This window comes from Sturnira hondurensis, unplaced genomic scaffold (assembly GCF_014824575.4).
Source record: "Sturnira hondurensis isolate 20B ecotype Veracruz unplaced genomic scaffold, ASM1482457v3 Scaffold0010128, whole genome shotgun sequence".
In the NCBI taxonomy this organism is placed as follows: Eukaryota; Metazoa; Chordata; class Mammalia; order Chiroptera; family Phyllostomidae; genus Sturnira; species Sturnira hondurensis.
In genome coordinates, this window is record NW_028082759.1 from 23,693,117 (window position 1) to 23,815,012 (window position 121,896).

The following is a 121,896-nucleotide window of genomic DNA, read 5'->3' on the forward strand; positions in this document are numbered from 1 at the left end:
TTTTCTTACGGGCAAGAAGCCACTAAATGTGCCTGGTCTCCTAGACATTTGAGTTAGCAACCTCTGCTACCTGAGGGCAAGAACTCTGCCTTCCTTTTTCACCCCCCTTCCCTCTGCCCTACCTGTCTCCCAGTGCACACACACTCACCATCCCACAGTGTCTTACACATAGCATCCAAATATGTCAGCTGATTTGAATTCTTGCATAAAATCTAATCCCTTCAGGGCCTGAGCTGGAAGGACAGAAACTGCTTTTAAACTAGGAGCTGGTTTAATCCTCCTTCCCCTTATCTATGAATCCAGATTAAGAGCAGGTCCCTGCTGCCTTAAAAGTCAACTAGGAAACAAAGAAGAGGTTGATCATTGCCCAGGGTCAGGCATAAATTCTCCTGAAACCCACTTCTCCTGCCTAGCTTCTGAGCCCCCAAGTCCCCCCAGATTAGTTACCACCGAGGAATACTAACGAACGGACAATGAACAAACTGCCTTTACTAACTGGTTTTGTGACTACCAGTCTGAGGGCAGGGCACAGGCCTGGTTGGTAACGCTAGGTCCCCTCTAACTTTCTTTTCGGTGAGCCCATTAGTGAAGACTTGGAACAAATTCTGTACATGTTGTGCAATCACCCAGATACAGGCCAGACTCTTCTCCCCGGTGTCCACCCCCACCCTCCCCCACGCATGCTCTGTGTTGGATCGCTGGTCCTAAGCCACTGTTTGTGTAAAACGAACTAAAATTTAATTTCCACTGAGAGTTTAAGTGTTTCTCTTTTCAATAATGAAACATGGTCAGTTTATTCCAGAGTCTCTGTAAAGGATTCTAGTCTTTACAGTCAAAAAAGTTCATCCTTCTTTTACGGGCTGACAGCACATGGTTGTTTTGCCAAGACAATCTGTGAAAGACTGACATCATTAAACTATTCTGGAAAGGCGACCAAGAAGGAAGAAACTTCTAAACCAACGGTTGGAAGCCGACCGGCACTGGCAAAAGCGGCCTCAGAGCAGTACTGCGCTCCCTTCCATTTCCCGGAAAAGGCCCTGAGGCTTCGAACAACCTCCTCAGGCTTATACACCGTCAAAGACAGAGTCAGACTCACTCTCACGCCCACAACCTCCCCATTACTGATTTATCTTCTCCACCCACAGTTCTTGTACCAAGGGCAAATCTCCCCTCTAAACTGCCTCAAAAAAGCTTAAAAACTCAGAGGCTGATGATGACCCCAAACTGAAAACATACACTAGAAGAACCCATGGGGATTCTCCTTAAAACCAGAGCTTTCACAAATGACGAGTGACACCCGGCCAGAGAGCCTTTGCCTGAATGTAGTAAACAAGTCCCAGGAAAGAACATTCCTGGGAAGGAGACTGGGAAGTGGCAGCAAAGGCAAAAGAGCCTTAGACAAAGTCACCAACGCCCATCAGACACCCTCCAAGGAGAGCAGTGGCTGGCTGACCAATCCCTAATGAAGAGAGTTGCCTGAAACCTATTAATTTCAGGAAACGTAAACGGCATGCAGCAAAAAAACAGTAGATATGCCCAAAATGAAGCATCTGGCTGTGGTTGGGGTGGCTCAGGGGACTGAGTGCTGGCCTGCAAACCCAAAGGCTGCCGGTTTAATTCCTGGTCAGGGCACACGCCTGGGTTGTGGGCCAGGTTCCCAGTGGGGGGCAGACCAGAGGCAATGGAATGTTTCTCTTCTTCCCTTTCTCCCTCCCTTTTCCTCTCTCTGAATATATAAATAAAATCTTTTTAAAAATTAAGCATTTCTATACAGGATACCATACAAAAATCAAAAGGTGAATGAGCATTTGAACACATCCAAAAAAAGGGTTAACATTATTACTACAATAAACACCCCTCCCCAAAATGAGCAACGACGAAACCCAACAGAAAAAAATAAACAAGAGTGGAAACGAATAGACAAGTCGTCATGGAAATAGAAATGCAAATGTCCTTAAGACATACAGAAAAATTCTCAACTTCACCCGTACTCAGGAAACACGCAAATTAAATCAAAGGTGCACTGCTTTTACTAACAGAGCGCCAACTGCCCCTGCCACCGTGGCCAAATATCAGTTATCGTGAGGACTAGTGAGAGCACAGGGAAAACAGATACTGCCCACATTTCTTGGTGTGTGAGATTGCTACATAATTGTTGGAACATAGCCCGGCCGTGTATAATAAAATAAATATGGCCTCTGATCTCGAATCCCAGTCTGGAGAATTAATGAAGCATTTTAAGTAGTGGCAAAAAATAAAAAATAAAAAAGCTTTCAATAGGAGAATGACTGAATAAATTTTGGACATCCAAATAAATATTATACAGTTATTGAAAAGGCCAAAAAATCCCCTTATTTGGGCGATAATAAAAGGCAGTGGCTAGCATCATCAGCTAGGGAGCCACACGGCCCAATTCAAATTGCTGCCCCACAATCGTTAGCCGTGCGGCCCTTGGCAAATTTATCCCATCTCAGCTCCTCGTCCACCCAGCGGAGCTAACGGTCCCTACCTCACATGGTACCAGTGGCGTAAATGACATGAAGCATGGGCCGGGCGTCCAGCAGGTACTGGGATGATGTCCGTGATACTGTCTGGGAGGAGGAAGGGGAGAACTGGACTCACTGTACAGCACAGATCTAGTTTAGTTAAAACAATACATATTTAAAAGCACACTGTGTATGTATGTATGTGGTGCCTAGAGGAAAGGAGAAATTTTTAACTTTTTCTTTGTGCATCTCTGTGTTGTTAGACTTGTTGTAAAGAACACGCACTACTTTCGTAGTTTGAAAAAACAATCCCATAACATTTTTTGGAACTGGGGTGGGTGAGGGCGCTAGCAGGAGTCAGGAATAGAAAATGCACTTTTAAAATTTACGTGGGGAAGTAGAATGGAAGTACAAATTCAAAGAGAAAAAAGGATAAGGTAAAATTTCTTTAAAGGTTGATGATGATGAGTATTCAATTTCTGTGGGATTTAATTTCATGAAATGCATTTTTAAGTGGCATAGCCCTTTTTTTTAAATTTTCAAACTTATATTACACCAGAAATCTTTGCAACTAAATTCATGACAAAAAATTTTATGTTAATTTAGAAATTCTTTGGGGAAGGTATATCAGCAAAAATGCATGAAGACTATTTGCCTGAGTTCTTTCAGCTTACTCACTGAGATCAACTTGGGGTATGGTATCCCTCTTGGGTAAGGAGTCAGGAGTCAATCAAGTTTGTCCTGCTCCCCTCATCATAAGGCCATTTCTAGAATACTGATTTCACCTCTTTTGTGGGATCTCCTGGGGCCACTGGAAAAGCAGATTTTGTTTGCAGAACACCCTGAATGAGTCAGAACAATACACCAATTAAATCAGCTCTAACGCTATTTGGAACCCAAGGCTATATATAATATAACCTGTCCCATTGCTATTTCAAATTATATCCCACTACCTTATTCAATATAGTCAGAAGTTCCAAAAGAAGAGCAAATGATAACATAAAAATACAATAAAAATTAAGAACTAAAAAGATGGCCTCAATTTGATTACGAACCCTCCCAACATGCATTTTTCAGGGAGAAAGGACAAGTTTAGAGATCAAATTTTCTCGTTCTAAATTACAGCCTGACATAATCAGTTCCAACATGTGTTAAAGTCCAGAATTACTAATGTCCAACATTGAACTCTCTTGTTCTTGTGAATTACAGTTCAAATAAGAGGTTTTGTCACTGCCTGGCAGTGAACTTCGCTCCCGAAATGGACGCTCCACTTCCCCCAGATCTAGGCATGCCCATCCCCAGGCCTGGGCAGGCAGGCCCTGCGCAGTTTGCTACATGGAGCAGCAGAGCAGAAAGCACACTTTCTGCGGGTGGCCTGGCTCCCATGAGAAAGGAGATAGGAAGAAAGAAAGTGGGTTGCCTGTGTCAAACTTACACATCAGGGAACTTGCTAGAGGTACTGGAATAGAGTGTCAAGTGTTATGTTAGTGGCACCCCCTCCATACTTCAAGAAACATCTGACATAGGAAAGAAGTGTTTCCCCCTAAAACAGGGAAATAGAACAGGATTACAAGAAACAGTCTCTCTTATTTGAGAAACACTGAGTTCAGGCCCTGGCTGGTGTAGCTCAGTGGATTGAGCACAGGCCTGCGAACCAAAGCATCGCTGGTTTGATTCCCAGTCAGGGCACATGCCTGGGTGGCAGGCCATATTCCCAGTATGGGTGTGCTAGAGGCAACCACACAGTATTGTTTCACTCCCTCTTTTTCCCCTCCCTTCCCCATCTCTCTAAAATAAGTAAAATCTTAAAAAACAAAGCCATATTGGGTTCAAACTTCTGAGCTAGATTTGTTGAAAGACTTGTAAGTGAATCAGACAGAGGTGGATGCTGCCTACCAACCAACCACTAACATTTGTAACACATCCATGTGCGTGAATGTGACATGCCTAGGGTTTTTGTTACAGCAGCACTTCACATCTGCTACCAGTTTTTGTGCCGCTGTAGATCAGGCTTTGTTTGCGACCAAACGACCCCAAATATCTCAATGACTTAGAATGGCATAGACACAGTTCTCATTCATGCTGCCATGTGTGTTAGCTGAGGGCTCTTTTCCACTTTGTCCTGACTCTGGGGTCCTAGCTGATGGGAGGAGCCACCATTTCAGATATGGTTGGTATGATAAAGAGGGCCACAAAAATTCTTTGTCACTCTTCTCCCCAGTTTTTATCAAGAGGTGGGGTTTACGCCCCCACCTCTGGAAGGGGAAAGGCTCAGTCACTCTAGCATCCCAGGTGAACCTCCAAATTCTCCAGCCCCAGACAATATCTGGCTGGAACCACATGAGAGACCCCACACAAAACTAGGCAACTGCCCACAAACCCAGTCAACCTATAAAACCATCAGAGATAATAAAATGGTTACTGTTTTAAGTTACTAAGATTTGGGGTATTTATTATACAGCAATAGATAACTAAAACATTCCATCACTGTGTCAAAAGGAGAGACTGAGAAACTGCACATGAGTGCTTAAAACTTTTGCTTGGAAGTGACCCAGATTACTTCTATTTCATTGGCCATGCTGAGTTCAGAGGAGTAGGGAAATGGAAGTCTACTATGCGTGTAGGAAAACAGATGGAAATATTTGGTGACTAGCATTTCTATTTTCCAGAGAGAGGACATGGCTAGAGAGGTGTATCTTCCATAAAGACGATAAGTAAACCTCTAAGTACATGAAATCTCAAGGGAAAACGAGTAACAAGAGAAGAGTATAGATGACAAGAGATGCTTGTAGATGACCTCCTGACAAGGATGGATGGATCTAAGAAGGAAAAGAAGGTGGAAGAGTCAGGAGGCCAAAGACCTTATATGTACAACCCATGGACATGAACTGGGGGGCGGGGTGAATGCTGGAGGAGGGGGCACAGTGCAGGGAGGAGGAGGAGAAAGGGGAGAAAAAAAAACAGGACAACTGTGATAGTATAATCAACAAAATATACTGTAAAAATTAAAAAAATATTTTCTTAAAAAATGTACAGAGGCAAAAGGAGCAATCAGGATCCAAAGAAGAGCATAAAAGGCTATAATTGGTGGGATTGGCAACGAGTAGAAATTCAAAGTAAGAGATCAGTGTGGGCTGGTGTAGTCACAAGCATGGGGCAGAGGTAGTATTAGAGAAGAAACTGGAAGGTAACAGAATCTGGCTTGTTGGAGAGAGAAGGGTGTGCTCAGCGAGGAAACAGCATGAGAAAATTCTTGGAATGGGGAATGAACTTAGCAGTTGAAGGAACAGGACTAGGTACTGTAAAGGGAAATATATCACTGCAGTAGAGGATGTATCAGGAGTAACAGAAAACGTGGGTTAGGTTTGCTGCCATAGGACAGGTCAGGGAAGCCTTTGAGTGTCCACTGAGATTTCTGAGTTCTTTCCTTCAAACAGCTGAACATCACTGGAGACAGGTGTCTATAAAGAAAGGAAATCAGCATATAGGACTAGTTCCTTCATGTGGGAGTGAGGGAGGAAAAGACAGAGCAGACCACCAGCCGGCCAGTCACTGCAGTATTCAAAGGAATGCCCTACTGCAAGGGATCATGGGTCCTAGAAGGAGAGTAAGTTGCTCAGTGGACAAAAAGAATAAAAAAATAAAAAAGGAAGGGCTTTAAGTGTGGCGAAGCTCAGATATTTATTTAATCTCAGGGTGTAAAAGGAAACATCTTTTATTCCCATGGCAGACAGTATTGGTTACCTATTCAACATTCTCCACCCTACTTACTTCCTTGACAACAGAAGTTCAGTACTGCTCAATTACTCTCTTCCCTTCAAAATAATCAAAGAAAATAAACCTACACGCTCATAATTCAGCTCCAAGGTAAATCCTGTTTGGCTCAAGCCAGCCAGTGGTTCTCAACCAGTATCAACTCTATAGGGAGTGTGTGTGTAGGGTGGAGGGGAAGAGTTTTTTGTTTGTTTTTGGTGACACAGTGCCTGGAGTGCACCACTGATATTTAGCGGAAAGGAACCAACAATGCTAAAGGCTGGGTAATGCACACCACAGTCCTCCATGAAAACTGCTAAAAGCTGGTAAACACTAACCAATCATGGCAGTCCCATACTCCTTGTCAGATACTGCTTTGCGGAACAGCTAGTAACCCAGTTCTGGTCAGTAAGACACAGGGAGTGGCCTGCTACGAGGGAGGACCAAGGCAAACCGGAATTACCTTCTGGAGCGGGGACCCCTCTGGAGCGGGGACCCCTCTGGAGCATTCCCTTGCTAGGTGAGTGTTCTAGGCGCCGTCTGAATCAGCGGACCAGCTGTTGTCGCTGATAGGTTGTGCTCAGCTTCAGCGAATGTTTTCTGAAGACTTTTCAACATGTTTGCCCATTTCATGATGGGTGATTTACAAGCACACCTGCCTACACCACCTTCGTGTTCAGCAGTTTTTGACAAACAACAGCATGACCTCCAAGCTCCACCCTCCCTATTCACCCCATCTCACCCTGATTTTTTTTCATTTCCCCAATGAAAAAAGTCCTCAGAGGGAAATGTTTTGCCAATGTGGAAGAGGTGAAACAAACAAACAAAAAAGGCAGAAGCACTAAAGGGCGTCAAAATCGGCAAATTCAAAACTGTTTTGAGCAGTGGAAAGTCTCGATAGGTTTGTTGCATCAATTGGACAGTACGTTGAAGGTGACTGAGGTTTAAACATGTAAGAACACACAATTTTTAATAAATAAATTGTTTTTTAGGTGTCCCCACTCACATATAGCCTCTGGGGTGGTTTCCACTGGTCAATGTTGTCCCAACTGTATGACACTTGGAAGTGCTACAGCCATCTCCTCCCCCAAACCAGTTTCTTCCCAATCTCCCTGTTTCCATCACTGGCACCGCCATTTCTTGTTACCAAGTCCCAAGGCAGTTTTGATTTCTAACCCTTCCCCTTAGGGTGACCACTCATTCAGATCTGCCTGGGATAGCAATGTGCTCCTACTGCTGTTCTCCCACTGTAATGAATACTGTCCCCTTTCACTTTCGAAAGTATTACTGATTGGAGGGGGTTAGATTACATGGTCACCTACTTATTCCCAATTAAAAGCAGTTCACTCTGCCTCAAGAAAATACCTCTAAAACAAGGATCAGCAAACTATGGCCTGTGGGCTGTTTTTCGTACCTTCGGAGAGGGAAAAAATGTTTTTTACGTATTTAAATGATTGAAAAAAATCAGTAGAATGATACTGCGTGATACCCAAAATTATATTAACTTAAAATTTCAGTGTCCATAAACAAGGTTTCACTGGGACGAAGTCATGCTGATTCCTCTAGGGCCGCTTTCTCACTACAAGGCAGAAGTGACTTGTCAATACTTACACTACTCATACTTGGCCCTTTATAAAAAGCTTGCGGACCCCTGCTCCAATGCTATCATGGAGTTCTGATTGTCCTCACCTGTTGCACAAATACTATTACTGTTTCCCCATTCTTTCCCCACTCCACTCAGTTTTGATCTTGTTATTTGCGCTTTCATTATCCTAAGTGGCTCCTGTAAAACCGCCAACATATGGTCCGCATCCATCCCCACTACTACAGGCTACAACTAGTTCTCCCAACTGCGCCCCTCCTCACTACGCAAACCCCCAACGTGCCTTCTTCCTTCCTCTAACAAGCCCTCTTCAGCGCCCTCCGTGCGCTCCCACGGCTTGCCCAGGTCTCCCCTCCACTCCGTTGGTGTCTCAAAGGAAAACTGTTACTGCCTCGGTACACCTTCATTCATCCATCACGTCGGAAGTGCACAGCAGGGAGTTGTGGGGGGCCAGGGTTTGTGTGCGGGGTGGGTGACTCAGCGACACAAAGAAAACACACCTGGGCAGGAGCCAACCCGGCAAACGAGTGCCCGACCTGAGGGGCCCTTAATTAGGCTTCAGAGGTGACCTTTAGGCCGGAATTTTAAGGACTTAACAGGACAAAACTCTAGCAGCGCCACTTCACCCTACGCACTTCCCCAACACCTGCGAGAAAATTCTACAACGGCAGCCTAGGCCAAAACCACCAGGGAGTGACTGCGCAGTGCCAGCGCTGACAGCCCGTAGATTTCGGGCGCCCAACCACCCAGGCGCCGACTCCGTGCACTCTCCCAGCGCCAGGGAGACCATCTCGTCGCCAACACTTCTGGGCAGCAGCTTTGTCTGCGCGCCCACGTTCCTGGCTTCCGGACAGGCCCGGGGGAAAGAGACGCCCCTCACCAGTTTGTGCCAGCAGAAACACGGTCGCGGCGGCCCGCAAGCCACCGGCCTGAGCCCGCAGAAGGGTGCCCCAGCCACGCCCCACCTCCGCCCGCAGCTTCAGAGCACATGAAGCTCCTGGGCGGAGCGACGGTAAATAGGCGGGAGTTTGCGGCCGCGTACCTAAAAGCTGGGAAGGGAGGCGATTTCGGCGCGCACGCGCACAGAGGGGACTGGGCGAGCGTGCCTCTAAAAGGGGATACCGGGAAAAGAAGAGCGCGTGGCGCTCCGGAACCCGCGCACGCGCCGTGGTCTTGCCCCGCCTATGTGCGCGAGCGCGGCCGGCGCAGCAGTTTTTTTCTTCAGTCCCGCCCCGCGCTTTTACTCAGGCGAGCCCAGGCTAAAAATGAGAGCAGGGAAGTGTGGGGCGATGTGGGCGGGGCGTCGCTCCAGAGCGCGGCCAGCAAAAAAGAGGAGGGGAGGGAGATCCTAGACAACGTTACCCCGTCAACAGCCAATCAACAGCCGGCATGGCCCCACCCCCTTCCCCCACGTTATTGGCTAGGAGGCCCCGAAATGGGCGGGGCTGGCCGTGGGGTTGGGGAGGGCAGGGGGCGGGGACGAGGAGGAAGGTGCTGGCGGGCAGTGATGGCGGCGGGTGATGGGGACGTGAAGCTAGGCACCCTGGGGAGTGGCAGTGAGAGCAGCGACGGCAGCAGCGGGAGCCCGGGCAGCGCGGGAGCTACAGCAGAAGGGGGAGGTTGGGCGGCAGCGGCGTTGGCGCTTCTGACAGGAGGCGGGGAGATGTTGCTGAACGTGGCGCTGGTGGCCCTGGTGCTGCTGGGGGCCTACCGGCTGTGGGTGCGCTGGGGGCGACGGGGTCTGGGCGCTGGGGCAGGGTCCGGCGAGGAGAGCCCCGCCGCCACTCTGCCGCGGATGAAGAAGCGCGACTTCAGTTTGGAGCAGCTGCGCCAATACGACGGGTCCCGCACCCCGCGCATCCTGCTCGCGGTCAATGGGAAAGTCTTCGACGTGACCAAAGGCAGCAAGTTCTACGGCCCTGGTAAGGAGGAGCTGGAAGGGGAGGGGAAGGGCACCCCCTGCAGCTCAAGTGCTACCCCTTTTTGATGAAGAAGCTCCTGGGCCCTGGGTTAGTTGGCCCAGCCTTCTCGAAGTGTGGACCTCTGTGCCTTGGCTGCGGCACCTGGGACCGTCCGCCCCGCACACACCCCCAGCCTCGGGCACCTCCTACTTACCCCCTAAAGTCAGGGGCCGAGCCCAATGTTGCCCCAGGAAACAGCTCTCAGCTTTCATCTTAATTCCATCCCATTTCTCGCAAAAGGAATTTTTCAAAATCCTTTTGGTTGTCGCCAGTCCTGTCTGGCCCCTCCAGCTTCCCCCGAGCTGTCTCATTCCTGAGATGGGTGGGTGCAGGGGAGATTTCTAAGGGAGGGACCTCAAGTTCTAGGCCCTGTAATTCAGTTTCCCTTTCTTAACTCTTTTTGCCACCGATCTCCCGTTTCCCACTACTACTCCCCGTAAGGCCACGTTTTAGTACACGTAGTTCAAAGACCTAACCCTCTAGTCTGAAGTCTGGGCATATAAGCAGCATCTCAGACTTCTTTTTTTAACCAGTTTTTGTATGGAGATGCTTTCCAAGATTAACAATGTATGTAGGATGAGGATAGACTAGAATGCAGATGTTAAGAAAGACTAGCAAGGTATTCGCCCAGAGTTTTGGGGGTGGAGCTCATATACTCAGCAGGCATGTCAGTCTAGTCTGGTCTCTCTTTTTGTAGTAGGAAAGCAGGTATTCAAATACACGTTTATAAGGAGTTACTGTGTTTTCACAGAAGAAACTTAAAAATTCATACTCCCAGGCCGTTCTGCAAGTTAAACACATTTAGAACTTTGCTTTCAGGGAACTGGGTGTGCAGGGTAGTTGGTGTAGAAACCCCTTTTACTGTGTAGTTACAGCACACGCTTCCGATCATGCTAATAAGGTTCAGTTCAGACTCATGGGTCCTGTTGGTGTACCATAAAATTGAGCAATGTTGTATATCCTGGTTGTGTAGTAATTAATCCTAAGCTTTAAAAAAGTGACTCCAATAAAAAATAAGTAATGGAAGTAGAAACCTGGAGTGAGTTTTTCAGAAAGATTATGTCCAAGCCTTGGAGTCAAGGGGGTTGGCAGCAAGTCTTAAAGACAACTTGGTTTCCTCTTTGATTCAGTCTGTTGGTGCATGAGAGTCACTGACACTTGCAAATATAAACTTATGATTTTAGTGTTTGGTGGCTGGAAAATAGTTTAGAAGTGCTCTGGTGTGTTGTTTGTTAGAATAGAGATAAGAAATTGGAGGTTTTATGTATTGAACAATTTCTTAGTGGCTTGTGTTTTGTGTGTATGTCTACATTCAGCCTTACTAAATCCTCAATAGCTTATAAAGTATTTTGCTTGTTATATGACTGTGAAAAACAAATAGTTTATATCAGCTGAAGTGGTTAATAGATTTTTGTTTACTTAAGAGCATGTGAGACAGTAGGGCCAAAGTACAGTATTTAGATGCACAGACCAAATTAAATATAGTAAAAATTGTTTAGTAAGGATTATACAGTATTTTTGTACCTAAAATTTTTCCCCATTGATATTAAAATGTGTGTCCAGTGATTAGAAACTTAGATTTTTTAATATAGAGCTTACCCAACTAGATCTGCCTTTGTAGCCCCTGTCTAAACTTACAGTGAAGCAAACAAAGTTTTAGTGCATAGAAGCGTATTTGTTCTCACATGTTATGCCTTGCCACTATCAGAAAATAGCCAAGAATCATAGACACTGTTTGGCAGCTTCTCGTGGCAAATGTTCTGCCACAGAAATTAAAAATTAAGATAAGAGTCATAGGTGTAATGTAGATAGCCTTTGTGTGGCTTGAGCAGCGAGGGGACTCCTCAGATAACAACGGAGAAGTCAGTTTAGGTTAGCCTCCACTAGTTCCTGGGTCCCGATGAACAGCCTTGGAGCCATAGTCCATTATTTTATTCTAGGTATTTATTGATTGGCAACCTAATAGAGCTTATTTATTTAGAGTATTTTATTATTGAAAGGAACCGTAAAGGTAGTTAGAGCACCTTATGGGCCTGGTATATGTAAAGTTGTAGCACTTTGCAAAAGTCTCGAAGGCAAATTTCTGGCTATGAAACATATAAGTTCAGTTTTTGTTTTAATTTTTATTTTTGTTCTTAGTTAAGCAGTTCTGTAGCAGAATAGTTGCAAAGCACTACTTATTTGAGAATCTTAGAAGCTTGAAAGAATGAGCTAAGGGCACCAGAAAACCTACCTAGTTTCTATGCTGAGCCAATACGTACTACCGGTTTACAACAATGGTTTTAGAGTTAAAGGTTGTTTCAGAGGGTGTTTTTTTCTAAGTTAAAGGTATTTGGGGAGGTCATTTTTAAAGTTCAAGATCTTAAAAAAATTAAACACAATTTAGTGGATAAGCACCTTGGCAAACAGTTGACATTAATTACATTTGTTAATATTAAATTTAGTAACAGTTCAGGCACTTGATCAGCACATGAGGAAAGTGGTCATGTGAGAAACAGCAAATGTGGGAAGAGAAAGGAAACCAGATTTGTTAGGCACCTGCTGTTCAGTATACCAGATCCATCACTTGGACATCTGCACGGCGCCTTGGTGAGGTTAGTAGGTATTCCTGTCCTTCAGATGGGCGGGTCTGATGTTCTGGTAGATTGGCTTGGTTCACACAGACATGCATTCAAGTCCAGATATATTTGACCACACAGGCTATTTACACTATTTCAGCTAAACTGCTTTTTGGGATAAACTTGTAGAGAATCTATCTTACTGTTGTTTTTTTATACCCTCTACTGGTTCCCATAGGAATTTAAAGCCTCAGAAGAAACACACTTTCATGGCTTAATGTCCTGAACAGTATGGGAGCCACACACCTTTTAAATTAATTAGATTAAAATATTGCAAATCGAGTTATTCAGTCATACTAGCCACATTTCAGGTGCTCAGATGCCACACGGCTACCATATTGAACAGTGCACACTGTCCAGTTTTTCCGTTTCTGATGATGTTCTCATTTTACAAATGTGGAAATAGAGAGGTTTGGCCCAAAGTCACATATTTAGTAAGTGGCAAAGCTAGAAATCAAACCCAGTGTAACTGGCTTCACAAGTCATCCCTTCATATTATATCACAGCATAATTTCACAGCTTTCCAGGGTGAATAGATTTGGAAGATTCAAACAGATAATTTTAAATAATTTGGTTTAATATTACTGCAGTGGAACTCTACTAAAAACAGCCTTTTTATTCTTTTGGATGACAAAAGATCATTCACAATTTACCTTTCTCATTGTTTACCCCGTGTTTCTGAAATTTAGATAATATTACTACCCCCTAGTTCTATGCAGAGTATTTTGATATATACCAAAGATGCATTTTCTTCAACTTAAAATTTTTTATAAAAATTTATTGATTTTGGTAAGAGAAACATTGATTTGTTGTTCCACTTATTTATGCACATACTGGTTGATTCTTGTATGTGCCCTGACCGGGAATCAAACCCACACCTTGGCATACAGACAACACTCTTAACCAACTAAGCTACCTGGCTAGGGCTCAACTTCACTTTTAAATTACATTGGAAAGAAAAATAAGTCATACATGAGAAGTACCTGATGAGATTTCTAATATTTGGGAGGTTGGCCAAAGGAATACATGTTCTATTCAAGTGTTTTTCTTTTTTTGAACTTTATCTTCAACATGTTCACTTACAGTTTGCAAAATTGCAGTCGAAGCAAGACTTGTACCATACAGACCAGGCCCAACCTCACCTACTCCTTCATGGGTGTCCGTCCCATCGACACTCCCCAGCTCTCACCCCAGCTTCTTGCTTTGCAGCCGTCTGGGTCTGTTTTTAAGGCTTCATGCCCATTCACGTCCATCGCCTACCAGTAAGATAAAAGGATCAGTTTTGTTTTCTGAAGAATTTTAATAGTCTGCTCAAATGTATACTAGTTTTTTTCTGCAATACCTACTTGGTTGGCTCCTCTGAGTTTAAAATCATTCTATTGTTTTTAATCTTTGAGGGAATTGTATTTGTGTTAAATATTGTCGCAAATTAGCCCTGGCTGGTGTAGCTCAGTGGATTGAGCGCGGGGCCTGCGAACCAGAGGATCGCGGTTCGATTCCCAGCCAGGGCACATGCCTGGGTTGCAGGCTGGTTCCCTGCAGGCCAACTCCCAGCAGGGGACACATGAAAGGCAACCATACATTGATATTTCTCTCCCTCTCTCCTTCCTCTCTGAAGATAAATAAATAAAATCTTTAAAAAAAATATTGTCGCAAATTATAAAAGGATAAAGCACGTATGAAGGCGCAAAATGTTATTAAAGCTGGAAGAAAAGAGTAGAATTAAGAACATCTGGAGTTAGCCATTCACATTCTCTCAGCAGCGCTTTCAGTCTGTGAGACAGCACACTCCTCGCCACTCCCACACCCACGACAGACATCACTGTACTCTTCGAACCTGCATCTCATATCAAGATTTTTAATACAGGATCTCAGATCCATTTTTAAACACTAAGGGGGGGTTGCCTAGATTTCATTACAGTGTTGCTTCCTGGTTTTCAGATTTGGCTTTGGCCATTGTTTGGTTAGTATTATTACCTCTGTATTTCTTTTTTCGTCATTTTACTTTCAACTAATCTGTTATGTTTTATTTTCTCTTATAAATAAATAGCCAATAGCAAGATTTTTCCCATTGTATCTATTATCAACTCTATGTCTTCTAACACCGTAATCAGTTTGTCATTACTAGCTATTGAAATTTATTTCTACCATCTTATTTACTAATTTCTTTGTCATACTTTTCCTTGCCTTTTTTCCACTTTTTCCCCCCTTCTTGGATTGATGTTTTTAAATTTCTTTAATTTTTTCTCCCATACTGATTTGGGTACATTTTCTATTTCTATTCTTTTGGTGATTTCCTTAACTTTGTACTAGAGACAGTATTTCTTTATCTCTTTATTTATTTTTAGAGAGAGTGGGAGAAAGAAAGAGGGAGAGAAACATCAGTGTTTTGAGAGAAACACTGATGGGGATACATCAGTTGGTTGCCTCTCACACGCTCTCAACCAGGGACCTGGCCCACAACCCAGGCATATGCCCCGATGGGGAATGGAACCAGTGACCTTTTGGTTGTCAGGCTGGTACTCAGTTTGGTTCTCTGCTGTGCCGCACCAGCCAGGGCAACATGGTTTTCTTTATTGACTGCTATTTCTTGCCTCTTCTTCCTTTGTTTAGGGTTCAGTTTTCAGTTTAGTGAGGTACATCCTAGAGTATTTTTCATTGGTAGAAAAATATTCTGATTCTGTCTTCCCTCAATCAGAAATAGTAGAATAGGTTTAAGATACAAAATTGTAGGTGGTTATTGTACCTAAAGTCTTCAGTGGTGTTATGTTACTGTTTTCTACGGTAAGTCTTCTTTCAGTTTGTTTTTCATTCTTGGATTAATATGTTTTTTCCCTTTTGGCTGTACAGCAGGTCCTCAAATAACTGATTCGTTCAACGTTGTTTCGTTACAACACTGATGAGGAAAAGTACTGATTCCCAGCTGGGGCCACTCTGCAGAGGTTGCCCATTCGTGCCTGCATGGGTTTTCTCTGGGGACTTGCTGTCCTTCCACGTCCCAAAGATGCGCACATTAGGTGAACTGGGGTGTCTGCACTGCCCTGCTCTGAGAGCGCGTAGATGTCGAGTTGGCCCGGCGATGGGCGGGCCTCTGTCCACAGTGGGGCCCTTCTTGCACGGAGCTGCCGGAACAAGCTCTGACCAACCTCGCCCCTCCACTGCAGTACACGAGTTGAACAGAATTCTCATTTTTACTCGTCTTTCCTCACTTATGTCTATGTAGCTCACATTTATTTCAAGCTATTACAAGTCATTTGAGGCTTTATTTAGACGTTTGGTGAGTTTTTGTGACCAGAAATATGCCATAGGAACTTAAAATCTTGCTTATTTATATCACTTAGCTTATGGTAAAATCGGTTTTGCTGTACATCATCTAGCTTACCCGCAGTTTCCAAGAATCTATCAAGAACACGTACGCGAGGACTGCTGTTGTCAAGCCTTTTTTCCCTTGGCTTTTGGAGTTCAGCTCTTTCACTAGGATTTGTCCAGGCAGGGGTTTTCTCTCTTCTTTTTAAATGTTCTAGACTCTACTAAAATGTGAAGATGTATGCCATTCATTTATTTTAGAAAATGCGAACCCATCATTCCTTCAGTTATTGCCTCTCCCATTCTCTCTGTCCTTTCTCTGGAGCTCAGATACATATTAGCTTTTCATTCTGTCCATGTCTCTTAGTCTTTCCTTATGTTCCATCTCTGAATTTCTTAATCATTTGAAGTAATTTCATCTGTTATCTTATTTTGGGGATGCTGGTTCTCCTATTGATTAGATGTACTCACTCCTCTGTGGTGGTTTGTTTCTTCAAGTAGTTTATCGTTTTCATTGCAAACTTACCCTCAGCAATTACTATCTTTTTGTTTGCTGGGCTGTTTTCTGTGATGTTCCATGAGCCTTGGGTTGTGGACGTCTAACTGTAGAGTGATTTGGGGTATATTTCAAAACAGGGCCTGGTGGAAAACAAATAAAACACTATTTTTTATTAGGTAATGCATGTTTAAGATACAGAATACTTAAAACAATAGTGAAATAGAAGTCTCCTTCCCACAGCCTAGCCACCATGGTCTCTCCCTACCGGCGAGGAACTGGTCTGAGTGTTGTCCCACAGCTTTCTCTGCAAGTGCACACAGATGGATGTGTCCTTTTCCTCCCCACACTGAGTGTAGCACACTATGCAAACCTTTAACCACATTTTAATATCCTGAGAAGCTGTCATTCTTTTCAGTATATCCATATTATTCTATTATGCGAATATGTAATAATTTAACAGCCTACTATTAATGAACATTTGAATTGTTCCTAGTTTCATGTTATTCCATGGCACTGCTATAGATATTCTGGTAAATGTCATTTTACACATCTGAGTAAAATTATAATTATCTATAAAATGAATGCCTAGAAGTAGGATTACTAAGTTTTGGGGTAGGTACTCGTACATCTTTAATTTGGGAACTTTTCCTAAATTGCCCTCCAAGAGAAGTTGGACCAGTTTAGAGTTCCATGAAAATGCCTGTTTTTCATACCCTTGACAAAAATGTGATGTTAAACTTCTAGGTCTTTGTCAGGTTGAGAAGTTTACATTTCTTTTTCTTAGTGAGGTTGGACATCTTCAAAAATTTGAGTCATTTATGTTTTCTTTCCTGCAAATAGTTGGTTTGTTCTTTGTCAGTTTTTCAATCATGATATTGGTCTTTTCATACAGATTTTTGGTGTTCTTTAAAAAAATCAACCTTTGCTGCAAATGTTTTTCTGAATTACTTGCCTTTTTAGTTTGTTGTTTTATAAACCACACAAATATTTTTAGTTTTACATATTCAAATTTATCTTCATTTTTATGGCTGTTGTATTTTGTAGCATACTTAAAGACTTTTTGCACTGAGCTTTTTTCTTTCTCCAACACTTTTACTATTACCTTTACTGTTACTATATTCCAATAGATAATAATGAAGTCTGAGCTATTTTTTTCAGCTTAGAATTCTCATTCTACATGGGCTTGTAAACTGTTACCACCGACATACTGGGAGCAGTAACATGAACGTTTGCTACAGTGGGGAGTGTGGGATGGGGAGGTGCTGCTGACTTCCTAACGTGCTTCTGGTTGTGTTATGAATGCAGAGAAAGGGACTTCAATTGGACCTCAAGTCCTGCTTCTCTGATCAGCCCATCCAATTCCAGTTCTAGTTCTTAATCTTGATGTTATGTTCTTTACGGTCTTAAAGGAAAGAGTAAAGAAAATGTAACTTCTGAAAACACCTTTTCAGAAGTTAAATGCTTCTGGAAGGAAACTTCAAACTTGTGGAGAAGATACCCTAATATTGTTTGGAGAGTGAGGAAATAAGTTAATCACCAAATCACTCTTTTCTGTTTCAGAGTTAGCAAAACATTCTATATAGAATTAGGCTTGAATTAGTAATTGTTGATTCACATTCACTCTTCCTGAGTTAGCCATCTAAAAACATGTTTTATGAAGTTTTGTTTTTACCTTCATTCATCGTTGAGGCCTCTCTAGGGAAGCTGGCAGAGAATTTTACTAGAGAAGATTCTGGTATATGTTAATATGCTCAAAGGCGGAGGGGTTTCTGATTGTTGTCTTTATAATGTTCATCTTTTCTCCTTTTTACAGTTTAGAGGTACTTTATGGTTTATACTCTGAAGTACCCTAAGTAGCCTGGATTGTAGGCCAGGGAGGTAAATACAACAACAAAATGCTAAGAAAAGCTGTTGGTATCTATAGCTTTTTTCTTAATTCTCTTCCATTTTGAATTATAGAATGATTAAATAAATTCTATTTTACATGTCACTGACCACTCTGTTACTCAAGAAAGCCAATAATCATGGTTTTAAAATTTTCTCTGAATTACCTTTGGCATGTATGGATGACTTTCAGACTCAGGAAATATTTTTTCTTTTTAAAAATTATGTATCTATTTTGGAAATCTTATTAGCATGTAATTCTTAAAACAACATTTTAAACAAAAATTCTACATGCTCTGCAGCCTAAGAGAAAGACAGAATTACCTGGTAAAAGGTTATTGTAAAAATCTTTTTTTCAGTAGTCAGACTTTACCAGTTATATGAAGCAAAACTTCCCCTCTGCTCCCCAGAAACGTGGTCTGTATTCTTCCTGGTGTTTTTCCTGCATATACAGAGTGTAAAATGTGCATACATGTATATTCTTTAGTTCAAAGTAAATCATCACATATATGTATGTATATACACACTCTTCTAAATTGCTTTTTCCAGTTAGTATATCATAGACTTCAGTGTCTGTACACGTAGTTACCTCATTCTCTTTGATAGCTGTATACTATACTATCATTTATTTAACCAATTTCTTGATATAAAAAATTAGGTTGTTTCAATTTTATTTATTAGTATTTGTTTTCAGCAACTGAAGTGTCTTTTCAGCCTATGTTTAGGTGGAGATTTTGGTTACTATTAGTGAATCTGTTAAAGTGAAGGGTCAAAATCTAGTTTCTCTGTTTGGAATTGCAGCTAATTCATTTGGGAGAAACTTACTACGTTCCCACTTCCTAGGAACGTAGGTGCTGTGCGAGGCCCTCAGGGAGGGGCAGGTAAGACAGTTACTGCTCTCAAGGAGGGCTCCCCGTCAGCTTGTGAACTGTTCTCATAGCCACGCTGCTTCCCAAAGGTAGTGACAAATGAACCCCATTACCTTCTTTAATGACTTTTCTTAATTTATGTTGATAATTGTGAGTATATTATGGTAACCAGGTGGTATTTATTTTGAAAATGGGTCGAATTTCTGATCGAACCTTTATTTAGCAAAGGTCTGTTGGCCATCACCTGGGCTGGGCACTGGGCAGAGGAAAACGGTTTAGACCCACAGTTCACTTGAGTCTTCACATAGTACTTACCCAGTGGCTGTCCTGTCAGTAGAGCAGCATTTGGAAGCAGGCTGGCTTCCAAACCTAATGGCTCAGATTTCCTATTCTCCCTAAAACCTCACAGCCCTCATCTTTGAATACAAGCCTTGGGGCATCTGAAATAATGCAATTTAGGGTTTAAATTTTCTGTGAAAATCTTTACTTTGGTCAAAAAGGCAGATTTCCAAGACATTTTTTCTCATTACCCCATCTGGTGTCTGTACATGTTTTGAAAGTAAGGCTGTGTACCATATATGACTCACTGTGAGGTTTCTTGGCTTTTGCCTTTGAGACCGTCTAAAATATCGTTAGGGGATCTAAATAATTTCTCTTTCCCCCAGCGGGTCCATATGGAATATTTGCTGGCAGGGATGCCTCCAGAGGACTGGCGACGTTCTGCCTAGATAAAGACGCACTTAAAGACGAGTACGACGATCTCTCCGATTTGAACGCTGTACAAATGGAAAGTGTCCGAGAGTGGGAGATGCAGTTTAAAGGTACCTTTACTTTGTTGGGTTCTTCGGAAATGCTAAATTTGTGACCGAAGACAGAGAACGCTGTTTCACATTCTTCGCAAGCCCAAGGATGCCATATGTTTTCATCGCCATCATTACTTGATATAGCAATATGATTGTTACATGGGATTTATAAAGTCCATATTTAAAAATGGACTTGTTACAAACTATAAGTCCAAGTAAAACTGTGATACCTTTACTGGTATAAGCCTTATTTATTAAGGTATAATAAATATTTTAAAAATACAGGCTTATAACTGAACTGATTACTACCAATGCAATAGTATAATTATAATTTATTCTAAATGATTTTATTGATCTTATCTTTGAACTCTAAGGGGAAACTATCATTGCTCTTTATTATACCCTCATGACATCAATTATTACCACCTGTGTGACACACTGAACTGGTGTGGCCTATGGATCCCCTCGGCTTCTTGGCTCTTGTACTGGTTCTACAGTAAAACACAGTTTTACTTCTCCTCTTGGCTTGTCAAATCCAGTTAACCTGGTTCAAATTCCTGACCAAGAAATAACCGAAGGGGTATCAACCTGGAAAGAACAATGTTCTCCATTCAACACCTGGTGACATGGAAATAGGCAATATAACAGATCTAAGAAGATGATTTGATAGAGGAAGGAATACTGCATTTTATTTCATCTCCGTTCTGTGTAAAGCTCAGTATATTTATAGGTTTTTAGATAACTTAAAAATGCCCTATGTTGCCAGTTTGTTTCCTTAATTATAATACTTTGGGATATTAAGATTTAAGGAACTATTCTGAGACTCACAGTGTACAACAGAGACCAGTTCTGGATAACATGTCCAGACCAAACCCACCCTGGGATAAGTACCTTGAGAAGGGTACTGGACATTCCTAGAGTTTTTAAAAAGATGGCTAAGAGATTCTGATGCTGTGACCTTGATTAATAAGCAGTAGGATGGAACAATCTCTTGCAAAGCACAATTCCCAAGCTTTGTAAGTTCCCTAATCCTGTTTTCTTCTGTTCAAGCTTTACATGAGTACAAAGACCAGCAAAGGTGAGCAGTAGGAAACATTTAGTTTATTCTGTATGATTCCAGGAGAGGCAGATGCCTCCCCTGCTGTATAATGGAATAGTGAAACAAATCTGATCACTACTGATTTTCTTTTGATGTGTCTTTCAGAAAAATATGATTATGTAGGCAGACTGCTAAAACCAGGAGAAGAACCGTCAGAATATACAGATGAAGAAGATACCAAGGATCACAATAAACAGGATTGAACTTTGTAAACAACCAAAGCCAGGGGCCTTCAGGACTGCAATTCTTACTCCTTTTCACAGAATGTCCAGCGTCTTTGGGTTTGGTTCACCTGCTGCAAAAAACATTCAACAGACTGTGTACAAGCTAAACAAGTCTAAGAAGATTTGAATACTAGACGTTATTTATGCTGCCAAACTCATTTGTTGCAGTTGTTTGTAATGTCTGGTAAATGTGGGGCTTCATCATCCTGAAAAGGAGACAGGGATTTTTTTGTTTTAAAAGAGCAAGAAAGTTAACAGGATTACTTTTTCTTTTAGGAAAAACAAAATCAAAGACAACCAGATGTATTTGTGTACAAATCTCAGAAACAGCAAGGGATTCCTGGTCCCTGTGCTGTGCTTCTGTTTCAGTATTTTGGGAAGGAAGAATCTGGGCAGGAGAGGCAGGGTGCCCAGGAGTCTGAGGAGTTTAGGCTACCGAAGCATGAAAATGTGAATCCCCAAACTTTTCTTGTTGGGTTTTATCAGGGAAAAGGGAAGAAAAAAACCCCTTTATTTCTAAGAAATCTTTGGATATTAGGAGACGGGATTTCAAGTGGATTTAAGTGACCCCAATAGTAACATCATTTGCAATAGTTTTCATCCCGTCCCTTCCACTAGATCACATCAATATTAATTGTGCCTTATTTCACGTACATAGACTTGAATTGTTTTTAGGGAAAGCCCATATTTGAGTTCAGAAGTCACTACAAGCAGCATTGAGACCGAAGATGGAATAGTCTGTTGACCATAAAACCTTGATGTCATTCTGTGTATATAGAATGTAAAAGGGGAACATTCAGTGTTACTGCCACACATGTCATTGTACACGAACTCAATTAGCATTGTAATGGCCAAATGCATCCCCCATGCTTCTCTCTTTACAAAAAAACCCTGAAAACCAAATCAACAACTCTTATCCCCCAACAGCTGCCTAATTTGAGGAGTCTGACCCTCACAGCTCACTAGTGTGGGTGCATGGAGCCGCAGTGTGAATGTCGTGTGGGTGTGTGTGAATGTATGAGAGCACCTTGGAAGGGACTCTGCAGATACTGTACATACCAGTACCATTTTAATAAAGCATGTATGATAAACCAAAATGACCTTGAGTTGGACTTTATATACAAGCTGGAAGCCAGTGCATTATGATATGGCAGTCGAGATTACGCACTTGATTCTTGATAGGAAGATGTTGGAAACGAAAAAGCAGGCACTGGTTAACCAAGTTGTACATGTTGTACCACATTCACTGTAACTTTAGGAGGAAATTCCACTTCGTGGAACGCTCTAAGCGATCAGATTATTCAGGTAAGAAATGACATCTAAAAAGGTACATATTCTTACTTTATATTTTTGATGCCAACTGATTATACTACAAGTAATAGCACTCCAGGCAGTAGTTCCTGGACACAGGAGTAAAGGATATTATACCAACAATGGGTATTAAATTCTATTGTTAGTTGAAAAAAAAACCCTTATATGTTGGTTACCTGATTTCGTCATGACTATTTGGTTCTTAGTTGGGGACAAGTTATACCAAAAAAGACATTCTGTTTGTAAGTCATCACTTAAGTCTCCTGCTTTATGAGTAGATTACATGCAGAAGCCATCAAAGAAGGGAGAACTTGTAACTGCAATAATCAGATAAAGTATGTACCATACAGCAGGTCCTCAAATAACATCGTTTCATTTAATGCCATCTCATGATAAGATTGAGGAGATGCCGTAGGAACTTAAGTCTTGTTTATATCAGTTACCCTGTGGGAAAATAGGGCTCATTGTACATTATTTAAAGTTGCAGGACATAGCAACAATGTTAAGTGAGGACTTGCTGTACTACATTCTATTATATTCAGTCTTGGAATATTTTGTAGAAAGTGATTAACTTCAGCCAAATCTTAGCTGAAGACTGGTTGTAAAGATGAGTGTTAGTAAATGCTCTGTGTTTTTATGCAAAATATTTTCTAAACATTTGTTAAGGTACATGTCCACTATATTAAATTGATATATTGCTATATACATATATATAAATGAATATTTGAGCCAAAAGTTCAGACTTACATTTGTGGACACAAACTAAATATACAGTAAAAGTTATGTAGTATGTTAAGAAAAATGAGTCACTTTGTGTTTTGGACTTGAAATCAACCAAACGTGTTCTGTAGACAGTTCCTCACTTCCAGCTGCGTGTCTCTCATTCTCAGGCAGTGTGCTGGGCAGGAGCTGCGTTGGGCGTGGCGCTGGGTGGTATGGCTGCTGGAGTCTCCCCCGTAGCCGCTCACTGGTCATTCCTGCCTGATGATCTGAATGACTGGTGCTACGTGGAAAACCTTGTTCCCCAGTGCAGACGTACCACTTGCTGAGCGAGGATCGAAAGAGAATGGATCTCAGCAAGAAGTGCCTTGGGTAATTCTTATGATCAGGCATGTTTGAGAAACCACACTAACCTTTTCAAATGATACTGTCCATCTCAGTCATCTGCTTGGAAGAGAAATGCGGATGGAACTTATTCTTGGATAATTTTGGTTTGATTCCCTGTTATTTCACTTTGTATCATTTCCTAAACTTCCTGAGTTAAAAATCAGTTTCACATAGAACCCTAATGGGATGACTAAAATTTTTTATTGAGATATTTATATTTTGATAGCATCTCCAAGTTGGCGTATTTCCCAAACAAATTCTACACTGTTGTACTGTACTCAGATTTCTTTCTACAAGGAAATGAACCCATTCAGATGCAGATCAAGTTTTTAAAACCTTAACAGGTGTTAAGGCTGCTTGTGTTTTCCTGACAATTCTACATGCCTTTTTTTATGAATCTGCATAACCTGACATGATACCTACTTCTACTCAAAACCTAGAAAGCTAAAATTAATTTATTGAGCTTGTCCTGGAGAAGATTGTTTTCTAGAAAATGAGACATTGAATCAGACTCTTCTTAACCAAGTATTCCATTTACCTCTTGGCAACTGAAAAGTGCAACGCATTGCTGGAAATGCATGCCACTGTTATGTTAACAGTGTGATTTTACGGAGAGCAGTCACGGGTCAGAGTAAACTGGTAATACCACACTAAGGAGTTCATAAAATTTTTAAGCTACTTTGAGCAGACTGGAAATGAGAGTTACAGAATATGGTAGTGATGGGTTTTTTTCCTCTAATGAATTAAAAGCAAATATTCCAAGATAGCTTTTGAGAATATGTTTCGTTAAGGTCAGCTATCAATTTGGTAGGTGATAACCACAGATGATGACATACTTGTTGTGGCAAGAAAGTTCAAATAAAGACCACCCAACCTCTTTACTGTTTTTAGAGAAGACGTGTCACCCCCAGGTAATGTCCGAGAAGCCTATCTCCTCACCACATTGCCATGAGTCAGACATTAGGACGCTGGGCCAGATTCCAGCTTCGAGCGTGTTGCCGTGTCACTAGTGTTAGCGAGCGCTGCGCTGCCTGTGACCGCTCCACCCGAGAGAGCACTTGTGCTGTGAACACTGGTTTGATCTCAGAGGTTTTCTTCGGTCTTGCTGTATCTGGGGGGAACCCAACTATACCAAATCACAAAGTTTTTGATACAAGACTGAAATATTTGCATATTTGTTATGAAAGCATGATTTTAATGGCTACATAGTATTATTCTCAAATACCGTATTTTGCTGTGTACAGTGCATGCTTTTTGGTCCAAAATTTTAAAAGGAAAAAGAAGGATGTGCATTTTACATGGGCAGTACTAATTCCATATCTATATAAAAGTTTTTAATTCTTTTAGTTATGCTTACACATTAAAAGTGTAACTCTAGAAAGCAATAATGATATCTGTATGCAAAATACCCTGGAATACGATAATCAGCTTTGTTCTAAATATAAACAATTGAATTAAAAAATTAAAGTGAAAGATTTTTTTCTTAAAACCTTGGGCCAAAAACATGGGTGCACATTATACGTGGAGCATATTATACATGGCAAAATAAGGTATAATTTTTAGAGAAAATGTGGGAAATTCCATATAGGGTATGGTACCAATTTGGTGTGAAGGAATTAGGGGAAAGCAAAGTTTGGAAGGTAACAATTTAAAAATTAAAATAACTATGCTTTTGCCTAGTTATAAAAGTAATATACGCTCAGTGTACAGAAAAGGATTAGGAAAATAAGAAAAATCAAGAGAAGCAACTTGTTAACTTGTTAACTTTTTAACAAGTTAACAACTTGTTAACTTTTTCCTACATCTCCATTCCCTTTCTATGTATACAGGACCACAGTGTATTCTCCAAGGCTTCAGACTTGAGCTTTCCATCCATCCAGTCACGCTGGACTTCTCTGCCTGGAACCTCCAAAGGAATGCACGTTACCCCCAAATTTACTCCTGCTCTTGATACTCTGCCACGGGGCTACAGGTAGGTCTTCCTACCTCCCTGCTTGTTGCCATCCATTCATATAGTTCCTGTTGCCAATGTCAGACATAACTTTTACCTGTTGACCTACTTAAAGGCCTTGAGTGGCTCCTTATTTCCTGAAGACTCAATACAAGGTGTAGGTCAACACACCTTCTCAACACTCTTCTCACTTCCCACTGTGGTTATCTGCTGCATAAAACTTGTACTGTCCAGAACGGACCCCTGGCTACTGACCCACTCCATTCTGCTCTCTGGGTGTTACTCTTCTCCGCGTTTTCCCAAGTTAACATCATTTATTGAGAATGTGGACTTGAGTGGAGTGGTCATCCTGAAGTCATTTGCATAACTTAATCTCTGCATGAGATGGCAGAGATGGAACTGTGTGACTATGTAACTGAAGCCACCTCAGCACTGAGTACTGTCACTGCAGAACAGCAAGCACACTGGGCACAAGTCAACTCTAGGAGCAAGATGGAAAATGCTACATTGCACCCTGGCTGGTGTGGGCTCAGTGGATCGAGCACCGGCCTGCGAACCAAATGATTGATGGTTTGATTCCCAGTCAGGGCGCATGCCTGGGTTGTGGGCCAGGTCCCCAGTGGGGGACACTCAAGAGGCAACCACACATGGATGTTTCTCCCTCTCTTACTCCCTCCCTTCCCCTCTCTAGGAATAAATGAATAAAATCTTTAAGAAAAAAAGAAAATGCGACATTGTAGCAATGAATTCAGTGCCATTTCACAGATCTGAGTAACCTGTTTTAGTTAACCTAATTTCAATTGCCATGAAATCATTCAGAATCATCTCATAATCCTATTCTATTAAGCAAAACTAGTGAACAGAATAGCTAAATATATTGCCAATGTACTACTCAAAGATTTTCCTCACATGACTCAGTCTCCAAAAGCAAGTTAAAATGTCAGTCATCCTAAATGAAAAAAGGTACTGAACTCAGGTTCAGGTACTGAACATATTCTTGAGCAGTGAGAAGTTAGTTCAAATTGGAATTTGCTCATGACGGTTAACTATGTGTCCGCTCGGCTCTTCATGCTGCCCAGCCCTTTAGTCGGAGACCAGGGTAGATACTAATGTGAAGGTACTTGTATTTGAGGTCAACGTTTACAATCAGTAGATCAAATTACCCTTCATAATAGGAGTGAGACCATCCAGTCGGTTGAGAAGAAGAGCGAAGACTGAGGTTTCCCCAAAAAGAAGCAGTGCTGCCCCGAGACCGCAGCCTGTTCGCAGCCGGCCGACTGCCCGTCGGTTTTGGCCGGGACTGCCATACCAGCTTTTACCTGGATTTCCAGATGGCCAGTCTTAAAAATACCAGATTTGTCAGTGCCTACAGCTGTGGGAGCAATTCCTGAAAATACTCCCACACCATCTATCCTCCGAAGAATTATATCTCGCTTTGAAAATTTACATCTCTCTATATTCCTACCTTTGTTTATGTTCAGAGATTTAGGTCTCCCTAACCTATTGGTCTGTGTCTCTGGAGAATTCCCCATATACTGCCATTTCCCAACTGTTAGTCCATGTGTGATATCAGTGGTACTCCATTTTTATAATTAAAAAACTCTGTCTTCATTCAGTACTTAATACTTGATCTGATATAGCCACCTGGGCTTCAGTTTCTGAACTCTGACATTTCAGCCGTGAAATGCAATACTTTTACCAATATGCCTCCCATTGTCCCAGATAAAATCTGAGATACCTTTTCATCTACTCTCTGAAATAACATTTCATCAGAGGTCATGAGACTGCGCAGGAGGAGAGACGAACTCAATCCTCATGCTCGCCAGGATTCCAAACTCAATGTAAAATTAGTAGTTTTATTCAAAATCACTTAAGTTTAACCCAGTGCTGGCTTTTAAAATATTGTTTAGATTGTAAAGTTAACAGAAACAGCATAAAATCACTCTCTTTGGGTGAAAAACAACCCTCAAATATTGGAGCTCATGTATTGGACTGACCCTGCCCGACCTCCAAATCCTGGTTCCTGCCCAGCAACAGCCATGATTTTCAGTTTAGGGTGCATCTTCCTGACCTTCTTAGGTATTGATGCTCATATAGCCGCCCCTATGGCACCAGTGCAGTGTTAAGTTCCGCGGTCTGTGCACAAACTTCGGAGCTTAAATCCTACCTCCGTGACTTCAGGTGAGAGACTCAGCTTGTCCGTGCGCCAGTGCTCAAATCTGGAAGAGGCAATAGTACCCAACTCATTGGGTTGTTTTCAGGACCAAATGGATTCATTTCTGCAAAGCACTTGCAACAGTGCCTGGTACATAGCAAATACTATAAAGTAATAGCTCTTATCATTCCCCTCCCCTCTTTTTAAAAGGCAAATGGCATGCTACTCTGTTCTTTTGCAAACTTGTTGAACTCATTCATGTACTTTGGAATCATTTCCATAATATTACAAATAAAATCTACCTTTTAAAAACTAGCTTGTTTCATTTTCCATACAATGATTTCAAGCAGCTCCTTAGCACTTACAATAGCTACATTTTCCCAAGTAACTTCTCTTTTCCTATATGATTCACTGAGCTAAGTTTGGGGGGTGGTGGGACCAGTGTTTGATAAACTAAACCACAGAGAAATATCTGTACAGACGTTTTCACCAGCCTCGTGGTCTTGAAGGAACTGAAGCTGGGCTTGTGTTTTAAGACAAAGGGAGATGAGTAATGGGCCCGGAAGAAGGTGATGTTTACACGGCAGGTCTACTTTTGAAGTTCCCTTTCCAGGGCACCTTCTCCTTGGGACCCAAAAAGGATTAGAACTGCTGCCCAGAGGACAAGGTAGAAAAGGACTCCCTCAGAGGGGGGGAGGGGGAATGAGGGAGGGTGCCGCTCTGATCAGCATCACCCTCCGGCTGCCCCTGGAGGGTGTGGCCCAGCACAGGGTTTGATAGGAAGGGCCTGGCACGCAGCAGGCAGTCACATGTTTTGTGGTTGAATAAATGGGTTAACTTAGGGCAAACGTAGTTCACTTTAAAAAGGTGGGGGAAGGGTTTCTGTATCACCAACGTGGATTTATGTCTCCATTCCCTCCCTTAGGTCTTTACCCTGTTACATTCTGTATTAGGAACATTATCTCCTATCCTCCCGACCCCCTTAGACCATCACCCTGTTGCGTGGGCTCTTAGGAGTAGAAATGGAATCTGTGTGTCTAGCCCTAGCCATTATCTGCTTATAAATATGAAGGCATGAAGAATATAGCTCAGTGAGGTGTGTCTTAAGGCAACACTTCCCCCTTAGGTTAGCTCCAGAAACAGGCACCCAAGGCTGCTCTGAGGGCACGTGGTCTAGGGGACGGTCACTCCAGCTTCTTCCATGGTAACACCGCCTTTAGGAGGTTTGGTCAGATCTGGTCAGCTTGCAAAACTGTGAGGGACTGGGCACCAAAGCAGATGTGCCTGGGGCACTTGGGCATTTTGCCGTCCACCAAGCTGGGAGGTACTTACCCAGATGGTCTTTGAGCTGATGCAATTGTGTTCCAGGGGTCATGGGAGGAAAGTTGAGGCAACTGCATCTGAAAGAGCCAGTGCCTTGTTTCGGTTTATATGGGAAAGGTTTTCACAACAATCCACCTTCTCAAGAAGTGTACACACAGCTTGCCTGATCAGGCCCCAGTGGGAGGCAGAGGCTGAGCTGAGGTCAGGCGGGAAACACGTTTGCACTCTGAGGGAATGAAAACATCACCATCGGCACACTCACCAGGGTGCTCAGAAAATGACAAACCTGCAAGGCCTTACAAGAAAGAATTAAAGAAATCCCAGGTCCTGGTGGGAGTTTTCAGATGGATCCCAAGACTAAATGGATGGCGCATTTCTTCACCCCTCTGTAGCTAGTAAAGGGAAGAGATGGAGAGTTCCAGGGGGCCCAGCAAGGAGACTGAACTTTTAATTTTCACAGACAGCACTATAATTGTCAGTGAAGTCAGAATGAAAATTGAAACAGTGTACTCACTATCAGATGATTGCTTCCTCTGCTTATGACACCCTGCAGTGCTCACGTTTGTTTATCTCTCTTGGCAGAAAGGAAGTCAGCAGCACACCACAGGACCCAAAGCCATCCCATCCTCCAGGTCTGAGTTCCCAGAGAATCCCGGGGAAGACAGGGCTGACCTGTTGGGGCAAAGCGAGGCACCTCCAAGAGAGCAAAGGGGACAAGAGCATTTTCTGAAATGAATTCTTTTCCTGCCTTTACTCCCAAGAGCATCGACTTACGCTTCCCCGGTAAGATCACAAAAACTACGTGTTAACTCCAGTCTTAGGCATTGATCCTTCAGAGGTTACAAGCTCCCTGACCTTGCCCCATTTCATTCTGCATGAAGCATTTAAAACGAGGGCATTCACAAGGCTCCTCCACCCTGGCTTCCTTTCTGTGCACTAATGCACGGTCAGCAGGACTTCAGCAGAAGATGCCTTCTGCTGAAACGTATCACGTACCCTGAACTTCACATAAAGAAGGGATTTCAAAAACGTCTTCCCCATTTAGGACTTAGGTCAGTTATGGCCCTAGGTTAAATCATACTCTTCATATGCCTCATCGTACAAAGCAAGGCCTTAGTGTCAGGGGCTCTAAAATTAGTTTCTTACCCGGGTGTTCACCAAGATGTTGAAGCAGCCAATAACTTGCTGGAAAGAGTCAGGCAGACGTCCCCTCTGGAAGCTCTTCATTTGTAACATCCCTCACAAGGACGTGAAAACTTTGGTAACACAGTCCCTTTGCGGCCACACGGAGCAGGTGCACACTCAAACCACGCACTCAAGAATACAACATACAGAAATTCTTCCCTTCCCTTGTAACCCAACTTGACCTTAACTTTGAACCTGCATTTCCCTTGGCAAGGGATGTAAAATGGCCCCACGTTCTTTGTAGCTCTAGCTCCTCACATCAAGAGGTGAGCTCCGTTTCCCCATCTCGAATCTGTGCTGGCCCTGTGACTTGCTGTGACCAACACAGTCTCCTGGAAGTGCCATGTGGCTTCCGATCCAGGCCTCAGCAGGCCTCACAGCCTTCGTTCTTGTCCCCTTGGAAACCTCCCTCCACCGTGGGAGGCAAACTGGGACAAAAGGCTTGTGGAGAGGGTGGTCCAGCCATCCTGAGGTATGTAAGCGAGGCTGTCGTAGATGGTCCAGCCTAGGCAATCCCAGCTAAGCCCTGCCCAGGGCCAACCCCCAGAAACTGTAAGCAAATGAAGGGTGGTCGGGTAATGAGGGGATGCAAGGAAACCCTGTCTGGGTGCTGTATTAAAAACAGCACTTCATATGGAGACCAGAACCAGGATTCTAGTTGCAACTCAGCACTGAAAAGCAGTGATCCTTACCATGGACCCCACCTCTCCAGGGCTCAGCTCACTGATCTGTGAAATGGAGACTACCCCCCCGCCCTGCAGACCTCAGTGAGTGGCAATGCATGTGGCAGTCCTTGGCGCATAGGGAAGCTGTTATTGCCCACGTGATTGCTGTCATCCACTCGCCAGAGCTATGAAACTAACTGGCCGGGTCCTGGAAAGCTGTTGAGTTGGGTTTTCTGGTCATAGAAGTTCAGATACTCCCAGGGTCATCAGTAAGGGTTTGTCTCGTTCTAGTGGACAGCTCTCTAACCTACCACATTTCGTGTCGACGCCCACGAGGAAGCTGTGCTCTGGCACAGACTGCTTCAGTCCGTCTATTCAATTCATATGGGCGAGCGGAGGACCCTATGGGAGACGGAACTCACGGGCATCTGGAAAAGAGCTCATTCTATCTGCTGAACAGGAAAGGAAACGCACTGTTGCTTATTCATTTTCAAGAGTGCCTTTGGCCGGTGAAATAGCAAGGGCTACTCAGAACAGGGGGCCTTTTAAAAAAGACAAAACAAACAAAACAGCAAAGCCCTCCCCTCGAGCTGTTGGCTTCACTTAGAAGCAGCTGCCAAGACTCTGGCAGCAAGTCGTCTGGGTCCTGACAAGATTCACACGCGATCCACAGCAGGTAGGGAGAACTCGCCTCATCTCTGCATGTTAATTAAGGAGGACAGATGGCCCTGTGATTATTCAACCATATGTAGGTCAAGACGAAATGAATTAATAAGCAACTTAATTCTCAGCTGCCTCCAAGAGCTTATGGGGCACCTATGAGCAAACAATTGCCACAGTATCCTGGGAAACACGAGATGGGAGCGAGGGGAGAGATTGCATCTCCCTCGCTGCACACCGAGTTCCACGGCCTGGGAAGGAATGGCCCCGGCTCAGCTGCACACCATCCTTCTACACTAGATTTGGGATGTTAAAACGAGCCACAGGTCATCTTGGTTTTCCCCGTATAAACTGTATACCTGTAATCCATAGGGTCTCGGCCTCTTATTCTCATTCACTCACCCTCTCTCACTCAAGGTAAGCTTTCCTTAATTATCCTGTTAGGGCTGATGAGGAAAGATAGTAGAGCCTTCAGCCATAAGGAAAAATGTAACAAGACAGGTAACACATGCTGGAGACCAAAGGAGGGGCTAGAGAACAAGTTCTGAACGGCCTCTGAGGAGCAAGGGCTGCTGGAGGCCTGCAAAGGCAAACAGCAAGCACTGGGCAGGGGACCAGGAAAACCATGAGTGAAAGGCAGCAAGCTGTGCAAGGCATGCCAAGGGAGTGATCAAGCCAGTACGACCAGGTGACGACAGGGAATTGGGAGAGCAGCAGAGCGCCCAGGGTGGCTCAGTGCTAGGTCTTTCCAGGAGAAACCAGTCTTTCCTCTTTCCAGCATTCCTGCTGAGTCCACAAACAGAAACTAAACAACCATACTGCGCTGGGAAAGTAGTTTCCTCCCTCCTCTCTGCTCTCCACGCTTCCCCTGCTGTGCGAGCGCCCCTCTGGTGAGACCCCCAGGACCACTGAGCTGCCTTCCCCAGCCCCCTCTCCCTTCCTCTGTCCGGGCCCAACTCCCCGTGGACCTGAGCACTTTTCCCTCTTGACCTCCACGTCCTCTTCTCAGTGGCAAGCCATGTGTCATGGAGGAGAGGCCTGCGTTTGTCCAGCTGTCTCTGGATGGGCAAGGTTAGTGTTCTGAGCAAAGGGCTGAGTGTTAAACCCAGCAGTCAGACCCAGCGGTCCTGGGAGTCATACAGATTTTGCCCCCTTCTGCCTGACTCCTGAGTATATGGGAGTTCGTCTGCAGCACTGAAGAGCAGGAAAGGAGCATAGTTTCTTATCCCCTGCTTAAAATCCAAACATTGAATTGCTCTATGATTTGTGTTTACAGCAAAAACAAAGGGGTATTAAGATCAGTTAACAGCCCTGGCCAGTGTGGCTCAGCTGATTGGAGCATCATCCTGTCGACCAAAAGCTGGTGGGTTTAATTCCTGGCTAGGGCACACGCACAGGTTGTGGGTGTGATTCCCGGTGGAGATGCACACAAGGCAGCCATTTGATGTTCTCTCTCTCCCTTCGCCCCTGCCCCAAGACAATGAAAACGATACCTTTGGGTGAGGATTTAAAAAAAAAGATACATCCTGATTTGTCAGCCTTGTAAAACTTGGGCACTTAAAAACTTTTAAAATATATACATATAGCACAAAATTCAAAAGGCATAGGGCAAAAAGTCTTCCACCCGTTGAACCCTCCATTTACCCAGTACTCCCCATGGGCAACATGATCACTTTCTTATTTATCCTTTTATAATTTCTCTGTATATAAGCAGATAATGCATACTTTTAAATCAAAACATAGAATGCTAGACACAATGCTGTGTGCCTTGCTTTTCTCATTTATCATGTCTTGGAAATTATTCTTTAAAGAATATCCCATTATTCTACATCAACCATTAAGTTGCCACATTTCACAGAATCCCATTTTATGGCCATACTATAACAATCAGCCAGGGATATTGAAGTTGTTTTTGATTTTATCTATTAAAAATGCTTTCATGGCAATACTAGTGTGTACATCTATGGACAAAGATTGTATTTGTAGGGTGAATTCCTAGAAGTGACACTTCCAGGTTGAATAGTATGCACACTTAAAATTTTGAAAGCTATTTCTAGATTTTCAGTCATAGAACTTTACCAATTTAAACTCCCAATGGCTAACATTGTCCACAATACTGTCCTCTGACTTTCTCAGATCCCTTCCTAAATGCATCAACTCTAGTGTAAATCTGAATGTTAAGGTCGCTGATAAAGTAATGGAAGGTCAGGTGACACCAGGTCCGGTTTTAACGCATTTGTCCTGTTCGCCAGGCATGCATTTTGCAATTCCATGGCCATCCCCAGCTTGCTTCTGTTCCAGGCATGGCCACCACCATTGATCTGGTGGCTCAATAGGTCCAAACGGTACTCAGAGGTATTACATTAGGTAAGAAATTGCTATACATTTGTCTTGAATTCTCTTAAGAGATTTAAAAGAATTACAAAGGAAACAAACACTGGTGGCAGTTGACCTAGTTCACTCTCTGGTATCGCTCTGGAGCTACTTAAAATAGAAGTCATGTGGGACACGAGGAAGGAGATTCATAAGGCACATGCTATTTATGGTACATATAAAATAATTACACCAACTTACAAGCAATCCTTTGAGTAATTTAAAATCTGAGAGCTTTTTAACTGCATGGTTGACTAGAATCAATGCAAGTTCAAGTATACTTATGCTTTCTTCTTATTTTTCCTTTCACATGGCCTTCTACCCTTCCTAGTGTTCTCTCAGGTAAGGCCCCTTCCCATACCATTTTGCCACGTAACAGACCTGCTTCCTCTAGTTCATGCCTCGTGCTCTACAATTATCCCTTCTCCTCCAAATAGAGTTCATTCTCCTCTGTACCTACTTTTTCAGGATGAATTAATTTTCACCTGATGGGCTTATTTTTTCCCCTTCTAGAAGTACTTAAGTTTTTAATAGTGAAAACGGAGTAGTGCCCAAGAGCAATTTACATGTATTTTAAAGACTGCAGTAGATGTAGGGCCCACAGATTGACCCAATTTGCCCAGTTAGGGCAAGTCAGCTCAGACCCAGAATTTGGATGCAGAGCCGCTTAACTCCGAAGTCTGCACTTTCCTCTCTCCCATCAGTCTTCAAACATGTTTGCTTAAAACCCCCTAAAATGATTTTCATAAACTTATGTATGCCTCATGTTTTAAGTTGACATTTAAAAATTGTCATTTTAATAGTTGCAGGTCATAACTTCCAGTGTATTATAAACATTGACACTTACAAATAAAATGATAATTATTAACATCACTTTCTAAGTGACTCCTAAAACTCATATATAACATTTAAATCCATGTTTTACAATGTATGAGCAAGCTTTTCTTTACCATTTAGAAAATTTACACCATTCACTTTTCTCCTTGAACTTGTATTTCCATTCCATTTTGTTCAGGTTTTTTTCCTAATACATTTTAATGTTTGAAAGTCTTATCGAACACCAAATATTTATCTGCAATAAAAAGAAGTACATAATTTAAATTTTACTTATTGTCCTCTAACCATAAGTGGTTGTAGTTGATTTTTTCCTTCTGGATTGAGTTATAATAATTATGAACACATAATGGATCAAGAGAACATATATATACATTTTTGATCATTATTAAATGCAAGCACTAAATTTTTTTAAGGTAATACTAGCTACTGTAACAGATAAAACACCAAGTTCTTTTTTAAAAAAGATTTTATTTATTTATCTTTAGAGGGGAAGAGAAGGAGAGAAGGAGAGAAAAATCAATGTACAGTTGCCTCCCGTGAGTCCCCCGCTGGGAACTGGCCCACAACCCAGGCATGTGCCCCGACTGGGAATCGAACCTGGGAATCAAACTGCGACCATGTGGTTCGCAGGCTCGCGCTCAACCCACTGAGCTACACCAACCAGGGCTAAAACACCAAGTTCTTGATGGCTTACAACAATGAAAGGGTACTTCTTGATGGTCACAGAGTCCCAGAAGGGCCTTGGTGGTGATCTGGGGCACAGGTCCCCCCTGCGTGTTAGGGGTGGCTCTGCTGCCTCCAACACATGGCTTCCACAGAGCCAGACACAGAAGAATGAGCAGGGAGATGGCCCGTGGGCAGGTCTGGAAGCAGTGCCCCGCACTTCTGCCCAGTTATCCCGGCACGTCTGGCACTACAGGGGAGGAGAGGCAGGCAGTCCCGCAGTGGGCACTGGGTGGGCGGGGGAGGCGTGGGCCGGATAAACAGCAAGAGAATCTCCACTGCAAGTGTACTGGAAACGCCTGTTTTGAAAAGAATCTGCATCCAAATTCTGGGTCTGATTTTTAAAGAAATCCAGTAAAAGAATGTTTTAGTCTGCTAAAAATGTCTATCTGGCAGCTATTTAAAAAATAAGACTCATAAACAGGAAATAGATAATTGAAAACATTTTATCAGATGATATCTGACTCAGTTATTGTAAAATATATTTCATTTGAATTAAGAAAAACATGTTCTAACTTTCTCATTGAAAAGCACACTGCCCTGGCTGGTGTGGCTCAGTGAATTGAGTACAGGCCTGTGAATCAGGGGGCCACCAGTTCGATTCCCAGTCAGGGCACATGCCTGACTGGGGGCCAGATCCCCAGTGCGGGGTGTGCGAGAGGCAACCACACAGTAATGTTTCTCTCCCTTTCTCCCTCCCTTCCCCTCTGTCTAAAAATAAAATCTTAAAAAAAAGAAAAATACACTGAACACCAACCAAGAATACCCAATGGCTTACCATTAACAGAAATACTTATAAAGGAGAGAAATTCATCAAGTCCTAAAGTTTATGAGAGCTCAACGAATCACTAAACAAGGCCTCACCTTTGTGCGGCTTTCACTTCTAGAGTAATATTTGGGGTGGAAAAGGGCAATGCTTCTCTTTTAGGAAGTGGGAAAAAGACTTTTAGGAACTTGAGCATATATTATAAGATAAATCTATTTCAGGAATTACTTAGGAAGGTGATCCTCTGGAAGTTAATTCCTTTAAAATGAGCTACATCTATGGAAACTCCTCTAAAAGCATCCATGCGCAGCTGACATGCCTCCAATTTGAGGACCACTGAAAAACACCACGAGGCCTCTGCTACTGAAGTTTCCGAAAGTGTGGTTTTGATAAACTTGTGAGAGGTCCTGTTGCCACTCCTGGTTCGGGGATTACATACTCAGTTTATGCGAAAGGGAGTGTGTGGCAGCAAGGTCACCGGAGGGCCACAGACCTGGGAGGCTGTAAGCCACGGAAAGGCAGATTCCCACAGCCTGCTTACGACGTGGCAAAAGTAATGGGTGGTGGCGATGTTGGGAAACCACGACGAGCAAAGTTGTTCACTGAACACACAAAGGGAAGAAATTAGGAGGGAGACGTTACAATGGTTCAGATGCATGACTCCTTCCTAGGAATTCCTACCTGGCAGGTGTTCAGTCAGCAGAAACAGCAGGATCTAAGCACCTCACTGTTTCCCGCCTGGAGGTCAGTGAGCCACCACGAGGGCAGGTAGGTGTTCGGAACTTTATCATCATCCTAGGACAACCGAATGATTGTAAGGAATCTAACTATTCTTCGCTAATCAAAGTGTTGTAATTTCACATGAAGATTTACATCCCTGAGGATAACTTGTCCAGTGCTTAGTCCCACTAAGAGCTAGTGTTTACCAAGCTAGTGCTAGCCCACAGCACACTGTACAACGGGTAAAATGCTTTACACATCATCTGTAGGACACTGTGAGTTCAGTGCATTTTGCAGGTCAAAGACTACAACTTAGTGAATAGAGCCAAAATTCAGTTCATGTTTCTAACCAACAAGTTAAGTTTGGGGTCATAAATCCTAGTAGGAATCTGATTAAAGCTAAGGATCATCTCCCCAAAGAACCCCTAAACATACAAAGTTCTACATACTAAATGTTGGGGTCTCGCAGACTCCACCTTCTCAAAGCCCTTCTGAGCCCTTCTGTTGACTCGTTCCCAGTCGGCCTTACCTTAGATTATTCTCAGGGGCATTCAGATGGAAACCAGACAAGTTTAACACTAAACATCACAGTACCATGATTATGTTCACGTTGTACTGAAGGTCTAGTGTATCTTAAAGCATCCTGAGAAAGGTACTCAATTTTGTGGACTTGGAATATTATCTAGAAAAAAATCAAAACAAACAGCACACACATTCTGCCTTTTTAACTGAAGCAAATATGTATCGTGTATTGGTAGAAACCATTCTATTATCCAAATCATGTCTTCATTGTCCTGGTTAAAAACAGACTCATTGTAAAGAGTATAAAACCAGAGGTTTTTCCTGTTAATTAATCACGTGGCAAATTTCCTTCCAGCTTTTTATAAAGACTAGAATATCATTATTTCTGAGTAGTACTGTAATGTCTTCATTGACACTAACTCTGAAATAATACAAAATTTCTAAGCACATCCTGAATAAGATGCTCAGTTTAGTTTTTATTTTACCTTATCTAATTGTGGGAAACCATTTTTATGAGTAGCATCTAAAATTAAGTTTCTCATGTTTCAGGCAGAACTGTCTGCTAACTTGCTGTGTGATTTAGCTACGTAGCTTAAGTTAGCCAGCCATTTAAACGCACCTTACAATTTTCGTGTTTATATTCCGAGAGTTTATCACAAACAATGCTAAGGAAGCACTTCAAACTCTTAAGTGAAAGGACAACAAAAAAGCAATAGTCTTTTTATCTTTAATCATACATAAATCTTAATGTTCTTACTTTATTCTGTATTTACTAGTAACTAAGCACAATTTGGTATTGCCCTAACAAGGCAGTCAGGACTATTTAGGAATGCAAGAGTAATTGATATAATTCTCTATCACCACAAGATGGAGTAAGAGTCCTCCAAAACACGCATGCACCCCCTTCTGTCAAGACTACAGATCGGACTTACTCCATTCTGCCATCTAGTGGCGATATAATTAAGCATTACTCTACTGACAGTCTTCCTGTGCAAGAAGAAAATAGATGCAAGCAGTTCACAACAGCTAAGAAATTAGTTGAAAGGTAACATCAGGCACAGAAAGGAAAATGGTAATACTTAGTATAATGGCAAGAAGCATGAGATAATGTCAGAGGGGAGTATCAAACTGGCAAAAAAAATTATAAAAATCTTTTCTCCCGAAGAGACCTTCCGAAGACACTCAAGCCAGTGAGGCTTCACTTCATCAGGCAAGAATCACCGTGCCTGGCAGCTCCGGCCAAGCACTCACCACACGTGGCTTGGGTTTTACACTTGGAGTTTAAGGGGCATACTTAAAAAAATTTTTACCAAAAAAAGTGTACATACCGTGTCAAACATACACAAACAAAATTAGAAAGCAAAGGGTTAATATTTCTGATAAGCAAAAAATAATATAGTTTACAATAGATATCCCTCAGTAGTATCCAGATGAAAATGACAATAACAACATTAAAACAATACCTTTTGCTGCTCAGTCTGTCAAAGAGAAAGATTTATAATAAGCAGTGCTGGTGAGGAAGTAGGAAAACAGATGCTGGTCAAAGTATCAATTGTGCAACCACCTGGAAGTACCCATATTTAGAATTTCAACTTCTAGGAATTTATGCTAAGCAGTAACTCCAAGTTTATACACAGATTTCTCTGTAGGAATATTATTAACTGCTGATATAAGAGCCCAAACTTGGTCCCAAGCCAAAGGTCAACAACAGATGATGCCTAAATAAAATGTGGGCATCCATGTGCTGGAATACCACGTCTATTGAAAGAGTCAAGAGGTAGAGCCATGGCATGAGGAACCCTGTCATGTGAAAAAGCAGGTTATTATGTTGTATAGACATCATGATACCAATTTTGTTCTTTTCTGTTTTAAAAAGGTTCTTTATTTTCTTTGTTGTGCTTTTGTAAATTCTCCCATGTATATGCATTAATTTCACAATCAAAATAATACACATTTATTTCTCAACAATGGCCAAGATGGAGGCATAAGTAGATAAGCTTCATTTCCTTGCACAGCCAAAAGAAGCATAACAAGCAATTTAAAAACATAAAACAACCAGAACTGCCAGGAAATCAAACTGTATAAGAGTCTGACAACCAAGAAGGTAAAGAAACATCCATCCACATTGGTAGGAGGGGTGGGGAGGGGCATTCAGGCAGAGAGGACACTCGGGAGGCAGCAGCTGGAGGACAGGGCAGGTGTGGTGAGGGTTGGCAGTCCCACATTTGTGTGCAGATACACTAGGAAGAACAACTGGGGAGCAAGACAGACCACACAACCCAGGGTTCCAGTGTGGGGAAATGAACCTCTGTCTGTAAAACCTCCAAACCACTGGCTGTAAAAACCAATGGGCATTGCAGAGGCAGGAGAAACTCCCAGTCTCCCAGGAGAGTCCATTGGAGGGGTCCACAGGGTCTTAGAACATACACAAGCCCACCCACCTGGAAACCAGAAGGGCCTAAGTCCTGTTTCAGTAGCTGGGGAAGTGACTGAAAATGGGGCAAGAGTTGAGCAAGTGGCATTGTTCCCTCTGACCCCTCCCCCACATACTGAGCCATAACACTGGGAAGTGGGCTGCCTGCCCTGATGAATATCTAAGGTTCCACCCCTTACTATGTAATAGCTGCACCAAGACAACAATAATATGGTTCAAATGAAAGGAAAGAGCAAAATTTCAGAAAAAGAATGAAGCAATAAGGAGACAGCCAAGCTATCAGACGCAGAGTTCAAAATACTGGTAATCAGGATGCTCGCAGAAATAGTTGAGTATGGCTGCAAAATAAAGGAAGAAGTGAAGGCTATGAAAAGTGAAACAAAGCAAAATATGCAGGGAACCAACAGGGAAGGAAGGACACCAGGACTCAAATGAACAATTTGGAGCAGAAGGAAGAAATAAACATTCAACCAGAACAGAATGAAGAAACAAGAATTCCAAAAAAAAGAGGAGAGGGTGAGGAACCTCTGGGACAACTTTACATGCTCCAACATCCAAATCAAATGGGGTGCCAGAAGGAGAAGAGGAAGAGCAAGAAATTGAAAGTTTAATTTGAATAAATGAAGAAAAACTTCCCCAATCTGGCAAAGGAATAGACTTCCAGGAAGTCCAGGAAGCCCAGAAGAGTTCCAAATAAAAGTTCGACCTAAAGAGGAATACACCAAGACACACCATAATTAAATTGCCCAAGATTAAAGATAAAGAAAGAGGTCTTAAAAAGCAGCAAGAGAAAAGGAGACAGTTACCTACAGAGGAATTCCCATAAGGCTATATCAGCTGATTTCTCGAAAGAAACCTTACAGGCAAGAAGGGGCAGGAAAGAAGTATTCCAAGTCATGAAAGGCAAGGAGCTACATCCAAGATTATCCAGCAAAGCTATCATTAAGAATGGAAGGGCAGAAAAAGTGCTTTCCAGACAAGGTCAAGTTAAAGGAGTTCATCACCACCAAGCCCTTATTATATGAAATGTTAAAGGAACTTATCTAAGAAAAAGAAGATCAAAACTATGAACAGTAAAATGACAACAAACTCACAACTATCAACAGCTAATCCTAAAACAAAAACAAAATCAAACTAAACAACTAGAACAGGAACAGAATCACAGAAATGGAGATTGGAAGGTTGTCAGCAGGGAGGGGGGGAAATGGGGGGAAAGGTACAGGGAATAAGAAGCATAATTGATAAGTATAAAATAGACAAGGGGAGGTTAAGAACAATACAGAAAATGGAGAAGCCAAAGAATGTATATGTACGACCCATGGACCTGAACTAGAGGAGGAGGAACGCTGGAGAGAAGGGGGTTACAGGACAGAGGGAATAAAAGGGCAAAAAAAGGGGGGGGGCTCTGTAATAGCATAATCAATAAAATATATTTAAATAATGATACAATTACTAATTTGTTACACATCACAAAACTCTTGATTACTGCATTTTCATATAAAATATACAATTTTCCAATTAAATATGCACTTGCATTTTTAGGTGAATACAAAGTCTTAGGTTAAATACAGGTTTCAAAATTATGTGTTCAATACAAAAGGGGGTATTGAGAAAAAATTTAAGAGCATTTCAAAAAATGACTTAAAGGTAGTAAGCATGGTTTGGAAATTTTTCAATGAAAAGCCAGAAGTACATATCCACTTAAGAAAGCATTTAAAAATTTATTATTCTAGCCCTGGCTGGTGTGATTGATTGCTGGCCTGAGAACCAAAGGGTAGCTGTTTCAGTTCCCAGTCAAAGCACATGCCTGGGTTGCAGGCCAGTTCCCAGTAGGGGTTGTGCAAGAGGCAACCACACATTGATGTTTCTCTACCTCCCTTTCTCCCTCCCTCCCCCTTCTCTACAAAATAAATAAATTCTTTAAAAATTTTTATTATTGTAAATCATTAGTTATTTTGCATTTTCATTATCCAAGATCTCTTTCCAAGTAAAATTTATTTTCTAAATATTCAAATTTGACTGTTTCTTAAAATTAAAACATCAAAATGACCCTGCCAATATTAAATATTATCACTTATGCATGGGAAATAACCTAGTAAAAATCTTTTTTCAAATAGCCCACTTATGCAAACAATATTATATGTATTTCAATGTTGCCATTCTATAAGAACAAGACACCAGAAAGAAAATAATAAATTAATTTAGTTTATTAAACCAGCTTCGACTGCCAATACAAGAAAATATATGTGCTAAATAAAAATGGGTAAGTTTATAACTAAAACTTTATTCGCAAAATAGAAGTCTTCTAAAAGCAACATTTCAATATTACAGCTTTTCAACTATATTCTAAACAAAAATAATTAAAAATCAATTCAAATAGTTTAGAGTAAGTGCTTTCTTTCTTAATTTCCACAAAAACTGAAACTGTCATTTACATCAGTTGCAATAGCAGTAAGAATTAGCAATCAATTTGCTTTGACTCTTGAAAACACAAGCATCAAACAAAACTAAAAGAAAGAAAATGGAAGAACTAAGTACACCTCTTAAAAGGGGATCTGTTTGTGACATACCACCTGCACAGGTACAAACAGTAGAGACATTTGAAACAGTGCAAGATTTAATTAACTTAGGACAAGATTTCAACAAATTCCAGTCCAGTTTTCACTACTTTTCAATTAGTGAAAAGCATAGGTTTTGCAGGTTTATACAGTCACAAAAAGTAAGTCACTCCTAATACGTAACCAGCCAATTCACAACACTCCACACTGACACGACAGTAACTGTGGAAATCATGAGGTATAACTAGCAGGGGGAAAAGGAAAATCTAGCATCCAAAGTGCATATGCTTTAATACAACTTCAATACAGTTCTCCTTTTGTTAAAAAAAAAAAAAGGTTTCCTTTAAACAATACATCTAAAAGCAAATGTACCATTTCGTATTCTTTTCCTGAATTAAAAAAATATATACGTAATCTTCCTTTGTTTTTGGTAAGTTCAAATATGGATTGAGAGTAGGGTAACTGGAGTCTGTAAAAAACTCTACAGAAGAGATGAGTACAACATACTGTATCTTCTTTAAGAAGTATGAGCTGAAACGTTAGGCATTCCTTGTGCTGTTTTTGAATATATTTAGGGAATGCTGTTCTTGTAAACAATGGCTTTGAAAAATAAAGACTGAGACCAAATATATTATTGGAGGATCTCTATAAAAGGTAACCAAAACTATTGCTGTTTGGGAAACTGGGAAAGCGTTTTTAGAATTTATCTTGCTATGAAAAAAAATGCTACCACTTTTCTTCCTTTTTCTTTTTTCTGATTATCACAACTAAACATCAGAAGACTTTCCCAAATAAGACTGATGTAAATGTTGATTTCAAGGGCAAGCAACTCTCACAAGCATCTACTTCTCAGACACTTCACCATTTGTGGAGACTGCGGCAGCACCTGCAGCGTCACTGGACGCCTGTGCTGTACTCTTTCTGGGAGGATTTCCTGGAACCTGAAGCTGATTGGTAGATGCAGGCTTAGCAGCACTTGGTGACTTTGTGGAGGGATGAGATGGAAGCCTGTGATGATTACTCTCTGAACCAGAAGTAGATGAATATCTTTTTCTTCCAAATGCCTCAGAAATAGGGGGCTGCAAATGATGAAAGACATGAAGGAGAGCATGGCAATGACTACACTATTTTTCCTCCCTTAAAAATCCAAGGCTAGACTTTTCCAACAAAGAGGAAATGGCAGACACTTCAGTAGCTTTTATTAACAGCAATTTAAGGTATTAGACTTAAATGTCCTCCCCAACTAAATCAGCTCGCTAGTATTTTTCATTCTTTCACCCAATATGTTTATTAAGCTTCTCTTACGTTTTAGGGCTCGAACTACATAGTAGGGCAGAAGCCTAAGGCTGGGTTCCTTGCCTCCAAGAAAACGCTTCAGAGGGGCTATTTTTTGTCTTTAATCAACTTCTGCCAACTGCCAAGCATTTGTTTAACTCTAGAACCTTCCTCAGCCCTAACCTCCTATGCTAGCCTTGCTTACACAGTAACATTTAACCAACAGATAAATGAAAGCAGCAGGAGGAAAAAGAGATATCGAGTCAAACAGCCTTTAGCAACCTTGGATTTATCTTGGATTTCTAGAGTAAAGAGACTGGAGAGCACTGCTGATGGTACTGAATTTCAACACTTTCGATCGTAAGTACCTATAAACCCCGCCAACCCCCTCAGGCGGCAGGCACAGAGAAGGCAGGCAGTGGAAGGGCATCCTGCCTCCAAAACAGGCAGCCTTTTGTGCCCGACAGTTACAGAGACTTGAGAGCTAGATTGATATGCCACCAACATTTTTATTTGAAGACAAATTAAAACCATAATCTGCTTTGCCAATAGTTCGTTGTATTTAAAAGTGGGGACCTGAACTCTTAGCTTCCATCCAGAAAGGGCAAAAGTCACTATTACAGTATTACAGACCAGGGACATCTTTGTGACAGATCTGGCCAGACCAGTCTAGAAACACATTTCTTAATTCCATCAGCTCCATCCTCAGGCCATCTAATGTGTTTAAGACCCACAACTTCAAGACAAGTCACAGCATTAAGTAGAAGTGAACTCAGCCTGCCTTTCACCTCTTTTCTGCTTCTTGATTCTTCTCCATTTTTCCTTCTTTTTTCTCTACTCCGTCCTTTTTCTTTACCTCTTTAGGCTTATCCCATTCTTCTTATAATAATATTTCCCTTTTCTTTTTGAAATCACATTGTTTGAAGCCTACTCTGCTGTCTCTATGTATACACATAACATTCTGGCCTACTTTTATTATGCAGGGAACCCTGAATTCATGGTATGCTGGTATATATAATGAAAACTAAGATAAAAGGTGAAAAATTTTCAAGCTGCTAATGAGAAATTAGCAACACATCCATATAAAAGTTACTAAATCTATAATATGTTTAACTACAGAGGCATATCAAAATTGAAATGAACAGACAATCACACTGATTATATAAGATGTTAACATTTAGGAATTCTGGGTAAAAGTACATGGGAATACTCTGTATTGCTTTCAAGTTTGATTTCAAAACTAGGATGTTAAAATTTCAAAATAAGTTAAAAGATGAAGACAGTAAAAATTAAGAAAGTCACTGATAGCTCAAAACATAAGGGTAACGAAAAGAATACAGAGAAAAGGACTTAAGACTTACATCAACGCGGAAGTCTTCTAACCTCTTAAAACTACAGAGGTATTCCTGAAGTTTTGGGTCAACTGACTGCGTCTTAGATTGAGAATATTTTAGATAAGCCCAAAACTTTTCTAATCCATATAGCTGACCTAATAACAAAGAAGAATACACATGATAAGTTATACAGAATTTTAAAAACATGATTCATATTGAAATAACCCTGTCTGCAATAAACCACTTTATCTTCCAATATATACATTATCCAGATCTTGAGAATAACACATTTTAATGAGTAAAGGCAGCGAACATTTATTGAGCTTTTGCTATGTAACTGGTATTATTTAAGTGGTTTATTATATAGTAAAGCATATACAACTCTGGAATACTGGTACTTTCGTATATACTACTGATGAGTAAACTCAAACTAACAAGGTTGCTTTGTGGCCCAGATCACAAAGCTACTAAGCAGTGGAAATGGGATTCAGACCTCGGCCAGGGCCTGGCTATCCCCCACTGTGCCACCCCACCATTCCAAGCACACCTTCTGATGTTACACAGAATTGTCACTAGGAGGCCACCAGTAAGCAGCCTTGTGTGTCAAGTGAACAATAATGACAAAATACAACTCCATAAAGCAGCAGTTATTTTCTCACACCTCAGGCAATGTCTTCCTACTGTGTGTGGGGCCCCATCTTTATCAAGCACCCACCACAAGAGTGGCCTGAAGGCCTTCAGTGGTCTGCCCTGAAGGGAGAGCTATAAATTCCCAGACAGGCTCGGTTTACAAGTAAAAACAGAATAAGCTACTGTTTTGTTTTTGTTTTTTTACCAGATTCGAAGTCTTTTTTGGTTTCTTCTTGGAAATCCTTAAAAATTTCTTGTCTGAATTTTTTTTCCAGTCCATAACTATAAAATCTGAACAGACATTCTAATCCATACCTGTGAAAGAGAAATAAAAAGGTTTACAATAAAATTCTTGCTATGACAACACTACCATCTTCTATTTGGCAGCACTGATACAAGCAAACACGGTACACACTGTTTTGTTTAATCTTCACAGTAGCCTTATGAGGGTTTGCACTGTAATCCCCCTCCGTTTATAAAGGATCTAAAACTTGGGGGGTATAAGTTGCCATGGTCACAGCACATTAATGGGCTAGGACTCAAAACCAGGTCTCGTTACAAAGCCTTCAGGCACTGAATCATTGTTCTATACTTCCTAAGAAATAGCTAAATCCAGTCTAGTCATTAACACTGAGAAAACAGAATTACAAAATTCCTACCCAAAATTACAAAACAGTGTTAACAAGGTGTTTGAAACATACAGAGGAACAAAGAAGAGGAACTCCCAACCTAGACTTGGGTAGGAATGGGATTAGAAAAGTATTACAAAGTCCTGAAGAACAAACACATCGTTTGCTTAAATAGCAAAATATGCTGAACTTAATCATAATACTGAGCTTTCAGACTTTTCTAGGTTCAACAGTAAGAAAATCATTTTAAGTTGTGACCAAGTCAATACAACACTCGTATATATCATGTGTGTACGTGAAAGCATGAAAGTTTTTCAAACTATTCTTTTTGTTTAAGCTGTAAGAGGTTTTTTAAAAATATATTTTATTGATTATGCCATTATGGTAAGAGGTTTCTTAAAAATATATTTATTGATTATGCCATTAACCACAATGGGAGGTTATCCCATTTCCTCCCCTTCATTCCCTTCCACCCTGCACACCGCTCCCCCACCATTCCCCCCCTTAGTTTATGTCCATGTGCCAATTGTCACATACGAAATTACAATACGAAAAAATATTTGACCTGTAATTTTCTTTTGCATCTTCCCAAGCAAGTTGTTTGAATTCCTCATACATTTTTCTATTGAAGTGGTCTCTGAGGAAAAAAGACCAGAAACGAAAGAGAGTGTTCATTTCTTGGGACTGGCCAACTCCCAAGCGCTTCCTCTCTGGAAAAGGTTAAAACAAAACATTTTTAAATTAAAGATCCTTATTAAACAGCAGACATTTTACATAACTTAAAATAGAGAAAGAGGAAGCATATTAATCCTCAAAATGTATTTGGGTTTCTTCTAGGCAAAGGACAAATATTAATTCCTTTTCTGACTCACTGCTCAAATTTAAGCATTTGTCAATAGTAACAAGAACATAATAAACTTTATTTCTTAATGTGTATAAGCTACAAAATACTAAGAATATATATAAATACACTTAAATACCTAAATAATAAGTCTGACAAATAAAAGAATATCTTAACCTGATATTAAATGTCACAATTTGAACTTCTTAGAATTATATTGTAGTTTAAAACACAGCTACATAAAGGCAAGCACCTTACCACTCAAGCACCTTCGATGATACTTGTGGTACACTTGCTGGGTGAAGCCGTTTTCCTTCAGGAGCTCATGAGAAGGGTGCTGGAACTTGGGGAATGAATGAGGGGTACATCCATAACTTCCTACTAGTTGCGCACCTCCTGAAGGCGAAGCATTTGAACTGCTGTTTGAGGAGGGGAAAAAGCCTTCAAACTAAAGTATCAACAACCAAGTTGCACTATTTGTTCATTAGTGAAAATACAAGCCATAGAAGAGACGTTAGTCCCCAAAACTCTCCTAAACTAATGTAATGACATACAGATCTACATATGAATTACTATTTATCTTCAACTTAATAAACCATTCCACCAAATATAGAACTTTTCACATATAAGGTATTCAAAAAAATTTTGTCGAAGGATGAATAAAAGTTTAACCTGCCTATGGTGCACTTAATCTCCAAAATACAGGAAAAAGCCCTTTTTCCTGTGTGGTTAATTAATATTTTACATGTAAATTTCCAAGGCTAATATCACTTTTCTAACCGAGCAAAACCAGTTGAAATTTAGGAGGCTCTTGGAAAAGGATAAATGTGCTTTGAATGTCTGTATAGGATTAGGAACCATGTAAACCAAATAAACCAGGGAAAAATTAAAGTTTTAGAAGAAGTTCTATATACAACACCGTTTGTTCACACAAGGTTAAATAAGTGTCTTAGCACGGGGAAGGTAGTTTCATTAACCTGGTCATTTACTGAGTACCACCTATGCCTGGCACTGAGATTTTGCCATCCATGAATTTACTGTCTGAAGAAGACATTTACAAAAACTTACACAATGCCTGTAAAAAACATTGAGCACAGTCCCTGGGGCATTACTGAAAGAATATAGGAAGTGTTAGTTGGCATTAAATAATTTTACTACAATGACAGGACCATTACTGACACACATCACAAACAGCCAGAAAAAAAGACATTTAAAAGAAGGAGCAGTGGGAGATGAGAGAAAGGAGAGACACAGAATTCCTGCTGTACAACAGAGGGCAAAGGCACCTGCTGAGAAATGTGGGGTATGGACAGGCTCAGGAGCCCCACTCCTGTGAGGAAGTCAATTAGAGATTAGAGAAAAAACTGCAGATGACACAGGTATCAGAAGAATTCCTTTGATGGGCTTCTCAGCATGCTGGACAAGACAGAGCTAAGGAAGGAAGCAGTAAACTGGAATATAGATTAATCAAATTTATCAGAAAAAGAGTAGAAAAAAGATCAGATCATCCAAAAGCATTTACTTTTCCTTCTTTGGTTTCTTTTTAGTATTTTCATTGTTCTATTATGTGCTAACTAATTCATGTTTAAGTGTTTATAAACATCTAATCAGCAACTATTTCCATCAAACTCAAGGTCAAGACCAAAGCAATGTCTGACAAGTACAGTACCTGACAGAGGGTGCTCTGGGCCCATGGTCTCTGGAATCCATCACCCAACCGACATGACACTCCAGAGGGGGGTTTGTGCTATGTCTTGTTTTTCTCTTTCTTGGACTCTAAAGAAAAGTCAAACATTGCAACTACTTTCAGGGGTGTGAACTTCACAGGTAAATTAAAACCCCTGACTGTAAGCCAACTCCAACATTTTCATACTGTGGATGACACATTATGAAATCATATGAAGTCACAAAACTCAAACATATCACCTACAAGTTACAAAACTTAAACAAGGCCCTTGCCTTGTTTCAACCCAAAGATTAAAGAAAATACAACTTAGTATAAATCTTCATTACACCTTCCGATCATCTTTAAGTATACCATCCAAATGTAAAGAAGTTATACCACAACCTGAGAAAACATCACTATGGTAAAAATACAATAATTTTTTAACAGATTTCCACAATCTAAAATGTATGTCTTGAATATGACAGACACTAGGAAGCCTCATCTTGTAATGTTAAAGGACACAAAGTGCAGACTTTATTTCCTGGTTGTTTTGTATACCTTTACATCAATGGCTTTTGGTTCTTTAACGACAGGATAAAATCTTGGTGTTTTGTTTGGATCTTGTAACCTGGGTGTTCGAGGTATTTTGGATGTCCTTGCAGGATAAATTCTAGGAGATTCTGGAACTGCTGTTGGCAGTGAACAGGCCATTGTTGCTGAAGATACTTCTGAAACAACAAAGAGCTTCTGAGCTAATTAATCAGTCAAATCTGAAAAAGTAAAAAATTATTAAAAGTATTTAGATTCTAGGACAGTATTTTACTTTGAGAAAAAGAATAATTCTTAAATTCTCTACTCTCAAAGGATATCTACATTAGAAACATTTTAAATATATTAAAAATAAAAAGACATTTGTCTACATATTACCTAGCTTTTCTAAATTTTAATTTTGCTGTCTCTGACATTTTTTATTAAGAGAAAAATAACCTGGAGCCTCCTGTCTAACCTTCCCTAATCACATTTTGCTTTTCCTCCTCATAGATAAGACATATTTAAATGTCTTATATTGGATATTTTTATGTACTATTATACATGTAATAACATTATTCTGCATAATTAACTTTATATAAGTGACATCATTTTGAAAGCTTCTCAGTCAATATTTTGTTTGTGACTTAAATATTCAAGTTCTATTTGAATAGCTTTGGTTTACTTATATTACTGTAGAATATTATGCTGTTATTCAAATACATTAAAATACATCTACTCTCCTGAAGATCCACATTTATGTTATTTCCAATTTTTTTTGTATAACAAAGACTTCCACTATAAAGATTGTTGAACATGGCTCCTGGCACAAGTGTGAGCATCCCTCCAGTGTTTACGTTCAAATGGCAATGCTGACACGAAGCCAAAGCACCCCTGACTTACTGAACGCTGACTAGGCGCTGCTCTCTGCGGAGGCTTTCCGGATCTACGGTCCCACCAGCAGCGCGCAAGAGTCCCAGGGATTCCTCTTGGTCAAGGCTGGGTTTTGTTCAGACTTCTACATACTCTGCCATCACGTGAGATTTAAATGATACTTGTATTTCCTTGGTTATTGGTGAAGCATATTTTCATGAGTATATTTTCACATGTATAGTCGTTGCTCAGATGTCCCCTTTCATGTGCTTGCCATTCATATCCCCCAGACTATTTTTCTGTTGGGCTGACTCACTAATTGGTTTGTGAAAATCCTAGGGTAAGATGCCAAGTAAGCTAGCACTTAAATCAAGCAGGAGTGTCAAAAATGTAGGCTCCCTCTGTTTTCTCTTCAGACTTAACTTGTTTAGATTAACACAATAACCTTTAGCTCATTCACCCAACAAACACCGAGTGCCCACTCTATGCCAAGCACTACCCCAGACAGTAAACTCGAAAGTGAACTTACCCCTGTAAACTCGAAAGTGAACTTACCCCTCTCTCACCTACTCTCCCTCCGTTGCCATCTCCTCCCCTAACCTATCTCCCTCACTGTTACCAGAACAAACATTCTGAGAAGAAAATTAGGCCATTTTGAATCTCTGCCTAAACTCTCTCAAGAGTTTCTCTTTAGCCTCTTGTTGAAGTCTAGCCTCTTTATCATGAAGCATTAGACTTTCTTGATGTTGCTACTTCTGCATTTTATCCATTTATTGTTTATTAAATAGACATGTGTTTTCTACATATCATCCCATTAGATGCTATGTCCAAGTCCAGAACCTCCCTGAAAGCAAGGGTGCGGGTTAGTACACCAGTGCCTACAAAAGCACCTGGGGAAAGTATGTCCCTACCAAGTGACTGATCAGCTTAACTGAACTGTGTTAATGCTGTTTTACCTTGCACCGCCTCCCCCCTCAAAAGATAAAAACACAATCCTATACTGAAATATATGTAAAACCCAGTGCTTTTGTTAAAGATCTAGGAGCAATAACAACCTAGAAACAATAAGGTTACTAGCAACCGGACTGTAGTCTCTAAATTCCATTTCCCACTGACTTGGTCTCTAAAGGAAATAAGGTCTGGAACACAGAGTGTAACACGGATCTAGGAAATCTTGAGCCAGACAGCAATGAGGTTACTAAAGAAAATACTAGCTGAAGTCATGAGGATACAACAAAAAACTTTAGGGGACCCCACCCCCAGTAAAATGAAGTGATCTGACCACTAAAAATCATGACTGAAATGCATTAAACACATCAAATAAATAAGCTCCATAAGTTCATAAGGGCACTTTAAACCTTAATCATATTTGTAGGTTGCTGAGGCATTAACTCATTATTCCGAAAATTGATAAACAGAATAAAAAGAAAGAAGTTATTACCCCTCCTTTCCTGTAAAAATTGAGCATCAGGATAACCACAAAAAACTGATAAAAGAATATTCTTCAAAGAACTGAAGGTAAGAAATACAGAAGGAATGATACAAAAGGACTATTTTGAGCCCACAATTAATGTCATTGATAGGTTCTGCAACTCTAATCGAAATAACATGTAACTTTTTAGCACAAGCTAATTGATATGAACAAGAGTTAAGTTTCTATGGCATCTCATCAACATTATAACAAACTGATGTTGAATGAAATGACAGTACTCAAGGACCTGCTTGCAACTTCAATGAAACAGAAGATCTAGGGAATATTCACCATGACTGCCTCCGATCATTTGGTAAAAAGGGAAATTCAACACCAACAAAGCCATGATCCATGAAAGAAATAATTGATAAGATGGACTTCATTAAAATTAAGAATGTCTGCTCTGCAAGCAGCACTGTTAAGAGAATGAGAAGACAAGCCACAGATTGAGAGAAAATATTCACAAAAGACACAGCTGATAAAGCACTGTTATTCAAAATAAAATTCACTGTTATTCTTTTTGAATAACAGTGAACTCTTTAAGCTAAAAAATTCAAAGAACTCCTTAAACTCAAAAATAAAACAAACACCCCAAATTAAAAAAATGGATCAGAGATCTGAACAGAAGAAGATATAAAGATGGCAAATAAGCACTGAAAAGACGCTCCGCATCACAGGTCATCAGGGAAATGTAAATTAACACGAGATACCACAACACACCTATTAGAATGGCCAAAATCCAGAACACTGACGACAGCAAATGCTAGAGAGGATGTGGAGCAATAGGAATGAACTTTCACTCATTGGTGATGGGAATGCAAGACAGTACAGCCACCATGGAAGACAGTTTGGCGATTTCTTACAAAACTAAAAATACTCTTACTATACAATCTAGTAATTGCCTTCCTACTTACCCAGAGGAGCTGAAAACTTACGTCCACACAAAACCTTGCACATGGACATTTAGAGCAGCCCTAGTCATAATTACCCAAGCCTGGAGGCAACTGTGATGTCCTTCAGTAGGTAATAGATAAATATATTGTGGCACATCTAGACAATGGAATATTACCCAGTGCTACAAAGAAATGAGTTGGCAAGTCATGAGAAACCATGGGGGAACCTTAAATGCATATAACTAAGTGTAAGAATCCAATCTGAAAAGGCCACATACTGTGTGGTTTCAGCTATTCACCATTCTGGAAATGGCAACCATGGACAGTAAAAAGATCTGTGATTGCCAGTGGTTGTGGGGGAGGGGATGAACAGACAAAACAGGGTTTTTAGGGCAGTGAAACTATTCTGTATGATAGTATCATGGTAGATACATGACTCTCGAGGGATGTAACTTGAGAGAACGCCAAGAGGGAAGCCAATGTAAACTAACGACTCACAGTGATTTTTAGAGCAGTGAGAATACTATGTTTGACACTAATAATGGGTACAAGTCCATGTAAATTTGTTCAAAGCCATAGAATATGCAATACCAAGAGAAAACACTAATGTAGACTGTGGACCTTCGGTGATTTGGACGAGCCCATGCAGGGTCACTGATTTTAACTCTCATGTGGAAGGCTGCTATGGGGAACAACACCCATCCCCCGATGGGTGATGGCCAAGCAAGTTAGGGACATAGAATACGTAGGAAATCTCTGTGCCTGCATCTTAATTTTGCTGTGAGCCTAAAACTAATCTCAAAAAGAAAAGTCTTAAAAAAAAAGTTGAAGGGAAACTTTCTGATGAATGAATAACATCTGCTGGAAACATCTAACATTCAGCTGTTTCTGATAACATCTAAATCTAATGACCAATCAAAACACCAGTCAAAGGGAGCCTAGAAGCCATATGATGCAGTAGGAAGTAAACATCAACTCCTAAGAAATAGTCTGGTCACCAGAAAAGGAAAAATCCTGCGTATACTAAATCTTCTATATCTAAATACTAGTTCATAAGAAACAGAGGAATAAAAACAAACATTAAATGATACGAGAACACAAATAAATCATAAGCAATTCTATACAAATTAACCTGTTTCTTTGACGAATCATTGGTACAGAAAAAGAAAAGAAGAGAAATGAATGTAGACTAGGAGAGACTTCATGGTCCTATCAACCAAATGTGATATGTGTACCTTGTCTGGTCCACATTCAAAGAACCAATTTGGAGAAAACATATTTCGTATGATCAGGGACAACCAAACATAAACTGGGTAGTAATGTTAAGAAATTAATGCTATTTTTTTTTAGATTTTTAAAAATTTATCTTTAGAGGGGAAGGGAAGGAGAGAGGAGGAGAAATATCAATGTATGGCTGCCTCTGGTGTGTCCCCTGCTGGGAACTGGCCTGCAACCCAGGCATGTGCCCTGACTGGGAATCGAACCGTGATCCTCTGGTTTGCAGGTCCACGCTCAATCCACTGAGCTACACCAGCCAGGGCAAATTAATGTTATTTTATGTGAAATAATGATATCATGAAAATTTATATACAATAGTTTGCAACATATGATAAATATTTATAAAAGGAATGATATGTTTGAGATTCAATATGAAATACCAGAAACAGATGGGGGACAAGGTACAGATGAGGAAAGAATATCAAACCATTAACACTTGTTGAAATTAGGTGAGATAAGTACACAGGGGTTACACAGCTCTCCCTAATTTAATTTATATCTCAACATTTTCCTATTAAAAAGTGAGATTCCAGTTTTATATTTATTTTACAAAAGGTTTAACTCAGTAAGAATTTTACCCATGGATAGAGTACTTTTGTTATCTCAAAAGAAGTATTTTATAAAATTTTTATAGCATATCATAGACCAATTTACAATACATTGACATATTATCAAAAATTAGTTAAGAGAATAACAAGTATAAAATATTTAGGGTAGATTAAGAAAGAAGAATATACTAAAGTTGTTTCTTCAACCAGGTATAAGCCTCACATAACATATGAATGTCATTTAGAAATTATAACTACTTTTAAAACAAAATCATGGGATATCTCTTGTATATGAATGTTCAAAATCACATTTTTCATGATAGCCAGAAGTGGACAAAACCCAGATATTCATCAACTGAATAAACAAACTGTGTTGTGTCTATGCTATGGAGTACTACTTAGTAATACAAGGGGGCAAAGTACTGACACAAGCCACAGCCTGGGTTAACCTCAAAACATATTTACTGAAAGGAGCCAGATACATGATTCCATTTATATAAAACTTCTGGGAAGGACAAAAACACACAGACAGAACACAGACCATGGTTACTTCAAATGAAGTTCAGTGTTGACGCTGACTGCAGATGATCGCAAGGAAACTTTGAGCAGGAGGGAACAGCCCTAAAACTGAATTGTGGTGATGGTGTACAACTATATAAATTTACTGAAATGTATCAAACCACACACTTGGTATGGGTAAATTTTATGGTATGTAAGTTATGCCTCAATAAAGCTACAAAAAGCAGAAGACCAGGCCATCTGCTCCTTAGGGAACCTCAACTGTGATCCTTTACTACACAGTTTCTGCGAAAAGTTTATCAGAAAAGTCTGGTATTTCGAAGGACTGGGCTAAAAGCACTGATTTTCAAAGTGCATTCTCAACCAGTGGTATTGGCATGACCTGGGAGTTTGTTAGAAATGCATATTATTTGGTCCCACGTCCACTTACTAAACCAGAAACACTGGGTACAGAGCCCTTTGATTTGTTTTAACAAGCTTTACAGGTAAATCTGATACTTGCTAAAGTTTAAGACCTACTGGACTAAGGTGTATGCTAACTATTCTACCACTTAAAAGATTTTCCAGCCCTGGCTAGTGTGGTATGGTGGACTGAATGTCAGCCTGCAAACTGAGAGGTCACCAGTTCAAATCCCAGTCAGGGCACATACCTCGGTTGCAGGCCAAGTCCCTGGTTGGGGGCACACAAGAGGCAACTGATCAATGTATTTCTCACACATGGATGTTTCTCTCCCTCTCTTTCTCCCTCCATTCCCCTCCATAAATAAATTAAATCTAAAAAAATAAAAATAAAAACAATTTTCCAAAGTTTATTGCTATCGAATCAAATCACTGCACAGCTTATGCCTGGACCATATGAAGTTTGCTCATAGTCCTCAATGGTTTTATAAACAGGAATTACCTTTATAAAAACAGAACATAATATTATGCTGTTTGTGCTCAATGAAGGCTGATAATTAAAAATACTACATGACAAATAACACTTTATTTTTTAATAAATTCAAAAATTTCTATAAATGCCACATATTAATATTTTTGACTTTTCTGGTCATAGAGTCTCAGCTGAAACTGCTCAATCTCACCACTGTAGCACAACCTTAGACCATATGTAAATGAAGGGTGGGGCAGATTCAGGCCAGGATATTCCAGTTTTCCCCTATGGATGATAATTTGCCATCCACTGAACCAGAGCAGTCAGACAGCTATGGATCCAAATAACAAATTTATAATTTGCAAAAACATCCTCCCATCAGGTGGGTTTAAAAATAGATTGTGCACTGCAGAAAAAAGACTAATGCACTTGTAGACAAGAAGCAGAAATTACCCAAAATGTAGAAAAAGAGACAAAAAAAAAAGAGAGACCAAAAAAAAAAAACCTGGCTGGTGTAGCTCAGTGGATTGAGCGCAGGCCTGTGAACCACATGATCGCGGTTTGATTCCCAGTCAGGGCACGTGCCTGGGTTGCAGGCCAGTTCCCAGCAGGGGACTCACGAGAGGCAACCATACATTGATATTTCTCTCCCTCTCTCCTTCCCTTCCCCTCTAAAGATAAATAAATAAAATCTTAAAAAAAAAAAAAGAAGAACATCGGCGAGCTATAGGACAACTTCAAGTAGCCTAATATACAAGTAACTGGAGTCTTAAAGGAGGAAAGAGAAAAAAGTACAAAAATATGTAAATTTTCAAAATTTAAAACATTAATAAATTTATTTATTTTAAAAAGCTTTATGTAATTTGCATACCATACAACCCACTTGTGTATTTTTACCCTCACTGATCACTGCTTTTAGAGAGAAGAAGGAAGGAAGGAGGGAGGGAAGGAGTGAGGGAGGGAGGAAGAGAGGGAAAGAGACATTGATGTGAGAGAGAAAAATGGATTACTTGCCTCTAGTTCCTACCCTGACCAGGGATAGAACCCACAACCTGGGTATGTGGCCTGACCAGGAATGGAATCTGCAGCCTTTCGGGATAGGTTCCTGAAACCTGGGACAACGCTCCAACCAACTGACGCACACCGGCTAGGGCAAAATGTTAATAGAAGATAATGGCTGAAAGTTTTCCAAATTTGATTAAAAATATATAAGCACATTAATCCAAAACTAAAGGCTGATGCACAAGAACATGAATTACACCAAAGCAATCACAATTAATCTGCTTATAATAATAATAAAGAGAAAATATTTTTAAAAGCCGGTATCAACAGCATTTAACTAATCTGAACAACAAAGAGACAATTGGAAAAATTAACCTAGCCTCAGGAACCTGGAGGAGAACTACAAAAGGTCTTAGGAGAGGAAAAAGAGTGCAGATATTTAAGAAAAATTTGTTTTTGAAGACATAAGAGCTCAGACACATCACACTCTAATTGTGAAAACTTAAATAAACATTCTGCAAAGTAGCTACAGAAAAATAATTTGTGTAAGGAAACAATCTGAATGATTATGTTTTTTTAAAAAATCAGAAACCATAGAGGCTCGAGAGAAGTGACTGACCATTTTAAATTGCTCAGAGAAAAATGGCTGTCTCTCCAGATTTATATAACCAGTGGAAATGTCCTTTGGGAATGAAGGTAAACTGAAGACCTTGACAGATGAGGGAAAACTAAGATAAATCATAGCATGACTATTCTTTAAAAATTGCTAAAGAAAGTACTTCTAACAGAAGGAAATGATACCAGCAAGAAATTTAGAATATCACAAGTAAGAACAATAGAAGTGGTAAAAATAAATTTTATATATAAATATAAATAAATATAAAATTTAAAATTTATGTATAAATAATAAATACATTAGACTATTCTCTTTTTAAGTTGTTTAAAACATACAAGATGATTAAAATAACAAATATAACACTGGTAGAATTTTCAATGTATGAATATATGACTACAGCACAGAAAAGCTATATGGAAATAAGGTTTCTATATCCTATTGAAGTAGTAAAATACTGATTCTAAATAAACTGTGAAAGTTAAGTGTGCAAGTCCTATAGCAACTACTAAAAGAACTATATGAAATAGATATATGTGGCCAAGCTCACCACAGATAAATTCAAATGCAAATAAAAAACTTACAAATTACCCAAAGAGGGCAGAAAAGGGGAAACAAATAGAAAGCAGAGAATAAACAGAAAATGAGCATTAAATACTTGATCTAAATCTAAACATATCAAATAACTACATTTAAGTGTATGCAGTCTAAATACACCAAATACAAAGACAGATTGTCAGATTAAATTTAAAAATGACCCAACTATATGATAGCTATAATAAATTCATTTCAAAGATAATTAAATAGGTTAAAAATAAAAGGATAAAAAAAGATACACCATACACAGAGATAGCTGGTAAGTCTACATCAAAATCAGATAAACTAGATTTCAGATCAAAGAAAACGACCAGGAGAAAAGGACGGTTTATACTGATAAAAAGGTAAACTCACTAAGAAGGCACAATAAACCTGAGAGTGTAATACAAATAAAAAAAGAGCTTCAAAATAAATCATAAACTGGCTGGACCATGTTTGGCAAACATGTCATGAAGTCATGTCATCACGAAGTCCTGAAGACTTTAATGCCTCCCTCAGGAGTAGAGGTAGCAGGCAAAAATTCAGCCAAGGAACCATCAATACCACCCAATCGACTGATTGTAATGGACATGCACAGAACACTCCACTCAGAAACAGCAGTATGCATATTCTTATTAAATGCACATGAAACATTCACCAAAACAGACCATGTTGTGGGTCATAAAATAAACCTCAACACCATACATCAGTAAGACTGATAACAGAAAGAAAATGTCCAATTACTTGAAAATTAAACAGAACATTACACTAAATAATCCATGGATCAAAAAGGAAGTTTTAAGAGAAATGAAAATATTTTGAAGGAAAGGAAAATTAAAATAAAACATGACAAAATTTGCAAAATGCAGTTAAAACAATGCTTAAAGGAAAATATACGTGATTAAATGCCTATTAACAGAAAGAGTCGCAAATTAGTAATTTAAACCTCCCTCTGATCAGTGTAGCTCAGCTAATCAGGCTTTGTCCTGTAAAGCAAATGGCCACTAGTTCAATTTTGGGTCAGGGAACGTGCCTGGGTCCCAGGTTCAGTCCCTGGTCAGGGTACCTACAATAGGCAACCAATCAATGTTTTTCTCCCTCTTTTTCTCCCTCCCTTCCCCTCTATACAAAAATTAAGAAAATCTTTAAAAATATATCAGGAATATATCCAAATATAAATTCATCAAAAACACTTCCAAATAACTGATGGGTAAAGATAAAATACAAAATAAGTTAGAAAATATTTGGAATTGAATGAAAATAAAAAACACACCAAAATCTGTGAGGTACACCTAAAACAGTGCTTAAAATTTGTAGCATTAATCGCTTATAATAAAAAAGAAGGTTCTCAAATCAATTATCTACGCTTCTATCTTAAGAAACTAGAAAATGGGTAGCAAAATAAACCCAAACCAAGCAGAAAGAAGTATTAAAAATTAGAGCTAAAAATAAAAGAACTGGGAAAAATAAAGTACAGATTAATGAAAAGAAAAGCTTCCTTTAAAAATATATATTAAATGCAAAAACCTGAGCCTCAATATGATCAAGCCTTTGTATCAAAATAATACTTACAGAAAATTCAGGACCAGAACACAGGCTGAATGAACCCATGACAATGCATGCAATCAGTAAAATCCACAATGTGAAAAATTCTACAGGGTAAACAATCCTGTTTCTTCAACAATAAATTGCAAGGAAAAATAACAGTATAAACCTACAGACTAAAAAAGCCATATCGACCTATTGCCATGTTTGGAACTTACATGGATACTAATTTTTTAAAACATGGTTAATGAGGAAATTCAAAAACTAATTATTCGTTCGATATTGAGAAATTACTGTGTCACTGCCCTGGATGGTGTGGCTCAGTGGATTGAGTGCTGGCCTGCGAACCAAAGGGTCACCAGTTCAATTCCCAGTCAGGGCACATGCCTGGGTTGCCAGCCAAGTCCCCAGTTTGGGGCACACGACAGGCAACCACACACTGATGTTTTTCTCCCTCTCTTTCTCCCTCCCATACAAAAATATTTAGGGATAAAAATATGAATAATACGATTGGGAGTTTGCTTCAAAAAAATCAAGTGCAAGGTAAAGAGAAATGAGTGGCAGTGAGATGAACAAAATTGGTATAATCAAGAAGCTAATGGTTAGGTAATAAGTATAGGGGGGTTTTCATATATAATTTGCTTTATTTTTGTATATGTTCCAAGTTTTCCCAATTAAAAGTTTTTCTCTAACCTGACTTCAGAAAAGACTACAGCAAAATCACTTACACTTGCCTGAAAAAGTCAGATTAACTTTGTAATTATTTCAAATGTACTTACATTTTCACATAAAGCTAACACCTTAAAACAAAAGAATAAGCCGGAAGTATATTTTTAAAAATCAGCAAGTCAGTGAAAATTTTTTTTTATTTTGAGAAGAGAAACATTCTTGCAGTCTCGAAATCAAGAGACACACATAACGAACCAACTGATTTGGCCTACTTTTAATGTAGCATTTGGATCTGGGCTGGTGTTGTAACACACGGCTCCTATGTCACCTTTGTAAATACCTGCCCATTCACAAGAGTAAGGTGGGAGCCCTGGACGGTGTGGCTTGGAGCATCGTCCAAGATGATTGGAGCATTGTCCCATACCCCAAAAGGTGAAGGGTTCGATCTCCAGTCAGGGCCCATGCCCAGGCTGTGGGTTTGACTGTCCAGTCAGGGCATGTATGGGGGCAACCAATGGATGTTTCTCACATCAGTGTCTCTCTCTAAAATCAATAAACATATCTTTCTTCATTTAAAAAAAAAGAGTGAAGTGATAGTCAAACTCCGTCCATTTACTACAAGTCTGTCTTACCAATTTTACAATCTATATTTTTACATGTCTATGTTTTCAAGTTCACCAAAAGATAAATAAATATTTTTGAATTTTAAAATTCTAGCCTTTTACCAGTTACCTATATGTTTTCAAAAAATAAAGGAGCAAACCTCAAAAACAATTTAGAACTGCTTTAATAGTATTCAGACACTTACACAAAAGCATTTATTTACATACCTTGCCTGGACTGCGAAGCTGCTACAGGAACTTCTTGGTTTGGCTCAAAAGGAAGTTCAGGTGTTAGGTTTTCAAACTGCTCTTTACTAATGAGATTTAGCTTCTTATAGTTCTCAACTTCTTGCTGAAGTAGAATGGAGGAATCTAATTACTGAACTGGCTGACAGTGTAACCAACAGACAATAATTGATACCAACCTCAAAAAATGAGTTTTTAAAAAACATTAATTGCAACAGAATAAAAAGATATTCTACTAAAGAATCTAGGATTCCACTTAATAACAATATCCAGAGTCTAAAGAGGCATAGAAAACTTTGAAATATATTTAAAATACATTATAAGAACATACATTCTAATCATTAATTATTTGCTGAGCATTTACACACTAGACCACTAAGGTATTATAAAGGTTACTAAGTAATCCAATACATGTTCCCTACCCATAAAGAATTTACAAGTTAGAAAGAAGAAAACATAGTACATATTAAAACTAATATCAGGTTGTACATGGCAAGTGATAACACTTGGTATAAGAACTGAGATCAGGAGAGTATCACAGGAGCAATGGGGCAAAGGCAGCTCTTTGGGATACTTTGTGAAGAGTGAGAATTTAGAGAAAAAAGCATTGTAAATTAGGCAATGTGAGCAAAGATGAGAAGCTTGGAGTAAGCAATCATTTATTAGAAATTAATCCAACGAAAGAGAAAATCTGTGTAGAATCAGTAGCAAAAACGCCAGATAAGTTGGAGAAAGCTACTAGATGTATAACACCAGGTGAAGAAGTTTTCACTTCATTTTCTACCTATTTATTTCCAGGGAAACACGTAATAAAAGATAAATCTAGATGGCCCTGGAGGTTCAGTTCCAAACCCTTTCTTACAAGGTTAGCAACAAGGAGGCTCGGTAGGTCTGAGTTGCCAGCTCCCAGCAAGAACCCCTTCCCCTGGGGCTCCCGAAGCCTCCCCTTTCTATTGTTACACGGTCACTCAGCTGTTCTCTGCCCTGATCTCCACGTACGTACAGCATCAGGGAGACGGAGGCCATTCTCTGCGGGAAGGCCACACGGCCACGCTGTATGAAGACCATCCACGTCTGGCCTAAGCTGTGGAATAAACAAAAAGGGACTGCTTGCACTCTACTGTTGCTTGTAATTCCCCCCTCCCACCCTCAAACCTTACGTCCCATCTACACACTCAGTGCTGACGGGGCTCTCATCCTTTGCAGAGCAACATCCAGGGGTTTAAGCAAGTTAAAAAAAAAACCAGCAGAAGTAGGTGTCAGATGAACCAAATTAAATAGCATCATTACAGAACAGTCGTAGGACTTTGCTCTTAAGAGTGACCCGAGCGATCTCTTCCTTCCGTCTTCAAACATGAATTGTTATCTGAGCTGGCACAGCGTTTACTAGATCCTATTCGCCTTTAAACTAGAAGCAATATCCTTTTCATAAAAATGCCTTAAGTGATTACTTCAGCTCTTACCCATTTGCCGAAATTGCTTTCCCAAAAGTCTCTGATAAGTTCTCCAAGCTAATTGAGAATCATTACTCCTCACTGTTCCTTAAGCTGGCTACGGAGCGTGCTATAAGCAACTCTCACTTCAATAAACACTTATTTTGCGTTTATCATGTGCCAGAGATACATAACATAGTTCTTACCCTGATGGAAACACAGTACATTTCTGTTTGTTTTCAACTTTTAAAACTAATTCATTAAGATATAACACACATATATCCACTTGCATGCACACACTAGAGAAGTGTATAAACAGTAAGCATACGTCTTGATGAGTAGTAGGTGAAAGTGAACAGACCTGTGTGACCACCATTCAGGTGAAGGCATTACCAGAACCCAGAAGTACACTTCATGTCCCTTTCCATCACTGCCCTCCAGCTCTCCCTAAAGATAAGCAATGTGTTGACTTCCATACTATGGATCCATTTTGCCTACTTTTCAAATTTATAAAAATGGAATCATGCTGCATGGCTTCTTTTACGTAAAACTATCTTTATGAGATTCCCTCACAGGGGTGTCACAGCCTGCTAGCCACATGCAGCCATGGTGGTTAGGAATACAGCTCACCACAAAATCCTAAGTTCACTTAAAACATTGTGAGATGTTTTTGTTTGTTTGTTTTTGTTAGTGTTTGTGCATTTAATGTGTGGCCCAAGACAACTCTTCTTCTTTCAGTGTGGTCCACAGATGACAAAGGTTGGACACCCCTGAATAGTGTATGGCTCTACAGAATAGTTAAGAAACTTGGCTTAAATAGTCATTAAGTGCACCCAACATCTGCAGAATGCACATTTACCCTTACACCATACACACACACAAAAAAAATTCTCAATGTACTGTAGTTCTAAATGTGAAAGTCAACATAAATTTCTAGAAGATACTACCTCCATGATATATAAGTAGGGAAGGATTGCTAAACAAGAAAAACGGAATAAAGAAAATGACTGACAAATTGTACTACATTAAACAAATGTTTTTCACCAGAAGATGCAACATGAGATTGAAAAGGTGAGTTACACAGTGGACGCTCTTACAAATCAGTAAGAGAAAGAAACTCTATAAAAATGAGCAATAGAATTGAATAATCACCTCACAAGAGAAGCTATCCAAATAATATATATTAAGGGTTTTCAGTATTATTAGTCATCAAAGAGATACAAATTAAAACCACAATGAGATAACACATCTACCAGAGTGGCTGCATATTTAAAATTTTGGATTTTCTGAGATAATTATAGGTTCACAGGAAACTGGAAAAATAGTACAGAGAGGGCCAGTGCACCTTCTACTCAGTTCCCTTCAAAGGCTGTATCTTACCTCATTAAAGTACAAAATTAAAACAGTAAACTGACATCATAAATGCATCTATGTAGTTCTATGTCACTTTATCACACATGTAGATTTGTATAAATTATACCTTCATCAGGATATGATTAAGTACATCTGTATTGCACTATAAAAACTACATAGATGACAGTATAATAGCTAATTGTAATACTAACTTTGAAGGAGATAGTTTTAGAAACTAATTTGTTTTTTATTTGACTTATATAGCTTTAATATTGAATTCTTGGTCAGTCTTCAATTCACTTTCTTTGAAACACAAGATTTTTATCAGCCTCTGTTCTTAGAAATAATCACAAGGCCCTAACATTTATTTTTGCTCACTCACAGCGCCAGAGGCTACTTTCTGCTCTTAGGGCTCTTCTCCATTTTCCCCTTTCAAAAATCAAGCCAACTGGCTACCTTCCATAGCTGGACTACGAATTTCCTGTTTTGATTTTGTACATTTCCAAATACTTCCTGAAAACCAAGACAATGTTCTGGCATGTATCAAAGGGTAGATATTTTAATGGAAGTTATAAAGGGGAAATTTTTTAAAAAATTATTTTATTGATTATGCTATTACAGTTGTTGTTCTATTCCCCACTTCATTCCCTTCCACCCTGCACACCCACTCCACCATTCCCCCCTTTAGTTTATGACCACGTGTTTCAAGTTCTTTAGATTCTATATTTCCCCTACTATTCTTGTCCCCCCCATCTATTTTCTAGCTACTGTCTATGCTATTTTCTGTACCTTCTCCCCCCTTCTCCTCCTCCCACTCCCCTGTTGCTAACCCTCCATGTGTTCTTCATTTCTATGGTTCCACTCCTGATCTAGCTGTCCTCTTGGTTTGCTTTTGTTTTAGGTGTGGTTGTTAATAACTGTGAGTTTGCTGTCCTTTCACTGTTCATATTTTTCATCTTCTTTTTCTTATATAAGTCCCTTTAGCATTTCATATAATAAGGGCTTGGTGATGATGAACTCCTTGAACTTGACCTTATCTGAGAAGCACTTTATCTGTCCTTCCATTCTAAATGAAAGTTTTGCTGGATAAAGCAATCTTGGCTGTAGGTCTTTGGATTTCATGACTTGGAATACTTCTTTCCAGCCCCTTCTTGCCTGTAAGGTCTCTTTTGAGAAATCCGCTGACAGTCTGATGGGTACTCCTTTGTAGGTGACTGTCCCCTTATCCCTTGCTGCTTCTAGGATTCTCTCCTTCATTTTGGTCTTGGCTAATGTAATTATGATGTGCCTTGGTGTGTTCCTTCTTGGGTCCAACTTCTTTGGGACTCTCTGAGCTTCCTGGATTTCCTGGAAGTCTATTTCCTTTGCCAGACTGGGGAAGTTCTCCTTTATTATTTGTTCAAATAAGTTTTCCACTCGTGGCTGTTTCTTTCCCCCTTCTGGTACCCCTATAATTCGGATGTTGGAACGTTTAAAGATGTCCTGGAGGTTCCTAAGCCTCTCCTCATTTTTTTGAATTCTTGTTTCTTCATTCTCTTCTGGTTGGATGCTTCATTCTTTCTTCTGGTCCACTCCATTGATTTGAGTCCCAGTTTCCTTTCTATCACTATTGGTTTCCTGTGCATTTCCCTTAATTTCAATTAGTTTAGCCTTCATTTGTTCCTCTAATTTGTGACTATAGTCAACCAGTTCTGTGAGCATCCTGATCACCAGTATTTTGAACTGTGCACCTGACAGGTTGGCTATCTCTTGGCCACTTAGAAGTACTGGCTCTGGGGCTTTGAGTTGTTCTTCTCCTTGAACCATAATGTTTGGACTGTTCTTGCTTGTTACGTATGAGGAGCAGAGCCCTAGGTGTTCACCAGGGTGGGGCGACTCAGTCGCTGGGTTGTGATGCTGTATGTGGGGGCGGGGTCAAAGGAAAGCAATGGCGGTCCCCTCTGCCACCTTCCACCGCCTGGGGCGGTGCAGTCCATCCCACTGCGCACAAATGTGCGATGACAGTCAGCCCGCCGCCTTGCCCTCACGGGGTTTGCCGCTGGGAACTGCGCAGTCTGTCTCACTGCTCACTCCTCTGCTGGTTTATCTGCATGCGAATGTGTGATCATGCTCAGCCTGCCCCGCACCCTCACTGGGTCCGTGCTGCTACCCCAGCTGCCTGCGCGCCTGGGTTGGGGGATCCTTCCTGCCTGACCCCACTCTGCTGCTGGCTCCACCCCTCTTACTGATCAGGGGAAATTTTTTCAATAATTGTCTTAGCAGTGGTGAAAAGGAAGAAACCTCTGCCATAGACACTAAGCAAAAAAGAGAGAGAGAGAGAGAGAATCCTAGGAAAAAGGCAAGAAAGGAGGACTCAGTTGCTTAAGGTTAGCACATACCTTACACCACAAAAAAAAAAAAGAGGTTCCTAGTCCCAGCTCAACAGACAGGGGAAACATAAAGGACCTTGGACCTGCAAACTCCATGACAGCAGGGACTTTTTATTTTCCTCAACACTGTACACAAGTGCCTAACACTGCTTGGCACTTCACGGACACTCAAATATCTGTAAAAGTAAATGAATGGATTGACTGAACATGATAGAAACTTAAATCAAGAAAAATGTCTTCCAGTGGAAGTCATTTTTTTTGGTTGGGAATATTTAGAAAAATAGTGGGTTCTAGATTCAATGTTTTGCTGTATATAAGACATAATACCCATTATTTAGGGTCTAGTTCAAGCCCAACTCTTCTTCACAGTGCCTCCCTTGATTATGCCAACTTGCAACTCTCAAAATTCTTCAATCAGCTAAAGTACTATAGTTTGCCACATATAATGCATAGTTTTTTGTTCATATTTTTTGGAAAAATAAGGATGCACATTATACATGGGTAGTCCTAAATTCCATACCTATATAAATGTTTTCAATTCTTTTTAAAAAAGATTTTATTTATTTTGAGAGGGGAAGGGAGGGAGAAAGAGGGAGAGAAACAATTGATGTGCAAGAAACACATCGAATGGTTGCCTCTCACATGCCCCCAACTGGGGACCCGGCTCATAACTCAGGCATGTACCCTGACCAGGAATGGAACCAGCAACCTTTTGGTTCACAGACTGGCACTCAATTCACTAAGCCACACCTGCCAGGGCTTTAATTTTTTTATGTTTGCTTTTGCATTACAAGTGTAACTAGAAAGCAATAATGATATCTGTATGCAAAGTAATACCCTGAAATACGATAATTAATTTTGTTTCTAAATATAAATAAAAAATAAAATTAAAAAATTAAAATGAAAGATTTTTCCTGAAAATTTGGGCCAAAAACATGGGTGCACATTATACACAGGAGCACCTTATACATGGCAAAACACGGTAATTTTGTTTTATTGTAAAATATATGTGACATTCTCCTCCTCTCCAGAGCTACCATTATACTGACTTCAGTGAATATTATTCTGTTACTCATAAAATGAAAAAGTCTCACTATATTAAAACTTCATCAATGGTGCAAGGGGAACTCACATGCCACTGTTAGTGGTAAATTAAATTGTGTATCTTTATACATATACATGTAGAAATGGAACTGATGCTTCCTAGAATGCATAAATGATCAAATTCAATAAATAATATTAACCTGTCTTAAAAGATGATTGTATCCATTTAAGCAGTGGAATCTGTGGAGCACAGCACCTTGGACTCCTTGGCTGAAGGCTGAGCCAAATACTTGGGGGAACAAGACCCCCTGAGACATACCCAAAAGTGGCTGCTATGGGGCTGAGCTGAAGAAACACACTAAAAGTCCAACAGGTTTGCAAGATGGAGCATACAGACCCAGAATGCAATACAAGCCCCTTGTTAACCAATCACTGACACCCAGATAGGATTTAAAAAATAGGCCATGCTATAGAATAAGGCCATCACCCTATAGTAAGACACACTCTATATTCCCTAGCAGAGCTTAACACAAAACCTGACAAGATGTTGAGAGGGACAGAGTCTTTTAGTTTCCAAAAGTCTTTACAACGCTTAAAGTTGGTTCTTTTGGTCCAGAATTGCACTTAGTGGGGATTGTACATGGGCTGACTCCTGGTCAGGAATAGGCCCCAGCTTTGCCAAAAGGGTTCTCAATTTGGTGTTCTTCTGTGGTGGGGTGAGAGAAAATTTAGGGTACTCTCCTCTTGCCAAGTCAGTTGGATGCCACCGTCTGTCTGCCCTGCGATGATGCAGCACCTCCTGGGGAATCTGCACATCATTTTCAGCTATGTACCAAAGACTTCCCACAAGTTCCTCTCACCATCTGCATCTATTACAGACAAGGACCTGCCTGCATGTGGAAGGGGGATGCAGCAGGAGACGGTGACGTGGTCAGCAAAGTCAGAGTGGATTAAAAGTCCTCAGGTCTTCCAGGACTCCAGGGCTCCACAAACTCCAAAACACTGTCCAGATCAAGGCAAAAGAGAGAGAGCCCACCTGCCCACCTCCAGTGTAGCCTCTCAACAACGTGCCTGCATGGTCTAGATCATCCAGTTGTGCTACACGTGCTACACCGTACAATACACAGCCAGTACATCCAAGGAGATCTGACACAGACACCACAGGCAGTGACTTCACAGAACACTCCAAGGAGTACTGGACAAAAGCTGTCTACGGCACGAGAGCAGATGCTATGAGCCTGAAGATGAGGTTAACTGCCCGTTCTTTGAATGTAATGCAAAAGAACCCAAGTTGAAATGCTAAGGGGGGGGGGGGAAGCCTGAGCACATCTGGGTTTCCACAGAAGCAATTTGGATAGAGTATAATAACTAAGGAACTGGTTGTAATGGTTTCTCTCTCTTGTTCTGCAGATTCATACTAAAAGGAGAGGAAGACTGGGCAATTCCTGAGCCTCACAAGCCTAGAGGCAAGCCAGCAACATCAGTGACAAGATGCAGAGGCCCAGCATCTCTGGAATGGAAAAGTCTTATCTGTATATTCTGTTAATAAAGCTTTCAACACTGTACAGGTTCACAACTCCCCCCCCCCCCAGGAGACCACTGGACAGAATGACAAATAACTGGATGCACAATAAACAAAGACAGACTAGACCTACCTTGACTTTAGCCCAAGGAACAACAACCCTCTAGTGCCTAGGAGTGAGTTAAGTCAGCTTCAGCATGCTGCTGCTTTGTCCCACACATCCCCACTCATGCTACACTGTTTTTAGTATTGTTATGACATGTGCCATATAGGACAATGTATTAAACAGACACGGGTAACAACGATTAGAAATACGGCACTGTTAACATATTAGAATCCCTGTGTCCTACTCCCCACAAAAACAACCCTAAAGCTGACTTATGATAATTATTTCTGGTTTTCCTTTGTACTACCTTCTATATATGCATAGAGTTCTGAAAAACACACTGTTTGATCTGACCTGTTAAGCTTTGTGGAATCATACTCTGTGTGTAACCTTATTTAACTTCTTCCACTCTGCATTCTTTTGTGGATTCATCAATAAAGATGTGTGTAGCTGTCATTCATTTTCACTAGGACATAATATCCCATTGTTTACTAGACCACAACATATCCAGCCGACTGCTAAAGGGCAATTTGGTTATTTCCAATTTGTGAATGAATGAACAATTCTGTTATACTGTAACATATTTTCCTTTTTAATTTTTTATTATTTAATTTTTTATTGTTGTTCAATGTTATATTTCTGATGAACACTTTTAGTTCCTTTAGGACAGTGCTGTCAAATATACACACAATGAGAAGCACAGTTTTAAATTTTCCAGTAGCTACAACTAAAAAATTTTAAAAACATGTTAATATTTCATTTAACCAAATATATTATTTCCACATGCAATAATTATAAAAATCATTGAGATATTTTATATTCTTCTATTTCTTATGAAGTCGTTAAAATCCATCGTGCACAATAGAGCACATCTCATTTTAGACTAGGCACATTTTGAGGATACAATAACCACATGTGGTTAATAGCTATAATATTTGAACAGTGCAACTCAACAGAGTTGGTGTTCCTGAGCAGAGATGGTGAGCGCAGGGTAGAGTTTTACATGTTTTATCCCCACACCGGTTAATAAAGTTATTGTTCCAAATACTCTCAAACACTTCTGTCTGGTGTTTTAACCTTGCTAATGTAGGCTTTATAAAATATTTCATTAAAACTTTTAATTTTCACCTTCTTGATTAATGTTAAACACCTTTCCATGATTTCAATAATTTGAGTTTCTGCTCTTGTAAAATGCTTGTTCATATCATATGACAAGTTTTTAGTGAATCTCTCATTAATTTGTACTTCTTTATATACATATTAGGGTTACACCACCTATCAAATCATTAACAGAAACCATCTTTTCTGCACTTTGTGGACTGTGTATCCACTTCTTTATTAATGTTTAATGAAAAATACTTTGTGGTGCCTTTTTAACCTTGCCTTTTAAAATTGTGCTGTTTATGTCCACTTACAAAAACATTCCCAACTCTAAGATCATGAAGATCTTTAACAGTTATCCCTTGACACTGCAAGGCAGAGGCCTATAATTTTGTCTTTTCCCTACACAACTTTTCCAGCACCAGGTATTCAATATTAAAAAATCAGATCTTCTCTTTGATCGGGCAATTCCACCTGTTATTTACCAAGTGTGCATAAATACATACAACTGTTTATGGATTTCCTATACCATTTCTATGATCTATCTTATACCTTTCATCTGTTAAAAAAGTTGTTGTGCCTTTAGGAATGTGATGAGTATCCTGTCCCATACACTACCATATAAATTTTAGAAATCAGCTTATCATATTCTACCAAATGCCTATTGGAATTTGAATTTTTAATCAAATTGGGGAAAATTATCCTCTTTACTGCATACATTTTTATATTTCTCTCCCTATTTATGTCTTCACTAACACCTTTCAAATATAATAATATTCTCCTTAAAGTCTGCGCTATCCTTTTAAAGATCTACCCTAGAGTAGGTGGAAGTGCCTCTCAAATATGTACAGATCCCAAATCCTGTAACTGTGATGATATCAAATACATGACATAGCAACTCTAAGATAGGGATATTACTGTGGATATGCAGAGAACTTTCTTCAACCACAGGCATAAGAGATGCAGAAGAAAATGTCAGAGATGCAAAACGGGGCTCTCCCATCCATTGTTGCTGATTTAAAGACTGCAATTTGACCAAGAATGCAGGTGGCCTAAAAGAGCTGAGAGGCTCTAGACAATCATAAAGAAAATGAGACCTCAACCCTACTGGTAACCATAAAAAACTGAATTCTGCAAACCACATGAATGACCTCGGAAGTGATTTTCACATAAAACCTACAGTAATAGCCAAGACATGAACACCCAGATGTCAGTCTTATAAATCTAGAGTAGAGAAACCAGCTGAGCTTACCTGGACTATATATCTACAAAAATTAATAATAAATGTGTTAAGATACCAAATCTATGTTAATTTCTTATGGCAGCCATAGAAAATACATAGATTTCTACTATTGTTTTGTTAGAAAATAAGATCTTAAAAGTTACTATTTCCAACTAACTCCTAAGTCAAAATTTTCTTAATTTTAAATAATTACCTAGAAAACTTATTAAGCACTTACTAATTTAATCAGTCACCTGCAAGATAGTTTTGGGTTTTTTATGTAAGCTTTTACTTCTTTCTTTCAAGCTCGTATTTTTTTGTTTTTTTTGTGTGTTACTAGTCTAACAAAGATATGCAACATATTTGATGGATTTGACAGTGATTACAAGATTAGCTTCAACACTGTACCATTCAGAATGTCCTGTTTGTTTTGTATGGGATTTTGCAGAAACACTTTGGGAGGCTAATCATATTCGCTTTTATACCTATGTTGCTAAAATCTCATGTATGAATAGTAACTTTATCCAATGAATTTTCTGCATTTATTAAAGTGTTAATAATCTTCCTTCANTCAAGCTCGTATTTTTTTGTTTTTTTGTGTGTTACTAGTCTAACAAAGATATGCAACATATTTGATGGATTTGACAGTGACTACAAGATTAGCTTCAACACTGTACCATTCAGAATGTCCTGTTTGTTTTGTATGGGATTTTGCAGAAACACTTTGGGAGGCTAATCATATTCGCTTTTATACCTATGTTGCTAAAATCTCATGTATGAATAGTAACTTTATCCAATGAATTTTCTGCATTTATTAAAGTGTTAATAATCTTCCTTCAACCATAATTGTATTGACTAATTTTTATTTTTATTTATTTATTTTATTTTTTAAAGATTTAATTTATTTATCTTTAAAGAGGAAGGGAAGGAGAGAGGGAGAGAAACATTAATGTATGGTTGCTTCTTGTGCATCCCCTGCTGGGAACTGGCCCCTTCTGGGAACTGGCCTGCAACCCAGGCATGTGCCCTGACTGGGAATCGAACCGCGATCGTGTGGTTCACAGGCCCGCGCTCAATCCACTGAGCTACACCAGCCAGGTGTATTGACTAATTTTTAAAAATCTTTATGGGAACTTTATTTAGATGATCAGCAATCTGAAAAGATGGTGGGTTTGTACCCTAACAGACTGTTTTTGTATTGACTGATTTTTCTAATGCACAACTTGCATTATTGAAATAAAAATGTGGTTACCCATTTTTTTTTAAAGATTTTATTTATTTATCTTTAGAGGGGAAGGAGAGGGAGAGAAACATCAATGTATGGTTGCCTTTCGTGCGCCCCCTGCTGGGAGTTGGCCTGCAGGGAACCCGCCTGCAACCCAGGCATGTGCCCTGACTAGGAATCGAACCGAGATCCTCTGGTTCGCAGGCCTGCACTCAGTCCACTGAGCTACACCAGCCAGGGCCTGGTTACCTATTTTAAAAAAATGCAGTGCTGATCTGGTTCCTAATTATGTTTCACAATATTTATACGTAGGATTACTTGTAATGCTTGACTCTCAATTACCAGTATATTCTCATGAACTGCACACTCATGTTCTCTTGTCAGTATAAAGGTTATATTCTTCTCATAAAATGAGTAAGTATTCCCTATCCCCACCCAACACTCATTCCATAACTATTTTAGTCCTTACTATTAGCTCCATTCACTGGAAATATTGGATAGATTTATTCCAACTTTTAGAACTTGCTAATAAAGCCAAGTTATCTTCAGGCTTAGAGATTTAAAAATTTTGTTTAGGGTAACTGTTTTCCAGTCAGTTTTTTTAAGTTATATACGTCTAGAAAATTTCCTATGTAAATGTTCAAATTATTGGTCTAAAATACCTTTTAAAATTTTATGATCAGTAATTGCATCCTATCTTCAGTGCAGCGATTATATGTATATTTCCCCCTTTTTTCTCCTAAATTTTAGTATTTTCAATGAATTAGGTGTTGGCATCATTAATCCTCTATTGCATTAACTCATTAATTAAGTTCTGCTTTTTGTTATTTCCTTTGACTTCTTGGGAAGTTTCTGTAACTCCCTGAAACCTGTAACAGGTTCTAGCATTGTTCGCATCCTGCATCCCTTGGGTCACAGGACTATGAATATCCACCCACTGTAATTACCTTTCATGCCTTTTGAGAATATACTACCTCCCCAGCACACAGGCACAACCATATGATTTGCTTTTAGCCAATGGAATGTGATCAAATGCACATAAAAAACATCCAAGCAGCACCTCTGAATACAATTCTGCACTTCAGCTCAGCCCCTTGTTCATCACCTCTGCTGTGTGAATGAAGGAACAAGTGCTGTATAGGTGCTGGTCTTTCAGTATGAAACCTTAAAATGAGAAAACAGAAACACACATGCACACACACCACATTCTCTCTCTCTCTCTCTCTCTGTTATAATATAACCCAGCCACTGTGGGTTATATTTCTCAAATAATGTGAAAAATTTTTACTTTAAGCTTTTGAGATTTCAGAAAACATTTTTACACAGCAAAGGTAATAACTGGGGATTAACTTATTTCAAGTGTTTTTTCTAACACATTTTTGCACTTAATACTCTACGTCAAAGTACTATAGATACGCTCAAAGAGAACATGTATTCTATAGTTGTTAGAGGTGATTCTAAAAACAATTCTAATATTGTTTACTTAGATGCTAAATTAAATCACTCACTGTGACTGGATTTTTTCTATCAGTTTTGCTTTGTACATTTGAATATCTGATATTAAGTACATTACATTTTAAGTTACACTTTTCGGATGGAATTCTTCACTTGTAATCATTACAAAAGGACACTCTGGCACGAATAATGCCTTTTGTCTTTTAGTCTACTTCGTGAGTTTGCTACAAACATACATGCAATGGTCTCTTTTGGTTACTATATTTGGTAAGAACCTCAGTTATCTTTTACAATTGATACTTTCAACTGGGTAAAACTACATAATGTAAAATTCATCATATTAACCACCTTTAAGTACACACTTCTGTAATGATAAAGTGCACCCATTGTTGGGCAACAGATATCCCCAATTCTTCCATTCAGCAAAACCCTATACCTATATTATACAACACTCATTTCCCCCTCCTACCACCAACTACAGGATTCTATTTCTATGAATTTGATTACTTTGGTACTTCGTTTAAGTATAATCATACTGTATGTCTTTGTGACTTGCTTGTCCTCAAAAATCATCAATATGGCATATGACAAATTTCTTTCCTTTTTAAGGCTGAATAAACACTTTGGTTATTCATTCATCTGATGACGAACATTTGTTTTCAATTTTTAGCTCTTGTGAATATGGCTATGAACATGGGTTTGCAAATCTCTCTTCCGTTTTCTGAGGAACTAGCATATTGTTTTCCATAGCAGCTATGCCATTTTATGCTCCCAACAATGAACAAGGGTACCACTTTCTCTACATCCTCTCCAACACTTATTTTTGAGGTTTTGATTTTTATTTTGAAGTAGTCATTCTAATGAGTATGAGGTAACATCTCATTGGGACTTTCACTTACATTTCTCTAATGAGTAGTGATGTTAACCATATTTTCATGCACTTATTGGCCATGTGTATATCACCTTTGGAGATATGTCTATTTGAGTCCTTTGCCTAGTTTTTTAAACAGTATTTTTGTGGAGTTGTTGGATTTCTTTACACACTCAAGTATATTAATCCTTTATTAGATGATATGCAAATACCTTCTCCTATTCTATATGCTCTTTTCATTCTGTTGTGACTGTTAGTACATGTTGAGTTAAAATTTGTCCATTTTCGTTTTATTACATGTGCACTTGGTGTCATGTCCTAGAAATCATTGCCAAACCAAGTCTTTAAGCTTCACCCCTATGTTTTCTAGCAGCTTTATAACTTAAGTTCTTAGGCTTAAATCTTTACACTTTTTTACATGTGGTCCAACTTCATTCTTTTACATGTAGATACCCAGCTACCCCAACCCCATTTGTTGAGAAGATTGTCCTTTCCCCATTGAGTGGTCTTAGCACCCACGCTGAATATCATTTGATCACATAAAAGTCAATTAATGGGTTTATTTCTGGGCTCCCTATTCTATTCCCTTTATGTCTACCTTTACGCCAAGACCAGTGTTTTAATTACTTTTTAAAAATATGAATCTTATTGATTATGCCATTACAGTTGTCCCATTCCCTCCCCTTCATTCCCTTCCACCCTGCACACCCCTTCCCACACCATTCCCCCCCTTAGTTTATGTCCATGTGTCACAAGTTCTTTAGACTCTATATTTCCCATACTATTCTTGCCCTCTCATCTATTTTCTACCTACCATTTATGCTACTTATTTTCTGAACCTTTTCCCCCTCTCTCATCCTCCCACTCCCCTGTTGCTAAACTCTCCATGTGATCTCCATTTCTATGGTTCCACTCCTGATCTAGCTGTCCTCTTAGTTTGCTTTTGTTTTAGGTGTGGTTGTTAATAACTGTGAGTTTGCTGTCCTTTCACTGTTCATATTTTTTATCTTCTTTTTTTTAGGTAAGTCCCTTTAACATTTCATATAAAAAGGGCTTGGTGATGATGAACTACTTGAATTTGATCTTATCTGAGAAGCACTTTATCTGTCCTTCCATTCTAAATGAAAATTTTGCTGGATAAAGCAATCTTGGCTGTAGGTCTTTGGATTTCACGAGTTGGAATCCTTCTTTCCAGCCCCTTCTTGCCTGTAAGGTCTCTTTGGAGAAATCAGCTGACAGTCTGATGGGCACTCTTTTGTAGGTGACTGTCCCCTTATCTCTTGCTGCTTCTAGGATTCTCTCCTTCATTTGAATCTTGGGCAATGTAATTATGATGTGCCTTGGTGTGTTCCTTCTTGGGTCCAACTTCTTTGGGACTTTCTGAACTTCCTGGAAGTCTATTTCCTTTGCCAGATTGGGGAAGTTCTCCTTTATTATTTGTTCAAATACATTTTCCACTCGTGGCTGTTTCTTTTCCCCTTCTGGTACCCCTATACTTCAGATGTTGGAATGTTTAAAGATGTCCTGGAGGTTCCTAAGCCTCTCCTCATTTTTTTGAATTCTTGTTTCTTCCTTCTTTTCTGTTTGGTTGTTTTTCTTCCTTCTGGTCCACTCCATTGATTTGAGTCCCAGTTTCCTTCCTATCACTATTGGTTTCCTGTGCATTTCCCTTCATTTCACTTACTTTAGCCTTCATTTGTCCCTCTAATTTGTGACTAAAATCAACCAGTTCTGTGAGCATCCTGATCACCAGTATTTTGAACTGTGCATCTGATAGGTTGGCTATCTCTTGGCACTTAGAAGTACTGGCTCTGGGGCTTTGAGTTGTTCTTCTCCTTGAACCATAATGTTTGGTCTGTTTGTGTCTGTTCCATATGAGAGGGCAGAGCCTTAGGTGTTCACCAGGGCGGGGTGACCCAGGTCACTGGGTTGTGACGCTGTATGTAGGGGTGGGGTCAAAGAGGGGCAATGGCATCTGTTCTGCTCTATCTTGGATTTCAGTACCCTCTGATGCTTCCCGAAAGCAAACTGGGCCCTTCTGGTGCGGGTTCCTGGGTATGGGGGCCCACGCACCCTCCAGGACCCTATGGGTCTCTCCAATGAACTCTCTGTGAGCCTGGAACCTCTCCTGGCATCTCAACCATTAGTTTTTCCAATTGGCGCTTTTAGGCTGTAACTGCTGTCACTGGGGTCCTAGTTTGCAAGGTCTGCCCCACGGCTTGCTCCTTTGCCTGGTTTATCTGAGCGTGAATGTGTGACCATGGTCAGCCAGCCACCCTGAGCCCTCACTGGGACCACCCGTTGCCACCCTACACCTGGGATCTTCCAACCGCCACCTGCGCCTGGGTTGGTCCGACCGCTTTTTCCTGCACGGCCTGCTCCACCAGCTGCTGATTCCACCCCTTACTGGTCTGGCTGAATGGATCGTTGTTGTTGGACTTCCATACAGTTCAATTTTCTGTGTTTTGGTTGTGTTTTTGTTACTAAAACTTTATTGTCTTTAAACTTGGTTGTATGAGGAGGCACAGTGTTTCCACCTACGCCTCCATTTTGGCCCTCAACTACTTTTTTTAAAGTATATTTTATTGATTATGCTATTACAGTTTTCACAATCTTCCCCCTTTATCTCCCTTCCACCTGGCACTCCTGACCCTCCAGCATTCCCTTCTCTTAATTCATGGTTGTACATAGAAGTTCTTTGACTTTTCTGTTTCCTATCCCATCTTAACCTCTCCCCATCTATTTTATGCCTACCAGTTATGCTTATTTCTTGTACCCACCCCCATTCTTCCCCTCCCCCTGCCTACTGAAAACTCTCCATGTGATGATGTCCATTTCTATTATTCTGTTCCTGTTCTAGTTGCTGGTTAGTATTTGTTTTCATCATTTTTTTAGGTTCAATTGTTGACAGTTGAAAGTGTGTTGTCATTTTACTGTTCATAGTTTTGAGCTTCTTTTTCTTAGATAAGTCCCTTTAACATTTTATTCTTTATTTTACTCATTTATTTTTAGAGAGAGGGGTCAGGAAGGAGAAAATGGGAAACATCAATGTGTGGTTGCCTCTCATGTGTCCCCACTGGTGACCTGGCCTGCAACCCAGGCATGTGCCCTGACTAGGAATCGAACCGGCGACCCTTTGCTTCGCAGGCCTGTGCTCAATTCACTGAGCTACCCCAGCCAGGCCTTTAACATTTTATATAACAAGGGCTTGATGACCAATTCCTTTAGCTTGACCTTGTCTGGAAAGCACTTTTTCTGCCCTTCCATTCTAAATGATAGCTTTGCTGGATAGAGTGACCTTGGTTGTAGTGCCTTGCCTTTCATGACTTTAAATACTTCTTTCCAGCCCCTTCTTGCCTGTAATGTTTCTTTTGAGAAATCAGCTGATAGTACCATGGGAACTCCTTTGTAGGTAACTGTCTCCTTTCCTCTTGCTGCTTTTAAGATTCTCTCCTTGTCTTTAATCTTGGGTAACTTAATGGTGATGTGCCTTGGTGTGTTCCTCTTTAGGTCCAGCTTCTTTGGGACTCTCTTGAGCTTCCTGGACTTCCTGTAAGTTTATTTCCTTTGCCAGATTGGGGAAGTTCTCCTTTATTATCTTTTGAAATAGGTTTTCAATTTCTTGCTTTTCCTCTTCTCCTTCTAGCACCCTTATAAATCGGATGTTGCAACATTTAAAGTTTTCCCAGAGGTTCCTAAGCCTCTCCTTGTTTTCTGAAATCTTGTTTATTCATTCTGTTCCGGTTGGACATTTATCTCTTCCTTTTGCTCCAGATTTTTTATTTGAGTCCTGGTTTCCTTCCCGTCACTGTTAGTTTCCTGAATAGTTTGCTTTCTTTCACTTTGGGTAGCCTTCATTTGTTCTTTCATTTTTCGACCAAGCTCAATCAGTTCTGTGAGCATCTTGATCACCAGTGTTCTGAATTCCACTTCAGGTAGGTTGGCCATCTCCTCATTGCTTAGCTCTTTCTTAGGAGTTTTGCTGTGTTCTTTCATTTGGACCATATTTCTTCGTCTCAGCGTACCTGTTAAGTGATAAGGGGGCAGGCCTTAGGTATTCTCCAAGTCAAGGCAACCATCTTTGCTGCATTGTGGCACTGTCTGTGGGGGAGGAGTCAGAGAGGAAACTGCAGCTCGTTTGCTGGGCTCTAGCCCTAACTTTCCAACAAACTCTCATGTGAGACTGAGAGTTTTCCCCACTGTGGCAACATCCACCATAGTCCACAGTCAGCTGCGTCTGTTTCCTGTTCAGCCAGGCCCGCCTGCATAGTGCCCCGCCTTGCCCTGGGTTTTCTCCACCTGCCTGGCTCCCTCCTACCAGTCCGGTTGATCTGGTTGACTGTTTCTTTAATTTCTTGGTTGTCAGAGTTCCATGCAGTTTGATTTACTGGCACTTCTGGTTGTTTATTGATTTTCGATTGGTTGTTATCCTTTTGGTTATGCAAGGAAGTGAAGGGTTTCTACCTACGCCTCCATCTTGGCCAGAACTCCTAATTACTGTTTTGTAATATATTATAAAATCTGAAGTATGAGATTTCCAACTTTATTCTTCTTTGTAAAGATTGTTTTTGACTCTCAGGGTCCCATGAGATTACATATGAATTTTAGTATTGCTCTTCCTATTTCTGCAAAAGATGATCGAGATTTTGATAAAGGTTCCACTGAATCTGTAGATCACGTCGGGTAGTACTGACTTCCAATCCATGTACATTGAATATCTTCCTTTACTCCCCCCCCCTTTTTTCTAAAAACAGCTTTATGGAGATATAATTCACATATGGTACAACTTAACACAGTGCACAATTCTATTGTTTTTAGAATACAGTTCTGTGACCATCATCATAATCAATGCTACATTTTCATTACTCCAAAAACAAACCCAGTACTCATTAGCAATAACAACTAATTCCTCCTAACGCCCCACCCCAGCCTCCCTTCCCAGGCAGCCTACCAACGCAATTACTGTCTCTTCTAGTCATTTCATATAAACAAAATCATAATATGTGATACTGTGTGGCTGGTTTATTTAATGTGATGGGTTTCCTTTATTTAATATAATGTCTTTCTAGTGTCACATACTTCATCGTACGGGTGAGAATGTGTAAATGTGGGAGGTCAACTGTATGCAGTGTCCTATGCCATTTTATAAAAGGGCCTTGGACATCATGAATTTTGTAACTGCAGGGGTTCCTAGAACCAATCTCCTGCAGATACTGCAGGACTGGAGTTAAGGTTTACATGGACTTTCAACTGCATAGGGTCAACACCCCTAATCCCCAGAGTCAACTATGTACTCATCCCAGTAGTTATGAAATGGTATCTCATAAGGTAATTTTCATTTTAATTCGTTTGTCTGCTGAGTTGTAAGATTTCTTTATATATTATAAATGCAAGTCCTTTGATTTGAAAATATATTATCCTAAACTTTTTTCAAATAGATGATTTTAAAGTAGTTTTAGCTTCACCGCAAAATCATGCAAAAAGCTACATATATACACTCGATATCCTCCCACACATACAACCTACCCACTATGAACATTCTCCACCAAGTGTTACTTTTCTTATAATCAGCGAGCCCACACTGGAACATCACCAAAAGTGAAAGATTTACACAGGTTCTTCTCTAGATGTTGTGTATTCCATGGGTCCTGATATATGTAAAATGACACATATCTACCATTATATATCATACCATACTATATGCAGAATAGTTTCACTGCCCTGAAATTCCTGTTCTGCCTATACATGTTTCCCTCCCCTCAACTCCTGGCAATCACTAATCTCTTTACTGTCTCCATAGTTCTCCATTTCTAGGATGTTGAAAAACTGAAATCATGCAGTACATATTAATAGCGGTTTTTTCAGAGTGGAAGCTTTCACTTATATACATTTAAGGCTCCTCCCTGTCTTTTCTGGCTTGATAGCTCGTTTCTCCTTAGCACTGCATAATATTCCATTGTCTGAATACATTGCGGTTTATTTATCCATTCACCTGAAGGACATCTTGGTTGCTTCCAACTTTGAGCAATTATGAATATAAAGCTTATACAAACATCCATCTGCAGGTTTTAATGTGGATGGGACTTTTTGTTCCTTTGGGTAAGTATCAAGATGGGTGACTGTTAGATCATATAATAAAGAATATACTTATTCTGGCAAGAAACTGCCAAACTGTCTTACAAGGCGACTCTACCATTTTGCATTCTCACCCACAAATGAATGAAAGTTCCTGTTGCTCCACATCCTCACCAGCATTGGATGTTGTCATTATTGTTCATTCTGTGAACAATAGATTTTGTTCATTCTAGATTTTGTTCATTCTGTGTATAGCAGTATTGTGTTTTAATGTGCATTTGCCTGATGACATATGCTATAGAACATTTTCTCGTGTGTGTAATTACCATCTGCATATGTGTCTATTCAGGTCTTTGACCCATTTTTAATCAAATTGTTTTGATATTGTAGAGTTTTATGAGTTCTTTGCATATTTTGTATAATAGTCTAACCAGATGTATCTTTTTGCCATTCATTATGAAGCTTTTCTTCTCATTTTTGACAATGTCCTTCACAGAACAGTGTTTGGTTTAATGAAATCCAACTTATCAATTTCATGGATTGTGCTTTTGGTGTCATATTTATAACATCACCACCCAACTCAAGCTCATCCAGATCTTCTCCAAGATTATCTTTTAGGATTCTTATGGTTTTGCGTTTTATATTTAGGTCTGTGAACCATTTTGAGTTAATATTTGTGAAAAAAACTATAAGGTCTGTGTAGAGATTCATTCTTCCCATGTGGATATCCAGCTGTTCCATCACCTTGTTGAAAAGACTATTTGCCTTTGCTCTTTGGCCAAAGATCAGTTTACTACATTTCTGGAGGCCTATTTCTAGGTATTCTGTTCTACCGACCTGTTTGTCTATTCTTTCGACATCACACTACCTTGATCACTATAGTTTCACAGTAACTCTTGAAGTCAGATAGTATTGATCCTCAGGATGCTCTCCTTCACTATTGAACTGGCTATTCTGACTCTTGTGCATCTTCATATAAATTTTAGAATCAGATGGTCATTATTCACAAAATTAATTTCTGAAATCTTTTTTTTTAATCTTTTTAAAAATATTTTATTTATTTATCTTCAGAGGCAAAGGAAAGGAGAGAGGAAGAGAAACATCAATGTATGGTTGCTTCTCCTGCATCCCCTGCTGGGAATTGGCCCCTGCCGGGAACTGGCCTGCAACCCAGGCATGTGCCCTGACTGGGAACTGAACCGCGATCATCTGGTTTGCAGGCTCATGCTCAATCCACTGAGCTACGCCAGCCAGGGCTAATTCCTGAAATCTTGATTGGGACTGCATTGAATCTATAGATCCAACTAGGGGGAACTGACAATATTGATCATTCCTAAATGAAATAGTTCTCACTTACTTAGTTCTTCTTTGATTTCTTTCAACAGTTAGAATATTCCTTACATGAATGTTATATGATTTTCTTGGATTTATAGCTCAGTATTTCATTTCTCAGGGTGGTAATGTATACTGTTTTTATTGTCCTTTCACTGTCTTCGTGATGCACAAAATTTAAGTTTTGATTATATTCAATTTATGTATTTTTTTTTTAAAAATATTTTATTTATTTATTTTTAGAGGGGAAGGGAAGGAGAGAGGAAGAGAAACATCAATGTATGGTTGCCTCTCGTGCACCCCCTGCTGGGAACTGGCCCCTGTGGGGAACTGGCCTGCAACCCAGGTATGTGCCCTGACTGGTAATCGAACCGTGATCCTCTGGTTCGCAGGCCCGCACTCGATCCACTGAGCTACACCAGCCAGGGCTTTATGTATTTTTTTATTTCGTTGCTTTTGCTATGTTGCCATAAGAAACCAAGAAACCATCGTCAAATGTTTTCTTGCAAAGAGTTCAACTGCTTTTGCTTTTATATTTAGGTTAACTAATTTTATTGTTGACACTATTACAGATGTCTCCCATTTCCCCCAACTCTACCTAGCCCCTGCCCATTCCCCAGCCTTCGCACTACTGTCTATGTCCATGGGCTAGGCGGAGGTGTAAACTTATTTTGAGTTAATTTTTGTACATGGTAAATTAGGGTGGCATCTAACTTACTCTTTGGCATGTGGATATATACTTGTCTGATGACTACTTTTTCCATATTGAGTGGTTTAGACACTTTTACCAAAAGCCAGCTGACCACAGACACACGGGTTTATTCTAGACTCTCAATTCTCTCCCATTAATCTGCTTGTCTATCCTTATACTAGTACCAGTATAATTTAAGGACTTGTGTATAAATATTTCAACTTTGTTCTTTTTCAAAACTGTTTGGCTATTGTTAAGTCCTGTCTTGAATTTCCAAATGAATTCCAGATCAGCTTATTAATTTCTGCAAAGATGCCAGTTAGAATATCGATAAGTTACTCTGAACTTGTAAATTAATTTAGGTTAGTACTTTATAGTATGTATTTTTCCAATCTTTTTCTTTCAACTTTTTTGCTTCATTTAAAAAAGTGTGGCATGTGTAAATAACATAACTTGGCTGTATTTAATACACATTGACTATGTTTATTCATTCTTTTACTTAAATATTTAAGTTTAAATCTACCACATTATTTTTGAGCTGAAGGCCCTCTTTCCCTTTTTTCTTGTCTTATTCCATTTTCATTTTCTTCTAATTTTAAAGTTATTCCCTCTAATTTTATTTTTATATGGGTATCCTTCAAACAGCAAAATAAAAGTTTTAAAACCAATCAATCTTCTTTCCAGACTAAAGAATACATTTAACTACTACTCATTTATTGTTCTTATTTATAACTGTTAATGTTATATATAGAAGACTCCAAGACTTAATTGTTGTTTAATGCAGTTAATATTTATTTAGATTTATTCATATATTTAACACTTGCTTTGCTTTTCTGTCCATTCTGCATCTTTGGTGCCTAGAATCACTTTTATGCTACCTTTGAAATTTCTGCTGGTTGTGGTTCCTCATACTTCACCCTCTAACTTGAAAGCTATTTTTTCAAGGCATACAATTATAGGTTGATAGTTATTCTCCCTTGGTGTATTAACACTATCCACTGTTGCATTCAACTGCTGCTGGAGGGAAGTCAGCAGTTAGCTGGATGCCCACTATTTTTTTTTTTTTTTTTTTTGAGAGAGAGGGGAAGGGAGAGAGAGAGGGGAAGGGAGAGAGAGAATGAGGAAGAGAAACATCAATGTGTGGTCATCTCTCATGGCCCCTACTGGGGACCTGGCCTACAACCCAGCATGTGCCCTGACTGGGAATCAAACTGGGGATCCTTTAGTTTGCAGGCCAGCACTCAACTCACTGAGCCACACCGACAGGGCTGCCCACTCTTTTTTTATCCAGCTGTTCTATTCTGATACCTCCCCTCAGTTCAAAAAAGGCCCTAGGTATTACCTGTTAAAATGCTGACTCTGCCCCATTTTCTTCCCCCTTTTCTTCTAAAATTCCTATTAAGTATCCATCTTAGGCCATGCTTATCACTCAATCTATCACATTTCATGCTTGCTTTTTACCTTTTTTCCAACAATGAAAAGCTTTATATAACACCCACTATGTTAAATTATACAGTGTGATTTGAAATATACCAAAGACTGTCTATACTGTCATTCTGTACCCTCTTTTGTATATTCTACTTTTGCTACTCTGTGCTTGATTTCTGAAGTTCCTTGTAAACTATCTTGTAAGCTGTTCACTTTTCTTATGAATATTATTTGAATAAATTCTTTTAGGTCTAGAATAAAGGTGAATGTCTTCACAAAGAAACTACATTTGCTTCTGATAGGATTCTCGGAAATTCACCAGCCAGAACCATCCCATTAAATTTACGACTATTTACTTTCATAAAATAGAAGACCCAAAAATTTTTTTAAAAAAATCTTCAGAAAAAATAAGCAATAACATACAATCAAGCCATGGTATCAGCAGAAAGATGCTGGCCAGAAACAATTACCTTTATGGCTGTGTGTGTGTTTTCATTTTCTTCCATCCATAGATCCTGTTCATAATAATATAATCCATCATTGATAACTTTAGCAAGTTCAGATGTAATTTTTGCCCAAGATATGTGGTTGCCTGTGCGATCTCCTCCAGGATGTTTTCTCAAATAAGGTGGTGTCTGAGTTACAATCAAAATCTTGTTTAAATCCTGGTCATCAATTTCATAATCTGAATCATTATCAGACCAATCAGTAAATGTGTTTTTTCGTCCTTCTATTTTTTCCATCTCGTCATCAAATAAAAAATCAAGTTCTTCTTGTTCTTGTTCGTCTGGGGGGTGTAGTCGATTTGATGACTCTTCAGGTAGAGATGCTGATTCCTAAAGTAAAAAATTGGTATTTATATAAAACTTTGCTGGGAACTGCCCTGCCTGGTTTCCAAAGCTGTAATACCACCCACCCCCCTTGGCTAAAGCTGAGTAAAAGACCTTGGGACCATAAGCCACCAAGGAGACAAAGCTTATCTTCCTGGCAGGGACACTGTCTCTGCCCCCTCCTTCACCCTGCTTGGTCCCCCGCAAATGACTGGTTAGCCAATGACAGGTAAGATTCCTCAAGAGAGGGATGACCTAAGATAGTCATGGTTGGAAGGGCCATCAGGGAAGGGCTTGGGTGGGGGACTATAGAAAAAAGCAGTGATGGACCTTCATCCCTCAACTTCAACACAGCCTGAGTCTTCATTCTGTCTGTAGGAAGTTTCCTGTCTCTTGGCTGCCTTACTTCCCCTGCCTGACCTAAGCCTAAAATAATGCTACAGGGTGGTGCAGCCCTGGGCAGGAGGAGGCAGTTCCCCTAGGCCATCATGCTTAAGAAAGAATGCATAAAATCCTGTGAAACCTGCTTTGCTAAGAATGTCCTCAATTTTCTGGTAAGGGTCCAAGCATAAAATAAGTTTATTTCCCAAAGTTTTATGGCCCTTTAGCTATCTGACACTGACTCAGAATAAGCCCTCATAGTTCTTTGAATGTTATCTATTGTTTGATCATTACTGCTTAACAATGACTGATGAGCTTTACCTGTATTCCTGTGCAAATTGAACCTAAAAGAAGTCCAATGAGGAACAGGCCTCAAGGCCCTTCTCTGAGAGACTGGCAACCTTTCCTCCCCAAGCAGATCATGTCATGGTACACTTATTCTCATTCCCACTCCTGACAAAAACTTTTCTATCACTTTTAAGATAAATGTCACATAACAATGTTGCAAGTAACACAAAGCTTGTGTGCTCAGACTAGTTTAGCAGGCAAACTGCAAAAGAAAATCAGCTAGTGTTCTTCTGAACCAGTAAATGTGAAGTACCATACTTTGCTGCATTATGGGTATAATGCCCTCCTGTGTACAATGCACATTCATGTTTTGTGCGCATTATATGTGGCACTAGTTATGCCTATGATATGTAATCATTATACCCATGTATAATGTACATCCTTATTTTTCCCTCAAAAAGATTGGGCAAAAAATGCACATTATACATGGCAAAATATGGTAACTGATAAGTACTTAAGAAAAAAAAGTTGAGCAAAAAATTACATTAAAGACTCCATTAGAGTTAGAATGGCCCTAATGCTATCAGTTTAAAGATGAAACATTACTTTCGAAAGAAATGTTTAAATGTGAAGATTTTGAATATGGAGGAAAAATGTAGCTCTTAGAATAAGTGAAATATGGTACAATTTTTGTCACTGAGTACAGGATACTATTCTCCCTCCCCAGTTACCCAGGTTTGCCATGACAAATATAAAAATTTATCAGATCTTTAGAAAATTTTGTTTGGAATAGTTTTGTTAGGCTTTTAAAAAATTCCCTCAAGGAAAAATAAACATTTATGCATGCTACATTTAACTATCATTGCAAATTTTTAAAAAGTTATCTTTGATCAAGATTTCTCAGACTTAGCACTACTGACATGTTGGACTTGATAACTGTGTGTGTTAATAGGATGTTTAGCAGCGTCCCTGGCCTCCACTCACAAGATGCAGTAGCACTCCCCTAGTCCGAGCCTGGAGACCACCAAAAATATTTCCAGACAGTCACCAAATGCACCCTGGGGAGGCGAAACACCAACGTCTCCCAGCCTGTCAGAGGAGGACCACTCCTAAGTCCTGTGTGCCTCTCTTCCTCATGCTTTGGTCTTAGGGAAAAAGAGCCCTGTTCATAATGATCTTCAATATGAGATAGTCTTCATCTTTTCCACATCTGTGCCCCATCATTTTTACTAAGCTTTTCCTCACACAAGTTATTTTCAATATCTGAATCATCTGAGTGGCACTGTTTACAGGTTTTTTTTCTGGTACACTTTTTACTTTAAGATAAATGTACATTCGCATACAGTTATAAGAATAGTGATTTCATGTACTCATTACCGTTTCCCCCAATCTTGCAGATTACCAGGATGCCCAACCTGCCCCAGGTGGCTCAGGATGGCTATGAATGAGAATCAACACAAAATTGTAAATTTACTTAAAACATTTTGGGTTTTTTTTTTGTGATTACATATCACAATGTACTTAATGTGTGGCCCAGAGACATAAAAGGGTTGGACACCCCTGCCAGAACAGTACAATATCACAAACAGGATGCACATTGATATATAACCCATCAGTCTTACTCAGATTCTCCTAGTTTTACTTGTACTCATTTGTTTGTGGTTTTTATCACCTTTGAGAGTTTGTGTGTCCAACCACCAAAAATACAGTTCTAACCACAAGGATCTCATCTATTGTTTCCTAACCAGAACCATCTCAGTTTGTCATGTGCACCAAGAAATTAATTCTTTCGCTATCCTATTGTACATAACCAAAACATATAAAACCTGATGTTCACTCTTTACAAATAGTTATTTGTATAAGAACGTCACAAATAATTTACAAAGTCATGAACAACATAACAAGGTTAAAGATCCAAAATTTAGACTGCCACCTTTTAAGAAACTAAATTATTGAAATTTAAATTACTCACATGTAGAAAGGTCAAATCTCATCCAGAAAAGTTATTTAAAAGTTTACACCATATTACTAATTTTTAGCTACTGAGCAAAGCACAAGTTTTTATTGAAAGGCAATAGTTCCAATTTTTACAATTTCCAAAAACTATTCCTATTTTTTTTACATGTACATAACAAACACTCCACTAGAATTGATCACACTTCACTTGGTTTATGACAACTGACCTTCAACTTCACTGAGGATGGATGATGCCTTTTTTTTACTTCTATCCAAGGTTCTGAGTCCAAGTCAGGCAAACTGGTAGACAAAACTCTAGATATTGCTTGAAGATTACTTGTTTCAGTATTTTTCTTTGGGTTCAGTGGACTTCCAATTCTTGGAGAATTGGGAGCAGACTCTAAAATTTTAAGTTAGTTCTACAGTTAAAATAATAGTTTTACTACTTATAAAACATTTCATTTTTTCCTTGGGCTTGATTTTTTTCACAAAACATAAATCAATTTCAATTATAACTTCCCCAGTGATTTTCAAACCTGAGAACCCTGTAAGATATATTCACGTGAAACCAATGAAAAACAATTGCAATGCCATCAACCTTTACAAAGACGGTAGTCATTAAAATTCAAGAATATCAATAAAAGTTGCTAATTATGACAATACATCTATTTGACAGTCAATTCTCAAAATGTATGAATTACAATGAAATTACAGAATTTTAAGTGCTTTTAAACCAGTTAAACTAAATGCCTATTTTATTCCTGGCAAAAATCAGTCTTTCATTGTGTTTGCTAGGGTTTATATTAAGGCAGTCATTACTCTCAGTTTTCACATTTCCTTTGCTTAACAAGGTTTATCTGAATGTACATTGCCCACTTAGTCCATACGAAATAAAGAGCAGAATGTCACATCATTAAAGTGCACTGCCTTGGCAATAATTTAAACCATTTTACAACTCTGTTGGAATTAAAAATGCCTTTTTCCACACTATCTTTATTTTTAATCAAAGTAATTATACACTCACAAGTAAAACCCAAAATGATTCCTTTATAAGTTTCTTTTTCAAAAGTCAAAGAATATTTACATTATAATACAATACAGACTTGCTTTGGACAGGGTGTTTAAAAACAAATGTACATTGCAGAATTCAAAACATTATTTACTCAATCCAATTCCTTAGAAATTTTACAAAGTTGAGTATATTACATAAAGAAAACTGATGTAAATGAACAACAATTTTCATTTTATTTAGTAAATGAAAATGCAAAAGGCATTCCATAAACCTGGGTTTGAGGAGAATATTCCAGGATTTTTTCATTTACTACATGCTAGAATCAGATAAATTTATCTTCTCCATGAACACATAGTTAGATCCAGGATTCAATCACTAGATTACTATTATTTGAAAAAGAATATGTTGTTGCTCTCAATAGTGTTGCTCAGCAGGTTGGACATCATTGCACAGATCAAAGGGTCCTGCCAGTTTGATTCCTGATCAGGACACATGCCTGGATTATGGGCTATGTCCCCAGCTGGGGAAGTGCTGATGGAGGAAGAGAGGCAACTGATAGATGTTTCTCTTGCATCTCTCTTGCTCACTCCCTTCCCCTTCTCTAAAAACAGATAAATAAAATCTTTAAAAAAAAGAATATACTGTTTCATAATAAAAAAGGCTCTAAACTGCACCGTCCAATAGTAGCTGCTAGCCACGTGGAGCTTCTGAGCACTTGAAATGTGACTAGTCCTCAGGGTAAGTATAAATTATATACCAGATTTCAGACATGGTACAAAAAGGTAAAATAAAAACATAATTTTGATACTAATGTTATAGCAATATTTAGGTGCATTAAAATGTTTAAAATATTAAAAATTTTTTGTAACTTTTAAAAGCTATTAAAAATTTTAGGATTACATGTATGGCAAACATTAGATTTCTGCTGAACACTGCTACTCTATAATTTCCTTAATTAATGGTACATGTATCGGACTTCCGCCAAGATGGAGGCATAGGTGGAAACACTGTGCCTTCTCCCACAACCAAGTTTGGATACAACAAAAGTTTTGGAGAACTAACACACACCCAGAGGCCAGAAAACCGAATTATACGGAAGTCCGACAGCTACAAACCGTTCGACGAGGACGGTAAGAGGTGGATCCAGCAGCGGAGCTGGGTCAGGCAGGGCAGACCTAGGAGCGCAGGCAGCCCGGAACTAGTCGGGGTGTGGAACAGACTGATCAAGGTCGCACATTCGCGCGCAGTGAGACGGACCACACAGGCCCCAGGGGGCGAACCCAGTGGTGGAGGGCTGACAGCGGTGGCATACTCGCGTGCCGAGGAGCGGGGCGAGTGGCCCTGGTGACGGTGGTGGCTGCAGTGCTGGTGGGGGTCGCAGTCGCGGCGGCGGCGGGCGAGGGAGGGAAGCCATTGTCCCTCTTTGACCCCGCCCCCACATACAGCGTCACAACCCAGCGACTTAGCTGCCCTGCTCTGGTGAAAACCTAGGGCTCCATTCCTGATACTTAACAGGCATGAACAGCCCAAAGGATGGCTCAAGAAGAACTAAAAGTCCCAGAGCCAATAACTCTAAGCGACCGAGAAATTGCCAGGCTCCCAGAAGCCCAATTTAAAACACTATTTATCAGGATGCTCACAGAATTGGTAGAGTACAGTCACAAATTGGAGGAACATATGAAGGCTAAACTAACTGAAATGAAGGGAGATGTCTAGGAAACCAATAGCGATGGAAAGGAAACTGGGACTCAAATCAATGGAATGGACCAGAAGGAAGAACGAAACATCCCACCAGAAAGGAATGAAGAAATGAGAATTCAAAAAAATGAGGAGAGGCTTAGGAACCTCCAGGACATCTTTAAACGTTCTAACATCCGGATTATAGGGGTACCAGAAGGGGGAAGGAAACAGCCACGAGTGGAAAATGTATTTGAACAAATAATAAAGGAGAACTTCCCCAGTCTGGCAAAGGAAATAGACTTCCAGGAAATCCAGGAAGCTCAGAGAGTGCCAAAGAAGTTGGACCCAAGAAGGAACACACCAAGGCACATCATAATTACATTAGCCAAGACTAAAATGAAGGAGAGAATCCTAGAAGCAGCAAGGGATAAGGGGACAGTCACCTACAAAGGAGTACCCATCAGACTGTCAGCGGATTTCTCAAAAGAGACCTTACAGGCAAGAAGGGGCTGGAAAGAAGTATTCCAAGTCATGAAATCCAAAGACCTACAGCCAAGATTGCTTTATCCAGCAAAACTTTCATTTAGAATGGAAGGACAGATAAAGTGCTTCTCAGATAAGGTCAAGTTCAAGGAGTTCATCATCACCAAGCCCTTATTATATGAAATGCTAAAGGGACTTATATAAGAAAGAGATGATGAAAAATATGAACAGTGAAAGGACAGCAAACACACAGTTATTAACAACCACACCTAAAACAAAAGCAAACCAAGAGGACAGCTAGATCAGGAGTGGAACCATAGAAATGAAGAACACATGGAGGGTTAGAAACAGGGGGGTGGGAGGAGGAGAAGGGGGGAGAAAGCACAGAAAATAGCATAGATGGTAGGTAGAAAATAGATAGGGGGGAGGGTGAGAATAGTGGGGGAAATATAGAATCCAAAGAACTTGAGACACGTGGTTATAAACTAAGGGTGGGAGAAGGGTGGGGGAGGGAGTATGTGGGTGGAGCGGAATGAAGGGGGGAATAGAACAACTGTAATGGTATAATCAATAAAATATATTAAATAAATAAATAAATAAATAAATAAAATGGTACATGTATCATTATTTGATCCACTAAATTAGGATGAATAAAATACTAGTTTTGGATTAGTATTATTAAAGTTATAGAAGGGCCCTGGCTGGGTAGCTCAGCTGCTTAGAGCATTGTCCCAATACACCAAGGTCCCAATATGCCAATCCCCCGGTCAGGGCACTTGCAAGAATCAACCAAGAATGCATAAATGAATGGAACAACAAATTCACATTTCTCTCTCGCTCCCCACTAAAATCAATTTTAAAAAAAAAGGCCCTGGCTGGTGTAGCTCAGTGGATTGAGTGCGGGCCTGCGAACCAAACAATTGCAGTTTGATTCCCAGTCAAGGCATGTGGCTGGGTTGCAGGCCAGTTCCCAGCAGGGTATGCAGAAGAGGCAATCATACATTGATATTTCTCTCCCTCTCTCCTTCCCTTCCCCTCTAAAAATAAATAAATAAAATCTTCTTTTAAAAAAATAAACAATAAAAAAATTTAAAGTCATTGAGAACTCTATTTTTAGTACTATAGGTCATCTACGTGCATGCAGGGAATAAAGTTTTACAAATAGACTAGGGCCCTGGCTGGTGTGGCTTAATGGACTGAGTGCCAGACCACAAAGCAAAGGGTTGCCAGTCTGATTCCCAGTCAGGGCACATGCCTGGGTTGCAGGCCAGGTCCCTAGTAATGGGCGCACAAGAGACAATGATGTTTCTCCCCCCCCACCCCCGCGCTTTCCCTTTCCCTCTCCTAAAGAATAAACAAAATCTTAAAAAAATAAAATAAAATTAGACTCGGAACCACCACCCTTCAGTGAGAATTAACTAAATTACCACTATGCATAGTGCATGTATAAATAATTAGAACAACACCTGGCATGTGCTAGGGAAATCAATTGTCACTATTTTTTAACAGAGAAATGTAACCTTTAAATGACTACTTAAGTTTATTGCATAATCATCCCTAAATGCTTTTTAAGCTTGCCTATTTCTCCCATGAAATGTTTCACTATATGCGCGGGATGTGTGCTTATAAATTAAATGACATTAAAATACCAAAGAATTTGAATAAGACAAGAAAATTTAGTTTTGTAATGGCTTCACCTTATAATTAAACTATACATATGCTATATGTGATTGTTTTCTTTTACCATGAAAAGATTTTAAACTATGAATTTTAATGGTACTAGCAAAGTCCTAATCTTCCAAGACCAAAATGAACATGACTATGACTTTCATTACTTGATGTTAAACTCGTAAACAAAAAAATGAGTCACATAGTCTGACAGTTATGGCTTCTAGTTTGTAAGACCTCAATGAAGAAAATTCTTGCTGCTGTTTTCATTAATTGAAAATTGTCAACATGACTCTCCATAGAGAAATCACCTTAAATGAAGTGGGGCAAAAGTAGAACCTGACTGGTGTGGCTCAGCGAGTCCTACAAACCAAAAGTTCACTAGTTCAATTCCTGGTTGGGTCACATGTCTGGGGTGAGGGCCAGATCCCCAGTTGGGGGTGTGTGAGAGGAAACCTGTCAATGTTTCTCTTGCACGTTGATGTTTCTCTCCCTCCTTCTTTCTCTCCCTTCCCCTCTAAAAATAAAATCTTCACCAAAAAAACCCACCAAAGTAGGGCAAAAGTAGGTTGAAAGTTGTGAGTACTTGAAAGTTTATTCTTGTATCATTATTTTTATTATTTCCCATATAAATTGTAAATGTACTTTTGCCCCATCCTACACATGATATTTACGTGGCAAGACCTTTTATTTACCCAGAATCACAGCTCCGGGTAATTATAAAGATTGCTTTAAAGGACTCTGTATTTTATGTGCAGCACATTCAAAATACTTCTGCAGATCAACATTTCAAAGAAAATACCACAGCTTAATTAATAATTATTAGGGATCCCCTTATACATTTTTTAAAGCCAAATACAAGCAAATATACAAATAACCACCCCCCCAAGATGTCAAATACCTGGCTTCTCAATTTTGAATGAAATCATTTTACTATTGATAAAAAACCTAAATTTCAAAACACCTTACCATTCCCATAATCAACCTTTTCTGGTGCATTATGGTCCTCTGTTCATCACAAAGGTCAATCCATGTTAGACAATTCAAGCTCCATAGAGGGAAAAATAGAAATTTTAATTTTTTTGATGAAAAGGACCAAAATTTTTATATATTTTATTGCACAAATCTCTCAGAAAGTATATATCAAGGATTATGTTTTTGAAATTTAAGGTCTTCTAATTTGAGTAAAAAGGATTCAGATAAAAGTTTCACTGCTTTTCTGTATTCATGCGTACAGATAAATACAATCCACATTTCCCATCCCTTACTTCCATTTCAAATAACTTCTCTATTGAAGTTAGGAAATTAAGGCTTTCAAATCAGAGGAGAATTATTAAAGTCAGAAATTTTGGGATTCACAGGGAAAGGCTTAATTTACACAATTATTCCTATGACCTAATATGTCAGCATAACTCAAAAAATATTTCATCTTTCTATAATGCCTCATCATTATCTTGTTTCTGATGTATAATAAAAAAGAACCTAAATTTTTTAACATTTTAAAATATACATTGGCTTTTTTCAGGCAATATGTATGTGCACGCAAATGAGTATATATTAAAAAAACACAAAAATGTTAAGACATTGTGGTTTTATTCCTGTAATTTTATTAATAATGCATAAATGGCTAATGGACAGGCATCAGCAACTTGTCTGACTTATCTTAGCTACTGTGTGGAAGAACAGTTTTCTATTTTATCTAATTTAACTAATGCCTGTTCATAAGCAGGTTAAAAATGTGATCTTGGACCCCACCCACATTTACACAATCAATTAATCTTACACAGACATCGTATATCTACTTAAAAACCTAAAAAATGTCACTACTCTTCAAATTTTAAAATACTTGCCCACAGTGCTTTCTAAGTTTAGAGGCAGAGGGCTGATAATCAGAGAAACAATAAATAAAAATATCTGAGACTGTCCATCAGTGGTTTATGGATGCAATGCATCTCATAACAGTATCAAAAATAAATTTTTAAGAGTGAAAAAAATACTTTTGTTCATTTCTTAAATTCCTTTAGTGTCTGTATTAATAAATCTTAAAGTCCATGTGAAATATTATGACAACATCTAAGTTATACAACATACACTATACTGAAGGGCAAATTAAATAACAAAGGACCTAACAATCTGGAAAATGCCACTCAAACCTCTCTATTTCTCCTTTATTGATCTGGACACAAGTACATTAAGTCTAAGAGGAAAAGACAGAATCTTGTAGTATTTCCAGAATGAAAATGAACTTTCCCACCGTGAATAAAAGTAGCACGTGCAGCCCAGGCTAATTACACATAAATGGGCAGCTCCTATAAAGACAATAGCAGTCCTCTGGTCTGTCTCTCATCATCATCACAAAGGTGTTTATCTCCACTGCAGTGTTGGCTCAATTGCCTCCACAATGAGTTAGGAGTAGACATTCTTGCACAGAAGTAACTCTGGTCGTTTTCATTTCTGCAGCACGATTTGTTCCAATATTTATAATGATATTTCAGTGAGTCACCTATTCCTCTGCATATTCCGATCAAATGACATCCAAGAGCATCAGCAGATCATCACCCTGACTGAAAAAAGTTTAAGCACACATATTTTTTCCCAAGAGGGAATGTATTTTAAATGGCCCAGGAAAAAATAAACTTAACTTTAAAGCAGTGTTTGGAAATTCTAAATACTACCAATTCCTTAATCAATAATTACAATAACTTCGTAAGAAAATCACAATTCTGCATTTCTTATAGGTTGGTCATCTCGTCCTTTCAAGACAAGATTAAAGCACATATGTAAAAAAACTAAAGGAAGTCTTCCCTAGTGATGAGTATAAGATGTTTAGACTATTCCAACCCTACCATTCCAATCTTACAGGGGGAAAACTGGCACAATATATCTATAGTCATATAGCAAAATTAATGACAAGATAGGGAGAAACCCCACACATAACAACGTTCACAAGTAATTCAAGACTAGAGCAGAGCTTTGCTCATTACTCTTAAATCCCTATTGAATTTATAGCTCTGCATGGGAGACAATATGAATAGAATTTAGAGCATCAAAAGTCTTTTAGTTATCACTAATTTTCCTAAGTACACTTTATAGTGATAGGTAAAATGCAACAAAATCCCACTGCTATGCAGTTTGCTCTATAAGAAAAGCTGTTACCTGTATGTGAATAAAAGGCTTGGCCTGGTACAAACTCTGGGCAGTCAATCAGTTGAGAGAAGTCTGTTTGTGGCACCCTACGTGGAGGAGGGCCTGGAATTGGCCATTTTTCTGGTTCTATCTTTCTTCTCATTTTCTCGTCCACAATTTCCACTTCTGTGCTATCTTTCAGTGCCTATAAATAGGAGTTTAGAGACATTAAAGAACTCTCATTAAAAATTTTATTTGCACATCCCATACTTCCAATAGCCTAAAAATTCTAAAAATCAGTATTCCATAGGTGAGGACACTAAAACTCAAATAAAGTACAGCAGTCCCCTCATCTGTCCCCTATCTGCAGTTTTACTTTTTTGCAATTTAGTTACCTGTAGTCAACTGCAGCCCAAAAGTATTAAATATAAATTCCAGAAATAAACAATTCATAATTTTATATTGCACACACTGTTCTGAGTAGCATGATAAAATACCACAATGGGCGTGAACTGTCCATTTGTCCAGCATATGCAAGCTCACTTCTAGTCACTTAGGAGCCATCTGCATTATCAATCCACCCGTTTACAGTATCACAGTGCTTATTGCAAGTCACCCTTATTTTCCTTATTTGTATGCCCTTAATAACAGTATAGCATGCTACTTACTTCTCAAGTTCTATTTTCCATAATTGGACATTACTTTACAATCAGTATTCTTTCTTACTGAATCAACCGGTTATATGTCAAAAGCGCTAAACCTAATAGTAACAAAAGTTCTTTTAAATATTCCTTTTCTACTGCTGTAAATTGTGAAAATTTTTGATCTGAAAATTGTGCTTGAGGACTTAATGGATTAAGAACCAAAAAGAAATAAAAGAAAAAAAATAAGAGACCAAAAAAGTATGCAATTACAACCAGATTCCTACAGAAGTAATGAGTGAGGGAAACTGGTAACAACTTCACTGAAAATGACAGCTGAGTAAAATTGGATCTTTACTATAGCACAATGGTATCAGTTAATAAACTCATTCTACTATGAACATAACCATAGTATTCTGCTATAAAACTAAACATAATTTTCTTCAAGTTACAGTATAAAGTTTATTAAATACCATCTATAAATAAATGCAATAATGACATTGCCTGAAATAAGTTTTTTTGTAAAATAAGAACTCTTTAATCACATATTAACAAATAAAAAATCACTAATTTACAGTGTTTTGAAAATGTGGATTTTTCTATAGCTAATTTTTAAAGCATGGAGCACATGTGTTCAAAAAAGTTTGCTAAAGAAGCCTGTTGAAAAAGTGAAAAGATGGGTCAAAGACTGGGAAAAATTATTTGTAAAAAAATTTTTACATAAAGGATTTGTAGCCAGAATAAAGAACTCTTGTAATTCTATTATTAAACAAAACAAAACAAAACAAAAACACTCCGGCTCTGGCCCTTTCGCCTCAGTGGATTGAGTGCCGGCCTTGGAACCAAAGGGCTGCCACTTTGATTACCGGCCAGGTTCCCAGTAGGGGGCCCACGAGAGGCAACCACTCATTGATGTTTCTCTCCCTCTCTTTCTCCCTCCCTTCCACTCTAAAAATAAATAAAATGTAAAAAAAAAAAACCCTCCAATAAAAATAGGCAAAAGATTTGAACAGATGTTTCAATAAAAAGGGTGTAACAATAGTAGATAAACACATGAAAAGATGCTCAACTTCATTAGCTATTAGGGAAATGAAAATTAAAAACACAACGAGAAACCACTACACATCTATTATTCAGAAAAACCTGACAATACCTAGTACTGATGAGGTCACAGAGCAAATGAAACTCGCATACAAAACAGGAGTGCAAGATGGTCAAACCCACTCAGGACAATAGGTTGGCAATTTCTTATAGTACAGATCACTTACCATACATTCAAGCAATCACAATAATCAATATTTATCCCCTAGAAATGAAAACAATATGTCTACACAAATACTTTTATGCTTTGCTCATCATCTCCAAAAGTGGAAACAATCTAAATAGCTAAAAACAAGAGAATGAATAAACTGTGGTACTGTGGAATAAATCAACAAAGAAAAAAATTACTGAGACATGCAACAGCATGAATCAATCTGAAAAGCATTAAGAAAAAGAAATAAAAGGCTACAAAATATAATTTACTCACATGATATTCTGGAAAGGGCAAAAGTAGAAGGCTGAGAATCAGGGCAGCAGTTCACAGGTAGTATGTATAAAGAAAGGGCCTGGCTACACAAGTGCACACACAAGGGGGGCAATCTGTCAAAGCTCATAGAACTGTACAGCAAAAAGGCCAGATTTGATTGTACGTATGTAACAGAAAACCAAAAATGTTCAATGCATTTCTAGAACAGGACAGACAAGAGACTTAATAAAAGCACTAAGAACATAAATGTTCTTAGTCTTTGTTTCACAAGAAAATTCTCAAAAATTTAATAAATGGGAATACACACTATTGTACATCAGTGTGAAGAAGACTAAAGAACCAAGAATCAGTGTAAAGAACCAAGAACAGCCAAGAATGTTCAAGTTTTAAAGGATCAGGTTAAAAATAGGTGGAAACATCATTACCAATTCTTTCAGGGATTTCCAGAGTTAGTAATTTATTTGAGCTTTATAAAATGGAAGAAAGCCATAAATATAGTCTAAGCCTTAAGGCAACTATAGACTTTTCACTTTTTTCCCTTAAAAATGTTAATAGAATTTCTTTTTTTTAGTGGTTTTAGGTTCACAGTACCAACAACAAGTGCAGACTGCATTATTTGTTTCGTAAGTGTATAATTACCTCTAAGATGAGATTGAGGTTTGTAGTGAGGGCCTGAACACGGTGGAAACCAGCAATCAGGGAAATAGGCAAGAAGCCTTGTTCATCCATCTTTCTCCTAAGAAAGAAGTCCCGTTCCAAATTTTCTATGCTGAAGTAATATTCACTAAAAAGGGAAATAAAGCAGTAAATATAAATTCCACTCATTTATTCAATAGGAAATAAAGATATCGATTGCTTTTAACATCAACTGCTAAAAACTATTTAAATTTATTGATGGCATTATATATATTTAATACAACACAGGGCAATAATATAAGAAATAAGAGCACTTACATGTGAAATTGAAAGAACAAAATAAATGAACAAAACAGACACAGTGACACAGAGAACAGATTGATGGTTGCCACAGGGGCAGGGTTCGGGGGCCTGGGTGAAAGAGGTGAAGTGATTGAAAGTACAGATTGGTAGTTACAAAACCGGTAGTTACAAAACTGGTAGACATGGGGACATGAAGAACAGCATAAGATATATAGTCAATAATGCTGTAATAAATATATGGTGTCAGGTGGGTACTGGAAATATAGAAGAAACACTTTGTAAAGATATGATTTTTTCTAACCACTATAATGTACACCTGAAACTAATACAAAATAATATTGCATATAAACTATACCTGAGAAGAAAGAAATAACAGCAAAACTCTACTGAGTTAATAATTCCTCTTACACATGAGAAAAAGGGAATTTAGAATACTGATTATCCTCCTTCCAAAAATCTTAAAGACTTTCATTAGATCACCTTTTACCTAAATACTTCTATTTAGATCACCTTTACCTAAGCATAAAGACTGTGGGAGTAAGGGGGAGGGGAGGGGTGATGGCAAGACAGCTGTAACTGAACAATACTTTTTTAAAAAAAGGATTAACGAGTCCCTGGCTGGTATAGCTCAGTGGATTGAGTACGGGCTGTGAACCAAAGGGTTGCCACTTTGATTCCTAGTTAGGGCATATGCCTGGGTTGTGGGCCAGGTCCCCAGTGGGGGCCATGTGAGAGGCAACCACACATTGATGTTTCTCTCCTTCTCTTCCCCTTCCCCTCTCTCTAAAAATAAATAAAATCTTAAAAAAAAAAAAAAGAATGATCAGCCAATAGCTTAACAAAGACTATGACATCATGAAGTACATGGGAGAAAATACCAAAAAAGCTTAGACACCTTAAACTTTTCTAGGAAAGTATAGAAATGTAAATGGAAATACTGTAATTAGTAACTACAAGTTGCAAGATACAAATATGAAGAATACATTTAGTAATGGCATGAGAAACATGTTTAAATTATAGCTTCCACACAGAAAAATTAGAATAGGATTCTAGAGAGACAGAATAAGATGATAAATGGAGAGAAACGTAAAATACAAAAGAAAACACATCATCAATAATGATATGGCCTACAGCTTAATTTTATCCTGTTCCCAAATTACAGAGAAAGTTGCAAAAATGGGTGGCAAATTAGGAAAATTATGTGGCAAATACCACCTTGTATGTTTGGGTGACTACAGATCCTCTTGAAGTATTATTTAGGTCAAAGTCTAACTTTGAAGAAATTATCACCTATAAATGAAAATTGGCTTTGACCTACTTTTTACTGGAAGAAAAATATCTTATTTTAGAAATGTAAATACCCAAGTTGTTTCTTTATACAACTCTGATATCTATCCAACTATCACAGTACAAAGCTCCCTTAGGTCAGTGAAATATTACTGACATTTCAGGAACATTAGTAAATCATTCACTCTTATCTAACACTTAAGAAAAAGTCTAAGACTTGAGAGACTGGACATTCTGATTTTTGTTATACTTCAATAGCCCTTTCCACAATGCCTGGCATGTGGCAGGCACTAATATATATGCTCAAACTCTAAATCTATTACCTACAGCATATATATGTTAAATCTTCTTACAAACATACTCATATTTAAACCTGTGCCAAGGACTGTCCCAGCTAGAAATGAGCAAAAACAAAAACAAATATTTTCAGTTGAAATTCTTGTAAAAATTTAATTAGCTGATTAAAAATTTAATCACCTATAATTAGCTGAGTCTCTTAATTCAAAATTCACTTAGCATAAGTTTCCACAAGTAAAAGTTTTTCAATAACTGCTCAGAGAGAAAAATCTAAACCCTAATCAATAACCCTGCTATGTATGAGAAATTTTAATGACACAAAATCAAAAGTGTGACTCTTTACATAGAGATGTCCCTCACTACTCAGGGAATGGTAACAGTAAAGAGCCATTCTAAATCTGGTGCTCTAACATCTGCCAAAAACCCAACTGCTAAAACAGGAACAACAAAAGGGGTCATGGCCAATGCCGTGTTGACATTTTGTTCACTGTCCTCGGGAACCTTATCAGGTGCTTCCATAAGAAGTGGACCCTACAGTGCATGATCAGAAATTGTGCGAACAGTGAAGGAGCTTTGCTCTCCCTCACTTGGGTAAGCGCATGTGAGGTGGATTATCCTGAAACGGAGCTGCATGCCTACTACCGGGGTCTTAGAAGGAACCTGGCAGCCAGAGTTACAAAAGGACAGGAATCGTGGTTTGAAGTTGTTAGCCACAGGTTAGGCACTTTGTGCCAATAAAAAGGCCCTCTTCCTCAGTATTTGCATCAACTGTAACAGAAGAACAAAATAAACAAGCTGCTTCATATTGTAAAACAATGAAATCCACCATGAAAGCATCTCAGGGAGATGTCTGGTTGATGATGATGAAGAAATTATTTTCTAGTGACCGAGTGGGGTCCATTTTCTTTCTTAAATAAAGACAGATGTTTTAAAAAATGTTTATGCACTTTATAAAATAGCCTTTTACCTTCACTTATAAAGATATAAAAACTAAAATTTCAGCCAATTGGTTATGCAAATCACTTGAAAACATTTTTTTCACCATTATATAAACACTATAAATATCCAAAATATGCTATACTATACTAACATGCACAGAGGTTACATTTTCTTAAAGAAAACAGGCAAACTAATATTCTAACCAACTTCAATATTCAGAAAGCAACTATTATGAACAACCAGACAGAGTAAGGAGTCTGAACTAAAAAAGATTAGGCAGTTCTTACTTAATGTGTCAACAAGAAAGAGAACTGAAAGAACTTCAAACCCTGAAGTCAACTGCTAAGAAAATCAAAACAATCTATCTTTTTGTAAAGTATGTGATTATCTAACCATGGTGCTGTATACCTGAACTAATACAAAATAATATTGAATAAATGTAAGCTATAATTAAAAAATAAAATAATTTCACATTTTTTCCATTCATATTCATTTGCAAATTTTAATGTAAACATTTGCAAATAAGTCAAACTTCTCTTACTCAATTTCAAATACATAGTCTTATATTCTTATATTTAATCACTTACATTATCCCATGACACTGTAACTAATATTCTTAAGCAAAGAAATACCTAAACATGAGACAAAGCAGTAGTCATATAAATAGCATGAACCAAATATAAATTTTATACAATATTTATTACCAACATTGCCTAGAAAAAATAAAATACAAAATGCCATAAAAATCCTCTGATTTCTTAGAAAATGTGTTAGAACATATTCACTATCAGTGATATTACAGTTTGACATTGAAACAGATATTATCATCCCATCTGCATATGTCTGATGAACTTACATTTGGCGCTTAATATATTCTTTAAGCAATGCTTCTTCCACAGGATATACCTGCACACCTGTACCATCGTCATAGAAATACATCATACTGGTACTAAGTCCTGTTTGAAATAGTTGATCAGTCCTTTCACCATGTTCTTGATAACTGTATGAATAATCGAAGTTCACTTGATGCAAATAAAGAAAAAGAAAGGTGGTCACAAATCTTTTTAAAAACAGAAAAAATACTTACTATAAAGAAAAATTCAAAGTAGAGTATCTCAGGGGATAATATAAAACCATCTATTTATTATCTAATTTATTATCAGACAAATAAATTACTTATATATGAGATAGTGGGAAAAACTAACAAAGGCCTTGCACACTTTTTCAAAGTTCATCTAATTTAAATTAAAAAAATCATGCCATAGCCCTGGCTGGTGTAGCTCAGTGGATTGAGCGCGGGCCTGCGAACCACATGATCGCAGTTCGATTCCCAGTCAGGGCTCATTCCTGGGTTGCAGGCCAGTTCCTGGCAGGGGCCAGTTCCCAGCAGGGGATGCACGAAAAGCAAGCATACATTGGTGTTTCTCTTCCTTTCTCCTTCCCTTCCCCTCTAAAGATAAATAAATAAAATATTTTAAAAAATCATGCCATACATCGAGCATGTCCTCTGCCTCGTCCTCTTCCCCGTCCCCGTCCCCGGCCTCGTCCTCTAGAGGAACCACGGATGTTGCCACCCTCACTTCTCACACTGGAAACTTCATCTTGATCATCTCTCTTTTCTCTATCACGCCTCCAACCTTTAAAAAACAAACACGGTTTTATACATTACAATTTGCAGCTATGAATAGCATGATTATCTTTATGAAAGTGGTTAACCACCCCTTCCCACTTTGTAACTAGTTGTTAGTAAACAGGCAATCTTCAAATAGATACAAACTTAAAAGATCCCACAGAAATCTGTCAAAATGTCTCCAGCATAAAAAAAAGCCCATAAAAGTACTGACATACAAAAAAAGATATTCTAATAAGTAAAAATAACATACTAAAAAGATTCAATGTCATAAAGGACAAAAGCAAGTGAACTATTCCAGACTAATGGGGACTAAAGATGAGAGACAATTAAAAGCATGTGTGATACAGATTAGACCCTAGGAAAGAGAGGGAATACCAGCATTCCATGGCTGGTATGGCTCAGTGGACTGAGTGCTGGCCTGTGAACCAGTGTCACAGGTTTGATTCCCAGTCAGGACACATGCCTGGATTATGGGCCAGGTAGGGGATGTGCAAGAAGCAACCACACATTGATGTTTCTCCCTCTCTCCTTCCCCCTCTCTTCCGCTCTCTCTAAAAATAAATAAATAAAATCTTGGGGGCGGGGGAAGAAAAGTGAGGAGGAAATCATAAAGGACATTTAAAAAAAAAATCTGCCTGTGGATAGTCAGACTGTATTACTGTTCTTGCAATATATATTCTTTTTTCCAATATATATTCTGAAGGTATTTAGAGTTAAAGAGGAACAGTATCAGCAACTTACTTTCAAATAGTTTATGCTATATATGGCTATTAAATAAGCAGTAAGACAAAATTCTTTAGTCATTTTTCTCTTAGAATGTAACTTACTTCGTGTATCATTTCTCCTATTGTTATGTGATGGTTTATTTGTTTCAGGTTGACATCTTGAGCTGTTCCGGGATCCTGGTCTTTCTTGACTATCTGGTCTTACATCATCTAGGTGGAGTGGTACCCACTTGTGCTTATTAGCTTGAAGAAAATAAAATAAAATCATTTAATGACAATGCATAATTTTGAATAAGGCTTTGTAGTTTTGAAAGGACTCTAAATTTTAATTAAATAAAACTTAATTTGCCCTTAAAAGGATCACCTGTAAAGTACCAAAATAATTTCCTTCTCACACAGCTCCTTAAAAATCTATTCTATGCCAATAATATTTCTAAGAATCAAGTGAAAAACCAGTAATGAATTATCACTGGAATTCTTTTGCTTTTAAGTGAAATGCTCACTCTTCTGTTTAATTCTGATGAATAAGGTATTCAAAATAGTACGTGCACACACTACTCCTGTCTAAAGCTTGATTCTTAGGCTTCAGAATCGGGTGTGCCTGGTAAGACATAATAATGTACACACTGGAGAGCTTGGCTAGTGATTTAAAATACTTTTAGTTTCAAATCACTGTCTAAAATATTGATTTATCCAGCATTACTACTAATGAAAGAGATATCTGAAAACTAAAGTGTAAAATGTGTCTGACTCCATTTGAGAAATCTTTTTAAAGCTACTACACACATTTTCCTAAGAGATATAAGCAATTTAATTTTTCTTGTTCACTAAAAGATAGTGTAATTGTTATAGTGTTATTCTCAAGATTACCTATTTACAGATTCCACAGTCAGGGTTTCAAAATGTTCAGTCTTCTGACCAATACATTTTTTTTGGCTAAATAAAAAGACTTCTGAGTAAGGGAAACACTACTAAGGTAATTAAGGGAAAGGGAACAGTATTAGTGTACAACTACAGTACAAATTCTTTGGCACAAGACAGTCTTTAATTTGAAGACAAAAATGTGTGCTCTGAGGAGAGTCAATTTATGACTCCAGTATATGAATTACTCTAGCTACAAACACCTAGATTTTAGTGTTGGCTGAGAGTTTTAATTAAAGCAACTAAGAAAGAAGACAAATCTTAGAGCAGGATGACGGATCTGCCATCTGTATGAATTCTAGACAGCCAAAAAGACTACTTACATGTCTAATAAGCATAAAAAGGGTTTAAGAACTGGGGAAATTCTTTTCTAATAACCATATGGTTATCCTGTTGGCACCGCTTTTGAGCAATTAGCCTTGGCTCATTGTACCAAGTGAGCCTAACGCTTACCCTGCAGCTAAGGATAATCATTACAATAAAAATCAAGTAAGTGCTCAAGACACAACAGATCGCTACTTCCACTACCAAAGAAGCTGGCCACAACCATCACATCATGAAATGTCCCCTTCTCATGCCATATAACCTCCATGATTTAAACTGCTACAATATCTTCCCTTTTCACTCGAAATTCTAATTCCAAGTTTGAACCCCGCATAATGTGGACTGTGCTTACCTCCCCAATAGCATCTCCTGCCACTCTCTCTAATGTTCAATGTGCCTTAGCTACTGTCCTTCTGACAGTTCAAAGAATTTTTCTGCCCAAGACCCCTGCAGGCACTTTTATCTATCTAGGCTCAGAACACTGATGAGTAAATGGTTTTACAAAGCAGTTAAATCATAACGTGTCCCCAGGCACACGAAAAGCTCCAAAGAGAGTATGTATACAATAAAGATAGGGAGTAGTTTCAATGCAGATTGAAAAAACAATAGTCATCACATGACTTTCCAATCATATATTTACACTCATTTCTGTACGTGGAACTTCATTCCACTCTTACAGGGAAGCCTGAGAGTTCAGAAATGAATCTTACAAAAGCAATCAGTTACCACTGCAGATGGTATCATGAAGAAATCCAAAAATACTCATTGGTGACTACAAGGAATTGATTGATTAAATACAATTCTTCATTACTACAACCTTCTTACAGAAAATAAAACTAAAATGGACATACAAACTAACCTCTCTTTCACTACTTGACAGCCTCATCCTCACTGACATTTTAACCCGCACTCTAATTTACAATAGCTTTGACATGGAAACAGTCCACAAACAGATAAATGGGTAACAAAAATGTGTCATATAAAAAAATGTGTCTCATACATAGAACGGGATACTATTCATCCAAGAGAAAGAAACTCCAGACATCTGCAACAACAGAGATATACCTTGAGGGTATTATGCTATGAAATAAGTGAGAAAGAAAAAGAAATACTGTATGACCTCACTTATACATGGAACCTAGAAATGCCATACTGAAAGAAACTGAATAGAGGAGGGGGATGGGAGAAATGAGTGAAAAGGGTCAAAAGACACAAACTTACAACTATAAGTTCTGCAGGTGCGATGTATAGCATGGCAACACTAGTTAACAATACTGTATTATATATTTGAAAGTTGCCAAAAATAGATCTTAAAAGTTCTCATCTCAAGAAAAAAATTCTAACTCTGAGGTGATGGATGTTAACTAAACAGCGTAGTAATCACTTTGCAATATATACATGCATCAAATCACTGTGTTCTATACCTTAGACTAACACAACTATATCTCAATAAAATGGGAAGGGAGGAGATGAATGTATAGATGAACTAACCTTTCCTTCGTTGATTACTCGACTGAGCTTCATCTTCACTGACATTTTCACCAGGACCATCTAATTTTGTTTCGCGACTTTCTTTGCTCTCACTGTTATTTTTCTTTTCAAACTTGTCTTCTCTTTCTTTTTTATTTTGTAGCTTTTTATTTCCTTGGTTGATGACACTCTGACTCTGCAAAAAAGTATTACTGAATTAAATAATTTTCAAGAACATTTTCACTAACACATCCAAAAATCTGTAGTAATATACTTCACCTAAATATGGCAGGCAAATGCCAACTTTTGAAAAGTAAAAGGTACTTTTCAAAAGACACTGTTAAGAGAAAAAGCAAGTCAGAGACTGGGAGAAAATAATTCCTAAGTATTTGATAAAAAACTTGTATCCAAAATATATAGGGCTGGGCAAAAGTAGGTTTACAGTTATTCATATGGAAAAGAATACATTAATAAATAACACAAGAATAAACTCTTGTTTTGCATACTCACAACTATAAACCTTTACTCCGCCCTATGTAATAAACTCTCAAAATGCAGTAATGAGAAAACTCAATTTTTGAGAAACTGAGCTAGAGTTGAACAGATACTTCATTGAAAAGATACATTAACGGCGCAAATGTATATGAAAAGGTCCTTGACATCTTTAGTAAGAAAAATGCAAATTGAACCTACAATGGGCTACCACCACACACTAACTAGAACAACTAAAATTAAGACTAACCAAAGAATATTAGTGAGTATGTAGAAAAAATAGAATTCTTATACCTGATAGCAGGGATGAAAAGTTTAGTTGTTTCTTGAAAAGCTAAACAAATGCTTATATACAATTTAGCCATTCTGCTTGCAGGTGTTTACCCAAGAAAAAGTGAATGCATATGCCCATGCAGAACTGTTACACAAATGGGTATATAAAAGCTTCATGTCTAACAGCCAAAAGTAAGCAGAATCAACACAAATGTCCATCAATAAGTAAATGAATAAACAGCATTACATCCATATACTGCCACTACTCAACAATAAGGAATGAACTACAGGTACATATAATACAAGTAAATGTCAAATGAAGCTGAATGAAAGCCAAAAAAAAAAAAAAAAAAGCATGCTGTATGACTTCACTTAAACAAAATTGTAGAAAATGCCTGGGATGATGAGGGGAGGTGTGACAGGGAGAATTACAAAGGTGTGTGATGAAACTTTGGGGGTAACGGTAAAGTCTTCTTATTTTGATTGTGATGATGGTTTCATAGTCAAAACTTATCAAATTGTATACTTAATATATTTGCAATTTATTATGTCATTTATAAATCAAATCAACCTGTTTAAGCTAATATATATTACTTACAACCACACAACAGTTAACACTGTACAAATTGCAAATAGTAAACTATACCGTCAAACGAGAACATGTATAATTCAGAGGGGCATATGCTGCCCCTCTAAAAACCCACTTGATAAAATATCTCAGAACCACCTTTTATAGCATCTTTCACAATTAAGTTAAAATTCCATTCATTAAACACTTCTTGATATAATACATATGCATATATGCACATACAGTTAGAACTTAAATGCATATTGAAAACATTATTCATAAATCAGACACATAGCATAAATTATTAAACAATGAGATTTAATTAGACATATATTAAAACAGAACTACGAAGAGGGTAGCAGCTGAGTTTTCAGCACCTCTTTATTAATGTAATTCTCTAAATCTGAAGTAAAATAAATGCTGCATGTTGAAATGACAACATTCTTTTCCCTCTATATAAAGAAAGCCTAAAACAATACTCACTCCAGTGTTCACTAATTCACTTGGTGTAGGCCAATTCGCCATATCGCTGAAATCACTACCCTAAAAATAATAAATAAGTGTTATGTCTGCAAATCGGATATTTTAAATAGAAAAAATATTTTCTTAAAAGTAAAAGCAATTTCAAAAATCAACTACAGCCCTGGCTGGTATGGCTCAAGTGGTTTGAGTGCCAGCCTATGAGCCAAAAGGCCATCGGTTCAATTCCCAGTCAGGGCACATGCCTGGGCTGTGGCCCAGGTCCCCAGTGGGGACCTGTAAAAGGCAAGTAATAGATGTTTCTGGTGCACATTGATGTTTCTTTCCCTCTCTTTCTCCCTCCCCCACCCTCTCTCTAAAATAATAAATTTTTTTTTTTAAATCACCTACACTCAATTATATGCAGCCATTTGCCAAATTAATCCAGAAGCTTCTCCAAACAATGGAAAACTGAAACAAGTATGTCTTGGTCTTATGTTCTAATTTCTAGCACTACTGATGACACTAACTATACTGATATAAATAGGATAACAGGTCATATGGGGGTTTGTGTAAGGGCTACAATTCTCTAGTATATTAACTTTAAATTATTAATAATACAATTAGAAGAAAAATACGCAATAATCTAAGAACATAGTGATTTTCAAAACATATAGTAGTTAAGAACTACTTCATATAAAGACATACCTTGTTGGACTTCTTTGCCTTGAGTTTTCCTGCTTTTATAATTTTGGGGGAACTGAGCTCTAAAAAGAAAATACAAAGAATTGTTTTTACAACCACTTCATTCAATGTATTTAACAAAGTAACCCTCCTGTATCTCAGCCACTAACATCCCATCCAGACTAAGGAAACCCAGAAATTTTGGGGCCACGTGAGCTATGGCCACAGACACATCACTTTGCAATCCTGCAGGCAAGCACAGGAAGTACCCAGGAAGCCAAGGTATCACTGGTAGCTCACACTGTCACAGGATCAACTTCAACAATATCACCCAGGTTACTTTAGGAAAGCTGTTATGAGGCCCTACCACTTAAAGAGGAACCAGAGCTTCTGCCCAACTGTCAATCTCGATAAACTGTGCAGACACAGGTAAATGCTACCAAGAACAAGACTGGAGCCGGTCCAATCACTGATGTGGTACAATCGAGTCACTGCAAGGTTCTACGGAAGGCAAACCTCTCAAAGCAGCCAGTCCTTGTTGAAGGCCAAAATCTTTAGCAGAAGAGGTGAGAAGATCTGAGGTTGGGGGGGGGGGGGTGGCGGCGGTGCTGTGTCCTGGTAGCTTGAAGCCACATGGAGGAAGTTTATTAAAGGCTAACAAGTGCTTGTGAAGAAAAAGAGACTTACTATTATAATACCAATTTCATTAAGTCAGTGGAGAATTTTATTACAAAAAAAAAATTTAATACATGTTCATTAAGGAACATCCAGAAAAGAAGTCAAAAGACTTCAAACTGTTCCTGAAAACACATGCTGGCAACTTACAAGTTTAGCTGTAGAAAATAGGTCTCCGTAAAAGTTTGTACAAGACTATCATGGAATCACCACTTGTCCTTATCTTGAATAAGAACACAGTGGGTGACAATTTTGTGTGTGTGTATGTATGTGTATGTATGTATATGTGTGTGTGTGTGTGTGTATATATATATATATATATATATATATATATATATATAAATAAATAAAAAAAATACTGTCTCCAAATTTAGTTTTAGTTTGGTTCATTACCTAGCAAGATAACCAGATGGCGATATCATCTAGCTAAACATGACCCAAAGTAAACATTAAGTAGAATAAACTTGGGATCTGCATCTACAATGTACACATGAATCCCCAAAATCATGAATCCCCCAAATCACAGCAATGACCAATTCACAGAATGCAACAATATTTGAGTTAAAATCCAGAAGCAAATTTAAGTAAGATACAGATGGCCTTGGCTGGTGTGGCTCAGCAAATTGAACATTAGCCTATGAACCAAAAGGTCACTGGTTAGATTCCAGGTAGGGCACATGTCTGGGTTGCAGGCCAGATCCCCAGTTGGGGGTGTGCAAGAGGCAACCAGTCAATGTTTCTCTCCCTCCCTCCCTTCTCTCTAAAAATAAATAAATAAGATCTTTTGTGAGTTTTTTTTTTAAGGTTTATTTTATTCTCATTCAAGAGAAAGGTAAGGGAGGTAGAGAAGAGGGTAGAGGAAGAGAGAGAAAAAGAAAGAAACATCTATCGGTTGCCTCCTGCAGACACCCTGACTGGGCATACAGCCTGACCAGGAATCGAACCAGCAACAATGCTCTAATCAACTGAGCCACAGTGGCTAGGGCAATAAACGAGATCTTTAAATAAGATATAGATTGTCCAGAATTAGGATAGTTTGACTTAAGATTTTTTTCTTTTTCATGGTGAAGAAGCAGTAAGTATTCAGTACAAGTAGTTCTAACTTTGAATTTTGATATTTTCCCAGATTAGCAATATGCTATACAATACTCTTATGATGCTGGGCAGTGAAATGCAGCTCCCAGTCAGCCATGCAATCACAAGCGTAAACAACCAATACTCTACAGTGTAGTATTAAATGCATCTTTGACAGTGATGTTTTCAATTTACAGTTGGTGCCAAATGGTAACCCCACTGTAAATTGAAGTCCATCTACACTTATCAAAAAAGGAAATAAAGGACAAAGGCTGAAAGGTGTCACCAGGGATAGGCATAGAGGGATCTTGAATACTGCAGTAATTCTAGTTCTAAAGCAGAAGAGTACACAGGTATGTTTTATTCTCCTTTATACTTTATTGTGTATACATATTGTGTGTGTGTACACGTAGACATGTGTAACAGATATAAGAATAAAATATTTCAGCCCTGGCTGGTGTAGCTCAGTGGATTGAACGCAGGCCTGCAAACCAGAGTATTGCAGTTTGATTCCCAGTCAGGGCACATGCCTGGGTTGTAGGCCAGTTCCCAGCAGGGGGCGCATGAGAGGCAATCCTACCTTGGTATTTCTCTCCCTCTATCCTTCCCTTCCCTTCTAAAGATAAATAAAATCTTTTTAAAAAAAGAATAAAATATTTCATTAAGAAAAATTAGATACAGTAGGAAAAAAATATGTGCAAATAGGACAAAAAATGGGGGTAGGAAAAAAACCAACTAAATAAATAATATTTTCCTAAACATTATCTAGAATTTCACTGAAGTATGTTCTGTAAATACTACATATATTTTATGAAATTAATATAGTATAGAATATTTGAGGAACTTTTCCCAGAACAAAATGAAAAATATTGCTAAGTTAAGTAAATAAAGGGCCTGGTAATTACAAAATACTTCCTTATACAAGCTACTTGACATACTGAAAAGTAATACAGGATAGGCCACATGAGCAAGTTTTATATAGTTTTATTACAAATAAATTAGACATAAATAATCACAAAGTTAACTGTCTGGGAGCTAGCTGTCTACAAAAAACAAGTGCTGTGGTCTGCTCCTTCATGCTGGCAACTTCATAGGAGCAGGCTCCCCAACAGAGATAAAGAGGGAACTGCACTTGTGCAATGCCGACTATGTCAACACATTTGTCTAATTCCAAGTTCAACATCAGGAAGTCCTTTATGTGCTTCTTACTTGGACCACCTCATCAACCCAGTCTTTTAGAGTTAGAAAGATGTTAATGAACTTAAAAAAAATCTCAGTAAAAGATGAAAAAGTGGTTCATAAAAGAAATACAAATAGTCAAACATAAAATGGTAATCAACTGCATTAATAAATGCAAACTAAAACAGAAGATTTTTCATTCACCATATGGACAAAAAAGAGAATGCCCAGTGTTGGCCAGCCTATAAAAAAATGATAATTTACCACCACCCCAAAGTGGGGGAAAATATATAAAAGAAATGAACATTTCTCTCATGCTCTTGGCAAGAGTGTGTAGTAGTATAATCTTTCAAGGATAGTATGTCATTTAAAATGTATATACCTTTTAACAAAGAATTTCCATTTCTGGGAAATTATCTGGGAATCAAGACAAGGTACAAAGATGTCTGTTTGATATTTACTGCCCTGGCTGGCGTAGCTCAGTGGATTGAGCACAGGCCTGCGAACCAGAGGATTGCGGTTTGATTCCCAGTCAGGGCACATGCCTGGGTTGCAGGCCAGTTCCCTGCAGGTCAACTCCCAGCAGGGGACACATGAAAGGCAACCATACATTGATGTTTCTCTCCCTCTCTCCTTCCCCTCCAAAGATAAATAAATAAATAAAATCTTAAAAAAATGATATTTACTAGAGCTTTGCTGATAACTGTACTTAAGTAATTTCTATATCCATTAATATGGAAAAGTTACATTATGGTACATCTATAAAAAATAATTTAAACTTTTAGAAAAAAGATAAATCTGTATGTACTGACTGATATGGAAAGAAGCCCACCAAGTTTTTACTTTTATATACACATATAGAGAACAGGCAAAAAAAAAAAAGTGTAAGAAAGGGGTTATTTTTCCCCCCATGTTTTAACTAAAAATGGAAGACACTGTCCTGTATGTATTAGAGAAAATCTAAAACTGGAAAACTAAGCCAACCTATAAAATTGAATTTATTTTTTAAAGATTTTACTTATTTATGTTTAGAGCGAGGTGAAGGGAGGGAGAAAAAGAGGGAGAGAAACATCAGTGTGTGATAGATACATCAATCGGTTGCTTCTTGCAGGCCTCCAACTGGGGATAAGGGCTGCAACCCAGGCATATGCCCTGATTGGGAATCAAACTAGCAACCTTTCGATTTGCAGGCTGGCACTCAATGGACTGAGCCACATCTGTCAGGGCATAAAATCAAATTTAAAAATTTTAGTTAAAAAGATACATATCTCACCCTGGCCAGGTGATTCAGATGGTTAAGCATCACCCCATACACCAAAAGGTTGTGGGTTCCACCCCTGGTTGGGGTGTGCAGGGGAGGCAACACCTATGTTCCTCTCTTTCCCTGTCTCTCATTCCCTACCTACCTTCCTCTCTCTAAAAAGCAGTAAACATATCCTCAGGTGACAATTTAAAAATATATACCTTTTCAACAGATGAAACCTAAAAACAAATTTAAGCCATTAGTGGCTCCATGTATGTATGTATATAAACAAATTAATTATATAATCTTCATATCTTCATTTTTCAAACATCATTAGTGAGGTACTTATTATACCAGTATAACTTTTTTGATTAATATTCCAGTATCCTTTTGATAAGGAAAAATGATTTTAAGAGCTAGGATACTAAGAACAAAAAATGTAGTATAACCAACAATTTTACTCACTGATCATCATTTTAACAAAGTGTTATTTAAGAAAACACACTGACAATTATAAATATTTTACAATTTCACATTTAAGACAGATATCTAGCAAAATGTCATTTTGCTATACTGCTTTAAACCCAACCAACCAAAAAAACCCAAGCCTTAATCCTCACTCTAAAAGTGGGAGTATCCATGTATCCATTTGCACAGTCACTTTAAAGAGTAACTTGCCAATTAATACCCTATGGTCTAACAATTCTATTTACCTAGTCTAGAAAGTCAGACACACAAGAGGTATGTGTAAAAAATGTTTGAAACAACTGAGATGCTGCTGATCAATACATAAGTGGCTAAATTAACTATGTCAGTTATATTTATAAACCACTTCTCAGCAGTTTTTTAAAAGGGGTTTAGATTAAAAAGGACCAATCTCATCACAAGAAAAAGTCAATTATGTATGTATGGGGCCAGACAACTAGGCTTAGTGTGGCTATCATTTTGCAACTGCACAAATATTAAATCATTATGTTGTATATCCAGAACTAATGTTACATGTCAATTATACCTCAATAGTAAATAATTTTAAAAACCTCACTAATGATAATAAGAAAAAAGGACCAAAAACACTGTAAATGAAAAAAAATGATGTTATGTTCTCAACGCATACACAAAACACTATATTTGGAAATAATGGCACAGGTTTAAAAGGATATTTGGTAAACATGATTATCTTTTTTTTAATCCTTACCAAAGGATATATTTACTGATTTTAGAAAGGAAGGAAGAAAAATACTGATGTGAGATAGAAACATCATCTGGTTGTCTCACGTACACACCCCAACCAGAGATTGAACCCACAACCTAAATTACGTCCCCTGTCCAGGAATTGAACCCTCAACCTTTTGATGTATAGGATGAGGCTCCAACCAACTGAGCTACCTGCCTGAGTTGATCATCTCATCTTTGAAGGGGACATCAAAAGTTCTGTTTTTACAAAAAGAATATATTTATGCATCATTTATATAACTAACTTAAAATGTTACTAGGGCAATAACAGCTGGGGAGCAGATATAGGGAGAAAACAAGGTTGAGGGGGGGTCAGAGAAAACTATAGGTGATTAATAAATCCCATACAGTGACTTTAATAAAAGTCCCTAAAATAAGTAAAACAAAGTTGGTTAGGACAGGTTGCAAAACTATTCTTTTTAGTTTCCTGACTGAATTCAAAACAGCAGTGACACTTATTTTAGGTATCTTGGGTGGGCCAGACTTAGGCTGAAAACAGACTTATCTGGATAAGGCAGAAACAGTCAAGAACCATCCCCAACGCAGAAGAAAGTGTCTCTCAAGGACTGAAGAAGCAGTAATGCCTCACCTGCAATTCCTAATGTAGATATTTTAGGATTAACAATCCTGAATACTCCTACATTTCCTATAATGTTTCTATCTCTGATAATAAATTTGCTAGCAAAATGTTGTAGATGGAATCCTCGTACCTCATTAAGAGAGTGACAATAAATCCAGGTTTTGCCAGAACAGACATGGTTTAAGCCTGTTATCCCAGCATGATTAATATCCTTCTCTTTCCCTCTCAAGAATATCCTATTTTGTAGGATAAATTATACAGGCCTACTAATAGACTGTTGTACTAATGTAACACTCTCCAGTTTTCCCCTACTCTGGACACTGCAGGCAGGTCTTTTGCTCCTATTTCATCACTTTTTTCCTTTTGCTTTCTAAAAAAGATTTTATTTATGTATTATTTTTTTTAGAGAGAGGGGAAGGGAAGGAGAAAGAGGGAGAGAAACAGCAATGTGTGGTCGCCTCAGACGTCCCTCACCTGGGACCTGGCCTGCATCCCAGGCATGTGCCTTGACTGGGAATCGATCGAGCGACCCTTTGGTTTCCAAGCCTGTGCTCATCATTCTTCAAGCTGCAAATTTACTTAGAAAAACAGGAGGCAAAGACGCTCAGTTATATGGATGGTACACAGGTATTAGGAACCGGAAGAGGTACATGTACTTCATTTGCAGGGCCCAGCAATTTTGCCACAAGTCCAGCTAGTTAGTAACAATATCTGGACTAGAACCCTAAGTCTTGCAGAAGAGTCCATTTCTATGCCAGTCTCTTGTCTAAGCCCCCTAAGTATTCTACCGCAAGTAAAGGCTGTGGTAGAAAAGTGCAGTCAGGACTGGAAGTTGCTATGCTACTCCAAGTCTGAAGATTAACATTTATGCAGGAACAGAATGGATTCCAAGAACAGAATGAGCTGCCTACACAAAGACATCCGCAAAATTGAAATTCCCATCAACCACACCATACATCAAACATCAGTTTGCTCTTAATCTCCAACAAAGATTAAGATACTCAATGAAAGCACCTGTAGGTTAATTATATTAAACCCTTAGTGCAGTAGCGAAGTTGATTAGTGCGTCATCCAGACACACCAAGGTTCCAGGTTCAATTCCCCATTGGGGCATACGCAATCAACCAGTGATTGAATGAATAAGTGGAACAAACTGATGTCTCTCTCTCTAAAATCAGTAAATAAAAAATAAAACAAAGTAAACTGTTACATATTTTTCACAAGGATATTTTCAATTTAAAACTCCTGAGTCTTATCTTAATGGTCTAAAAACCTGTCAAATTGATTTTACAGTGAACCAAGACTTTAAGAAGTATTTGAAGTCATGAAAGTCAAGGGCCTACATCCAGGATGACTCTATCCAGCAAATGTATCACTTAAAATGGAAGGGCAGATGAAGTGCTTCTCAGATAAGGTAAAATTAAAGGAGTTCATTATCACCAAATCCTTACTATATGAAAGGTTAAAGAGACTTATCTAAGAAGTTGAAGATCAAAAACTATGAACGGGAAAATGACAACTATCAACAACCAAACCTAAAACAATAAATAAATAAAACCCAACACAAATAAATACTAACCAACTAGAACAGGAACAGAATCAGAGAAATGAACATCACATGGAGAGTTTTCTGTGGGGAGAGAGAGGGGAAGGATGGGGGCGTGGGGGGCACAGGAATAAGAAACATAATTGGTAGGCATGAAATAGATGGGGAGAGGTTAAGAATGATATAGGGAAGAGAAGTTAAAGAACTTACATGTTCAACCCATGAACATGAACTAAGGGGGGGATGCTGGAGGGTTGAGGGATGCAGGGCAGAAGGGAGATAAAGGGGAGAAAATCGGGAAAACTATAATAGCATCATCTATAAAACATACTTTAAAAAAGACTTTGGGTGTTTTGGTAGTTCACATTTTTAGCGAACTACCAAAAACCTCAGAAACCTAGAAAGTGGGGAGTTGAGATGACCACTGAGATTCACTAGGGCTTTCTTTCTTAGCTAAAATTGTATGGAGATTTTGCTTTTAGATTTTTGTTTTCTTCAGTTAATAATAGTAGTACACAAATCTTTGCAGCTAGAAGAGAACGATGACAATATTAAACTTAAAACAAGTGTTTAAGTATTTTTTCTGCAAGTGTCAAAACTTATGAATAATGATTAGTATTACTGTGCAAAAGCTAAAGAAACCAATTAACACTTTCACTCCACTGGAGTTCCTCCGAAGACATGTTATACACCTGCAATAATGCACGCCTACAATAATTACCTTACATTTACGCCATATTTCATCTCAATTGATCTTCACAGACCTACAAACATGCCCAGATTTTCCCTATCCCCACCGTTAACCTTTCATTTAAAGAAAAAGTGGAAATTTGCAAGTAAACAGCTGTAGTTTCTATATTAAAAGTTCGATTAATTTACTGTAATTTAATTTAGAAGGCAAAACTAGAAGATACTTCTTGTCTTGGTTGTATTCACTATTTCCATGTAAACTTTCTGAAGACATTGGTCAGCATTCAAAAGCCGCGCCATACTCTCACCTCCTCTAAAGGGAGATCTGAATGTTAAAACACCACCATTTACCTACTTCAATTATTTGCCACCACCATCACAATTCAAAGCGTTTTAGTAGCAACTACGGTCTAGAGCCTCATTTTTAATCCGACTACTTAGTGTTCTGAAAATACTGGCATTTCCAGTTTACCCATTATTTCGCAATAAAAATAAAACACCAGCGCGCTCCCACATACAAGTAAATCCCCGTATTTCCCTTCTTTTGAAAAAACGTCCCCCCAAAACTTTTCTACGGGGGAGTTGCATGCAATAGCTACCTAAACTTAGCTCTCCCGAGTCCCCGCACGCGCGCGGGGCATGACCACCGAGGCCGCGCCCGCCGGGCGGAGAAGCCGAGGTCCCACCTCCGCCGGCCGCTCGCGTCCAGATGTCCATTTATGTAAATAGGCAGAGTGAATGACACCTTGGAACAAACACCTCTGACAGGGAAACAGGCCTGCCCCTCCCCCGCTCGCGCCAGCCTGGGTCTCCCCGCGAGCCGCCCCCCGCACACACACCCCGTGCCCAGCCCGCCACGGAGGAGCCACAGACCTGCTTCCGGGGATTCCGGTGGAGGCGGCGGCGGCGGCTCCGACCCGGCCGGGGACAGGTGTTGCGGGGGCTTTTTGGTCCAGGGGTTCTCCTTCGGGGGCAGCGGCGGCTGCGGCTTTTCTTCCGAGCCGCCCGCCGCCTCCTCCTCTCGGGAGTCTTCGGCCGGCGGATCCCGGGGCAGTGGCGGCGGTGGCGGCGGCGGCGGCGGCGGCGGCGGCGGCGGCGGGGGCAGCAGAAGCAGCGAGGGCAGCGGCTCCCCGCCGAAGGGGCCTCCAGACCCGCGCGCCCTGTGCGCCAGGTGCAGCGCCAGCGGCCTCACGGGCACAGCCGCCTGGGGCACGCTGTGTCCCAGCACCGGCGCTGGCGAAGGCTCGCCCCGCGCCCCCGAGCTGGTGGCGGTCGCGGCCCTCTGGTCCCTCGCCGCCGGCTTGCCCTCCCTTTCGGGCGTGGGCACCGGCTCGGCTTCGCGGCTCGCCCCGGGCGAGGGCGACTCCTTCTCCGCAGCCGCCGCGGGCTGCTCCTCCGGAGAGGGAGCGGCGGGCACCGGGGCGCGAGCAGACATCGTCCCCTTACCCCAGCCGCCCCAGCCGCGGGGTGCTCGGGACCAGGGAGCCCGCGGCCAGGGAGCCTGCGGCCAGGGAGCCGGGCTGCCCGTCTCTCCGCCGGGACACCCGCTGGCTCCGGCCCGGGGCACAGAGCCCGAGAGCCCCGCCGCCGCCGTCGCCACCGCCGCCCGCGTCGGCCGAGGCCGTGCAGCGCCCGGCGTGCCGCCCCTCCCCGCGTCGAACGGAGCGCTAACCGCCTGTCGGCTCAGCCCGCCTCGGCGACGCACGCCCCGAGCCAGCCAACCCGCGCCGGGCGCCGCAGCCGCGAGCCGTCAGCGAGCACAGGCGGCGACAGAGGCGCGGTGAGCGGGGTTGGAGGACCTCCGGCAGAGTGCGGGAGGCGCGCGCCCCAGAGCCAGTAACTGCTCGGGGGGCGTGAGGAGGCGGTCCGTGAGGAGGCGGTCCGTGAGGAGGCGGTCCGTGTGGACGGAGGGGGCGGGGCCTCCGGGAGCAGCGTGACGTGGCTACTCGCCGGCTACGGCCTTAGCCCAGCCGCCTCCCGCGGAGGCTGACGGACGATCCGGCCCGGTCGGCCGGGCCCGCCCCAGCGGCACCCCGAGGGGAAGGGAGGGAGACCTGGGCAACTCCGGGCTCGCGGGCTACGGCAGCCCGACCTGCGGGCGCTTGGGCGGGGCGCGCGCCGAGCTTCTGTGACTGGGGCGTACTCCCAGGGCTGCGCGGGCGGGCGAAGGAGGGGCGGGGCGGGCTACGCACGTGGCGCCCAGGCGACGCTGTGCCCGGGTGCCGAGGCGGGCTGGCCCGGAGAGCAGGGGGGCCGGGGTCGCCCGCCGAGGGCCGCTCCCGAGTGGGCTCGGGCCCGCCGAACGGGTCGCACTGTCCTCTGCGTCTCTCCTCTCGCCGAGCCGGTCAAAAAAAGTCCCGCCTAGTGTTTTGGGGCGGCACGGTCATCAGGAAACTTGAGCCTCGACCGAAATGAAAACGGTGTCATAATCTCTAGGAAACCTTTGCCCAGGCACTTGGTTCAGTGCGCTTCCCTGCCCCTAGTCACGAAGTGAAATATTTTTTCAAGGGCTCTTGAGTAAAACAAAAAGTACTTGTCTATTTTTTAAAATTCATTTGTAGGGCGAACACTACAAACTAACGATGTCCCAAATATTTTTTCCAGGGATAGATCTGTGTTACAAAGGTACAAATAGGTTTTGATTTTTAAGATCCGATTAGAGCTTTGTAACTGACACTCGGATTCAACAAGCGATGGCTTCGGTTTCACGTGCGAGTATTTAGGAATTGATGACGTTTATGTACCCGGTGCATGGTTGCTGAAAATGTACCCAGCTTCAGGGCTGTCGAACTGGTACAGGACACCTGTCTCCGAGTCTCACGTCAATCCGCTAAAGTCTAGATGATTTAATTTCATAAAGCTAATAAACTGTGCAAACATTACACCAGTACAAACCAGGGGTGTCCAGGGGTGTCTTTTGGCATCTCTGGGCCACACATTAAATACACAAACACGAAAACTGATGAGCCAAAAAAAAAGGTCCCTTCATAATTATCATGATTCCGCCACCACAGATAAGGAAAAAAAGCCCTCACGTAATAACCCTTATCATGCAGCGTCCCTTTAGATTACCTTTTAATATCGTTGAGCAGGCCCCAACTTGGTGATCACTAATATAGAAAATGTACATATCTAAGTAATAAAACCTAGTATAAAACTTTGTAATAAAACTAAGTAATGTTTTAAGTAACTTGACAGTTTTGTGTGGGGCTGCATGCGGCCTGCAGGCCTCAGTGGATACCCGTGGGAACAATAAAGCCTTTTTTCCCCCCCATATGACTAGTGCCCAATTTACCTGACCTAAGCAACCTCCTAAATCCATTTCTAGGTAAGTAGAGGTTTTTACTTCTACCCCGAGGGGCACCATCTTTTCTAGCCCCTTCATTGGTGAAGCTTTGTGTGTTTTTAACGACCAACCAGCTGCTCTTCATTGAAACCAGCCTTTGGGAGTCCTGCCAGGTTAATGCCTGACCCTGTGACAAAAGTCTGTCCACAAATCCACACTGTACAGAATCAGACAACATTCTAGTTTCCCTACAGTTGCTTAACGATGGGGATGTGTTCTGAGAAGCAATTTCATCACTGTGTGAACATCGTGAAGTATACTTACACACACAGGCTGTATGTACGGTATAGCCTATTGCTGAGAGTACACGCTAATGGTAAAAAGTGCAGTGTAGTAAATATGCAAACCGGTAACATAGTCATGGATCATCAATGTCATGTATTGTAAATAATTGTAGGCATCATACTTTCATGGGGCTGGCAGTGCAGTAGCTTTGTTTCCACCAGCATCACCACAAACGGGTAAGTCTTGTGTTCTGCAATGTCACGATGATGGCTGAGAGGTCCCTGGGCGATAGGAATTTTTCAGCTCCATTATAATCTTATGGTACCACCTTTGTACATGTGGTCAGTCATGGACAGAAACATTGTTATGCAGCACATGACGGTACATGTGGATTAAAAACTAATTCATTTGAGAAAAAGGTGATGTGGAATGGTTTTGCAAAATTACATTTACATGGGCTACTTAACCATGGTTGCTGATGTTTAAAAATGAAATGCAACCAAGTAAATATGAAGATCTAGTTAGCTTTATTAAGCACTTCATGAATCAGGCAGCATCCCATCTGGCTACTAGAAGGGCACTCTGATGGGCATGTGTAAAATGAAAGGCTTTTATAGGAAGAAGGGTGTGGCAAGGAATTGATTATCAAAAGAAATAAGCCAGGACATCTTTTTTGGAGGACTTTTATCATGCAGATTACTTCTTCCTTCTATGTTATTGACCAGAAGATTTCAGAGAGGTTCATTAAGATTATGTTTCTGGGAAGTTTGAAAATGCAAATAGATCAGATTATTTAATCTAGGTTTTGGTATCACAGAATTTTGTCAAAACTGACATCATCTTGGGCCTGTGGCTTTCTCTTAAACAGTGGTTTTGTCATTGCTTTTTAAAATATATATATATATATATTATTTATTTTATTTTTAGAGGGGAAGGGAAGGAGAAAGAGTGGGAGAGAAACATCAATGTGTGGTTGCCTCCCATGTGTCCCCCACTGGGGACCTGGCCTGCAACCCAGGCAAGCGCCCCAACTGGGAATTGAACTTGTGACCCTTTGCTTCACAGGCCTGCGCCCAATCCACTGAGCTGCACCAGTCAGGGCTCATTGCTTTTTTTTATTGAAGTGAAAAATCATAAAGGCACTTTATTGAAGACAAACAGGAGGACTTTCTTGGAAATAGGGTATGCGCGAGGAGAGAGAACTGGAGGGTGAATGTGTTCTCAAAGGGTCTCTGAAGAACCCAGCAGGGGGTGTTTGAGGTCTTTACCA

The 121,896-nt window shown here is 39.4% G+C and overlaps 2 protein-coding genes and 1 long non-coding RNA gene across 15 annotated transcripts; 1 reads left to right on the forward strand and 2 right to left on the reverse strand.

Moving 5' to 3' along the window:
* Positions 1-3,170: 3,170 nt before the first annotated feature.
* On the reverse strand, positions 3,171-8,790 carry LOC118995274 (uncharacterized). The gene is made up of 3 exons (XR_005068242.1): positions 8,723-8,790; positions 3,922-4,029; positions 3,171-3,288 (listed from the first exon to the last, which is right to left on the reverse strand). It is a non-coding gene; the product is annotated as an uncharacterized LOC118995274 (long non-coding RNA).
* Positions 8,791-9,314: 524 nt separating this feature from the next.
* Positions 9,315-22,202, forward strand: PGRMC2 (progesterone receptor membrane component 2). Its single transcript, XM_037058532.1, has 3 exons — positions 9,315-9,764; positions 19,645-19,800; positions 20,987-22,202. Exons 1-3 carry the CDS (start codon positions 9,350-9,352, stop codon positions 21,082-21,084), a joined length of 669 nt encoding a protein of 222 aa, XP_036914427.1. The 5' UTR covers positions 9,315-9,349; the 3' UTR covers positions 21,085-22,202.
* A 19,614-nt stretch (positions 22,203-41,816) lies between these two features.
* Positions 41,817-118,885, reverse strand: LARP1B (La ribonucleoprotein 1B). Of its 13 annotated transcripts, XM_037058534.1 has the most exons (21): positions 118,146-118,884; positions 117,929-118,103; positions 108,860-108,918; positions 108,176-108,235; positions 106,381-106,555; positions 103,747-103,887; positions 102,780-102,923; positions 102,143-102,308; positions 98,464-98,608; positions 95,686-95,860; positions 87,914-88,086; positions 84,702-85,067; positions 62,008-62,088; positions 60,987-61,110; positions 49,329-49,498; positions 48,774-48,880; positions 47,363-47,523; positions 46,829-46,973; positions 45,840-45,949; positions 45,032-45,159; positions 41,820-43,474 (listed from the first exon to the last, which is right to left on the reverse strand). In XM_037058534.1, exons 1-21 carry the CDS (start codon positions 118,488-118,490, stop codon positions 43,238-43,240), a joined length of 3,387 nt encoding a protein of 1,128 aa, XP_036914429.1. In that variant the 5' UTR covers positions 118,491-118,884; the 3' UTR covers positions 41,820-43,237. The 13 variants fall into 13 exon arrangements, 12 of the variants coding, with proteins under 12 accessions (XP_036914432.1, XP_036914429.1, XP_036914428.1 ...); XM_037058537.1 differs by lacking the exon at positions 108,176-108,235 and having other exon boundaries at positions 41,817-43,474; positions 118,146-118,885; XM_037058533.1 differs by lacking the exon at positions 118,146-118,884 and having other exon boundaries at positions 49,329-49,495; positions 117,929-118,121.
* Between the last annotated feature and the right edge of the window lie 3,011 nt (positions 118,886-121,896).

Excerpts from the sequence above, each read along its gene's own strand:
- PGRMC2 (XM_037058532.1), top strand. The coding sequence starts at position 9,350 with ATGGCGGCGGGTGATGGGGACGTGAAGCTAGGCACCCTGGGGAGTGGC. Across the intron at positions 9,765-19,644 it reads CAGCAAGTTCTACGGCCCTG|CGGGTCCATATGGAATATTT; the intron begins GTAAGGAGGAGC and ends TCTTTCCCCCAG. Across the intron at positions 19,801-20,986 it reads GTGGGAGATGCAGTTTAAAG|AAAAATATGATTATGTAGGC; the intron begins GTACCTTTACTT and ends TGTGTCTTTCAG.
- LARP1B (XM_037058534.1), bottom strand. The coding sequence starts at position 118,490 with ATGTCTGCTCGCGCCCCGGTGCCCGCCGCTCCCTCTCCGGAGGAGCAG. Across the intron at positions 102,309-102,779 it reads AGGCAGAGGACATGCTCGAT|TGAACTTCGATTATTCATAC; the intron begins GTATGGCATGAT and ends ATTTGCATCAAG. Across the intron at positions 48,881-49,328 it reads CAAAAGCCATTGATGTAAAG|AGTCCAAGAAAGAGAAAAAC; the intron begins GTATACAAAACA and ends ACTTTTCTTTAG.